The 144,179-nt window shown below is 37.8% G+C and overlaps 1 long non-coding RNA gene across 1 annotated transcript; it reads left to right on the forward strand.

The window, feature by feature from the left end:
* Window positions 1-22,103: 22,103 nt before the first annotated feature.
* LOC142602508 (uncharacterized) lies at window positions 22,104-95,285 on the forward strand. The gene is made up of 4 exons (XR_012836252.1): window positions 22,104-22,203; window positions 27,620-27,692; window positions 59,585-59,722; window positions 95,196-95,285. It is a non-coding gene; the product is annotated as an uncharacterized LOC142602508 (long non-coding RNA).
* The last annotated feature ends 48,894 nt before the right edge of the window (window positions 95,286-144,179 follow it).

Raw genomic sequence — 144,179 nt, forward strand, 5'->3', positions numbered from 1 at the left:
CACTTATGAGTATAAATGGTTTCCTTCAGCAACACACAGATTCTAATGGGGACTGAGAAGCTGGTTTATGAAACCCTGCGTAGTCTACCAATTTCACTTCATCATGCTGTTCCTGAAGAGCGTGAATCCTGAGGCACTATCTGGAAAGCCCAGATAAAAGTTTCCAACTTAGCATTTTTCTGGAATTTTATCCCTGAGAATGAGAAGGACCAATGTCTACGTATATTTCCAGCTATCTCCATATGTAGATTACGTTTTTGAAAAAATAAAAAGGTAAAGGAAAGTTTGAGAAATTAAAATTTAGGGAAATCAAAGCAAACTCTCAAGCCTCATCTTGATAAGGACTATAAAATCTTAAGGTATTTAGTTCAAAAACCAAAATCAGGTTCAGGAATGGCTGTTGTTTAAATAAAACTATATAAAAAGAAATATTGTAGTGCTGGTCAAGATCTGTCTCCCTAGTCATAGTTGACTCTTCTACATAAAATTAAAGTAACGATAGAGCATCTAAAAAGCTCTCTCTATATCTAGTAAAGACAAGTAATCAAGATACTTGTAATGCCAATACCACCTATTCCCCCAAAAGGAATTTGAAGTTGCCCTTATTTCCCCAGATAAACTACACCCAAAAAGAAAAATGTATGGTATCTCTTATTGCCTTCAGAAAATTGTCTTGAAATATGCTGGTTTAGCAATACTGCAACTTTATCTCTTTTTCATTAACTATGTTTTCTCTCATTCTTTTGATACATTTGTTATGATATGCAGTATGTCGCTGCTATTTTGCAAGAGTCACAGAAATCTCTTTGTGGTGGTCGTAAGGAAGTTAAAGACTCTCTGACCAAATAAGGTCACACCAGCAGTTATGGTGCTGATCAAATGCACTTTTAACATCCTCATCGCCAGTATTGTATCACAGGCTATTTCAAAAGAGCAGGAGGATGGAAGTTCTTTGGAAACTTTTGCACTGCATGTCTACAGGACAAAAAAATCTTTTTAAAGCAACATCAGAAATAAAAAGCACTAGTCTTCACTATGACTTTTCTATTTTATTATTTTCTCTAGTGAAAACTTTCAACCGATGCTTTCACTGACCTCTTTTAACGTTTTATTTCTGCCTAAGGAGCTGATGTAGAAGAAAAAAAAAATGTAACTGTTGGACAAGTGTAATTCTTAAGTCAGCATGTTCTGTTCAGTTTCACTAAATAAGAAGAAACTTAAATACGCTCTCCCTTCTGCGCCCTTTTTGATCACAGTATTAGGGTGGGCCTGAAATCCAGCCAGCTTGCCCCTCTTTTGAGGTACAAATCAAAATGAAAATCCACTGTGGAATCTCATCTTGTAGGCAATGCGCACATATTTTATATCAGAAAATGGATGACGATACTGTTGTTATATTACTGTTTAGGCTACTGGTCAGGCTGCTGTTGTAGATGCAGTACAGGTTTGGAACAAAAAGACTATAAAAGTTCTATGCAAATTATGAAACAGTAGTTTGAAACAAAGAAGTGCAGCATGTCCAATAGACTAATGAAAATTCAAGCCAAACTGCTGCCAGGTAATCGCTGTTCTTTATGAAGAGGTATTCTACAGATAGAGGGACTAACTCACAGTATTGAATAGATGCTGTACAGAGCACGCTTTATTCTGGTCCCACCATTGTTCTTTAGCGGTATGACAAGAACTACAAGAGGTTGGAAGACTCATGGAAAGCTGAAACAATTTTAGATCAGCTAGCTAAGCAGCACTGTTTTCCTTATTCACAAGTGCTATGCTAGATGCAATACCTTTATTTATGTTTAAGAGTTGGAGTTGCAGGTTGTAGGAAAAAGTTCCAGTGAACCATCCCATGTGGTCTTGTTTACATTGAGGAATGTAGGAGCCTTGAATCCAGAAATGTTTGACCATTGCCATCAGTATCCCAGCACCCTTCACTTCTTCCGGGGTAGATAATGGTGCCACTTGCTCTCTTCAGTGGAGTCACAAAGAGTAAAGGAAGAGCGTTTATGGGACTGCTTGAACTGTTGAACATATTGCCAGTGAGTAGCATGTCTCTAAACTGGTGGGGAATATCCAGTACAAACAGATGGCCAATCTTCATTCAGCTGTATGCTGTGTAGCACACAACAGTGTTTTCTCTTTTCTTTTTTACAGCATTCTCATTTCAATCAGATTAGTGATGGGGATATTCATAGCAGTCTGTGACTGCCTGGGCACTGAGTGGCCATCTTCTGCCAGAAGTACCTGGCCTGTTGCTTGGGACGCAGAGATTAACTCTTCCCCTCCTTTGCTGGACTGTACAAGACAGATGAAGTATCTCTTGCCAATGTTACTGTGCTGGGATTCAGCTTGTGAGGGCACTTTTGAGGAATTAAAGAGGGACAATGGACTATGAGGATATAGCTATTTCCATTTTTATTCCCTGACCATCCTCAGGACAGAATTTGCCTTCCTGATGCCTTGCAAGAGGATATACGTCTTTGATCAGGTACTTTGCACTGGTGTGTAGGGCTTAACCCCAGATACATATTCATGAGAAAATGTTGAATGGAGTGGTTTGTACTACAGAATTCTCTTGGGGGAAAAGGAGAGGCAAATTCTAGTTTCTGCTAGGCTCTTCTCTTGGATGCAGTCTTGGTGCCCTTGCTGTGACACCCTACCAGCTGGTTCTACCTACCAGGTATCTCTTTTTCAAAACAATTTTCAGATGTTTGCATTCCAAGAAAAAAAACAAACCCAAGTCTTGAAAACATGTTTACCAAAATTACCAAATGAAGGAAGATTATTTCAGCTGGATGTAGTCCTTTATTTGTTGTAAACAAAGCAGATGTAGGCTACATGAACATCTTGTTTCATTTCTGTTATTTACAGCCCAGGCTGACAGCTAACCTTTTAAAAACTTTCAGTTAAAACCCAGCTGCAGAAGTCTTTGCTTTCACCAGACTCTGAAAATGTCCTTTTTTTTTTTTTTTTTTTTTTGCATAATGTATTGTATAACTCCCTGTGGTCTTTAAATTACCTGGTCATCAAAAAAGCATTTACATGCCTGTTAAAATAAGTGCACTCAGCAATGCCAGCAGAAAGTTATGCATAAGGATATAGTTCATGTATGCAGGTTGCAATCTAACAAAAAATCAGTCACTTCATGTTCCTAGGTTTGTGATATTTATCATCATAAGCAAGTAGCAGATAGAGGCTGGGGTGAGGAAATGAGAGGGGAGGGGAGGATACCATTAGAACCAATACAAGACAAATCTCCTAAGTGAAAGCAGATTCTTGCAAAATGCCAGGTAAAAGCTGTCGGCAGTTTCCTTTGTGTCTCTAAGTGGCACTGACCTAAAACAGCCCCATAAATTAAGCTTCTCAAGAACAGTACGTAACAGAACGGACGTTCTGCCAGCTCCTCACTACTGCCCAGCAGGATGCCATCATTTTCTAATGATGAGCTAATTGTGTGGCTGAGGAAGCATCAGCAGGTTGCAAGAAATCATTAGTCACCTCTGCAATATACCTGGTAAATTATTAGTATGTTTAAGCAAAGCAGTCTCAGTACTGTGGGGTAGTCTGCAGGCAGGTTCAAGGCCCTGTTACATATTCAACAGACGTGTGTGTCTGCAATTAGAAAGCAACCATCTCTTCCAGTACCAAGTCAATGCAAAGAGCTGCAAGAGTGGCTGGAAGCAGGCTGTGCTTCCATGATTTTACTAGGCATCTGCAGCATAGCACCCCAAGCTGATCTGGCCTACAGCACGTGACCCAGTTCTTTCTAATCACCCACTATGTGCTATATGAAGTCTAAACGGGTTTTAAGTTTTCTTGTCAACTGTAGAACAGCAAATGATATCGAGTCAAGCGTAATGATACAACGGCAAAGTTGGATGAGGCACTATCTGGGAGAAATTCTATAGTACAAAGCTAACCCTTCAGGAAAAATAAAAGGTTATCACATTTGTGTGAATTTCAATTGAATCAGTATTTTGACTTATGCAGTGTATTGCGTATTTTTCACCTGATGTTAGGAGCTCTAAAGCAGGTTCATTTATAGTTTTGAGTCACTGCTTGGGTAAAGTAAATTGAAAAAGTGCTGCTGTGTCAAGTGGAAAGTCTTCTGAATTAGTCTTGACTATTGAATGCTAGATAAACCTTTATCATTACCCTTTTCAGCTCCATAAACAATTCAATGAATCCCTGCTGAGATAGAAACAACACTTTGGTCACCTTTCCTCATGCTAAGCAGTGCCTGACTCCACGTGGAAATCTGAATCTGTCCAAAGGATAAGGCTGTGATTCATGGCAGACTCGATCCAGAGTGAAGAAATCTGCTGTGATTAGCTATGGACAGGCAGTGGAGGGATATCTGCACTGTTCTGATATTGATGTTCAAGCTGTGTACCTGAAGGGCAGCCTCAGTGTATCTCACTGGCACGTTTCATACTTTAAAAAAAAAAATAAATCATTTTGCATCTCCAAACAATATCTTTTTTCTTTGTTGTGAGTTATCAAGATCTAACTGAAGCCTGACATCAGAGTTTTAATCTTGTCCTGCAGTTGCTTGAAGAAGGAAAAGGAGATGTGAAATGAGTCATGAGAAGGGACCAGAGAGGATGATGTTAATTCTGGTTTCCTCCTCCTGCCCTGCATGTGGTGTGTTAGGAAAGGAGAATTCACCACAGATGACACGCTGAGAGCAGTAGCACTCACCAACGTTCAGAAAAAGCTTGTTGCTGTTTCCACAGATTGATGCTCTCAGGGACTCTCGTACAGCCAGTAGTATGTTGTCTTAGGTACGTGTTTGTGTTTTCTGACAAGCATCCAGGAAGAGTTATCCATTTTCAGAGCAATATTCAGGGCTTGTTACGTCCTGGGGGATCTGTCAGGTCCATCAGTCAGGCTGTGGGCAAGGGTATAGTGTTATGGAAACCAAGCATATCAGTTATCTGTCTCGGTGCATCTGGTGAAGCATCAAATGTATGGGAGCACTTGGTCCACATAGAGTAGCTGGGACAATGTGCTGCTGAAATTTAGAAGTTCTGGGTAGGGAGTGTATACTCCGCTCATTTGACTGCCTGATGAAAACAAATTTTTACCTGTGACAGACTGTGCACATGTCCTATTTTATGAGACCTCTTAATGTTTTCCATGCTGGGTGGTCTAACTTCCAGTGTGCTTCTGCATAACCTCCTGTGGCAGCTACTACTTGTCACAACTCAATAATAACTCTCAATAACTCCAGCAATTGGCAGTCCTCTCTAGAAATCCAATGTTATTTATACCACTTTATAGCAGTATGGCAACTTCCAAAGTTGGAAGGTACCGGATCAAACAAGCCTTGGAACTTGGTGGAGGCAGGAATTGGGATTTTTCAAAGCTAAGAGGTTTCCTTGTTATTAAGATGTTTTTATGTGGGAGTGATCTGCTTTCTTTTTACAAATACTAGAAATGTAGTAAGCATTCAACTCATACAAATTTTTTTTTTTTTACTGCCTTAGAAGAAAGTTATCAACATTTCTAGTTAATTATTTGAAAGCTACATAACAGAAATACTGGCAGTATTCTGCACTTGCACTTAGAATGCAAGTATTGTATTAAGGAGGTTTTAAATAGTTTTAAATATTTTCTTTTAGAATTTGTAGAATCTATATTTAATTATTAGAATAATATTTAAAATAGTCAACTTTGATTACCCAGTAGTTCTTATGTACTCATGTAGCTATGGTGTCACAGCCAAAGAAATAATTGAATGAAATACAGCAAATGTGAAAAAAAAATAAAAAAATACATACATACACTGTAAGTTGACAAATGAAAAAAATGTGACAACATAAAAAGCGCTTTAACAAATCTTGTTATTTAACATTTGGTTTAACAATTAAGTGGTCATATGTTGGATGTGCTACCACAGTAAACACGATTTAATTTTAGTCACTTATTCCTTTGGCATCTTATGCAGCAGTTGGCATCACTGCGCCGCACGTAAGAATTGTAATTTCTCAACTCACACGGCGCCTCCTTCTGGGAGTGCAGCAAACGACTGCGGGGAGATGATTCTTCTACCACAGCAGTTTTTTCTCTTAGCTGTGTGATGAAGATACAAGACAGTACTCAAGGCATAGGCTGACTGCTTGATGATGGTGATGTGCTGTGAAGAATTGTTTTTAGAGAGTAGTTGGCTGGTGGAGAGCGTAGGGCTGAACCCCACCTGTAATCCAGGTCCTGTGTATAAAGGAACATAGCTCTTATTTTGGGACCTTCAGTAGAAGTAACTTGGAGAGCACGGTGGCTCCCAGTGTTTCTGAAATGCCCTGTTCTCTGCAGCTAGCATGGCTCTGGAACAGCCTGCCAGCTGCCTTTGCTGCCTCTGCCGCCTCTGCCTGCTACATCTAGAGTACAACATCAATTTGCAATTACACTTTCTTCTGCTTCTCCCGTGTCCTTCATTACAAAGCACAGGCCCTAGCTGTAGTAACATCTGTGTGGGTGTCCAGTATACAAAAGCAGAAGTAACTTTTTTTCTTCTTTTACGGGGCAAGGAGGTTCTTTATAGAAGAATCAGCTTGATTAGCTCACTGTTTTTCGTGCACTTGTTTGTTTGCATGGCATGATGGCTTTTTCTATGAATGGGAGGAATGTTTAGCATCTGGTTTTACTGAACTGAAAAGACTTCCTGTCTATATAATTAGTCTTATTTATATGATTAGAGTGTATACACTAATTGCTTGGGTTTTTTTTTAGTTTGCCTTCCCTGTATGTAGAATATTCATCAGACAGCTCATGTTGGAAAGTCAGAGATTGAATAAGATTGTTGTTTTTCTGTTTTTCATGTCTCTACAAGGAATGCATTTGCCACTGAAACACCGAGTTGTTGAAAATTATCTAAACACCATTTAATGTCAGCATATTTTCCTAAGTGACATGATGATGAATTCTGGAGAAAAAAATGTCTTGGTGAAATTTTATCAAATAAATCATCTAGTGCCAAGAAATCCTATAACGAGCTCAAGACTTAACAGCTGCCAAATATACCTCTTAGCATTAGCCGCTCATCTTGAAGTATCAAAATAGTATACAATGAACACTGCAAAAACTGCTTTCTCTAGCACTTAATGTGTCTTTTCTACACCTAATTAATTGTGTGCAAATGGCACTGTCTTTTATAATGGTAGCATGCATTCATGCTCAACATAGTTCTTGTCTGTCTCTCTAGCATGATAAAGACTGGTGCATCCAATACATCTTGGAACTTAATCGTTCAATTATCCAGTAAAAATAAAATTATGTGAACATGCTGGTGAGAGAGAGCAATCAGACTCAGTTACAAAAAAAGACAATCCGAACTTGAATAACATCTAGATAATTTACCAGGCTCAACATGTGAAGTATTTAATTATGAACTGTGTCTTCTTTATAGAGATTTTAAAGTTTGTACAGATTATCTAAGAATAGCAATGAAATTGTGATTATTAGAAATAGCAGAGTAGGGTAATTTCTTCTTAATCCATAAGCAGTCCTGTCAAGCAAAAATATTCACAAGGTTAGCACAGCGGAATCTATTCAGCCAGTGGTGGTGTTGCTTTTTGCTCTCAGAGAAACTAATTCTGTAAGGCTTCACCATGTGCTATAACGTGTCGTTATATACCCTACAACACCTGCATTGGAGAGGACTAAATAATTCTGAGACAAGCAGACAAGCTTGAAAGGCTGCTAAAAGTGCAGTGCAGCAGTGTGGTATCTGCGTGTCTGATCCTCTGCTTGTCTGCATGTGGACACGCGCTCATTTTCCAGACATGACCTGTCAGGGCAGCAGAAGGGAGTACATCATCTATTTGCTATCAAGAAATGGCACATTCCTTTCAAGTTTAGCTCAGCTGCATCCTGACCTGACAGAATGTTTGCTCAGATGGGGAGTGTATTAAAGAGCGTTAGGAGGCCGAATTCAGTGTGGTTGGTTCCTAGCTTGTTAAATAACAATAAACAAATCACTTCTCTATTCCTTCTATCTATAAAATGGAAATGACAGAGGAGCATTAAGAACTTTGGGTGAAAAAGTTCTGCTCAGTGATGTTATTTGTGATGCTGTAACACAGCAGCGAAGGCAGGATTAATGGTCAGGTAATTTAAAAACTTACAGAATTGTCCTTACCGAGGAGTGATAGAGGTAGTTTAGATGCAGTAACTAAAAATCAGTCATTGATACAGCTGTATAGTAATGGTAATAAATACTGTTGTTATAGAACGCATAAATAATATTGCTTCTGTGTTGTAGTTTGATATGCATAGCTATAAAATCCCTCCCTTATTGCTCAAATAAAAGCACACCTACTTTGTACACGTGCCCCTCTTTTTATTTAAGATGGTGTAACAGAGTTGATCTATTAACATCCTGATTTGTTTTCTACTTAGGTGAATATGATCACTACCATCCATTACCAGTTTTTAAACACCTTTAGATTTGGGTTTTCCACTATTTTTTGTAGCCTCATGTGACAGAAAGTGTTTGTTCATATTCAATATTTTCATTTTGGAAAAGCCCAGGTTGCGGTGCTATCCCAGTTGTCATTATTTCTTGCTAATTCTTTAGAGAAATTCTTAAGCTTTAGTAAATTCATCCAACAGAGTATGGTTGGCAACAGAGAAATATTTGACAAAAATTCGGATATTTCAGGCAATCTCATCAACTGTCAGAACTGTCATTAAATCATAACTCCCTCTGGAGTCTGTCTCTATTTCTTTTAGGGCCTCTGAGATCAGCCTTTCTGTTTTACTAGACTGAAACTTTTCTTTTACAGCAGACAGCTCCCAAGTGGCATATCTAGCTGCAGCAATGCATTTTTCTTCGTTAATGCCAATAGTGTTAACAGCATTGGATTGAATTAAGCTTTACTAAAAGTCTAGCAGTTAGGGAGGATCCGCAAATGCCTTTCTCCAAAGTACAAAGTACTTATTCCTCATAAGAGAATAATTTGAAAAATTAAAAATAAAAAATAAGTCTAATGCTTAAGAACTCATATCACACAGATCTGCTAAATAAGCAGGCATCAGTTTTTCCTCCAAACTCTTTGAAAGCATGAGGTGCCTTGAATAGATGCTCCAGATTTGGACAGGCTTAAGAGATGGGTTTAAAGTCCTACAATCAGGGCTCAGATTCAAGTGACATTATGAATAGCTTAATTGTAATTACCCTCTCCAGTCTGACTGGATTGTCATATAAAATGTTTTATAATCAAATGAAACACTGCATATCAGTGAGGAGCAATTGTCCTTACTACTCTATCCTGCTCAGTGTAAGTAGTGCTGTGGATAGTATATTGCAAGAAAAGACTTGTTTCCCCGTGATAAAACAGCCTTGGAGGGGATTATAGCAGCTAGGCTTCTGAAGAGCTGATATGCAGCTAGAGATGTGTTGTTTCAGATATCTGTTACAAAAGTATGTTGAAGAAAACGTATTGTGAGGCTGAAGCATAAGCTAATAGAGCAGAAGGAGCTGTTTCCATGGGTGTAGTAACTAGCTGAGTGTTGTCATCCTGTGCTGCTGTAACTGCAGGCGTGCTTTGAGTAGTTTTGTCCTGTTGAAGAATTTACTGTCTGTATAAGATGCATGTGAATTAAACCTGTGGCCAGCCGGGATTTTACCAGACTGTAGAAATTCCACAGCAGGGCAAACTCCGCTCCAAACTGCAGTTTCCAAGTAGGATATCACAGAAATAAGGATTATTTAAAAACCAAAGCAGTTCTAAAATCAGTGATGACATGAGCACAAATGACACTGAGTGTATGGCCAACGTACTGCTAGCTTTCCAGTAGTGAAGAGTATTGATTTACATACCCAAGTAAATCTGTCGTAGGCATTTTTCCTTTTTAAATCATTGTTCAATAAACATAGCTGGATGCAAATAAATTGACATCATAGTTAAGGCCTCCTAACAGCTCCACTCACATCTCCTGGGGCCTTTCTCTAGCCTCTAGGATTTTTATAAGGATTTGTTTCCCCTAAACATAATTACATGATAATCTAATTATTATGTTATAATTATTCTCATAATTAACTTTGCTACATTTAAATCTTAAAGAAATGAGATAGAACATACCACTATATTAATCGGAGGAGTGTATCTTGTATTTCTTAAAATTACTTCTGATTTTTACTTTATTAGTTGTGTTGATATCAGTAAACATCATCTCAGCCCCTGCCAAATTAAAATAATATTTACTTGATTTTTATTGTACATCAGTAAAAGCATAGATGACAGATGAATAGCAAGAAGGAGCAGACACATGGGTTTATGCTACTTTGAATGTGGAAGTGTTACATCTAATTTGCTAATGTGAAACAAATCTTGATAGGCCTGAAGTGTTTAGTGGAAAAAATGTATACTGTAAATTCAGTTTCTTGTTTCTGTTTGTAGACTAGATACTTCCTTATCTATTTCCCTTATACAGACATTCTTGATTTCTGTTTTTTTAATTTCATTGTCATTTCCTATGGATATAGAACTGGTTTGTACTGGCAGAACTGGTAGAATTCTTTTCGGAATAGATGTGGTCTAATTTATTATTTATTTATCAGTATTTTCTGTGTAGTCTTAGAAAGCAAATTTCTCAACAGCAGTTCATGATCACTTCTGTTTGTCTTTCTACAGCTTTGTGTTTAAGAGTGGGATGGGCCAGCTGATGGACTTACATGAGGAAAATTTCAGACAAGCAAATTTCATATTGACTAAAACACACCTGCTTCTAATTCTCAGAAAGTATATTTTCTTAAAATTAATAACATTTTGAGGATCAAAGAACATCATAAAAATAAATTATCTGAGTACTTAGGATACTTCTACAAATAGCAGTAGAGATCCCACTGTACTGCTTCTCAGACTGTATGAAAATCTAATTTTTTTTAATTTTGTCTCACATATATAGAATGTTTCAAGGAAAAGCCAGAGGGGGGGGTATCCATCTTTTTGATGTCGGGATGAATATTCTTTTTGAAAGAAAATAGAACTCAATTAATTTCAATATTCCTTATTCAGTATTTCAAATCTTTTAACGTTTTTATATAAGTTTGAGGTTTCGGGGGGGGGTTTCCTATTATTTTCATAATAGAAAATGTATTACCTTAACTGAGGAAACTGCCTTATTGTTTCAGATAATTTCTCATAAAATTTCAGTGGAAACAGCCCTCTGTCCCAGTTCTTCATGCTCTTCTCTAGTGTGGCTACTGTGCCTAATAGTAGGAACAGTTAAATACCTGGTTGAGCTAGGGCAATACTAATCTGCAGGAGAAGGTGGAGGCAGTTACTCTCCTCACAGCAGTAGCACTAGGAAGCACTATTGTCCTTTTAGGGCCCACTGTATTTGACTTGATGGTAACCTAAAAATTTTTCAGAAGAGGCAACTTGAGACTTTTCAGCAATGGGTTAAATTGAATTTTGTAAGTTCGGGGCAGGGGGGAGAACATAACCTCATTCACTCCCAGTGCTGTCAGCTACACCGTTCAGTTTTATAGCCGAGGAGAGCCCATGGAATGACACCAACTGGTCCTCCGCTCTCTGGCCCAGCCTAATTGCAGTGCGTGGGTGGCGAAGGCCATCAGAGCGGGCGATGTCTACGTCCTCTACCCTCTCCTGCACCTACACAGCTTTTGCTCTGAGCACTGCCAGGGGACTGAAAAAAAATAAGTCTGTGTTGGTCCAGCAGTTTTCAGGGTATCTAAAATCTGGAGATATGCAAAGCATAGTTTTGATAGTGAAAGAAAGGCTAATTGGGGTGGAGAGTGGATGTGCAGAGGGAATAAGAGGAATCAAAAACGGTTGGTTTTCCCAACTTTAGCTAAACTTCTTTAAAAGCTGGTGTGAATATTAGCAGTGGAAAAACTGAAAGGTCATTCAGGCCTAAATATAGAGGATCTCTTTGTGGATGGTGTGCCTCTCTTGTTGATTTCAATAAAAATGCATAGGATAAAATTAAGATCACAGTTGAACTGAAATATAAACCCACTCTTTAGTATTTCAGATTTCTCAAACCAAGTCTTTTAAAAGGAAAATACCTGACTAATCTTTACGGCAGAAAAATATATTTCTGAAGGGTTTTTTTGTCACTAGTCACCAGATATTTAAATCTTTACCTTTTATCAACAAAGTTATTTGATAAATGCCAGCTCCATATACATGTATTGTGCCTTTGGAGCTGAAAGGGAGCTCTCTGTATGGTTGTACCTATTCCCTCCTGAGAGCGTGCCCTATGCACTGGGCATGGACAGCTAAGTACAGAGGTCAGTCTGTCTGGGACCCTGGGGGTGATAAAAGCGAACCGTTGTCTCCTTTTCCCTGCTAATCTGTTTTGCTTATTAAATCTCATCTGTCACCTTCATCACCTCCTCGTGCTCTAAAAATTTACTTCTTTTCACTGCTTTTTAACCATTTGTTTGTCTATTTGAAGCCTTTCTTATTCTATACCAGTTGTTTCTTTAAGATCTGTTGGCTAAGGATGTGTCAAATGCCGTTGAGTATATAAATATAGCCTGGATTTCTGTTGTCAGTATACCTGCTGATAGATCATGAGGCATGACTGACTTCACAAAATCTGTTTCTCCTATTGCCAATAAATATATTTGTCTATAAACGCACTCATTCTGTTCTTTAAAACAGTTTCCACTCATTGCCTGGCTTTACTGGTCTCTGATTGCCCAGATCTCCTTTGATATCATAGAATCATAGAATAGTTAGGGTTGGAAGGGACCTCAAAGACCATCTCATTCCAACCCCCTGCCATGGGCAGGGACACCCTCCACTAGACCACGTTGCCCAAAGCCCCATCCAACCTGGCCTTGAACACTTCCAGGGATGGGGCATCCACAGCTGCTCTGGGCAACCTGTGCCAGTACCTCACCACTCGAACAGTAAAGAATTTCTTTCTAACATCTAATCTAAATCGACCCTCCTTCAGCTTGAACCCATTACCCCTTGTCCTGTCACTACACTCCCTGATAAGCAGTCCCTCCCCATCTTTCCTGTAGGCCCCCTTCAGGTACTGGAAGGCTGCTATAAGGTCTCCCTGGAGCCTTCTCTTCTCCAGGCTGAACAACCCCAACCCTCTCAGCCTGTCCTCATAGGAGAGGTGCTCCAGCTCTCGGATCATCTTTGTGGCCCCTCCTCTGGACTCGCTCCAACAGGTCTACGTCTGTCTTGTACAAAGCCAATTTAAACCAGAGATTGAATAGCACTATTGGTAGTTCAAGTTTTGAGTTTCTTTATGCTATTAACAGTTATCATGTGGTTCTGGTGGTTTGTTATTGAGCTCATTTGCTCATTAGAAAACCTTTTTCAGCGTCTTCTGTCCTTAATTTTGAGATAGGCTTTCATATACTGCTATAGAGAGAGTCCATCATAGAAGTTTCTCCAATCTCTTCCACCACATGGAAGAAATGCATTTATTTTTTTCTGCTATGGCTTTATCTTCTTTAAGCACTTGTTTTAAATTTTCACCATTTTTTGATCCTAGAGATTCTCAGCAGGATTCTTTCACCTTATGCCATTTTAAAGTTGTTCCTCAAACACTTTTTTTTTTAGTGTGTCATATATATTATACCTGCCAGAATTTATAATCCTTTCTGGTTTCTTCATCTGGATATGAAACCTCTTACTCTGCTATTTAACAGCATCAGGTTCCTTTGGATTCTCTTTTAAGTTTTTAGTAGGCACAATTTATTTGCGAATGGAGTTGTCTTTGGATACTCTTCATACTGCCTTTAAGAATTTTACTTGCTGTTTAAAAAATAGAAAAGAAAAGAGAAGAGAAAACCCTGGTCTCATGCAGTGCTTCCAACTAAGTCAAGAGTTCTTTCCTCCTCTCTGAGTTTCCTCACTGCCCATGAAATAATGATTGCTGGCAACGTGTCCCAGGACATTTACCACTCTCCACAGGGTATAAATGATGCTTTCCTGTCACCGTTGGCATTGCATAGTTGATAATACAATGCTAATAGTGTATTTCTCCTCTTAGACCAGAATATCAGTTCCGTGGGATCACATCTTAACCTGGCTTGGCTGATTGGTTTTAAACTAATCTTTAACATATGACACTGCTTGGCACAGCTTACTCTATCTTTCATATATGCTTTGACTTTCATGTTCCAGTGGGTCTGACTGTTTTCTTTCCACTAGGCTTCCTGTGTGGTTATTATGCCCATATTTGATATTGTCAGTTAAAAGTGTGTAGCCAAGCTAGTCGGGTAGGCAGTCTAGTTCCCCATCTTATTGCTTAGATGGCTGCAGAAAAACATGTAGAAGTTTGTTTTATTTTGTTTCTCTTGTGTAGAACTGTTGCTATTCTTTGCTATTTCCTATTTGATTATTTGTAGCTTCCATCCTATCCTTTATTTAAATTCCTTTAACTTCCCCCAGCGAGCTTTTCTGCACCCATCAGTGTTCTTCCATTTTTCAGTTTCAGGAACTTTATACAAACCAGGCTTTGTTCCTGGGAGGTGAATTACCCAACACTAGTCTGCAACTTGTAACTAAGGTTCATGACCCAAGAGTGTATTTACCTCTTGTGAGGAGAATTTCTCATGAACATCATTTCCAACTTGGGTTCAGGACCCTCTTTCTACGCAGCGGGGGCTGCTAGCCTGTAAGTGTACACTGCTGGGAAGGGTCTTCATTGTGTTGACGTCCACACAACCCCCCCTGAGAAGCTGCTGATTGGTACATGTTGTGCAGTGCAGCATATTCTTTGAACCTTTGGATTTTTTAGCTTCCTAGCTGGATGGGCTGCCTTTCTCAATTCATCCTGTCAGTGCTAACTAATTGGCTGCCCCTTGTTTCTTTATTGTGGCTCAGATTCACCATGACAGCAAACATTTTTCTTCTTCTTCTTTTTTTTTTTTTTTCAATTTTATTTCTAGCAGTTGTTGTACAGATCAAAAACATGTATTTGCTAGATTCAGTTTCCACAAAGCATTGCTAGTTCTCATGGCAGAATCTGGACTGAAGAATCCCAGGCAGACCTCTCCACAAACGCTGATGTGTTTGGTATATTCTTTGCATTGACAGTGTCTCTGGTAATCAGCCTTTTACCTAGAAGGGCACCTCAGCAAGTGGCTCTCCTGTGTGTACTCTTGTATGTTGTGGTGCTAAACAGCTTTCTTCTGAAACCCTTCTGATTGCGTAAGCCACGTGGTTCTGGGTATGACTACCTGATGATGTGAGGGAACAGCGACTGGATGTGTTGAACTGTGGTTATTGCTTACATTTGAGTACATTTGTACTGAGGGTCACTCTACTGGAACCAAACCAAGCAGGCAAGGGGGATTAATTCCAGAGTCCCAAAGACATTGTCCATAATAGGAGCTTTGCAGCTATCAGACAGAAAACATCAACTTTCTGTTTTCAAAAGAAGTTCCTTTGGTCTTGATGAGAAGTAATAGAATCCTGCAGAACATAGTTCAGTAACATACAGTTCAGTCTGGGATCACTGGTCAGGCTCACCACCTGTGTGCTCTCTTGTTTGCCTAAGTGGCTTGTAGGTCACAGAAATATGTTGGGAATCAGCTTACAGGGGCACCTATTTTAATACGCAAGCTTGAACATCTGCCTCTCTCAATCTGTCACTCTCCCATTAAAAAAACATTACTGACACCCAGTCAACCAAAAATATCCTGCGAACAGCCTGGTGGTTGATTCAGTAGGAGCTTGTGAGTGGAAAGAAAGCAGCCTGATTTGCACAAAATACCACTCAGTGGTAATGCCTCACTTTTGTTGGTGGCTGGAACAAGTACAGGCATAGTCCACTTTCTCATATTTCACACTTTAACTTGGCATTAATGAGTTCTTACAGACATGACCTCTGTGTTTATGCAGTTGTTGTCTTCTCATTTCTAACGATCTGTCAAAGACTACATTGGGGTTTTGTGTTTGCTTTTTGTTTTTTTAAAACATTGAGCAGCTAGCTAGGGCACGTACAGTTGTATATGTATTTCTAAAATTATATCTGCTAGATGAACGCCTGGAAGTAATACTTCTATTTGCCTTAGATATTTCAAGTCTTACAGCTTGGTTGGATATACAAATCAATCTGGCTTCCTTTTTCTGTTCTTTTGAATTTAACTTACTTAGGCTTTTTTTTAATGAGAAAACTGTCAGCTCCCACAGATGTTACAATTTATAAACTAAATTGTGGATGTAGAATACTTACGAGAAATAATGAAAAGTGTTGACCATTATGTACAAAAATGGCTGCAACAGGACCCTGTAACATGTCCTATGAGTCTTTCTTGGGTTTTACCTTTGCTTTTGACTGCAGTAATTGCACAAATGTAAACTGCAATACTTGGTCTGTTTTAAACTGGTATCAAAAATAGTTGCACTTTTCAACATTGCAAAAATGGCTTTAAAATTTCAGTGATTGGATTTCATTGTCTGTTTCGTGATAGTCACAAATCTTCTAACCTTTTAGAGTCAGATTTCAGGTATTATTTTTGCAAACTAACAATGTTGTATATTGCAAATAGGCAGAGTTTTGGAAGAATAAAAAATAATAATAACCTCCCCTCTGTGAAAAAAAAACCAAAGCCACCCACAAACTCCCCCCCCCCCAAAAAAAACCAACAAAACCCAAAATTTAAAATGGGTTTGTTTTCTCCCTATTTCATTTTGGTTTGGTTTTTTTTGTTGTCCTTGTTCACAACCTTACAAGCCAACGCTCCCTATTCTGTCACAAGTTGAGCCCAGCACAAACCATAACAGAACCCCCCCTAAATTCTCAGGTCTCAAGATTTCTCTAGTGCTGCTTACTTACACAGATTAATTTACTGTGACCTCAATAGCAAGGAGTTCTCACTACCGTCAGCAGCAGCATATTGGGGGAAGTTATCATGTAGTTGCAGTAGGAGAAGAGCAGGTATCCTCCCATGTTGCAAGGGCTGAGGTAGGCTATTTCTGCCCCATGTATTGGAGCAGGTCCGAGAGCTGCTCAAGGCAGACTGAACTCTCTGCTACTGAAACTCTTCAGTTACAGTGGGCAGCTTGGCAGGCGTAAATTAGCTGGAATTGCAGTTTAAAGGATGTTGCTGATTATCAGAGATGTATGCTGGTTAAAAAGTATTAAAAAGCTTAAACCATGCCTTCTGTCCTTCAACAACAAAATATTTGTAATCTAGCTGTTTAATGAGAACAATGCCCTCAAAATAAAAGTCAAATGCACCAATATGAATAAATCCAGCAAACAGCTTAAAAAAAATAAAGTCCAACTAGATGAGTAGATGGGCAGTGTTCATGCTTTATTTACTTTAATAGATTTGCGAAGCTAAGTCCTGTGCACCTGTTTGAAAATTTATGGAATTCATTTCTAAAACAAACCACTTGGATGATAGACACAACTATGATTTTTGTTGTGCCTGTGCCAGGAAAGCCTTTGTTTTTGTACTGCAAACATTCTTTAATAATGGATCCTGTGTTTAGCCTTTTGGCTTCTGAAAACAAATTACTCCCTTTTTGATATCCAGCTGATTGTGACACAACCTCATGATTTAGCTTTAAGTTCATATTTGTTACTTGATATCCATTCCTTTCATAACTATACAGCTAGGACTGGCAATGGTATTGTACAGCTGAACCATAGACTGGTAATGCAACATAATGCTCACCAACTGCACCTCTGCCACATTATGGAATGCGCCTGTACGATAATACTGTTGATTTTGATAGCTTCTTGTACACAGATGTCCTTTTAAAATGTGCTTGAGCTCCCGATAGATTTCCAAATATTTCCAATTGACAGCCTCCTTACAAATACCCGTTTCAGGGAATGTGAGCCAACATTTCCATAATCATGTTCAGTCATTCACATAGCCATCACATTTGAATATAATGAGGAAAACTGATTGTGCTAAAGCACAAGCATTAATTGGACGCAAATGCCAAAAAGATGTTTTCATAATGAATGCATCGATATTTAAGTAGTTTCCCAGCATTTTAATATCAAAAATGTGTTGGCATCTGCCAACTCACTTGGTAATCTTGGCTAATACCAGGGAAGCTGCCCGTATTCAATAGCTTTAAGTAGCACTGTTGCTCAGCACACTTCTTGGGGTTCAGTGCAGGTTAGAAGCAATTACTTGCTGCCTTTCACAGCCTTGGCAACAAGTGTCAGAGTGACTGCAATTTTTGTTGAGAGAAAGTGCTATTCTGTAATCCGAAGGAACACCTCAGGACACCACTCATGATAATAGAATAAGGACCTGCCCTGACTATGGACCCATTTACAGCCCAGCTCAATAAAATCTGCCTGCCCTGTAGGACTGCTGTGTAGAGTAGGATGAGTATTCAGAGTGTTTTCAGCGTTTACACAATTAAAAGCCAGACGTGGACTTTACTGCATGGTACTTTCACCAATTTGTTAGCAATCCCCCAGATACCTATTGTGCCATGGCACAGCAGTGCCTGAAACATGAAATAAAACAAAGCAGGGCTTAAAATCTGCTTCCATCTGCACATTACAGTTATAAAGTGGCTAAATATAAAACACTAGCTAGTTACAAAGCAGAGCTACTGAGAATCCATTCAAGATTCTCTAAGTAATACAGTTCATATCTCATGGCAAGTCCTGTGCAGTTCAATCAATCAATGTTTCATTTTCCATTATACTGTTGGCATGACAAAGCAGGGAAGTGTTGCCAGAGTTAATACTCCAACTCTCTTATCTGTGTCTAGAAACTGGTTCATATTGGCCATGGGAGTGTTTTAGACAGTATTTCCATCCTGTGTTATTGTCCAGTCCTGATTCCTTGGCAGACTGCCATATCTTATATATTTTGCTCCTACAGTGTGTTTTTTTTGCTTTCTCCCAAGGCTGCACACAGTTTGTCTTCCTTGCTTTTTAAGTAGAAAATACTTTGTTTTTCCAGAGAGCTTGAGGATATTTCTTTCTCACATTTTTCTGTATTATTGTGTGATTTTCCTTTTTTGTGAAAGGAGGTATAGCTTGGAGAGTTTACAGAAGCCATGGCTACCGTTTAAATTCTGTATTGTTGTCTTTCCTGAAGGAAAATTGATCTTATTTGGGGGAGGGTTTCTCTGCAAGCGTTCAAGGAAATAAATTACTCTCTGTTCAAGCATCCCACCCGGTCTTAATTGACACTATAGGTAAATATATGTCATGCTAAGGAAGCTCAATCATGCTCCTCTTTGAAAACAAAGTTTGTAACCCCTAACATTATTAAAGTGCACTACAGATTATTGTTCAGTAAAAATGGCTGTATTTTATCTGAGGTGACCAAATAAGTAGCTTTTTTGTATTTTTATCTGCCTTGTATAGATGTATCATGATACTATAGTGTTGTACTTGATGAAAATTAGGTATAGTACCTCTTCCTTCCCTAAAATATGTCCAGGGTCAGTGTTTTCAATCTTTGGTTTATACGTAAGTCTCATGTGCGATTATCTAAAAGAAAATCTGATGGCTAAACACACAAAGAGTTAGAAAATGCCTTAAGGTATAGAATTATATTCAGATTTCCAAAAAGTTCAAATGCTGTCTCTCACTGAAAGCTTTTAGAAGAACTAAAAAGTCAAATGATTAATAAAAACCCATGACTTGTACATTGATAAAAGACGTAACACCAAAAAAAGGAATAAGTAGTTAATTTTCACTGAGGAGGGAGACTACTAGCATGTCCCACAGAAATCTCATCACTTATCCATAAGTAGTCTCAGGAAAGGGTAACAGTAGAGAGGAAGCATTTGCTGAATTTGACGTTATTTGCAGTAGTAAAAATTAAAGTGGCTGTGAAGAGGTGTACTGGGATGTCAAAATAACGAGTGATTAAGGGATCAAATGATAAATGAAGCCCAATATAAATAAATGCAAAGCACTGTACATTGGAGAAACCAGTCCTAATCTGTATATGTAACACGGATGGTGCTGAACTAGTGGTTATTACTTCTGAGCTGTTTTGGATAGTTCTGTGACCATCCCAGTCTGGTGTTCAGTGTCTACATCTTGACCGTTAGATATAGTTCTGCCACCTCTCTCCTGTCAGAAAAATAGATGAGGAGCCCAACAGGGCTTATTGCATATTTGAAACTGTTCCATACAAGAAACGACAAAGTAGACAAGAAGTCTTCATCTCGGAGGAGAGATAGCTGAAGTGGTATGAAATTAAGAGTCCGTAAAATATTAAATTAAACTGTGTGACACACTGCTCAAAATTGTGGATACCAAAAATTTAGCTGGATTAAATACAGTATTATAAAGGCAGGTTCATGAAAGAAAATCCTGGAAGAGGCTGTAAAATATGAAGATAGAACATCTGGCTCAGGTAGTTTGAAGGGTTTGCTAAAGGAAAGAAGGAATTAGGCTTGCTGTAGTTTTATATTCCTCCTCTAAACCGTCATTGTCAGAGATAATATGCTGTGCTGCATGGACCTTTGGTCTGACCAAGGACAGCAGAGTCATGCCATCAGTAAAATAGCAATACATTACAGCACTGGCTGAAAAAAATCAAATACTACTGTATACAGGTTAAAATAGAAATTGTATGTGTGCTGTAGTCATTTACATAACTGGAATATTTGGCTGAGTAGCTGACGAGAAGCAATGCTGTTCTGAATTGCCCTGACTCTTTTATGGCTATATTTCTTTTTTAATTTTAAGGTGTAAGATTATTGTGTTCCCTTTCTCTGAAGACCAGTGGCCTGTGAACCTAGTTACAGTTCAGGTTCCCCTGGAGACCTGGATTTTGAAGGCCTTCCATATAGAATAACTTATACCCCTTTCTGTCTTGCATCTAATGAGTATTCTAACTATGGAAAGCTGGATGGCCTGTGCTTGGCAGTTTGCACAATATGGTGGAGCAGCTAGTGCCCTCACTCGAGCTCTTCCACCTCTGCTCGAGCAGAGATATTTCTGTCTGTAGTGGAACTGGAAAGGTCCTTCTCCATAGAGCACACTTTAATTTTGTGGAAAAACTGCCATGAGCTTGCTGCCATTGCTTAGTCTCTTTTCTTTCACAAACACTCTAGCAGATTGCAATGCTCTGACTATTAGGACAGAGATATTGATTTCACGGGAAGGCAGTGAGGTATGCAAAAGTGATGAGTTTCCATAGCCTGTGTTAGTGAGCAGATGGCCTGCTGCTTCTCACACTAATTGGACTACTTCAGTCAACTGTGGCTTCATTCCTAAGTATTAATCCATCAACTTTGAGGCAGGAACTCACAAAGAGATGGCTTACCGTGACCAGGTGGTCTAGACAAGTGCAGCTGTCGAGGTATCGAGTGGGATTTTTGTTTGTACATATCTTCCTGTTTGGACATCCAGTAGCCTCAAAGACTGCAGCTGGAGTCCAGAACTCCAGCTCATCCTAATCATCTTGCAGGTGTCCTAGGCAGGTGGAGATGTCAAGGAAGTGCTTTTGAAGCACTAACTACCATCATTTCTACCTTCTCCATGTTCTGATACAGTAGCTGGAGTCCTGCCAGCACAGCCAGCCAGAGAAGCCTTGGGAAAGCCAGGAGAGAGCATAGCCTGTAACGGAGAGGGAATGAACACCTAAGTTTTGAGCAAATGTTTTCTACTTGTCTGGAAGTCTGCTATCATGCCCCTCCCACCCAATAAGGAAACAAATATTCCCATTTTGTAGCAATATCTAAAAGACAAATGATTAAGCTGTTGGCCAGGTATTGCTGCATATCAAACCATTGCTATTAGGCACTGATCTGTCTTGGAAGGACTATGAGGAATTCTGTTCCACTTTATATAAAAATATCTTAACTCTAATAAAAGAAGAGATTAGCTGATAGGTAAGAGGATGCTCTTCTATCTCTGCTTTAATACACATGGTCTGTAATGCCTTCTGTATGTAATGTAGTGCCATTTCTTCCTCATGCCATCAGTCTATTTAACTTCAGAAATAATCTGAAGTAGTCTGGGAATCTATTTTTATCACAAAAACCATCATCCAACCTGTTGAAACTATTTTCTTCAGGATCAAGTATTTCTTCTTCAAGACACTGCAGGAGATAAAGCTTCTGACATGGAATTTAAGGGAAATATGAGAGTTGGATGCAGATGACCTTTGCCTTCACTCCTTAAGAACAGAGGAGCTGGCTGGCGTGAGAGCATCCTTCAAGGAAGGAGAGGATTGAAATCTATCATCTGAATCAGGCAGACGAACGTCCTTAGTCCTTGTCTTCCACATGCCAACAACTACCCTGGGTACTGTACCATTGGGTATCGTATCTTTACTCTTTGTTGTTGTGGCTTTTGCGCAGACACTGAAATCTTAATGGAAATTGAAATGATGCAGTTGTGTGCTAGTGGAGACACAGGAAAATGGGAGGGTCATCTGTTCATACGTAACTACTAGTACAGTGTAGGACTGCACTAGCAGTCGGTGGCTGATACCTGCTCTGGGATAACCAGTTATTTCACTATTTCACATCACGCAACTGCAAAAGGGAGAACTGGTGATGCTAGGACTTGGACTGGTGCCACCTTCACCATATAAGCTGCTCAGCCTTTCAAATGCAGCAACTCTGCTGCATTTATATATATATACATCTTCATCTTACTGTTTTCTGCAGTGAGACACTTTAAAAACCTATTTACTTTTTACAGGACAGGAAAAAAGCTCTAGCAATTGTTCTGCCTCACATATTAAGTTGCAGTTATACTGAATTCCAATGGAGAAATCATATCATCAGCCTGTGTTTAAAATTCTGGTTCTACCTTGTATTGAGTATGGCTATTATAATATCCTGTCTTCCCTCTCTCACACACTGCAGGAGCTTTTTACAGTCCATTTCACTACAGCATCCTGGAGAAAGCTGACCTCCTGACCTTATTTAAACTGTGTTGTTCAGTAATACTCTACTCATTTCGCTGTTAGATGAAATGTGCAGCAAGCTGCATACACAGCCCGCATCCTTATGGAAGAATTAGTATTTTGCCATATCCATGCACAGTCTTGGCAGCTTTAGCTGATAAATGTACAATGACAGGACCATTTTAGGAACCTTTATTTTATATATTCCTAAAAGATACTGCAGCCATACAAATCTGATGAGAAATCCTAATAGAACTGCCCATGATGGGAATAACTTTGGACAGCAGGGACCTGTCAGACCCCTGGTCATGTGCCACCAGAGGAAGCTGTGCAAACACAACACTACCAGCGTTGCTGGAACAATTGCAACAGGTTATTTGACAAGAAATGCATTTTTGTCATTCATCAGTCATTAAGTTCATTAGTGTAAATGTGAGCTCGCTTCTCATTACAAATAGATGAATGAAATACAGACTATTGAATAAAATGTTTCTCTCAGAGAAATGAGTTAGTGGACTTGTAATTTGCAGTAATACAATGAACTTTGCTTGTCCTGAAAGAATTTCTTTTTCTTGGATCATGGGAGGAAGGTCTGGATACTCCAGGGTACAGTGTGATTTTGGTTCAAAAATATGCAGGTAGCGATGAACACAAATGTGGATGTTGTGTTGTGGTTACAACAGGATCTGATTTTTCTATGCTTCCAACTGTCCAAACTCTCCAAATATGTTTAGGAAGCTTTTTTTTTTTTTTTTAATTTTTCTCCAGACTCACAAAAGGTAAATATGGTACCCCTCTTTGCTTTTTTCCGTTTTCCCTCTTTTCCATTTTATAATCTTCACTGCTATTTGAATTGTTTTACTACTCAGACAGAAAAATTAGGGTTTTCACCTAGACAGGAGGTCTTTACTCTTTCTGAAGACAGTTATTTAAAGCAGAGTGTTAGAACAACATTTATCAATGTTGTTTGCACTACACACCCAGTCTAGTCACAATCAAAACTCTGTTGTTCCTCACCCTTCACTTAGGACCAGGGTAAAATATAGTCCCTATCCATGAGTGCGTACAGTCTGATTTAAAATGTTGTTCACAGTAACGTTGTAAAATGCATCTTTCTCTATGCAGCCTTAGGCTGCTGCCATGGTGCATAGACCTGTCTTCAAAAGCTCCCGATTTAAATTCTCCCCAGTGTATGAGAGCTGAGAACTGCTGCCTGGATGCATGGAAAACCTCACCGATACAGTGAATGCCATTCTGACTCTGAGCACTCTTGCATAGTTAACTCATGCCAATACTTAAAACACAACCATTGCAAGATTATATTTTGGGACTGGTTTATAAAATAAGCCTATCTTTTTGGAACATCCACTGTATGTGGATGGTTTTGTTTCAAGGAAGCTAAGTGAGATGGATGGATATAGTCAGATGAGTCTCTCAGTTGACTTTTATAGCATTGAGTTTTTCTGTTTACTTGAAAACAAACAAACTGCTCTTAATTATTGTTTTCTTAATGAGGGTAATGCAAGCAAAGTGGTTTGGATGTACAGTGTATCAAAGCAGCTGTTGAGAAAGCTCTGATGTGTAATAGCATGAGAAGGCAGGATGGCAAACAAAGCTGTTAGGTTTTCAGTAGCATGAAAATTATTGTAGCGATAAGGGGAAAGGAGTTGAGAAGGGTGTTGGGAAACAGGGAATTGCAATATCACTGTAAAGAATGGAAAGGTGTATACTTGCAGAGGAAAAAATGCTAAGGATCTAGGAGAACTGAACGTCTGAGGAATATTCTTCAAGACAAGACAGATACTGTCAGAGGGAAAGAGTTGCAGAGCTTTGTTAGAGCTGGGGAAAAGCCAGCTATATTGGCATGTAAGGAGAAACTTGTTTGTGAGCTACATTGTGGGGTGATTTACACGCTGTGCAACTTACTGAAGTCACTAGGATTTCATGGGATGTAAATTAGACCAAATACCATCTCCTAATGTTACTGAGACAAATTAGTTGGGTTAGAGATTTGAAGGCTTTTATCGTACTTGATGGGAACAGCAATAAGAGAAAGGAGGCTGATAGCCTCAAGTGGGGAGAGAGATGACTTGAAGGTGCAAAGGGACGTTGAGTTAGGACAGAATACTAAAATACAAAAAATTCAGTGTTGAAAGCCTTTTCCAGTGGCCGGATGAAGGCAAGTGAGGCATTCCTAAAGTCACGAGTCATTAGAGTAGTAGCCAGAAACATAAGAGGAGGTTGCAATTTGCTGATGGTCATTTGGAGTAAGAAGGAGTCTACTGATAAAGTAGAAAAGACTGTAGTTTCTTTTTATGGGTGTGTGCTGAAGGCAAGTAGAAGGGTTAACGCATTTAGGGCAAATCATCACCTGCTGGAGATTTAATTGAGAGCAGCAGAATGTCACTGCTTGCAAGTAAGTTGTGCAGATTTACACCAGTGCAGGTTTGGGACCCAGCCTTTTCTCTATATATTTTTCTCAGATAAATAGTAAGTAGTTAGACAACAGTCTAGAAAGGTTAGTCAGGAAAACACACCAGAATACTAATGCCCTTATAAAAATGATTTGTATTTTGCCTCTCAGAGAAATTTTGGAGGAAAATGCAGCAAATTAAAAAAGTAAAGTAATGACTATGATAATAAAAAAACCCCCAACAACCACCTCAAAACCTGGAGCTGGATACCTACTAAAGATCAAAGGAGTTGTGGAGCTGGATCTGAAGCACTGAAAACTATAATGTAAACATAACTGTAAATCTTAAGGCCACTGTAGGATGACAGGTTAGTCAATAGCAGGTGAAAAATTGAAATGAAAGTGCTGTGAACATCACAGTGAGGTAAAATAATAATACACATTTATCTAGCACTTAACATTTCCAAATTGTATGACCATTAAATAATGCATTGATCTTAGATGCATGGAAAGAAATAAAAGACACGCTGTATTTCTAGAGACTCTATAGCAATGAGCAAGCTGTTATTAGACTGGAGGGCTACATTAGAGAAACACTGTGACTAAGGAATTATGGGTAATTTAAAATAAGTAAGAGGCAATGAGTGTTTTCTTTCTGGATTTAATAAAAAAATAACATGTATATAGAGGTTGGATTGAGCAGCCCTTGGAAAACAAAGTAATTGGTATTTGACACTGAAATTGAATTAACTGAAGTGCTTAAGAGAATAAATTGGCATACAACAATATATCTTTCTGCAGGAAAAATTAACTGTGCTATTAAAAATTGCTTTAAAGACTTTTAAGGAAATACACTTGTAAAGGGCAACCATCATTCTAAGATACGGTGTGTGTTTGGATACCATCCCCTTCCTGCCAGGGCCCCTCGTGGCAGCCCCAGCACCCCCCCGCTCCCCGGAGCAGGCCTGCCAGCGAGCACAGAGCAGGCAGGGACGGGTTGAAACTTAGACTTATCCTCAGCATTTATGGAAAAGCAGCTAAAAACCATGGGTCAAAAAGGCCATCTTCTGCAGACCACATTATGCCTCATGTACTCACATACTGACTTGATTGTGGGGAATAAAAAGAAAAATCTGAACAAAATGGTGATGATCTGTCCAAGTAATTAGAGATGTGACTGATCTCCCTGGGGCTAATTCTTTATATAAAGTTAAATGTATGCCTAGAGGGTGTTCTGGATACAGTCAGAAAGTTCATTCACTCTCAGACTTGAGAAATAAATCAGGGTAAAATCATAGTAATTGAGAGCTCTTAGGTTTGACTTTCTGACATTGTCAGTTGACTTCATTACAGGAGCAGGGGCTAAGGTGTGACTCGAGGTCTCAGAAAAGGGACTGTGTTCGGAGTGCTGCGTTTTGTGGTGAATTTGTACGTTTGTAGCCTTAGACGAATTTATTTTTGTAGTTGCCATATGTGAGGGCTTTTCGTAATTGCCATCTGTGGAATGAAAGGCAATTCAGGCAAAAATGTGCACAGTTGCAAATATTAGAAAATATGGCTATTATAAAAAGTTGTAAGAACTTTATGCAAATGTTCCATCTACGATGGAAGGGCCAGATTCTAATATCACGCATGATGCACAGTAACAGATTTTTCTTAGGTATGCCGGGATGCCCACGCGGCATCTGAGATTAGAATCTGTCCCAAAAATGGATTATTGGGATATGAAAGAGCCAATGATGAGGAAAATCAAATTTTACTGAGATTTTTTTCTCACCCTTACTATGTGAAATTTGGCTTTCAGCATAGTTCTTGATCTTTCTAATTTATTAGGAAAATTGGCAACAAAAACAATGACAAAATGTAAAAAATTGTTTTCCTCCATAAGAAATTCACATCATCAAATTAGGACAAAGAAATGATCTCTCTATGCCCAGTTGCTCTGAGCAACTAGCAAATTTTGACTACATGAAGCATTACCTGAAGCAAAGAGCAGTGACTCCATTACCGGGGGATTCCCCTGAGGTGGTGTTATCAGGTATTGGTAGCAGTGTAGTTCTAGCATTGTGGAGGTTGCGTGCAGGTTAATTTACTCTGCAAATCCTATAATCAGCAGAAGTATCTTCATTTATTTAAATTCCAAACTTTATTCTCTCTATTTTCCCCCATATCCAGATACCGTCTTTTGTTATTGTCTCTTTGGGGAGGAGGTAAATGAGATTTGGATACAAGCCATAATTATCTGGGAAAATCACCCTGCAGCATTGATTTATATGCAAAATCTTGCCCTGCAGCAGCTTGACAGCTACACAAGGCTAGGAAGGCAAATGCTGCAGAGCTGCTCTCCTTCTTAAATTTGTTTATGGCCCTTGTCTCTTGTCTTTAATTCACAGTGACCCAGGTTTAGCAGGAAAAGTTGGTACAGCTATCCCACTCTCATCTCCAGAGTAATCCAGCACCAGCCAGGTAAGAAACTCCCTTTGGATTGGGGAGATTTGATTTTTCTAACGTCATGGGAAGGTGAGGGGTGCAGTGAACCCAGCTCCCATGCATCGCCTAGGGGCAGAGTTGAAGAAGCCTTGGCAACACCCCACAGTTAGAAGACCCCTTGTGGCTTTAGACTATTTCAGTATTGAATAACAGCTGCAGCAGGCTTTCCATGATTTTGGATTAAAAGAAGTTTCTTGGAATGCTATTTAGAGTGCAAAGAGGTGGCTGATGTTTTGAAGTACTTAATGACTTCCATGGAAATCGCAATATCAGTTGGTTCTGAAAATGAGGCCCCTTGACTAAATCGCCAGGTACAAAGGAAAGGACCAAACCCTTTGAAGTGAAGTGTTTTGTTGGGTCATTATTATATACCCATTATATACCCACTGAGCTGAACAGTTTTTCATTCCACACACAGGATTCTTGTTTTATTGCAAACAAAGGGCTACTAATGCAGACAAATTCTAATAGCAGATTCAGTGTTTTTAGCAACAGCTAAACCCACAATGGTCACTGCGAATGTTTTTCTAATCTACAGCTTCTCAGTTATTTCTCAGAGCAATACCCTTGTGTTAGTGATGCTGCTGAGACCAACTGAGAGAAGCTATAAATCTTTATAACTCACAAGCAAAGCAATAAAATTTCAATGGCAAAATGTTTGTCTTCTGGAAAATGTGAAAAATATGCCACTGTGTAGGGACAGAGAACTTTTGCAGGGAATACTCATTAAAACTGACTGTGAATAATCAATAAACACCTGAAAGTCCACATAGTTTTAAGATGTTATCTTTAATCAAGACTTTGCTTTTCAAATATTGTTTTAACTAACCATCTATCTTCAATTATTCTGAAAATAGAAGGATTTCATTCCTCATGTATAAGCTATATAAATGCCAGCCAGAGCTACTTTTTTTTTTTTTAAGGCGTACATATTAAGGTATTCCTTTTCACAGAAAGGTTTAAGTATTAAAATTATATATCTGTTCATCTTTATATAATAATATAAATTCCAAATCACCTTTTTCTTTTAAAACCATAGTAGTTTTTATTAGAAATATCATGGAACGTATCTGTAGTTGTAGATTTTTAAACTGCAGCATCGACAAATCAAGTTATACAGGATACCGCATCAAATGAAACCTGAATGCTGTGCATCATCAAAAAGTATGTTTCACATCTCACTACCTCCTTTTCTGTCATGTTCTAGTTTCACACAGGGACACTAAGACCCTAAAAAAGTTTTACACATGCAGATAATTAATATGCTGCCTTGTAACAAATACTGAGGACTCTAAGGGGTCAGTCTGTGGTGATACTTTCTTTTCATTCTTTTGCAGTTTCAAATTAGCTGAAAGGTTATTGGTGTCAAGTCTCTAGTTTAAAATCTTTTATTACCTAGGCAGTTTTAGTAAGGGTTCAAAACTGTATGATATTGTTGCTGATGCAGCAAACGATCAGAATGAAGGATCTTGTTTGTATGATACTATGAACAGTAATTGGACTTTGATGGTGGACATGAGGATCCCTGTATCTTTTTTGCTTTTTTGTGACTTCTCTGACCCTTATGTCCTCTGCAGTCACACAAGTCTCCATGTGTATGGGATAAATAAATTCCTTTATTGTCATAAAAGAGAACAAGAACAGGGAATTGGAAAATACTGTGTCATTAATTATAGTCTCCTGCTTCATCAGGACAACATGATGCAGTCACATTTGTGGAACTTATTCTACACAACTGTAAATGAAAGTAAATTTCTTGTTCCACCATCTGACTTGAAAACATGCCCCAGGAATGTAATGGTGGAATAGCTAAAAACGTTTTTTCTTTTATAGCTTTAATGTATGCGTGATCAGTTCACACACATTTGTCCTTGGAATTATTTCTTCTCCGGTTCTGAGACAGCAGTGCTTCTGCCTCCCTCATGCTTATTGTAGTGTATTTATGGGCAGCAATATTTTCCTCTCTTAACTTTGTAAGTCTTGTAAAACTGGTAATGCACAGTAGCTAGGCTCCTCTTCTATCACTGGCTTTCTTTCATCCAGCTACTCTGTCTTCCACTGCGCACTAATGCTTAAATTTATTTACCTTGAATGTGAGGACCAGAACTCTCCATATTCTTGCAGAATGTAGTTGGCAATCTTGATTTTGGGCCTCCCAACTGCTAGTTTTAATTTCCTCCCTCCTCCTTGCTCCCCTTGCTTTTTTTTAACCCTTGAGTTAAGCTAAGATTGACTTGACTTTGTTTATATTCTATTAATGTATCATTTTGCTATGTGTATTTAGAATTAGGGCAAACTTTTTAAAGAAAAACTGATCTTCTGTGTTTAGTCAAAATTCTTATAGAAAACTGAGTATTTGACATAAATTGAACATAGAACACGTTTTGATTTTCGAGTGTTCATTAAATCAAACAGTATAATTAATAAATAAAATTTCACATCAGTATTAATTTCTCTTACATAGCGGAGGTGCAAGTGTTTTCTAAAAATAAAGACAATACATGAAAGAAAAAGACAATGCATCTTTGGAAGTTTTGGCAACTTTGAAAGACAACTGCGTGTGGGTTTTCCCATTTTCTAATCTTTTCTTCTTTTCTACTTTTTTGTGTGTGTTTTCTTGGTGTTGATGTGCTCAGATGATAGCCTAGCTTTGTATAGAGCATGGTAGTTAGTAGCTGCACTCGCTGTGTAAAGCAGTAGAAGATGGTTGAGGTCTTCACATTAGACTGAAGGGGAAAGAATGCCGAGTCATGAAGATCTGCCTGTTGCCATTGAGAGCTTCACTGCATGAGTGGTCTTGGTCTGAAAGTGTCTACCTGGTGTAGTACTAGCCACCAGATCTGGAAAATTGACTTGAATGAGAGGCAAATTAAATCCTTCTGTTTTCTTTTATTTCTCTAAAAGATGGGTTAAATCATGCAAATGTTATTCTTCTGAGTTACTTCTTTAAAATGTCACAAGGGCCTGTGGAAGCGATTGTACTTCAGAGCTGCAGAAGCTGTTCTGGGGCCCTGTCCCAGTGTGCACCGATTTCTGCTTTCATATTGGAGCCACTTCACAGAAACTTAAATGAAATTAAATCATGAGCTTCCTCTGCAGTGAGAACAAAATAAGTTTTCTTTCAATGCTGGTTTTGTGCCAAATGCTGCATACCAAATTTGTGGTATAAAATCCAGGGGAAATTGGGAAGGAAAAGGTTGATGGTAGATGATACTTTTCTTAAGTTTACCAGGGACAGAAAACATTCATATGGGAAAATACTTGTACTGCATTTCTGTGTCTGACAGTGAATCAAGCACCCATGCCTTTTCTCTCTTGACATTCTGCTTGTTGCAGTTAGCTGTATATGTAATTTAGTCAGCGGGCTACAACTGTCTCTTTCGTACTCATTCCAAAACAGGCAGTGGCTTTTGCTGAGTCAGATTTTCATCTTTATTTTCATCTCACATTTTTACCTGGTCATCCACTTTCAAGCTAGGACCACAGCCTAAGAGTAAAGAATGCTCCTTACCCCTGTCATTGTCCCTTCAACCAGGATTTTTGGTGCCTAGAGAGCTTCAGACAGAGCTTCCTATGGCAATGTGGAAAAATGTGATTGTTACTGAAGCAGCCTAAAGGTAAGGCCTTCCAGCCACTACTAATGATAGAAACTGCTTTTCTGTGGAGGTAGTGTTGCTACATGATTCTCCTGTCACTTTGCAAATGCTTTGCCTTCAGCATTTCTCTAATTTCCCATGCCATTCAACCGTGGTATGTTGTGAAAAATAACTGATACCTACTTTTGCCTATGCAAGGCTGGAGCCACAATTCCTCTTAGGGCTGACTTGACCTGAAAACAACCAAGCTCCCTCTGGCAGTAGACTCCTAGAAGCAGCAATTAAGTAATCCTCCTGATGATGGCTTTGCCTTTGCATAATTTTTTTAAGCCAGGGCAACAGCTTCTGGAGTTTATGGGGGAATGAGGACTGGAGCAGTCACTATTTCACTCGCCCCATCTGACCGCCAGCAGCAGGATCTTTTCCGGGGCTAAGTTCCTCTTCTGCTCCTTCTGCCCCTCTCTGTGGCCCTTGTTTGCCTCTTATCTTCAGAGCAGCAGAGCCTGGTTTTCGATGCACCAGCGGGAAGCATCCAGCTGGCTCTGCCGCCTCTCTCTGCCCCTTCAGCAGCAGCCCCAAGTGCTCAGATGGCCTCAGCTTCTCAGGTCGTGTGTGTGGTGCTCGAGCCGGGGAGTCTCCTGAGGTGAGGAAACATTCCCCATCAGGTCTTGTAGCTTGATACTGAAGCATTTTCATGGCAGATGGAATCCAGAGGGAGTTTAGATAAAAAATGTCTATTAAAAAAAGCTTGCAGCTTGGTTAAAAGCATTTCTCAGATTTGAGTAATCCAAGTATCTGGCCTGCCATGTCTCACGGTTTTCTTCTAGATTACAGTGATATTTGAGTGTCACATAGTTACAGCAATTAGTTTATTTTTAACAAGAAAAAAAAATTTTGTCGTAATTTTAAACCTCAAACTGACTAAAACTTTTTTTAAATCTTCCATTCAGGTGTGGGATGTACTTGTGGTAATAAATAGTTAGATACAAATGTTTATAACAAGACACATTAGACCAGCCTTATTTTATCTAGGGAAAGAAGTGCTCTCCTTCACTTTAAAAGAAAAAATAAAATATCACCAAGTGAATCCTGAGGACACCAAGTCATTAGTCAGGGAAAAATCCTATTGAAATCAAAGTCTTACGGATTGGCCAACCCCCAAAGTGCATACTCATATGTGTAGAAAAATTATTTCAGGCTAACACAAATTTATTGAAAACATCTGCTCCTCTAATTAGCATACTGAGTACTTAATATCTTGACTTGTTCAAAATGCCAGACTGTTTCATTACAACAGGAGGTACTGTAATATAGAAAAGTTCAACCAGGACTAAAAAGCAGCCATTGCTATTGATTTTTTAAAATAAAATATTAAATATAATATTTTGTGGTTTATTGTAACAATAAAAAATAGTAGTCCTAGTAGGTCATGTATGTCACGAACAACCTCTGCCAAAACATGAAGTACAAATCTACAACAAAATTTTCATCTAATAATAAAATTTTAAACTCTTTCCTAATTGTAAATATCAAAAAGTATCCATTAACCCATCCAATTCCTCTTTTACTGGAGTATTTTGAAAATGTTTTGTTTCATCCTGACAAAGTTTTTTACACTGCCTGCAAGATGCAAATTCCAGAGCCCAGTCTGTTGATCAGCTGAATCTGTTTACCATGAAATAATGCCATGGTAATCTCTGATTGCAGATAAACACCTTCTCTTGGGGAATTGTCATTATTAACATAGCTGGTTCAACTAACATTTGTGGCAGCCACAGCAAGAGCATAGCTGGCACAGTCCCTCTTACTTTTTCTTGCATCTTTATATCATTCTTTGTAACTGTCTCAAACCCTAGATTCTGGCTTTTCAGTGTTTCAGCTATTTGCTGCTTTTGAACCTTACCAAATATTGGATACTGCTGACTGAAAGTTGAAACCAACTTTGAAAATAGAGACACGACATTTTACCATTTCGGGATGCACACCACTTTCTCAGGGCAACGAGGAATGAAAGAATGGCTACAGATAGAAGAGAAACATGGCTGCTCTGAACCCAAACCTCTGCCAGCGTGCTCACAAAAACCTCACTGTGGACAAAGTGGGCTGAGCCAGGGAGTCGTTGAGATCTGGATCATCTCCGCTGATGACTCATTTTATATCTGTAGACAAGTCATTTAATTGTCTCTGGATCAAATTCTCCTTTGTTGTAAATCCATGAAATTTTGTGCATTTCATTGTACATCTGCCAGCTGAGAAATTTTCCCAAATTCTTTCTCTGGAATATGTCAAGCTGGTCAATGGATTCAGCATTAACCCCTCTAATATTAAAGGTTTGTAAGACATTTAGGGCTTCAAAAGTTAAAACCAGTTACCAAGCTGATAAAAAATGATTCCTTGACTCCCATGCTACTGCTTTTAAGAATAATACCAATTTCATTCTGAGTAGGGATATGTCAATCTGACCCTAAATGAGCGCAAATAAAAAAATTTTGTTACCAGCAAGCACAAAGATCTGTTCTGCCATTGTTTAGCAGAAAAATAAGGTTGTGCTACATTTATGACTATTTCCTTTCCCTCTGTAAGTTAGGGATACAATTTCAGTAGCTTTCCATATGCTTGATATTCAGTTGTTTGGTTCTTTTTTCTCTCTAGGCTGGCATGGATTTTAGACTACATCCCTTAAAAGAAAAAAACTCTTCAAAGTGAAATATTCCATTAGATTCAGTCACGTCTATGCTAGTGAGAAAATTTGTACTTAGTAGCTCCTCTTGTTATTGTCAGTTCTTTCAGCACAATGTGAATTTTTTTCTTGACTTTCTTCAGTAATTTTGTTTATTGTGAATCATGTTATTCTAAATTATTGCTCTTTCAGTTAGAGGGAAGAGGTAAAAAAGAACTGTCAGTAAAAGAGAGGTGGACTGTGGTTCTCGGCTGCTCTATTGGTGTTGCGTATGCAAAATCACCTTTGCTAGGGCTGTGGGTGACACCACACAACTCTGAAGGTTCTTGAACTATTGCTGTTGTGGTAGGTAATAAAGGTAGACACAAGGCTTTTCTGGGATGAGGGAAATTTATTCCATTGACTTTCCCAAAAGTTGCTGCTTTTGGAATTGGAGCTTGGGGTATGGTGGAGCCAGAAGGCTGCTTTATTCTTCGATGATAGTATCATTTTTTTAAAAAAAAATCACATCCAAGCATAAGAAAATGCCTTGTGATCAGTATATTGTGTTCGTTCTTGGACAGTGTAACTGGTAGTGGGAGGACATTGCTAGGATTTCTTCTCTGAAACATGCTCTCTGTGACCTGCAGATAAATCCCATGGCATGGGAAAGCGGAAAACTGAAGGAAGTGTCAGACTGCATTTATTTTAATTTTTTCCTCCATGCAATTCATGTGAGCTAATGGAAGGAGTGCCTGCCCCAGCATCCTCTTCCAACTGCAGATTTCTTACTCCCAGAGGTGTCTCTGGAATGCGAGGGAGCAATGCAACAGGAGTTGCTAAAAGCCACTAATTAGAATTCTAATTAACGGATAAAGATATGTGAGGAATCCTATCCTCATATGGGATTCAAATACAGTATTTCAGCTATAGTTCTGTCAGTGTTAGGTTCAGCATTAGCCTCCTTGGATTTTGCCTAGAAGTAAAACAAATGTTCTCTGTAGAATTAACAGTAAAGCATTTTATGTGCAGCTGCATGGGAGCTTTGGCTGATCAGACTCACCTCTGTCTGCTGTAGCTACTGCTGCTGTTGGGGAAAATGAAAGTTCAGGCATCATATGGCAGAGCTATGCGATGGAGAAGGGCTTTTGATAGCAGAGAACTTTGCCTTTCAGGGAGAATAAGATTTGTAAGGGGTGGAGGGCCTGAGTGGAAGTTCAGGGAGAGAAATTCTGGGTAGTTTGACATCATTTAGGGGAGGTAGCCTGCTTCTTCGGCAACTCCCAGGCCCTTGAACAAAGTTTTAAGGGAATGAAGGCACTGATTCCAGCCCAAAAGAACTAGTAGCAGGAGGGCTGCACTTTGAGGTATGAACAATACCTTGAAGAGGTGCAGCTCCTAGCAAGATGGAATACCTGGATTTGAGTATAATTCTGGGAGGAGGAGATTGTGGTTCTTCACTGGATGGGTAGACAGTTCACTGCCAAATTCAGGTAGGAAATAATAACATGCTGCAGGGGGAAAAAGTAAAATAAATGAGGCCGTATGCTGCACAAGTCTTGGCTAAAGGGCTTCCACTGTAGGAAGAGAAATTTGAAGTCATAGTTAACTTAATCCATTACTAAAATATGTCATTCATATTTTCATACATTTCTTTCTTCTCAGCATCCCCCAAAATGCCAATATTGTCAAGTTTAAAAAGATGATAAAATATTCACATATTCATATATTCACATAATATCTCTATATATTCCTAATACTGCAAAATATTCACCTGACTGATATACCAGTGAATTCAGTCAAGAAAACAATCAAAGTTTAATGAACGCAGCATTTATGTGAAAAAGTTGCATGGGAATCAGTAATGGTACCTCCCCTTTGGGTACCGACAAGTGGATTTGCACTGAACATGCTTGTGATGCTGGAAGCAAGACCACAGTCTAACAGGGTAGGAGGAGGGGAGCTCCAAAAAGATTAGTGGAATGGCAAAAACCATTTCTGTCTGCTGCTGCGGCAAAGATTGTGTTAACTGTTCTGCACACTACTGATTTGCTTTGGTGAGGGCTTGTTGCAGCACCAGGCAGGGGCTGGCAGCGCTCCTGCAATTCAGCAAGCACTGCACCAGGGGGGAGGCTGTAACCAGCACAAGGTAACTATCAGCTGAGATAAGTAATCAAGCCCCAAATGCCTCATTTTCAGCAGTGAAAACTAATCCTAATAATGTCTATTCCAGAAATGCTGCCTTCTTGGAGTTTTTGGGGTGGGTTTTTTTTTTGTTTGTTTTTCATTTCAGTGGTTAAAAACCTGGCTTTCGTAATCGTTCCTAGTGATGGTTCAAATACGCAGTAAATGTAGCAGTGGGTTGAGGCTAATTTGTTCCAGTTCACAACTGCAGCCCTTCTAGATTCAGAGAGTAACTTTCTTCCTATTTTGAGACCTCTGCTTCTAACGTTAGATCTTTCCTTACTGCTGTCTAAGGTTTGGATCAGTGCTTTGCTGGCCACGTAACAGTATAATCTTCACAAGCTGGGGGGGAGGTTTTGTTCTGTTGCACAGTGTCTTTTGATTTTGTTTTATGGGGGCATGGTGCTGCCAGTGCCTTGATGAACACTTGCAAATACCAGAGAATTGATAGGTTAAATATTGCAGTGCTAAGAGCTCCTCATTGTTACAGTTTAAGTGGTTACCTGTAACTTGAATTAAGAGCCAAAGCTAAAAGTTCCACAGCCTAATATTGCTAAAATTGGTGTGCTTGTGTCTGAACTAAAGCTCTGCTGCTTCAGTGACTAAATAAAGGTATTTCTTAGACTAAAAATACTGTGTTAAACATCAGGAAGTCAAGTCATATCAGCTTGATATTCAATTAATGTTCTTTCATATACATCATTATCTCCTACCATAAGCTGTGCAGCTGTTCATGAAATCTGCACCCAGTCTATAGCTTGTGACATATCTTGAACAGGTATTTTATCAAAAACCCCACTATGTCTAACCTTGTAGTCATCTATTTAGAATTTCTTACATTTAACTGTTAATAAATGTATACCTTCTTTTATATATATGTATTCCAGTAGTGTCATGTGTATGTTCTAACAATTATCCACATTTAATGCTCTTTCGTGACCTTTATGCATGTAAGGAGCAATGAAAATGCACTTGGGACTTGTACATGTCATGGTCAAATTTAATCTTTCATGACTGAAAGAAGCAGAAGCTGAGCATGTAAGATAGAAAATAGTGCAGTAATTGCTTCTTATTCTGGAAAATACTGTGCTGGAAATATCTTTGTTTAGTCCTCTATAGAGGACTATCTTCAGCCACATCATTGGAGATATTGAGGTTCGTTCATCACAGGAGGATGACCACAGTCCTAGAATTAGTAGCAGTCCTCCTTGGGTTGCTGTATGCCTCAGATTTTTCCAACTTATACATATACTGTTTTTTAAAGTTAAAATGTTTTCCTTTTGGTAGATTACTGAATGCAGTTCCCTGTTAATGGGATTACTCTTGGCTGAGAACTAGAGAGAATACAAAGATCTGCTAAATTTTCTAAAAACCCCTAAATACATGACTTTAAACTGCACAGTTGGTTCCATACCGAAAACAGTATCTTTGAAAGCTTAAATGAAGATTAGATATATTCAGGTATGAAATGTGAATATGAGATAACCAGTTTTTCCTAGGATGCCGAATCCAACAGGTTTTGAAAATTATACTGTTCTTTGCTTGAAGACTGATTACTCTGAAAAGTATACTTAGAGGCTATTTGGAATTCTTGCTCACTGACTGCGAATCATGGCATTTTCTACCAGTAGTGTTATGTTTTCATCTCTCCAAGAGCTCTAGGGATAAAGAAAGGCAACATTCATTTGAAGAAATTGTTCCCCCCCCTGCCCTTTATGAACTAACTTCACTAGTTAGAAATGAGTTAAGAGTTTATTAGTATCTGAAGTTCCTCACTATTCAAAAGGTTTGTTTCTGTTTGCTTTTGGCTCATTTATAGTAGAAGAATAGTGGGATGGAAAGTTCATTTTTGGGGGTTATACTTGTTCTCCCTGAAATTTCATAATTGCATAAGGGTTGAGATAGATTTTCTTCTTTCTGTTCTTTGAATGGGATCAGCAGCAATATAACTGATAATGAAGTGGCATTGACTCTGGCTCTGGAATTAGAAGGACCATTCTTATGAGAAGAAATGGTCATTTATGCAGGGGATGAGCCAGTACCAACTGCAGTGATGTATTTTTCTACACAGACAAATGAACTGTGAAGTAAAGGTTCGTTAAGCAAAGAATAGCAAGTGTGCAGAAAACTGTAGAAGTTATCAAATACAATGTAGAAGAGCAGGAACTGAGAGGAGCTTAGAAAAGTGATGGCATCAGAGAACTGATAGCTTTTCAGAAACAAATATCTGTCAGAGCTTTAAATTTTATTTTTTTTTTTTTTTTTTTTTTTTTGCATTTCTTAAGTCTGAAAATATTTCTTAATAACCTTTTACCTATTATAATTGGTTAGTTGCAAGGTTGGCAAGCTTTAAGTGTAGCATCAGCCTGGCTCCCGGAGTGAGGCAGACACCTTTATGTTGTCGAGACTGGGCATTTCAGCGGGATCTGTGAGGAAGGGTAATAACAAGTGAACCCTAAATTAATGCCTGTTGTAGCCTTGAAGGTTGGTTTATATTGCCAGCCTAGGCTATTGCGTCTAAGGGCCTGTTCTGTATATTGATTTTACAAAGATTTATTTTAAACAAATCTCCTCAGATGGCCATTGTATATCACTGCTTTAACTTTTAATTACTGTCTAGGCAACTGGTTTTCTGAATTATATTCAACGTCACAAGTATTTTCTTTTCAGCTAATAGGAACTGTTACAGTACAAAATTTAACATAAGAGAAACATTCCTTCCTGGGATAGAAATGAGGACTATGATTTGTAGCTTTAAGCATGCTATAATGGTATCTTGAAGCAAGATTTGGAGAGTTATGTGAGATTCTGGAATCACACTGTATGACAGTCCGGTGAACACAAACGGTCATTGCAGGCAAAATTGCAGGCTGAATGGAGTGAATGGGTTTGTGGTTTTGATACCCTTTATATTCAAAAGCTCTCTGCACACTGTTGCAAGCAAAATTTTGTTATGGGTAAGTAGGGAACATACCTTACAGGCATAGCAAGGAATTTACTGGTAATCTAGTAGAAGAATGATTACTAATCCAGATGTACTTATTATAGAAAAAGAATAAACAAAATGAAAGAATGCAATTTCAGGAAAATGTCCTAATAATGAAAGAGTTGCAACTGTTGCACGCTCCTTAGTACCCACCCTGTTCTCTCCAGTGTGTTATGCTTGTTCTTCCACCGCTCCTGTGTATCCCAACAGTGGGTGCACACCTTCCTCAAGAAGTGGGAGGGTATTACATGAGCCATCTGCAGCCCCCGGTTGTTCATTAAGAGGAGAATTTTGACTTTGGCGCATTCCTCTACCTTGCTCCCGGGTCCACTAAGTTAACTGATAGGGGTCATTTGCTTTTTCTTTTTTCATGGGTTCCCAATTTCACCTTACACACAATTCTTTGTATGTGTATATGTGCTCTTTGTTCATGTTATTATCCATAAGTCAGTTCCGTGGTTGCATTCCTTTCCCGACAGTAATTAACTATTGGTAACTATATCCCTGGAGCCTCTAGTATCATCCTCTGCCTTCATTGGAAGGCCTCTGCCATGATCTCATGACTGTCAATAATTTTGACAGCAGTTTTGGATATCTTACGAGCGACCTGGGGATATTCCATCATAGTTTTATGTTAAACTGAGGGCATGGCCATAGCATTTAGCATATGGTTCTTTCCTTTACAGTTTGGTACTGATCCTGCCTTCTAGAGGCTATTTCATTTTTAACTCTGTCTTTTCTCTACTGAAATGAAATAAGTAATCCTCTCACCTCCAAAACTAGCCAAATCAATAAATCTAAAACTAATGGTATAATATTTGAATCAAATAGCGTGGAACAGCTGCAAAACTCATTTATAATTGGTCCTAGGGATTCTTCTTCCTGGAGATTATCTACTTCTTGTATGTACAACATGCATGCATCTATCTCTGTTGCTACTGCAGGTTCTTGGCAAGTCTGTTTTTCTGTAAATCAAATTAATGGTCTGAGATTTCTTTCATAACAGTTATTTCAGTAATTTCCTCTTATTTGTAATTTTCATTCCCAATGAATGAAAATTGAACAAATGTTCGTATTCAAAACTTTGGATACAACAGAAGCGAAATATTGAGCAGCTCATGTTACCTTCAGTTGACTTCCATGTTTACACAAAATAACTCAAGAGAAACTTAGAGTAGTTGTCAGTAATCAAAGTTGTTTACAATGAAATAATGTTTTAATAAAATGGAATCTTTCCTTAATTCCAGATAGTAAATCAGTTCTTAATGTTTGTTTCTTCTAAGCTAATACATTGGATTGAGGTGGATGATTTTTAACTGGTATCTTTCTTACACTGTGGGGAAAAAGTTACAGAGGAAACACCAAATCTGAGAAAATATTTATAAACATGCATATATAAAATGCCTCATGTTTTTATAAAATGAAATGTCTACTTGGAAAAGTAATAATTTAAGAAACAAAGTGGAGTATAAAAAAAGCTCTCTTACCATTGGGGGTTGGGTTTAGAAAACGCTTATGTGCCCGTCACTCGGCAGACACTGTTACAGAACTGTACTCTCAGAATTCTCTGAACTGCTGAAAAAGAGAATCGTACTTGTTTTAAATCCAGCTTTAAAAAAGCTTACTTCAATGACATATTGAATTATGTCAGTAACTGATGAAACTTTAAAGGAGATATACTGGAATGGCATGATATGGTCTCAAATCTGTCGCTGTAATTTTTATTTCTTGCATCTGTATGGAGGGGAGAGAATTGTTAGATCTGCTTTGCCCCCACCTGGGTATATGGGTTTACTTTAAATGTATTCCAAGACTTTTCAGTTGCTGTACCTGTGATCAAAATCCCACATCACTTACACAAATCTTCTGAAATGAATGTCATGGAAGCTTTTACATGTTCTGGCCCTGTTGCTCAGTATCGAAGAGACATTCATTTGAATAAGGTAATCAAATTCATGCTGATCATAGAATAGAATCATAGAATCTTTAAGGTTGGAAAAGACCTCTTAGATCATCAAGGCCAACCGTCGACCCAACAATATCATGTCTACTAAACCATCATGACATGATCAGAGATACATTTTTCCAGTTGAAAATGAAATCTGTAATTCTGATTGGCTCTAAAATAAATCATATTATATCTATTGATGTAATTATGTCTTCCATAAAAATACTCCTTACGAGAAGTAGCAGACAATTATAGTAGTGGTTTTACTAGAAGATAAAAGACTGTAACAGGTACGGCAACACATAGAAAATTGATGAGTTGTGTATAAATAAGAACATTTATCCATCTTCCCAGTAGTGCTTTCTGTTAAGAAACAAATTAAATACTGGAATTCTCCTTTTCAAGGCCTAGTTACCTTTGCATTTATTTTGGCTGGGTCTCCTTAAGTATACAGTTCATACAGGGACAGGAAAGCCACTAGAATGGTTGTTTGTTTTCTCATTGGTTGGTGATACTGTCCTTCCTTTTCCTAAAAGGGCATTTTAAAATCCCTACATATTCTTATTCCACAAATCTGTGTTTCTGGCCTGCTGAATGGCAATCACAGCTAATAGCTCCCTTCAGCAAACCATGCCTTTGTCTTTAACTTTGCCTTTGGAACAAATAGTCAATTTAAATTTGTATTAAATGTGAGTTTTGAATTGGATTTTACAGTACTGTCCTAATGTGAAAGCTATGACTTTATAGCAGTCTTTATAAAGCATACCTCCATAACTCATCACGTGTTCTCATTTCTCTATGTTCTGGGTATATGTATTCTATAAATCACTTTACCTTTTATAGTCATAGAGCCATGTCAAAATAAATTGAAACCTAAAATTGAAGTACAAAAGTATTTCATTCCTGAAAAATCCAATTGGTATTTATTATGTTAGCCACTTGGCACTTCCCCTTTCTTTCATAGAATCATAGAATGGTTTGGGTTGGAAGGGACCGTAAAGATCATCTAGTTCCAACCCCCCTGCTGCGGGCAGGGACACCCTCCACTAGACCAGGTTGCCCAAAGCCTCATCCAGCCTGGCCTTGAGCACTTCCAGGGAGGGGACCTCCACAACCTCTCTGGGCAACCTGTGCCAGTACCTCACCACTCGAACAGTAAAGAATTTCTTTCTAACATCTGATCTAAATCGACCCTCCTTCAGCTTGAACCCATTACCCCTTGTCCTGTCACTACACTCCCTGATAAGCAGTCCCTCCCCATCTTTCCTGTAGGCCCCCTTCAGGTACTGGTAAGCTGCAATTAGGTCTCCCCAGAGCCGCCTTTTCTCCAGGCTGAACAATCCCAACTCTCTCAGCCTGTCCTCATAGGAGAGGTGCTCCAGCCCTCCAGTCAGCTTCGTGACCCTCCTCTGGACTCGCTCCAACAGCTCCATGTCTCTCCTGTACTGGGGCCCCCAGAGCTGGATGCAGTACTACAGGTGGGGTCTCACAAGAGCGGAGTAGAGGGTTTTTTTCTGTGGTCTGCCTCTTCTGTTCTTCCAACTGAGAACAACAGTCTTCTGCAAGTGGTTAGTCGTGATATGACAGACTCGATCAGACAGCTGGATCCCCTCATGAGTCCCAGTCATTTTCACATGGTTACGTTTTATGATTCTTAACATGGTTGTGCCAATGTACCACAAGCAGCTTGTTTTCAAGAGTAGCAGATTTTCGCTAAAGGCCGCCTTTCGAGAATCCAGGTTGATGTTACATATATCATGATAAAAACTATGGAAAAAGGTGCATATCTTGAAAAGTGTGAGCATTTTGTGAGTTCATACCAGATTCAGATCATTCAAACTGATTTGTGTACCAGCTGTGTTTCTCGTGGTCTATTTGGGAGCATTTTGCTGCCCCACAAGATGCAAACTCTTATTTGTGTTTAGGAGATCAGTGTGTCAGTGAACATCAGGGGCCCGGTGCAGTGTGTGCTTACTGCAAGACTGTTGGGGCCTGGGACTTGGTACTCCACGCTCTCAAGATCCATGAGAAGGCTGTTGAGTGATGTTGACACTCCCTCACTGCTGGCAGTTGCTGTTCTCCAGTACTCATTAGCTCAATGTTGACTGGGATTTCACCTCTTTATAATTGCTTTTTAGCAGGGTTAGTCATCTGGAAAGCCCACAGTGCATCCTAGCCCAATGCTTTTCTCAAATCAGGCTCATCCTCAGGCATCAGTTGCAGAAGTCATCAGAAAACCTTTAGGCCAGCCTTGGAGTTGTCTGTGTTTAGCCTCACGCACAGGATGTTAGAAGGAAATTCTTTACTGTTAGAGTGGTGAGGTACTGGAACAGGTTGCCCAAAGAGGTTGTGGAGGCCCCATCCCTGGAAGTGTTTAAGACCAGGTTGGATGGGGCTTTGGGCAATGTGGTCTAGTGGAAGGTGTCCCTGCCCATGGCAGGGGGTTGGAACTAGATGATCTTTAAGGTCCCTTCCAACCCAAACCATTCTATGATTTATTACAGTGTCTCTCTGTGTCTTCAGAATGCAGAATAGAAATTTTCTCTTTCTACATTTTGCATCTTCCCAAGAAAACCAAAATTTTGGCTCAGACAAGATATTTCTGAAGTCCTTATAATACCTCTTGGGATATTATCATCAGAATCAACGTCCTCACTTGCTGGTGATCTTTACAGATATTGCTGCATACCATATGCGTATATCAGTCTGTTCAGATCACTGCTTGCTATATGAGGCCCTGCTGATACACCATCAACTTCCAGACTTACTTTCTTCAGCATCTGATCAAAGGCAGTCTGCCTTTTCCACTGAGATTTCACCTTTGTTGTTACCCTGCCTAAGCTAGGTTGTAGTTTCCTGGGTTTACATTGCTTCCTTGGTTTTTGGTCCACCATCCAGTCATATTTATTCCTGTCTCCTCCAGATTCCCCCCCTTTTCTGAAAGTATCAGGATGTGTTTTTCTTTTAGTACAGCAGCTTAGATAGTCCTTCCCAGTGATCTCCCCTTTTAATCTCAATGTGTTTCTCAGTTTGGCGATTCCTAGGAGTTTTCTGGTGCTGCAGGAGTCTTCTGTCAGCTATTTCATAGCTGCTGGTCCGTCTCCATGTGACTGGCTGAAAATGTCCTCTTTTCTTTGGCATTCTGCTTTGCACTAATCAGCAGGGTAAGTCTTCTGCCATCCGTGCTGCCTAGCTGCCCTCTTGCTCTCCAGTACGTAGCACAAATGAAACAACCCATTTTCAGAGCTTATGTCATCTCCTAGTTCAGGAGATCATACTTACCTTTCTCATCATATTTCTTGTTTACTTCAGGCTATTCTAGGACATTGGCTCTGGCTGGACATCTCAGCAGCTCAAGCAGAGTTGCTGAAATGAAGCCTGGATATTGCAGGTGACAAGTTTGTGTAAGATGACCTACATGCTTTGCAAAGGCTCTGGCACTGAAGTGCTGCAATTGCAGCTCGTCTAACAGGACAACATCTATTGTGGTTTTGCAGATGTAATAGAGAATTTGAGGGTGTTTCTACGTCTTTTGTTTTGTGCTGAAACTTCATACTGTGTATTTGGAGAATATGGTACCATTCGTGTGTCACATAGATTTCCAGTGCTGCACCTGAATTTATCTAAATTTGTTTCAGGTTGTTTAGCAACCATTGGACATCTGAATTTCACCAGCTGCTCACCTTTAGTTGGAGATGAAGCAAATCTTTTTTCAGTAATTTTCCCTTAGAGCCATGAATGCTAGTCACTAATAAGTGAGGAGAACTGAAACAGATGCCAGAAAATTAAAATCAATTTATTTTATGCATAACAGTAACAAGGCATTTTATCTTGATGACAAACAGTGCTATCTTAAGTAAGCATTCATTTGACCTAGTGGCTTTGATATCAGTTGCTATTAATATCCATGCGGCACTCATTAACAAGCCTGCAGCTTTCAGCGATTTAGCTGGACAGTAAGTAAAACTAGATGTGAAAATAAACTGACCTATAAGCAACAATTTTTTTAGAAAAACTCACAAAAAACCAACAACAACAAAACCAAAAGGAAAACACATTAAAGCTAATCCAACATAATACAGGAGATCAATAACCGTACTCATTTATGAATACTATCTTATAAATAGAAAATAGATATGAATGATGAAGAGTTTCTAAAACTAGAATTTGTCTCATATGAGATACTTAGAATAAGTTTATGCAAGTCATGTTATGTCACCATAGGAAAAAATAAAACAATGAATGGATGACCAACATAAATGCATAGTTAATGCTGTGCGCCAAAATGAACTGTACCAAAACAGCTTTCATGTTCCCAGAAAATTGAAGGAAGCTCTCTAAAAGCAACTAATTTCCAATACAGAGCTGATGAAATAACATTTGCAAATGTTTCTACTGTGTTGGAAGGCTGAAAGGATACTTATCAATGCCCCTGGCTTACAAAGTAGGAACTGAACTGATTTCAATACCTTCCCCCATTTTATCAGCTGTGTACATAAGCCCATAAACTATCTTTTGGCTTCTTCCTCTAAAAGTTACAGCAAAACTCTTGTTTGATGGGTCCATATATCAGATTCACAGCTGTATCAGAAGCCTGACTCAGTATTTATCTACATAAAAGGACAGGTCGGTCTTCTTGTTGCAATATCTCTAGTTTACCCTATAATTTTTTTTCTAAGCTACAGTAAACTTCAGTAATTGGATCAACACCAGTTCACGTCAGGTAAACCTTCTGTGCAACAGGTTTCTTTGTTTTCATTCTGTAGCTTATTCTGATGGTACTAGTTGGACAAGGAAAGTTTTAATTATTGATGCTGTGATCAAATCTGATGGTGCCAGGAAAAGCTGGAGCTTTATTTCTGTTCTTTGTGGCATTCTATATGCAAGTTACTCAGCTATCAGATGAGGAGTCTGCATTAGAGCTCATTGGAGAGTTCTGCAAGTAACAGAAGCATTGATTTTTTTTTTGTTTTGTTTGGTTCGTTGGGGTTTTTTTGAGGGAATAGCATGAGGGAGGTCGAGAACTAACTATTGATTCATCCTTTTAATGTATTAACAGTTAGTCTATGGAGAACTTGAAATTAAACAGTGTTGTTCACACTTTAATGAAAGGTAAACCCATATTGCATAAAAAGACCTGTGATTAACCTGACAGCTATTAATGTTGGTGGCATGGTCCCTTCAAAGCAAGTGGCAGAATCCCTTTGGTATGACTAGGGCAGGATTTTCCTGTTTGAAACAGAAAAAAGATTCAATATTTTTACAAACAGATTTGATTCAGCTCCATCAAAAGTCAATATTTTTCAAATTCTGTTTAATCTGATTCCTATTCTATAGCCAGTATTACGCTAAAATGGCCATTCTAGTGGTGGGTCGTAGTACAACATGAGTGGTCATTGACATCAGTGGACCGAGATTTCTCCTTTGAGGTTTCTCACCAGATAGTAGCTCTCTGAACAAAAACTCTGTTATGATATGAAATATTAAACATCAGAGAGGCAGGACTGCTGACAGCACTGTAATATTGAAGACATCTGTCTGATTCATAAATATATTATATTTGGTTTCACAAAAGCCAGGCAATGTCAGATCATACAAGAATCAATTTAGATTAGAGAAGTTCAGCACAGTTTTAACTCCAGGGCATCATTATTTGCATCACTCGGTGACATAAACACGATCCCGATCACATCTTTGCTTTGAAGAAGCTACATGTGTTGGTGGTTCTTTGCAGAGTACATCTCCAGAGACATAAAACTGAACCCTGCAGAATTTGCTCAAATTATCATCATTATGTTTAGATTATAATAATGCTCAGAGTATTTCTGTGGTCTCTGCTTACATTTCTGCGGTGTTCAGGTATGCTTGTCAGTTATAGTGGAGGTTTGCCAGTTTCAGACAGTTCAAAAATATCTGTTTCTCTTTCCATACCTTGATCTGACAGGCATTCCTGCCTCACTACATTTCAAAGAAACAGCAACAGCATAAGACAAATTAGTGTCTGTTTAACTCGTTACGGAGCATGCTGGGCTTCCTTGCAGAAACAACTGTGTAATAAATCCTTTTTGGACCTCATCTTTTGTAAGAGCAACGCTATTTTCTTCTTCAGTGACCATCATCATCTCATTGTGTTGCATCTTATCACACAACTATCTCAAAATAACAAATATTTCTATAGGCCTGCTGACTGAGGGTAGTTTAAATACTTGTGTGGTATTTTATAGGCAGGGCTACATTCTTGGAAAGTGATTGATTCTGTACAACCTTGGGTATGTTTTTGTTTTACAGGACATAGAATGCAATTGTAGAGCTTATATAGAATAGATGATCAGAGATGATAGTGAGAGTGTAGATATTTAAAAAACCAAAACAAAATAAAGGAATTGAAAAATGACCAGATAATTACAGGTCAGAATATTTCCAAAATACACTTTTTTGACAATACTGACATTGGAATTGGTCATTTTTTCCTATTTTTCTGTGAACAGGGGAGAAAAGGAAGAAGGGGAAGAAGCAAGGACAATTTCTGTATTCTAGTACAAAGTTTTGGGCTCTTAATATAGCTTTTATGCCAAGCTAACGCTTCCACCACAAGGAAAAATACACAGAAACTGCCTTTTAAGAGAGAAATGGAGGCCTTCAGTCTGGGGGTTTGTTATTGTTTCAGAGAAGGCTTTCTAAAAGCTCTTTCTAGTCAGGAAGGAAGAATTTTAAAATTACCATAAAGTGGATCTGTCATCCTTCAGTCTGCTTTAGGAGTCACTTTGAGAAAGTACTCCATGAGATTTGTTACCTTACATTCTAGCGGATGTCCTGAGAAAATTCATCTAATAACAGGAGCTGGAGGAAAGCTAATTTGTAGTCAGTATAAATACCCCCAGGTGAAACAATGCTCTGGTTTAGGAAGACGACTGATGGACAACCCCATTTTAGTAATCATTCACTAACTGTGTAGCCACATTTCTTTTCAATAGCTTTCTTCCTACATCTGTAAGTAGCTTCTCTTCCTCAGTAGTTTGTTGTTTAATGAGATACAAATATTCCTCTGAAATGCTTTCATTATGATAAAATTCATTTAAATGGCATGTTTTTTTGTGGTGTTTTGCATTAGGCTTGTGCGTCCTGTAGAGCACTGAGGATGGATCAATGGCATGTGATGAGAAAGACTGGTGGTATCACTGCTGCAGAATCTGCACAGTGAGCAGAAGAGGAATTTCAGGAAGATAGAAAGCTTCCCCAGAGAAACGGACTCTCCCTATATACCATATCAGCCTATGCCACAGCATTCATGTGTAATCTAAACAGGTAATCTGAGCTGTAATTTTCAGATTTTCTCAACTGTGTGCTATTGACTTCTCAGGGTTCAACTTTTGGGAAGCACCAAGCAGAGAATGCATCAGATGGACAGTACACCCCAGATACTGGGGCCAGTACTGTAAAATATCTTCATTAATGACCTGGATGATGAGACAGAATGTCCCTTGGCAAGCTTGCAGACAGTACAGAACTAGGAGAACTGGGTGGGCTGCCATTCTGGGGGACCACAACAGGGTAGAGATACAGGTTGGCAGAAACCTCAGAAAGCTCCACAAAAGGAACTTTACAAACAAATGATGTCTTGTGAAGTTGAGGAAACAAATCAATAAAGGACTGTATGAACAAGACAGCCAGTAGTGGGCAAGCTGCTACCATTTCTTTCGGAAGGGAAATTCACTGCAACACTAGTGATTCCTTGAGATCTGTCTGAAAGTTGCACTGCGGTATGTATCCTTGCTTTTGACTTCCCAGCTTTTAGATCACATCTTAGCATCCAATACCTATAGGCTTTCTGTCCTGTCTTTTCAGGTACGTGCATGAATAATGGCCTTAATTTGATTTCTTTTTACATTTCATTAGATATTATTTTGTCAAGATGGACTATAAAGTTTCCCTCTCAGATTTCCAATACCAATGGCAATAATCACATGTGATTACCTGAAAAGGGGTTGTAGTGATAACAAGAGACCATTGCAGTTCCCTTCTCTCATAAAACTCTTGAAATCTATAGTAGTGACCTCCGGAAGAGACAGACCACAGAGAGCTTGCAAGAACTTCTCCCACTGAGTGGTTTTAAAGAACTAATCAAAAAGACTCCTTTGATGTGAGCTCTTTCTAGATTGTCTTCATCTAGAAGTAAAATACTAGTGAGTCAGCAAGAAAAAAATCTTTTACGTAATCTAAAATCTTTACAATATTTTTCAGATCTGCTCCTGGGCAAATTGTCCCACTATACTGGAGGAAAATTAATAGAAAATGGCCTATTAGTGTCTTTATTTATAGTTCAAGACTCAACAACTCAGTGATTTATATTTTCAATTTAATCACACCAACTGATGTAAGAAATAACTGGAAATGCAGGTATGACCTTGCTCAAGCACATTATATAAAATTCAATGTAGCAAAGCTTGTATATTGAAAATTGTGCAGTAATAAAATGTTTTTTTGCATTGTGCAGCTTGCCAACTATGTCAATACAAGATAATGGTTTAGGCAAATTACACGACTAAAGAATTAGAAATGTAACTGGAAAAAGGAAACATAATATTGGGTTTGTGGCAAGAACTCATTTTATATGATAAAACTAATTTGTAATTTGATCTTTAAAGCAGAACACAAAAAGAGTACTGAAGCACTTAAAATGTAAGGTCTATTATAGAATAAAGGAAGTGTGAAGACAAAGAAATAGTCTGACAGCAGCCTAGACAAGGGCAAAAGAACTCTTACTGGGCATAGCTAAACATTGTATTCTTAAGAAAATTATTTGGTTATTTGAAATAAGGAGCTGATGAAGTTCGTGGGAGGGAGAACAAGAAATAGTTTAAAAATACAAAGTTCAGGTTTAGAAATTTAATTTAATTGACTGCATTTTTATCTTCACTTAAATCTTTCTTAATATATTCAGGCAACAGAGGAAAGTTACTGAACTAGTGGAAGGGTAGAAATTCAGCTTAGAAAATACAGTTCCTTATTAATGAGCTTCCGAGGCTCTATGTGCTTATGCTGAAAAGAGAAACAAAGGAGTGTGAGTGACTTTGAGCATTAACAGAGGTCAGGAATGTGGGCCCAGAGAATACCCTCACTGGAGCAAGCTTCCTGTCTCATGTGGAATATGTGCATCATCTTCTGTAGGGAAGTGAGGTTTTGTTCTGCCTGTGCCCTCCACCAGCTCTGAGCGGGAAGTCATGCAAGTGCTTTAGGTACAGCCTTTTGATCACCAACGTTCAGAGCAGGCTTATGTCCAGCTGGCTCGGAACCCAGGCAGGTTGTTCTTGTTTGCAAAATGCTGCAGGGACACACCCCTGTGCTGCAATGATGTTAGGTGTTTCCATTGCAGTTTCCTTCATTTCTCTTTTTCCATCCATGCTTAGCCTCCGAAAGTATTACGCAGAATAGCTTGGAGTGATGTTGTAGCTCATTCTAGTGATCGTGAAGACTGATGAAGTAGGTGGGGAGCAGTTTCTGATATACTAGGCAATTTGAATTATGTTTTCTGTTGGTGAAAGCATAGCTGCTTTTCAGACCCAGCTTGTTCACCCAGGATGTCTGTATGAGGCTTTTTGTCTCTTTAACATTAGGTGAAAGGACTTCTAGCAGGACATTAAGTATTTTCCATTAGGTAGTAATGGACAAAGTAGTAAAACTTATTTATTCCCCGGAACGTGTGAGGTGTATAGTCATATCCAAATAATTAACTGAAAGGAAATTGAGTAACCAAATGGTTCCAGTGATTTGAGTACACCATTAAAAAATGACCTCTAGGATCAAAGAAAGTTTGATTGCAATGGTTTGAGGTATTTCTTACTAGCAACAGTGATTTATTTTTTTTTTTTTTTCCAATCTTTCTCTCGTTTACACCTCCATGTTGGGATGAGGACCTAAGCCATTCAGTGCAAACATCTTTCATACAAGTTACTTGTATCTTTTTCAAAGGATAATTCCTTTCCTGGTACAACTCCTCAAAAAAACCCATAAATTCATTAATTTGTTAAAATACTCTAATGTGCTGGCACAAGTGCAGAGTGTGTGATTATTCCTGAGTTATTAAGGGAAGGATCATTTAGATGCAGAAGTTCACGTTGCTTCATTGAAAGACTCTGTAAAACGATTGTTGAAATAGGTTTTTGGTCTATTAGGCTCCTCACTAATCTTTTGGGGGAACTCATTAACATGCTTCAATGATAGAAGGCATAAGGATAGATTTCATCAAGTGAAGTTGTTAGTGGTGCATATCATGCATGAGATGCATTATAAGTTGTGTTTATGATGTGAGAAACCTTGTAATAGCATCTGATGCACTGCATAAATCATTGCATTCTTGGGACATGATAAATGCAGAGAAATTTAATTCTGGGACAGTTCTTAAACACAAGAAATCAGCAGATTGTATAAAAATCCTCCCTCATACTATACATTGGCCTTCTGCTTATAAAGTATGAATGATGTACTCCCTCCCCTTTTCCCATACTCTACAGGTCTTTAAGTACAGGGCTTGAGTGAAGAGCAGCAGCACTGAAATGCTGTGGCCTGTGTCCTTTGAGTCAGGTAGAAATAGTTATTCACATGTCAGAAGCAGGTTTTGGGCTATAATCCCACATGTTGAGAATTATCTTTCAAGAAATTGTTTAAGAGAGGGCATGAGTCTTTTGGAAAGAAAATGAGACAGCTTGCCAGAGAAGAGTATTTTAAACGTCCTGTTTATTGAATAGATACCTGGTGAGAGAACTCGGCTTTGCATTTGAAAGAATTATTATTCAGCAAATGAAACCCTTTCACATGACTGTTATCCTAGTTTGAAATCCAATAATGTATTTTGGAAAGATGAACAAGACTTGGGAGTGTTAAAAGTGGCAGGGAATATAGGACATCACAAATTTCTGTTCAAACATAATTTTCTATATTTACCATATTTTGCTTGTGCTTTTGTAATGAGCTGACAATTTTATCAGATTTTTGCTTGTCGGTATTTATTTGAAATTAAATTGCTAAGGAGAAATGTCTAATAGCAGAGCTCTCAAATTACATTTTCTTATGCAGGCAAGTACTCCTGCAAGCCCATGGCCCTCTCTTACAGCCTTTATTTACAGTTCTTATCAATCTAATAAGTTGTCCATGTGTCAGCCCAGCCATGAAATGTCTGTAGAAGACATGTAGGAAGAGATCTACAGAAGCTGTAGAAAAATATTTTAAAATATTTAATGAAATACCTGAGTTTGATAAAACAGTGGAATGTGCTGGACTCATCTGCTTGGGCAGAAGTACTCCATGTGTTTAGTCAAGGACTTGCAATTGCTGAAACCTCTTTCATCTCAGAGATAAAACTGCTAATAAGTTTCATTAGCAGCATCCCCTGCAATTGGGTGTTCAACCCATACTTCTCATCTAAACTTGCATGTTCCTTGATACAGAGAGATTATGTTACATTGTGGATTTACGCTGCCAAAATTTAAAAAGCAAGAGTCAACATATAAATGGAAATGCTCTGCTGCTGAAATAAGTAGGGAAGGCAAGCTTTCTAAGTTAGAGCCTAAAGGCAATGTTTGCCTTATGGTTTACCCCATGTCAGGAAGTTCCTTTTTTTTTTTTTGTATGAAGAATAATTGTGGTGACTATTTATTACACGGTTCTAAAAAATGATCAAATAAAAGCAGAGAGTTAGGTTGTATTATCCGTGTGGGGATGAACAGGCACAAAGGTTTTCATCTCTAATGAAAAGGCCATAGAGGAAGTAGTATAGTCCAGGAGGAAAGAAGTTTGGGTAAAGTTTCCAATGGTTTCACTAGTTCTAAAGCTTCTTCTCATGGGCAAAGCTCCCAGCATAGTTTATTTGAAAGTACTTGTTATGCCTTCAGATTGCACTATTCTGGTTAGCACACTTTCATCCCACTTCTTCCTTAAGACTGGGATAGTTTTGTTCACGTTCCATTCAGTGAAGGGGACACGATGTTTCTTAATTGCTTGTGATGCAATCAAGAGGCATCTTTTGGTTATGTCATGGGTAAAACTAAAGGAATTAAAATTTACCTATTTTTATAGTGTGGCAATTACTGAAGTTGTTCTGAGCTTGTTTTATAAATGGTGCTGGTTTGATTTATTTTTTTCTAATGACATTGCAATTTTTTTTTTTTGTCCAATATTTCTGGCCCACCAGGGTGTGTTTGAAACCAGTGTGTAAGTAAGATACAGTAGTTAATAATGAAACCTATGCAGCTTTTACTACTGATAGTATAAAGCTTGCACAGGAGAAACATGAAGCAGATGTTGCTTTCCTCTTTTAGCAATAGTAAAACTACACTATAGCCTTTGAACTCTTGAAGTCCGTCAAACTGTTAATGGTTTTACGTTCCCAAAATAGAAAAGAGACAAGCAGCAGGGAAGTGCAAAACGACCTCCATCTTCAGTTCAGCACAAATGTGATTTATGGTCTCCTTTAGCAAGTATTTCAAAAATAGCAAACCACATACTTAATTTATGTCAAAACAAAGCCAAGTGGCCTTGGTTGAGCATTTCACTTTGTAGATGGAAAAGGACAGAAATTGAAATACCCTATCTGAGAATATGAGACCCTTAGGAGTCTATTTACAGTACCTTCTTTTGACAACTCTTACTACTTTTACCCTTGTTTATTGTACATTTGCTATATCAGCTCACATCTCATTGCTGATTTTCCCTTAATCATGTTGCTTTAATGCTTTATATGTCTCAAGAGTTCAAAACAGAAGAAAGAAACGTGATAAACTGAGGGACAATTACAGATAACGTATTGCAGTTCAGAAATATGAGAGTATTACCCTAATTTCAGGCTCTTTGGTCTCTTTTATATTATTAACATTAACTCTCAGAAATATTTTAATAGCCAAGGGAACCAAGTCTTTTGATCTCAAATTCATAAAGCTCCATTTATTACAAGAATGGCAAGAAAGAATGTAAATGGTCATATGACTCTTACAGGAGGTGAAATGCAAGTTAAAATCCATCAATAAAATAGAGCAAATTGATATGAACATTAAAAGAAATTATAGATATATTACTAACAACAGCTGCACTATTAAAATTAATTCATGAAACTGTAAAGACTGGTCCCTGCTTCATGTTGATCCCTGGATGCATTCCATTAGAATGTACAAAACTAGGAGGATTTATACTCAGTAGTCTAATAAGGTAAAGCTTTAACATCTGAGTGCAGTGAATAAATGCTTTAATTAAAATTAATAAGAAGCAAGTCCTTCTCTGGTATGTTGCATATTTTATATTGTCAGAGTTTCAGATGTACTTAAGATACTCAGATATTTGTTCAAAGAGAGACAGTCCTTGCCCAAAGAGCATATTTGACAGGAGAAAAATAATGCTTTTGTTGTGTAATGTCACTGGTGAGAAGTATGTCCTAGTTCTGACAGAAGTGGTACATTTCAGAACCCTATAGCATTAGATGCACTTTTTTAATTTAAACTTTACACTAGGAGCCAGAAGAACAAAAACATTTTCAAACAAAGAACCCAAATGCTCAAAACAAAGCAAAATCTGTGTTATTGAAAATAAAGAATGTCTTGTTTTTATTAGTCTTGAATTCAATTTAATTTGTATACATTTCTATTATTTTGTTTGGAAAGTGTTACCTCGGAAGAGATTGAGAGCAGGAAGCAAAGCAAGAGCAAGCAATGGCTGGAAGCAATGGGCCCAATCCAGAAAACACTAAATCCTAGAGTGAACAATGGGGAGGCTATTAGATGGCTCTGTCTTGTCTTAGGGCAAGATTCATAGTCCTAGGTGAGAAATAAAGATTCAGAGGTAATACTTAAGAAGTCCAAGTTAAAGGCCACAAGAAAAAAAGATGTGGAGGGGGAGGCAGTTACAGGCTATAGCTGAAGAGTTTTTGACAGAGGAGCCTATGGCGAGAGAGTTTCTCTATCAGTTTCACTGTCCTGAAGGGTGATCTGCATAGCTTGTGTGTACTGGAAGTGGCAGGGAAAGATTGCAATTTAAGTGAGGTAATTTTTTTTCTTTAATCCTTTTTCTGTGTGCTGTATGTCTTTTGGGGGAACAATGCTTTGCTGTTTGCTGGGTTTGGGCTGCAGTAGTCCAGCATTGTGACAGGATCCTGTGAAAAACCTCTGGTAAAATCAAGTGCCTCAGTGGTAACCACTGAAGATTTAGGGAGGGTGCAGAGTCCCTCTTGAAGAGCAATGACAGTGAATAGTTCAGGTGGAGAGAGAAAGAGAAGACAAATCTGTTTCTAAAAGGTTGTATGTAAGAGAAGAAAAATGTATATAGCACTAGTATTGGAACATCAAAAAACCATAGCTTTAGATTTGATGTTCTATATTGTAACCAGTGCCATCAATGGCATTATTGCTTGGCTGGGAGATGTATAGTCAAACCGAGGAAGTTCATAGGTTACTACAGGTTAGAAAAATACTACACAATATGTCCTTTAATATAAATTATAAAAGAGTCTTTATGTTTTCTGTGGAATATATGATGATGAAATGTGATGCATGCAACACTGTATTCTGGGAAGGGCCTCGTTCATGATTTTAGTGCTCTGTGGGATGGCAGCCATTTTGTTTTCTGAGTTTCTAAGGTGTTCATAAGACACAAATATTTTGTGCTACATCCCAATGATCTTTCTTGCCTTTTTTCAGTTTTCTTCAAGCTAAAATAAATCACTGTAGACTAAAGATGTTTTCCCATTGCTTATGGCATTCACAGCTTGAAGAGAAACTTCTTAATAATCCTGTTGTTTTTAACATTACTGTTCACAGTACTGAGTAGGGAAAAGGAATATAAAAAGAAAATAACTATAACTTCGTAAGTGTCTGGAAAGATTTTTGAGTTTTGGTGGGGTTTTTGGCTTTTTATTCTTGAATGCTCAAGCCAGTATTAGTTGACTAAGACTTTGACAGGTGTCAGTGGAGTCATGGAGAACAATCATCTATCTGGCTGGTTTTTTTCTTGGTCTGAATTTCAGGTGTGTGTCTGGTTGGCTGGAGTAAGGGTCCTGTATGTTAGCTTTTTGTAACCTGTCAGATTAGGAATATCAAGCCTTGTTAGAGCCAGACACTTCCACTTGACTTGGATGCATTTCACTTGAGCTCTGAGAGGCATTCGGAGAAATGATTTTAGTTTTGATTTGAAAAAGCAGCTTCTTCTAACTTTTGTATAGAGCTCCACCTGACGAGCAGTGGCACTGTACATTTCTTACCTTCCAAAATCCATTGGGAACACTATAATTTTGATTTTATATCTGTCTTGACATAGGTATCTCCTAGTTTTGCCAGGGGAAATATATTTATTTCATGATTAATGTCAAAGTTTCCTCATGTGTTACCTGCCTGAGGCTGACATGGTATTATTCTTGGGCAGAGGCCTACATGCTAAGGCTTGTAGGACTAGTCTCTGGAGTTTCTTGACTTAGTGCCTGAAAATTGATTTACCCTGTGGTATTAGCTGCCTCTCATAGCATGTCAGCTTTGTCTTAAAAACCAGAAAAGATCAGACTCAGGAGCAATAGCAGTAGTAAAAGCACTGCCTGTTGCTGTTATCAAGGGGCAACGGACAGAGAGGGTCAAGACAAGGTCCTGTAACTTTCTTGCTGTAAGGAACTATTAAAAGCAGCTACTCATAAAGCTTTAATTAACTTTGCAAACTGAACAAACTATTCCCAACCTTCAGTTATTCCAGGTAGATGCCTCTTAAAGTCTGTTGAAGATCTTGTAAAATATGAAGTATTTGACTGAACAGCAAACAAAAATGGCTGTGAGGTTTGGGCAGTCACCTAGGAGCAGGACCCATGCAGTTCACATTGGGCTTTTTGTCAGTATGTATTTTTGTTCATGTATTCACAGTGAATAGAAGTCAGCCCTTCTCTGGCAGACTGAAGCTGGCAAATTGCTGGCCCATGGCAGCATTCATCTAAGACCTAATGTAGGTTCCAGTTGGACAATTTTCCATATGCAGTTCTCACTATTTTACAAAGGTGGTCCAGCGGCCTAAGTGCTTTCTTAACTTGTCTCTGAGTACACTGTTATCTTCGTGTTAACATGCGTCAGGCAAGCAGGTTTAATTTTTTATGTTTATGCATTTTGACTGTTCAAAAAAAATAAATCAATTTTAACTGTTCCCTTTAGTTGTTATTTAGTTGTTGTCCTTCCCCTTCCTCCTGAAAGAGCAATTAAGCTAAGCCTAACTGCTTCAGATTTGACGTGTCTAAGAGCAGGCACATGCCAGTCATTACAGCTTGCTTGACACAGGGTAACTTTTTGCAGCAGGGTATCCTGGCCATTTTTTTGAGTTTTCCCTGCCAGTAAGATTGTTATAGGTCTTACTGCTCACTGAGCAATGAACAGTTCAGAGGAAGAAGGAAAATCCACATTTGTGTTAAGCAGTGGCTGATTGCTTCCTCAAACACAAGATCACACACGTTTTATAAGTGTGAGTGCAATCACTGAAATGTATAATCCATTTTTAATCTCTTACTCTTCTCCTGCAATGAATTGTCTTGGTTAATTTCATATTGTATTAAAATATCCTGTTAATCAATTGTTAATGTATTTAAATGTAGCCTTGTGATTTCATTAACTGTATCTTCTTTGTATTATGAGAAAGCACGTGATCTACCCTGTCTATACACTTCATTGTTCTGGGTTCTTCTAGCATATCCTAAATTAGTTAATCACTAATGTGCATTGCATCAGTCTTTTTAATTTTTCTTCACACGGAGCGCTCTGTTTCCCTAACAATGCTTATTGTATTCCTCTTAGACTTCTGCTGTTTCTGCTCTTACCGTTTTGGAAGAATACTTCTGGTTTTATAACATCGTTATAATTATCTCTGTATTCTGTTCTAGTCTCTAGCATTTGTCTGCATTCTGAGTAGCTTTGCACATGCATCGGTTTTTTTATAACATTTTGTTATATTAATACAGTGCTGCAAGTAAACTATTTTGCTTCAGTTTTGCAGGGCAGTGGGTGTAGATGTGAATGCTGTCACAACACCAGTGATTGACTTCTGTATTTAGTCTCTGGTTTAGTCTCAAGTTTCCATAGTTACTCCATACATTATTTCATTGACTGGAATAGAAGCTGCACTGAGCCTTTTAATGGAATTATTAGTAAGGATAAAGTAGTTCATACAGGTACCTTGTTGAATTCATATTGTCTTGATTTATGATTAATAATCTAGTTTTAGTCATTTAGATGGATGTTTAAAAATATATGGAGGTATTGACAAAGTTCTGAAAAACAGTCCTCTACATTGATAGAGACTTCTGGAAATAATGAAATAGTAATTGGTTTAAAAATATGGTAAATAAGAGGATTGGTAGAAATTGCAGCAAAGTATTCTGTATTTCTTTTTTAGTCTGTGGAGTGTGTGGTGGTTCAGGCCAAAATACTACTATTATTTAAAGATACATGGACTTTAAAAAACAGTGACCGTATGACATTATGTGATAAATTCAGTCTAAATTATCCAAATTATGAATATATTGGAATTATGACAGTCCTATGCCAATCCAATAAATGACATTAATCAAGCACAGTGAAAGTTGTTTAAAAAAATAGTTAAAATATGAAATTCTCTCTGACTGTGCTGAGGAGGATTGAAGAAGGCAGTATGTTATAATATGTAAATAAATATGCAATATGTGAAATATATAAATAATAGTAATTATTTTGCTGCTGGATACTGGGTTTTTTTGATTGTTCACTAAATTAACAAATTTTTATTATAAGTCAGTTACTGAATGATTAGAATCAGTTCTTCTCTGGTTAAAGGCTGAGCGACATGGTCGTGCACAGGAGAGAGGGTGCCATGGAGATCAAGGAGGGCGTATAATACTAGTGTAGTTTTTACTTGAGCTCCTGACAGCTGAGAGAGAAACTCATTGCACTTCAGCCCAGTTGCTGAGTATTTTGTGTGGAACTGTGGTATTTCACAGCATCGCTTGTGAGCCCCAAGTGATTGATTTTCACTCATTTTGGGGAAGACATCCTCACAGAGGAAGAACAATGGTGAAGTATCTCTGTGTCACAGCCCAACCTACTCCATTGCAGTTGTGTTTGCATGTCTGCAGCCAGACACTATAATTTGAATTTTCATCTTTCACAGTATTTATGGTAGCTAACAGTAGTGTTGGGAAATTGGATGTCCTTTCTATAAACCCCTGGAACACACTGATAGGGATAACAGATTTAGGTCCCAGCCTTCTTTACCAGATTCCCACTCAACTTTGAGATCCTGGTTTCCTTTGACCCCAGTGGTTTTGTCTGCAATTGGAAACACTATTAGAAGTTATACTCGAGTGACACTGGAGAAAATGAGCTTTACTTGCAGTTTACTGTTTTCCCCTTCTCGTTACCTATTTCTGTCTTTCCCTGACAACCTATATATACTTTTTTTCAGACAATTTTTCTTCATTTTTTTCAGTTATTAGTGTGAACTCTTGTTTTTCTCTTACAGTTTTTCTGCACCACGTTCTGTACCACTTCACCAGCTGAATCTCTTGGACAGAGAAAGAATATGTTCCTGCGCCCCCTATAACGTGGCCTCCGGCAGCAGAAAGGTTCATATATCCCATATGGAGCTTTATGACTCCAGGTGAGAAAGAAATAATTGAAGCAGATGAATTTGAAGAGAGAGCTGTTTATATGCAAATGTAGTAGTGGAAGCCTATGATTGAAATGTCTCTGGGCTAAATTATGGAAAAAGTGTTTCTCAGTTAAAAATTCATCATAAAGAACATAAAATGAACTTTAAAATACAGTATGAAATAAGAACTGGTAAAATAAATCTCAAACTACTGTGAAGCACTTTGAAATATAACACTATATGTTTTTTCCTTAGTAGTATTTTTTCTGATTTTAATTATTTATTGATTTATATTATGAATTATCTTTTTGTCTTCAGGTCAGTTGGTTTTAGCATCTCCTTCTTTAGCTTTTGCACCAGCTCTTCTACGGATGTTTTTTTTTTAATATCCTAAAACTGATAGGGTATTGCTATGTTTAATTACCAGGAGTTTCTACTGAATTGGCAATGGATGCAGTGCTTTGACTGTTCTGGTAGTGAGGTTACTTTTCCAGTTCCCCTTTCTGGTCAGATGATTCAGACTGGATGATATTGATAAGCTGAGATTAATATATTGCTGTAACGACCTATATGGGTTCGCTATTGAATAAAGCCAACTTGAGCTTATTTTACACAATAATAATCATGAAAGATATCTATCTATTTTTCAAAAAAGTAAGTCTTTTAATGTGCTTGTCCACTCTTCTTGCCACTTGCCTCTAAAGGAAAACGTTCTTAGCTAATGAATTCCAGTAACGATTCTTGACTTGCCTGGTTTGTGTTGGGTTTTTTTGGTTTGATTTTGGTTTTATTTTTTTAACCGTGGGGCCTCATGTCTTGAATATTGTGCTGGTGTTTTCCACAGTGGTTTTGAAAATTAGGTTAAATCTTCAGGTGATTACACTGCAAAGGCTTTTTTTAGATTTCTTTTTTATCATTGCTGGAGAATTATCACAAAAAAAATTCTAGACAACTTCACATCTTTGTTTTTTCTTTGTATACTGTAATACTTGGAAATAGTGTTGCACATGGGAAGATATTTGAATAATAACAAGGACATAGTGTAAAAAATTTGGATGGGCAGCTCTTACCTTAAGATTTTGGTGAATCAGCATGTAGCATACAAAGTATGTAATTTCCAAAGTAATTCTTGTTCTGAGCAGTCCGTGTTACCATTCTCCAGAGGTCTTGTTATTCATTTCAAAAGATGAGAATCTGCTGCAGTATCTTTCTCTTTCTCTCTATGTGAATCTATATATCTGTATGTGTTTACCTGCTTTAGTTAAACCTGCACCATTTTGTTCTCACTATACTCAGATCTGCTTCCCAGCTTTACCCAAAGTCTTGCCTGTGTAGACCAGCTGTAGAGTTGTGTCTTCCACACATGCCAGTCAAAAGATTGCCCAGTACTGAGGAGCTCCCAGCTGGTTTGTGGCTAGCAGATATGTTTGCAAAATGCTCTTATTTCTTCATCTGTTTTCTGTAAGCCTTTCTTTGTGGGAACATCATGAAACCGTATGCTTTTTGGGGCAAAGACTGCACAAGGGAAGTTCTTGACTAGCATTTGAGAAGACACTGTGATACAATGAAATACTAAAAGACTGCGATTTAAGAAAAGAAGCCTAAAATATATGTATTGTATTTGTAGATATGAGAGTGGATTGTTTTTTGTCTGTTCTGCATTCTTATTAAGTTCAAATAGAACCCAGAATACTAGTCGACTGGAAACACTTATAAGAAAGCTAGAAATTGATAGAGAGTAATGACTTTAAAGGATGACACTAATAAATTCTTATTGCAAATGTAGAACATCTTTGAGTACTCTTCTCAATTATAAAGCAGAAAGTAGTCAAACTTCTCTGGTTATTTTTCAGTAAAAGTCCAATTGGAACAATGAGTTCACTTGTTTAGTGTTTACTGCTGACATTTTACTTCTCCAGGAACTTGAGCCCCAGAGTACAACTCACTCAAATCAATTAAAAACTGTACCCATTAACTTTGAGGTCTCTGAAACAGTTTTAACATGATTTGTCACATATGCTCTATCATTTATTGAAGAGTTACAAATTTCTGCAAGATTTTGTGGTGTGACATCTGCCTCTACTGTTCTAGATTCACCCTGTCAGTGCAGTAGTGGATGGTGACAACTGACAATATTTCTAGATCTTTTTTAGAAAATGATTGATGTAATTTCTTAGAGGAGATAATATAGCGCCTTAAGCAGCCACCAGTGTTTCATAACTTATTAAAGCCTTTTATCTACACTTGTCAAAAAAGCACAAAATATAAGTGTAAGTTTGTCAATTAAATCTAAGAAAGAATGAGGTGTGCACAGTCCCAGCAGATAAAGTGCAGTTCTATGTGGACTTCAAAGGTCACTTTCCAAATCTGTTCTCATCATTAAATCAGCTTTTGCAGTTCTAAAGCCCAAATCAGCCGGAGCAGTATCCAGTAAACTGAACGCAGTGGCTTCAGTCGACTTTTCTTGTATACAATTTGGGTACGAGGATCATCAATCAGCTGCTGACTGGTGCTAGTTCTTGGCAAACCAGGAGAGCAGTTGTGACTGCGGACTGACTTACATGTAAGTGCATGCTCCTTCTGCGGCACTTAGGGGAATAAATTGTGTAAGGAAATTTTTAAAACTGGTCCTGAAGTTACATCACTCTGTAAGTCACTGATGGAATCTTAAGATCCAGAGTTGATATGTCACCGCTGAACTCTTGATAGCAAGGTTTTTAAAAGTGTGACAAGAATTTCACATTTTATCCTGATGTGTGTGTTGAGTAAGGTGGCTGCAATGCTTCGCCTCGTTCTATGCATTTCAGCAAAATTTAACCCTGTAGCATGACCACAATTCAGTAGCTTATTTGCTGAGAGGCATGTCGTGCTTAGAGCATGTGGTTAACATTGTAAAGCCAACCTTAGAAAAGTGTTTTGTAAAGGAGCTGGACATTTTAAAAATGCCAAAATTCTGTTTCATGGCAGTTTAGGATAAAAACTTTTAAATTCTGATGTGAAAGAGAGTGAGGCTTCAGCACAGGCTTTGCTACAGCAAATGAAGCTAAAGATACGAATAAGAGAATGAGAATGCTGGGAAGAAATCCCGGCAAGGTGGATTGTAGCTGGGAGATGCTTCTATCCAGAGAATTAGGTTGTTAACCCTGTTAAGGTGAGGAATCACAATCCTGAAGGACTCCTAAGCAGGGGCAGTCCCAGGGCTGATAACATATGTGCTCTTCCCAGGGGGTAGGCTGATAAGATAACTTATAAACTCTTCCCTAAAGGCACAGGAGTGGGGTAGTGGCTGTGGCTTGTGAGCTGTTAGAAGTCTCTGGAGGCCAAGAAATTCAGTTTTCTGTTTTGAACATTGGCTATCAGGTCATAAGGGGACTTTTAAAAATATGGTAAAGAGAAATCTCTAAGCAGCAGCAGCGTTTTCTTGATTTTCACTTTGCCCTGAAAACAGCTTATTTTTATTTTATTTAGTCCTTGCCCTTACACTTGGGACTCTTCCACAGTTTCATTAAGAATCCATTTTCCCTTGAGAAATAAAACCAACAGAGGGATATTCTTTTTTTTCTCCCTGAGCAAATCTCTGTTTATGACTAATGTCTCAATTGCTATAAAAAACTTTAAAGATCACCATCTCCAGTCATTTAACATGTTATGATTCCAGTCATTTGTTCTCATTGAACATTTCATTTTAAAAAAATCAACATCCTGGAAAACAAAACTCTTATGTGCATAATTCCATCATTAAAAATAACGAGTTAAGCCTCATAGATTGAGGACCTTTCTGAAAATGTAAAATGAATGCTGGGTTCTTTCTTTATACATCTTTTTTTCTGGTCCTGTAACACAAAGTTACAAATTCATTTCTTAACAAGATTTTGTAGATAGTATTAGCACGATCATTGACAGCAAATGTGAAAATGTAGTTAGATATTCTGAACTAGGTTTTCAGTTACAAAATTCCAGACAGAAGAGAAAAATATTCAAGCTGGAAATCTATATACCTGATTGTGCAGCTTAATATATATCCTTAGTTCACCTGCTACAAAAATTCTTTTTCTGATATAGTTATTCAAAGACAGCAGTTTAGAACAAAATTTGGCATAAACATATCTCTTTGCTACAAAGCTTCTCCATTGACACTGGCATTGCAATGCGATTTCTCATGTTGGTGGCAGACAGGATACTGGCACACACAGTGTAGGGAAACTTGTGCATTGTTAATGAAACAGCGTCTGAGGGGTAGTGGTCAAACACATGCACAGTTAATTGATGCATGAACAACTACACAGAGCACAGAACCCTTTCCATAATATGTTTATATCCAAGTTAGTTGCTTTTCCCTCCTTCATATATCTCTCACTTTCCTCGATTTATCTTTGTTGTTGCAATTTAGATAGTTTATCTCTTGCTACTGTGTCTTCTTTAATGAGCATTCTTTCTTTGTCAGCTTCATTTCATTGATACCATCTAGAGCCTTGCTCTACACCATATGTGTACGTTATACCTGAGCCAATTTCTCTATTTCCAATCTTCTCTGCATTTCACAGAAAAGCAAAAATGAATGAGTTTTTCACTCTTTAAATAAACATCCTGAGTTCTTCTTAAGCAATATCTGCCTCTTATAGAAACTGCATTGTTTGCAAATCACTCGGTCTATATGTGCAGCTTTGGTATAGGGATAATTGTGAACCCTTGTTTGGAGGCAATAGCTTTCATTCAAAAGGGGATGACCAGCCATGCTCGTGGCTCTTGAAATTTGACAGAATATTCTGATTACTTCTATGTAACTTCTGCTGTGGGAGGTTGTTTTGTAGGTTTTTGTTTACTGTCTATTTACAGGCACAAATATGGTTTTGGATTTCTTACAAGTACTTAACTTTAGCAAAACCAGACCTCTTCTGCTTAGACATCTGACTCCAGCATAAACAGACAGTAGTGCAAGATGAGGTCCAAATCCTTCAGATGCATACAGGTATGATCTTTTGAAAGGTTAAGGCTAGCAAGGATATTTACATGCATGTGGACGCTAAAATTTTATGTATATTAAATAAGTTAATAGAAGAAAAATTCACTGAGAGCAGTTAAAAAAAAAGATACTATCTTTTCTCTGAAAGTCTCTAACTGAAATCCACTGGAGAAGTCAGAGACTGGCAGGTTTGCCGGTGTCAAAAGCATCCATACTATTCACAGCCCACATCCCCCACTGTACTGTCCCAGGGCACCAGGCTTGCTTCTCTAAGTAAGAAAGACTGCACGCAAGTGCTGCCAATCTCCTGCACCCTGCATGTACTGACCGTTTCTGCCGTAGTTTACTGAGTGCTCAGTTACCAGTTCCATGTTTTAAGCTGGTAACAGGCAGTCAGTCTGCCTACATTGGTTTTGGTTTTCACATTGAACTAGGTATTTGCTATGAAAATATTTGGAGGAGTTCTTTAGTAGAAGCCATTAAAAACATCTCAACTTCAAGAACATATTGTAATTACTACCATGAAAACAAATACTAAATTGCTTGTAAATCAAAATTTCATGCAACAGTATGGTCAAAACCCCATCAATGGCTACTAGAAATAAAATGTAATGAAATGGTAAACAACTATGTATCTAAAAATCAAGATGAAAATGCGCAGTTAATATAAACTGTAACGCATGAAGGAGAATGACTCTGAAGATGATTACAGTAGCTCTGTTTCATATTTTGAAATAACAACCTCTTGGGTAGTACATTACTGCTGTTCATAAAACAAAGATAAGTCACAAGATTGTTAGCAACCCCTACTCACTTGGAAATCAAAAAACCATTCAAAATACATTTCAGAATGAGTACGGTATATCTCTGGTCAAATTCTATCAGCAAAATAGCACATGAATTTCTAGGCAGTTTGTGTTCATCATCATCCTGCATAAGCAGTCTTAGTGTCCCTGGCTTCCCTTGACTAGTGATGATGAATACGTTTTCCGAATGTGGGACGTAGTTCCTCCAGCTGTCAGCATTCTTCTAGATTTCTTCCATTAAGTATTAAATTGTATGCTTAGTCTTTGAGGTTGTGAAAAGACACGGGCTGCTTTCCATCCCAAAAGAATAAATTTGAGAGGAGGGCAAAGGTAACAGAATTGTATGGATGTATTTTAATGAATGGTATGTTGTTATAAATACCACAAACAGATACCTCATGGAAGAAAGAAGGAAAGGGAAGGAACAGAAAACTGCAAATCCTCAGCCCTTGAAATCTAAACAAAACTGGAAAAGATGGTATAAGGCCAGAATTTTTCAATGAGTAGAACTGTATGCATGGAAAGTTTTCATATTAAAATATATGATTTAATTTAAACCAAAATTATTTAAAGTAAAAGTAAAAAAAAAAGGGAGGGAGGGGAGGGGAGGGAGGAACATTAAGACCACTTACCTACCAAAAATTTTGGACCTTTTGGAAGGAAAACTGAACTGATGCTTTAAAATTATAGTGCCCATAATTTTAGTGTAATAACTCTTTCTGTAACAAAACTAGCTGGTTTGTCTTGTTTCCTGACAAGGAATTCAGAAGTAATGTTCTGTTAAGGAAATATCAAGGACTTCAACTGAGTCTGTGAAATTGCCAGCACCAAAACCACTGTCCTTGTGGTTGACTAGTTGCTAATTTAAAATTCTGGCAGTGCTTCCTAAACGAACTGTCGATTCTCTAGATGTTTGCAGCTACAAAAGCCTGAGAAAAATTAAAGCTCTGTGTGTGTGTGTGCATGCACGTTTGCATCCAAGTATGGCTATGTTTGTAACGTATGTTTTATTCTGATGGCTCTCAAGTAAAAGTGCTATAAAATTTTTTAGCAGCTGCCCTTTCTGATAGCTGCTACCTTGGGGCTCATTCCAGTGCTCATTGAAAGTCAATGACAAAAATCCCATTACCTTTAATCATGCAGGATCAGGGCCTTGTGTGGAATCATTTAGAATCATAGAATCGCTTAGGTTGGAAAAGACCTTTAAGATCATCGAGTCCAACCATAAACCTAACACTGCCAAGTCCACCACTAAACGGTGTCCCTGAACGCCCCATCTACACAGTTTTTAAATACCTCCAGGGATGGTGACTCCATCACTTCCCTGGGCAGCCTGTTCCAATGCTTGGCAACCCTTTCAGCGAAGAATTTTTTCCTACTATCCAATCTAACCTCCCTTGGTGCAACTTGAGGCCATTTCCTCTTGTTCTATTGCTTGTTACTTGGGAGAAGAGACCAGCACCCACCACCACTACCCCCATATGACATGGTCAATCCTGCTGAGCATTTTTTCAATTAATATTCACTTGAATTAGGCCATGATTATGCTGTTGACGGCACCAACTCATTTCTGTATTAGCCCTGTGTAACTATTCTGGTTCAGGCATATCGGTAACCAGGGATGTCCATGGAAACAGTAATTGAGTAAATGTTAGAATAGAGTCTTGAAAACAGGTTTTTAATTTATAAGTATGACTGTTCATATAAAAACTGCTGCAGAGATGCTACCTAGCAAATCAAAACCCAGAAGTGGGTCATGCCATTCACAGGCTCAGTGATAACTAGAAAACTCTGAAGTTTAAATCCCAAATACTTCCAGATTACAAACTGCTCACATGCAGGCCAAAGATGCAATGATCTATCAATATTGTTTGGAACAAAATCAATTCAGTCAGGCTATTTGCTTACTTGTACTGTCCTGCCCTTTACAACAAACAGAAAAAAATACTAGCTAACTTTCTAAAAGATAACATCTCTACTTTCTAACTGTGAATGTGTATTTTAGGGGTACAGCCTTTATCCATGGAGATGGCAGAGTCATACTTTGTCTTAGTAGCGCCTGCTACTTTTTACTGATTTTGAAGTTACCCTTCTTAAAACAGCTAAATTTATTCAGACAAAAATGCCTCTACAAGAATTCTACATATGTCACACACATTATGTTATTTCAGGAGGGAACAGGAAAGAAAAGAAAATCCTCAGCAGAATTGCTGCAGAAAACAATTTTTGTTCGTGGCTTTGTTGTTTTATCTCCTCTACTTCATTGTGGCAGTAGAACTGAATGCAAATGAGAAAACCAGACCAATCCCAGACAGCAATTTTGTGGGATTTAATTTAGGAATTGAATCTCCAGCTTGAATTTTTTTCTAGGCAATTTGCAAGTCAGATTATTTTAAAAATCCAGACAGTCTAAATTTTTTTTCTTAGTTAGAGGGACATTTCAGCTTTATCTCATCTATTTTTTGCAGAAATTGGTGATAAAAGGCCTCTTGCTTTGGGATTGCTTGTGCGGATGTGACATTATCTCTCTTTCTGTCTCCCATGTGGTGCTTTCTCTCTAGGTTCTAGCTAAGTGCTTTAGGGGTCCAGGGACATCTCCTCTGTTCTTTTGATAACGCATGTTTTCTCTTGTTTTCTTTCTCTTCCTTCTTTACCTTGGCAGAATCTGGCATACAAATATGTTAGTGTACAGATGAAGGGCATCTTTTGAAATTTGTGCCAATATTTGTACCTTTTGTAATTAACTTAAGAAAATAACGCTTTCTTTTAGGAGAACATTTTTTCACCCCACTTTGCTAACGTTTTACACTTTAATCAAAAACAACAAAACCTTTTATGGAGAATTATTTTACACTGTTACCAGTGTTTGATCATTTCTTCAAGGTGATTCTCTACATGAGTGTGCATATGCAGCTGTTTCATCTGAAGGGTCCATTGAAATTTTTGCTCATTTTTCAGCTCTGGGACTGGATGAATTTTTATTCAGGTCTGCTGGGAAAGCGGGGAGGAAAGTGTTTGCATTTTAAGTAACTTTCACTGGTAAAGTTGATATAGCACTGAGCTCTGAAAGTATAGAAAAGAGATTATCTACATTTTGTCTAAGTCATCTCCATCATGCAAGTTGATAGCCACTTTTCTTTGTAGCTATTTCTGTGTACTGGAAACTAGTTCCTGGGCTGTGAAAAGCCAGGCTTTCTCATCTGCTCTTTGACGGTAGGCCTATTCCCAGTTCCCATAGCCCTGCTCTTAATTCCGCATGCACTCATTTATTTCTGGGTATTGATGTAAGACTGTAACTTTTCCCTCTAGCAATAATATGGGAACTTCTGCTTGATCCACTCTCACTAGTTTTGTAATTTTGTTATTTTGTTATAATCAGCACCCTCCAGCCAATAATTCATGCAAACATGTAATGTGCAAATTGGATTGGTTTTCATAGAAGAAAAAACAATTCTACTCTCCATTAAGTGTGCTATTAGGATTTTTATAAGGTTACATGCTAGGAAAAGATGTTAAGTTTTTCTGCAGGGATGAATGAGCACTGAAATAATCTGCCTCGAGTCAGGTGGGTCCCATGGAAGCCTGTAAGAATAGGAGAGACAAACCTCTCTCAGGAGCAGTTGTTCCCACCTTCCTGCACAGGGATGGACTAAGTGACCTCTGAATGTCCCTGACAGCTCTAGGCTTTGTTTATTTGATGATGACTGTATTTTCATTCATCAGCTTACAGTTTTGTTCATAGGTAAAAGCAGCACACAGTGAGGTACCACAAACCTAGACTTCAGAGCTTCTCCTTTTGAACCAGAGCTGAGAGAGGGGATAAACTTCCTTCCCTCTTTATCCTCTCAGGATGACTGTTTTCCCCATCCACACGTACCGCCTGGACTAGCTATGCTCAGGACAGGACACCATCTTTCCCTCCTTCTTACACATTTCATTCTTCTTGGGCCACCCCTGTATGTGAGCTTGTCCAGTTCTGCCTAATGAGTAAGCAGGTTGCTGCTGCACCTGCCCTGCTCGTTCCAGCCTCTATTGCAACCTGCAGTTGCTGAGGCTTTTCATCTATTTTAGAAGAGGGAGCAGTTTTTTTCTGGACTGATGCTTCATGTGGCTTATATATAAATTCCATCTGAAAGGTTACTTATTCCACCCAGAGTACCTGCAAGAAAATAATCTATGTCTTAGTATAAAGACATAAGTTGGCAAGTATCCTAAAAACACAGATGCATTAAATGTTGTCTTCTTCAGTCACCAAATGCTGAAATGTGTCCTATGTTTTTTTATTCTTTCTGAACATTTTTTAGGGTTAAGCTCTCTGTGACGATCACTTAGACTTCTTTGCCACTCCCAGACACAGTGTATTAGTGTTAGAGTGTTGATAGTATAGTCACACAAAGTCCAGAAATTCTCAGACTAAAATTAGTGTCTTAGTTACTGTAGTGATCCCTTTCTGAGCAAAATACAACTTTAGTTTGCTTATCTAAATTAGACTGCAGGCTTATGATATGGGCCTAATTGATAGGAATCTGCAGTTACGGAAAAGTCTTATGAAAATGGTCTGGAGAAAGGAAGTCTCCTAAATTGTATTCTCTTCTAGGTTCTTCGTGACGTAGTACCCTCATGTTTTAAGGCAATTTAGTGGTGGTACCTTCAATTTTAGTGTTTAAACCAATCCATTCAGGAAAGCCAGAGCCAAACTGTTAATATAATAAATACTGAAATTTATTCCTTAAATAAATACTGAAAGCAGATTATTTTACTCTTTGAATCTATCCCTACAGTGCTACAGAAAGACTCCTCCTTTGATTATTAAAGAATTTTGGGCATGGATGAATGTCAGCAGGTGTCTGTGGAAATAATTCCATTGACTTCAATTGGATTAGTATTGGTTTCTTATGAAATAATTGTAGGAAATCCCTGTGTAAGAACTGCTGCTGAAATACATAACTTAGAGCAATATCAGACTGAAAGGAATAAATATGAAGGCTAGTTCCTTCCTGACAGACAAGTTAGATACCTTCTACAAGCTAATCAAGAAATAATTTTTTTAATACATTCATAAAATGTTTCACACATGCAATGTTAATAAAATTGATGTTAATTTGGAGCTTTAACTGTACTGAATCAGGACTTGGTAGGGTTCTTTGCATTACATAGATCTGCTGTCACACAGAAAACCTGTTATTGCATTTGAGGTAGGAATTCGCTTAACATTTTGCAGAAACTTTATAGCATTATGAGAAACAGCATTTAGCGATAGAGTATCAGATTGTTTCCAGATGTGCGAGCAACTATACTCTGAATCTCTGAGAAAATTATATCCCTCATATTAACAGTCCACATCTAAGCATCTGTCAAATTACTTAATGCTTAGGTATTCTTTAAAATTTCCCTTCTTTTCAAAGAAAAAGTGATTGATCCAGGTTAATACTATTCCTGGAAAAAAAAGTTATGTCAGGTGTTTGAATGCTGGTATAATGACGGAATTAAATCTGATTCCATTTTTTGCTTTCCCATGTTCCGTATTTATATGAACTACATTTGTCACCAAAGAATTAAATTATCAATTGTCTCAACTGACACATCAGCAAATGCTTATGTCATATAATTCAATATATATTAGATTGATTTCTTGTATTTTTTGATCTCTGATAGAAATACGTACAATATTCTGCCACTAAAAGTGTTTCCGCATCATCCTTATTTCCTCCCTGCCCTCACTGAACTTAAAAATAGGCACTGGGCAATCCTCAACTGAGGAAAAGATTAATTTCTAATAGCCAGAAAATATTTTTTTTATTTTCAATGGAAGAATATAGAGGTAACCATTCTTCAGGGACATTGCTTAACATTTCCATATAATCAAGTTTGAAAAACATTTAAAATATCTCCTGTAATTTTGAAGCACTATTGGGAGAAAAAGAAAACTCATCTAGAACTTGTTATAGAAGATGAAATGAAGACTCATCTGTGGCTTTCTTTAGCAGTATATTAACTGTGCAATTAGGTGAAAGCAGATACTCATTTTCCTTTCCACTTGTTTCTTGGCAGAAAGGAATCTTCTGAAGCTGATGGTAGCATTATGCAAAAGAATACATGTCAGAATTCAAACTATTTTAGTTTAATGCACATTTTAAAATATATTTGCATTTTTAATGTATTTTCAAATATGCTTTATGCAGTTTCATTGCTATTTTGAATGGACAGGTTCTTCCATCTCCGTGTGGAATCTGGTGGAACAAGGCCTCCAAGGAGAGAACTTTTCCCCAGTTTCACACAACCGATGCTCACATCCTACAATGTTTTCACAGGCTCAGAGTACATAGTATCTGTATGCTGAAGTACCATTTCAGTTAGAATCCTTCTCTTCTTATAGTCTGCTGAATCAATATAGAAATTTTCAAGAGTTTCTCATACAGCTCCTGCTTGGAAATACCTAGACATTTCAGAAAGATTTGTTTTCTTGTACGTCTCAACACACCGCTGTGCGCACAGTACTTGCTGAACTTTTGCAATGGCCCCCAGTATCAGCTGCCCATATGGCAAGACTTTACTGATTGAATAGCTGTTAACAAACCTTGCATTTCCCTGTCTGGATTTTAAGCAGTAAATTTCAGGCTCAGGTAGAGGCCTGGGTTAGTACAATTTTGTAACAAGATAAGCAGCAAGCTGTGTCTGTGATTATTTCATGTGTACAATTCAATGCTGGTTTAAAACAATAAAAAAGGAGGGTTTTGAGGGTTATGGCTAAACTTCATTAGAAGTCAGGCTTCTTCACGCCGAGTTCTATACTAAAAGCAAGGTTTAATCAATAATAAAGTTCTGCACAGGTCTGATTGATTCAGCTTTTCATGTACTCATGAGACGGATGAACGAAATCAAAAATGTTCCTTGGAATAAGTAGTGGATGGTCCTTTAACGTAAATGGCTGTTCTCTCTCCTTGGAGCTAAGCCCCAGGATGCTTATTCATATCATGGTTTATTATTCTACTGCACACTATATTGTCTCATAAGATGGGCTTTCACTTCCCTACATCATCCTAGTGATCATTCACTTCATCTGTTCCAACCTCAATTCCTCTGTATTGAATAGGAGAAATCCGAATGACACCGTCTATTTTTAAGTGAGTTTTCCTCTGGGTCATGGACAATGACCTGATCTTTACAAACAAAGTCTCAGCAACAAAGTTTTGCAGAGCAAAACTCTTGAAGCTCAGGCAGGTGAAGTATCAACCTAGCCCTGGCTACTGCTTCCTGTATTGGATAGAAATCTTCTAACACTAACTTGAATTTTTCTACATGAAACTGAATTTTACTATAGTTATGCACTCAATTTATGTTGAAATATATAAGTGAACATGGTACAGGGAAAAAGACACTTTTTGAAGGGCTTTTGAAGATACGTATAAATTGGTAAGGGCGCCCTGAAAATGATACACACGTTATATAAAATATAAAGGCAAACTGCTAGTCTCCATAACTTTGTATTAAAAAAAATGGTGTTAATGTTTATACAATAATTTGTTTACAGTGTATTATATAATGCTGTTTGAATTCTGGTAATAAAGACTTTTGTAAGTCCCACATACACGCTAGGATGAAACTTCAATTTGGTTCTTTTAATATTTTTGCAGATTTCAGTTACGTTCTCCTCTGCCAATAGTTAATTAAAAACTTTCGTAATTCTCATCTACCAATAAAATAATGTATCTCAGTGGATACAAGTTCCACTTCTACAAAAGTTGTGATGATTTTATTCAGAATGTTCCCTTTCCCTTTTTTCCTCCATGTAATACTGGTGACTATATTTTTATCTGACAGCCTTAAACTTTCTGAATTTTATTTGATATGATAAGAATATTGCAATATATATAAAAAAATCAATGAAAAACCAAGGAAGTGTGGCTTGCATGTGGTATTTAAGATTGGCAAATACATTTTTATTTTACTGTTCTGGGTATTCTGTTCTTATTACTTTTCCTTTCTTTTGAATGAACTCTTTTTTAGTTTAATGTCATGATATATTAGGTAAGTTCAGCAATGCATAAAGTATTTGAGAGGTTTCTGAACATACTTTGGATTTTAATTAACTTGTTAGCTTTTCTGCCAATGTCAGTATGTTTCTATATTCTTGGAGGTACGTAGCCATCTCTGGTGACTAATTCACTGAGAAGATTTTGGGTTTAGCTTTAAAATACAGTTACTAGAAAATGGCATTGAAAATAGAAATGGATGTTGATGAGGTTAAATTCATTTTAGGTAGTCTACATTAAGAATGTCAACTATATGAATCGGCATATCTGCTTAATGGGTTTTTGGTTTTTTTTTTCAAATAAGAGAATAACGTTTAAACAAACAAAAAAAATCTTTCACTAGTGCAGACCATTGACAAAACACTAGTCATGTTAATGAGAGAGTATTCTCAGAAACAGCCCAAACCAGAAATAAGTTAACCATGAAAATGGTGTATTTCACAAAGCGAAACTGGGACTAATTTGACTCCTATTCTGGATTTCTGCCTTGTGTGTATAGAGTTCTGTGTCTTAGGAAGAGAAGATACAGCTTCTGTATTTTGTTCATCTTAACTAAAGAAATATCTGACCTTTTTTTTTTTTTTTTCCTAAAATGTCCTGATTGTGCCTGTGCTTGGCCTTGTTTGCACAGCAGATATGCCAACACTTCTCTGACAATGGGGGAAATTCAGTGCAAGGCCCAAGTGCCAACAGAGAGTCGTTTTGGACTGCCTAATCCAAAACAAATCAGGTCTGGTTCTAGCAGGTTGGCAGGCACAGATTCCTCCTAAAGAGATTACTATATCCTTGAAGTAACACAGTTAAATGTGTTCATGGGGGTAAGAAAATAAGAGCTTCTCTTGGAAAGGTGTGTTTTCTAAATATTTCCTGAGTCATCACTGCATACCAAATATCTCTTGTTAATTGACAAAGCTGCATTTGTATATGTCAGAGATGCTCTGCTGCAGGAGAACCTGGATTCGTATTCATAAGGTTCAAAGCTCTGATCAAGGACAGAAGTTACTTAGTGTTATAAACCCAGGGATGCTTTCTCTCATCTTGTTCCTGGTTATTCATAGAACCTGTAGACATTTTTTTCGTCTGCCAAAGTTATTGTTTAATAATTTTCTCCTGTATGATAGTTTTTTGCATGTCAGCTACAGATCATCAGATTCATTTCTAAATTGATTTTTAATGTCTAACTGTTCCTTTCTTTCTATTTATAGTCTATTATCTCCAGTACAGAGCCTACAGATACAAGGTATTATACAAAGCCTACTTTTTAATCTGTTTTCATTTATGGTCATAGTGTCTGATAACATTAAGGGTTCTACATGAGTTTAGAAATATGCTTTACATAATTACTAAATATATTAAATTGTTTCTGGGACATTGTTAAACCTTTACTTTTTCAAAACAAATTCTCAAAAGAATGTAGAGAGGGTGATTATTTCAAATCAAGATATAGACAAGACTGTGTACATGTGTATACATAAACCTATATATACACACACTTCCTCTTACTGGAGGATATTCAGAACCCTTTTTCAGAACCCTTTCAATTTCTCATAACTTTGTGTAAATTTACTTGGTGGGCTAGAATTTTCTTTCTTGGTTGCTAGATACTTCATTTTTAAAATATTTCAGCCAATTTCACATTTTCCATAAATTCGAAGGAAAAATAACTCTTTAGAAAAAAGAAATGGCAGCTAAAAATAGGTTCAAGGTAATTTGCTAAGCTTTAACATTTTCATATTTTCAAGAAGACATACAAAATATCAGAAGGTGTTGGTTTGCTATATTCATGAAAATATCTGCCTTGATATGGCCAAATTACGTTTACAAAAAAATAGAGTTTTGTGTGTATGTCAGGGCAGATTGAAAGGTCCAAGGACTCCGCCTTTGCTGATCGTGTTCCGTCCCTCTGGCATTGTGGTTGCTGGCCAGCTTGTGTGTGCGCTTAACCCACCAAACAGCACAGCAAGCACTGTCTTCTCATAACTCTTGGGTCTAAATGGCTCATATGCCATCCCCGTGGAGGAAATCAAACTTTTCTTGTAATTGCTGTCCCCAGCTGCTCTCGAGTGTGTCTTACATGCTTTCAGCAACACCCATGCTGGTAATCAAGCTGGGTGGATTTGAAGATGGCATGTCTAATTTGAATGTAGAATGGCCTGGAGCTAGACCAAGCACAAAGAAGGAATATTTTGTAATAACACTGGTGACACTGGAACTAAGGGGCAGGCAGGAGGGAGAAGAACCAGTGACTAGTTTGGCAAGTGAGTTTGGCAACTTTGAGCTGGGGTTATAGGAGTGGCAGGCAAGGAAGCAGAACTTTTTGTGTGTTAGAGGAGCTTGGGATGTGGTAAGCAGTGAGAGTGTGGCTAATGACAAAATCTGGGAGCCAGTGACGTGTAGTGGGACACACACATTGAACATGACAGCAAGAGGCAGCTTTAACTTGGTAAGTAACGTATAAAGGCTAGGGATGAAAGTAAACAGATTAATGCAGACATGAGCTTGAGAGAGAGACTGTGATAAGGAGTTATTAAAAAAAAAAAAAAAATTGGGAGAAGGAGCCAGAGTAGAAGGAACGAGGCTGGCATTTTACAGCAGCCAAGAATGGGGAGTTGGGGACAGGCAGCCTTCCTCTTCCTCTGCTCTTAGCAACTTCTGCAGCTCACCAGTATGGCAGCTGCCCTGGCATCTCTCTGGGAAGAGGGCAAAGCAGTTCATTGTTCTTTAGCCAGCCAGTCTTAATGCTGCTCAATACTGGGACTTTGAAGTGGGGGTTTTTCGCTTTACTTTTTTTTTATTTTTCAAACTCCAGCTTGGAGTACTTGGGTTTAATGCTTTTAATATCACATTCTGAAGAACAGAAAGTCAGAGTCAGTCCCAGAAAGAGGTGAATCTATTGAATGGAAAACAATTTAATATAATAACCTTGATATGTTTGGGTAGTAGCAAAAGATAGCCACTCTATGTGTAATAATTATTTTCCTGTTTGTGTTAGCACACAATTGTAATTAATGTCACCATTGAGGTGGAATTGTGAGAAGGCTGTGCCTGCCAATTAAAGTGGTAATATGACTTCAGGATCTGTTTGTGATCATATTTATTTCTTTAATGGAAAGCTTCTCTATGACCTTTTCAAAGCATATACTGTACTTTTTATACTTTTATACATTAATCTTGTAAAACATATTTTAAAATTGTCACATACTAGGCTTGTAGAATTTTATAAATTGCCCGAAAGAAGATAAAAACTACTGTGATTTTGTGATAAAGAGCATTAGAGCACTGCCAGCAGATCACGAAAAGTGCCTCTGAAAGTCTGCTGGGAATCCCCCATGGCAGAATGAAAATTGCAGTAGAGCAATTAAGAAAAGGAAGATGTCTTTTATTAAGATACAGGTATTTGTTGTGGTGGAAAACTTGTTTTAAAAATGTAATATAGCTATCAAAGAAAGTTTAGAATGTGAACAATTTATAGTTCATACAGTGTAAAAGTGTGAGTAAAAAGATCTTTCTGAGATTTGGAAGAAAGCTAGCACTACAACTGAGTCTGTTAAATCATAAAACATCAGGCGTGAACTTCCTCAGATATTCAGATGTGAGGGATGAACCTAAAGCAAAATTCCAAACTGGGGTCCAACTCCTCAAGCTTTACAAATCTGAACCTTCAAATAGAAACCAATGAGTAAAGTGTAATGGGATTTGAGTTTTCTGGAGGGAGAATACTTGGGGAAGGGATTGTGTGAATGGATTTTAATTGTGATGAAAAAAGGCCATTAAATCTCATAGGGGCAGGAAATTAATGTGCTGCCAACTTTACTGATTTGTAAGAGATTCCTTGGCACTCAAAAATAATGGAAAAATGTTAAATCATACTGGACAATTGTTGATGATGATTTAGAAATTATGTTTGATTCAGCCCATTTCAACAGATAGTTTTCAAACATCTTTGTGTTAGCCCCTCCATATTACGTGCCAAAATACTCATGTAGGGTTAGTGTTATGCTGAACCTTGTCAGCTTATTAAAATGAGGAGCAAGCAAAAATGGGCATTGATCTCACCATTCATTATTAGGGATAAGCACTGGATCGTATAACATTTCTCAACTTCTTCAGTATGTTTAGACTGCAGATCTTTATAATCCTGTTGTGATTTACTCAAAATCTGTATTGCTGGTATTGGGAACTCTGTTTATATATGTGTGGTGTAGCACAGAATTTACAAGTGGCATCAGCAGTTTTGTTTGTGGGATGCACCAGCCACTGAGACCCTTGTTACTGGCTCCGAGAGGCAAAAGGAAGCCTAGAAATGGTGCTAACCTCTGCTTATAGTCAGAGAAGAGGGGTGAACACAGATCAAATGCTTATTGACTGACTTGAACCAGCTCTGCCCCTTCTGCAGAAAATAAGACGAATGTGCACTAATTCCTTAAGTCTTTCTTAATAGGTGATGTGCAGTAATTCTTTAAGTCTTTCTTAATAGGTGATGTGCTTTGCCTTATGCTACCAACACAGTATCTAGGTCTCTTGGCCTTTAGACTACCCACGCTGCTATGTGTGCTCTTTAACTGTGAGATTCTTACTCAGATCCTGGATGCTCCTCAAGACCAAACCAAGGCCGCATCTTCTCTTCAGAGCTCCCTTAGCAGCTGTTTCTTGAAGCAGTTTTTGCTAGTACCTAAACACTGAGTCTCTCCTTCCCATCCTTCCCAGTGTTATGATCAGTCACCCCATCTTACTTTGTGTAGTAACTGAAGCACAAGTTGGCCAGTCACCAGTCTGGTGAGCCACTCTGTCAGTAAAGCAGAACTCCAGTAAACTATCAGCTTCTGTTTTGAGTATTCCTATATGAAAACAGATTTTTCTTTCCAATATTCACAGGTTTGACAGCGAGCAAAATATTTCCATTTCCCCTAGTAAACAGCTTGTCCTCATGTAATGACAGTTTTCCATCTGCAAGAACTGCCTTTTTGATACCACAAACCACCTGAGGTGAAAATGTAACTGACTTGCTTTTCTGTAAACCTGCCAAAAGTAAAATTATTTTGCCTGTAGCAAGAAATGTTTTCATGCCAGTGTATTCTCCAACTTTGCTAAAAGTTACATACTTCTGATTTTATCAGAACAGATAGTAGTGTATCTCTTGGCAAATTAACCTATTCTATTGTGAATCAAGACAGCAGTTTTATTTGTGAGTTCAGGTTTCATATTCACTGAAGAAAGCTGTGGTGTGTCAAATTATGCCTTGTCAGTACATGAATTTGAACTGCTAAATCACATGTATGTGACTGAAAAGCAGACCCATTTATGGAAATAAAAGGAACTGCAAATATGCATTTTCAGCTTATTTTGAAGTCGAGGTATTTTTATTATTTATAAATAAATTTAAGTGCCTAAATTTATGCACTCATGTTTGAAAATATTTTGACCTGAAGAGTCATACATTAATTACAAATTTCCAATTAGAGAGAGAGAGATTTCCAGAAGAGGGAAAGGTGACATGGGAGAAAAAAAAATCATAAAATAATTCATTTCTTAAGAGAAAAAATAAATCTGCATTGTAATGTTTTGGCTGACACCATCTTCTGATAAACTCTGAGGCCAATCTCAAGTATAATTGTTTATTTTAAAGTAATACAGTTTCATCATGTAGTTAAAATTGACTTCCACACAGGGGCTTATTTTTTTCAAGTACTATGATTGTCCTTATATTGGAAGATATTTAATAAAAAACATTACTTGCCCTGACCTTGCCAGCATCCAAAAAAGATTTGTGAAGTTGTAGCATGTTTTTAATTTAGTGCAGCAGAATTCTGAACCCTAAAGAAGTTATCCACCGTGTGTCTGTGCTAACTTTGGATATCAAGGGGACTTGCAAACTAGAGTACAAAGCCACAGAAACCTGATGTGGCTTAAACTGATGGCACCGCTGGCGAGTTTTCCTTCCCAACAACTTGCATTTTTTTGGAATATGTCGATGTTAGACATAGCTTCTTCCTTACTGTGCATCCTATTTATGCAAAAGTCCTTCTGCCATGATTCCTTTATGGCAAACAACCCTTTTTTCCTGTTACCCATGGAAAGCATCTCAAATGCTTCTGCTTGGTTATGTTATTCCCCAGGAAGGTTATTCCCCCTCGGAAGGCAGAGCAATGGCTTTATCCTTTCTGCCGCTGCAATCCTGTCTGTGCACTTAAGCGTACTGAATCCAATTGTGTTTGTGATGGGGAAGGTGAGAAGCACATTCTGTAGTCCTGCCTTCTTGGGTAGTCCCCAGCCTCCTTCATGATCACAGAGGCATTGATAGGAGGAATGGACTTCAAATAATATTTTAGCTAGCTCTTTACTGCTGGACGGATGGAGATTTCTTTAATGAAGTTTTATGCAGTGTGATATATAAAGTGAGAAAAAGATTAATACAAGATACCCAAGTATTCATCACAGTTGCTTCCTAGGAGAAAAATGTTTGTCCCAGTGAAATCAATATCAATAGCAGTGTCTCTGTTGATTTTTGCAGAGCTGAGAAAAATTTCAACATGAAATAATAAACCTTGGCTGTCTATTTTGCTGGTCCTAATTGCATTCCATCAAGTAATGGAGTATCAGCTATAGCACATTAGAAAAGCTAATCTATATTCTGACCAGCTATGGACTTAGTAATTTGATGGCTCTTTAAGTCAACATTATTTTAAAATATTTTTAATCACAACAACATGAAAAATAGCATGGATTATTACTCCACTAGCAAATTAATGTAAGAATGTATAAAAGTGGGAGACAGTTAAAAAAAATCGCTGCTGGAAGAGACTCTTTTTAACAATATGCAATAAAGCTTAACACTTTGACAGTCTAAAAAATTGACAGTTGAATCATCTTACAGTAAGAGCTGTCCAAATATAGTCCATCAACAACTGTTTGATACCAAGAGCCCTAGAAAAAGCATTGCAATTACCCAAGTTATAAGAGGCATTCAGAATTTCAAGATAAATCAGTGCAGAAGTGTTTACAAGATAAACATCTAGACCAATGTTAAATCATGTCTTGAATTCTATTGAACCAACTAAAATGTTCCCAAAATTAAAATATTTAGAAGAGAATATTGTTTCACAAGAAATTAATTTCAAAATACATATTCCACATCTTGATGTGTATTATGTACCTAAATCATTTTGAAAGTATTTTGAGTGCCACGTTGGATATAAGCAAAGAGACATTACATTTTCTGTGTGAAAGAATTATTACGCTGCAGCTGCAGATTGGGGCTGTGAATTTTTTTATTCTGACAGTAAATCATTTCAATAGAGATGGAATACAAAATGTTTCAAGCCAAACCTTTAGGGAAATGTATAGGCACTGCCATCATATCCTTAAATATTCTACAGAAAAAAACAAGAAAATTAAAAAATTAAAAGGTTCATCATGAAAAGAAGGACAATCTCAATCTAGAATTACTGCTGGAAATAAAATTGCTAAGGTACTACTACCAAATTATAAAGTTCACAAGGTTTCTTCATTTGAGCTGTTAAATGACAGAACAACAGTAATGCCACGTTTGCCTTGGAAGCCAGCAATACATAGGAGAAGTTAGATGAAATAAATTTAGTATGAGAATCCTTAACAATTCAGTTGTTTTAAACCAAATGAATTGATGCAGTTTGTATCTCGGTACACAGCACTTACATCACTTGTAGCAGTTGCTTCTCTGCTTCCTCACTGTTACCTTACAAAGGCTAGGCTTGTTCCAGAATCAGAATTCAGAGGAAGATCTGTGTAGCTATCTGTGAGTCAGAGGGTGTGTATTTTTTCATAGTAGCCCATGGAGACAACACAATAAACCTCTGCTGTTTAAAATAAAATTTTAGTTTGTAGTAAGGGCAATACTGAAGTGGCACCTATTTACCATCACAGACTCTTACTCTGACAAGTTGTAATACTTGGTAGCAAAGAAATTTAATACATTTTATCAAAGTTTCAGTCAATTCTTAATAATAATTCTTCACAAATTGTTATAACATACAGTTCCAAATACATGTAGCTGGTCTATTGAGTAGCCTTCCAGCAATACTCAGCCAGTTTTGGAATTGCCTTGTAGAGACATTCTAATGTATAAATCCCCCTTCAAGTGTCAGCACTGCAGTTGCAAATCCACTTGCTCAGTTTGTTTTCATTTCAGGCAAAATCACAAACTCATCCCTTCCCTCCCTCCCTCCCTCTGGAAGCAGAAAAAATATGGTTTAAGTATTCATAAAAGCATACCCTTCTGGGGGAGAGGAGACCTCTGGATGCAGTTCCTGTTTGGTACCATGGATCATGGTGTTCAGACTCATGGCATCTTTTGAAACTCTAAATCCTGTTGCTTTCTCCTTTACCATTCTTTATCTATATATGCTGTTGCAAATCCTTAATTTCTTCAGCCACACTTTGCATCAATACAGACTTTGTAACTCTGAGGTTTACTTGCACATAATATCTGAAAATTGCATAGCATTTTTGCTTTCTTATTACTATTATGCAATTTGCAGGGTAAAGTATCAGGGATCAGAATCACTGTTCTTTTGTCATTAAAAACTTTAATATTTCAATCCTTTTTTAACTACAAGTGGTAGATTAGAAATAATGAGAACTATGTGCTACTACATCTAAACCCAGACTTTACCTGCAGGCAGCCTGTGCTCCACTCTCTAGGCTCCACAGATACAATGTCAGTTGTATCATGCCTAGCAAAAAGTAATTTGCTCTTCATTATCTTTTGTTCCTGTCAGTGTCAATGACCTGAGAATTGAAGTCTGTTATGGGTATGTAATTTTCTTAGTCATTTTAAATAAATCAATTCCATGTTAGCTGTAGAGCATCTTTTTTGATCATTAGCACATGATCATTTGCTTCACACGACCTGACTTTTATGGCATATACCACAAACCCAAAGAAATTTTTAGTATTGTCTCACCAAGATTTTCAGTCCAAAAAATGGTATTAATTTTTCTGGCTTATTATCTCTCCATCCCCTTCCCCCCACCTCAAACACTTTAAAAGCCTTTTTTTTACTATAGCTAAATAAAAACCAAACTGGAACTGAATGCTTACTCCCAAACTGTTGGGGAGAAAATGGCTGTTAGAAATACTCTCTTCATGTTTTGCAGATCTCATCCTGCATTATAGTTCTGGCAGTCACAGTTTACGTTTTCATTTGCAGCTGAAGGATTTTAGCATTCCTGTAAAACATTGCTGTGATTACCAACCACAGCACTAGAAGGTTACATATCCTTGAAAGGCTCCTTTCACAGGTAGCTTAGTGTTGTGCTTACCCAAGTACCTGAAGGCCAGGTTTCTTTGATTCAGTTATTTATTTTCTCAGAACGTTTTATTCAAATATATTTCCAGTATATCCTTACATAGCAAAGGTTTTGGACTTTGAGTCTGTTAATGTGTCCTGGATCTGTTCTTCTGGGTATCAATTCATTTTTCTTCTGTAACTAACAGTCACATTAATCTCTTGTGTCTTGTCCATGCTTATTTTTTTCAACTTTTTCGCAGTGTCCACATGTTATATTCCATCTCGTCAAAAGCTTCTATTTTCTGGTGACAGATACTCTCTCTGCCAAGACAACCTGACCCCATGGTTCTGGTGCTGATGAGTCCCTTCTGGTACCTTCCATTTGCAGCTTCTTCATTCCCATTTTTCTTAGCTTCCTGTGTCTTACCACAATCACTCTTCTGGCTGTCTCTGGATGAATTCGGAGGTAATTGCTTTTATCCCTTCTTGCTGCCTCATCTTCTCTCCTCTTTCCCTTCACCTCCTTATATTCCATTGTAATGAACTTATTCCTCAGTTCATTTTTCCTGCATTAGCTTGTCTCTTTTTCTGTTTTGACCTTGCATGCATACACACGTTCTGGCACGGATTGTATGCTTTTTCTCAGGTTGTTCATGTTTTGCATTTGAGCGTGATGACATATTGACTCTGGACTTATCCTGGATTTATTGAAGTTCTGGATTCAGAGAATCATGGAGTGGTTTGGGTTGGAAAGGACCTTAAAGGTCATCTAGTTCCAGCCCCCTGCCATGGGGAGAAATACCCTCCACTAGACCAGGTTGCCCAAAGACCCATCCAACCTGGCCTTGAACACTTCCAGGGAGGGGGGCACCCACAACTTCTGTAGGCAACCTGTTCCAGTGCCTCACGACCCTCATCACAGAAGATTTCTTCCAATATCTAATCTAAATCTACCCTCCTTCAGTTTAAAGCCCTTATCCCTTGTCCTATCACTATGTGCCCTTGTAAACAGTCCCTCTCCAGCCTTCGTGTAGGCCTCTTTAGGTACTGGAAGGCTGCTGTTAGGTCTCCAGGCTGAAGAAGAGAAGACTCTGGGGAGACCTTACAGCAGCCTTCCAGTACCCGAAGGGGACCTACAAAAAAGCTGGAGATGATCTTTAAGGTCCATTCCAACTCAAACAATTCTATGATTCTATAACTCCAGAAGTTAAATAAATTTTGGATAAATCCAGAGTCAATATGTATTGAAGTGGTTCATGGTCTGGTGGAAGAGATCATGAGGAGAAAAAGCATGGTGCATTCAGAGATGGAGCCTTCTGCTTTCACATCCTTTTGCTTTCACATCCTTTTGCTAGAACCAAACTTGCTGGCTGTGCTCAATGAGGGGAAACTTTTACTGACTTCCACTAGCCAGGACATCATTTAATTTGAATAAAGTAAGGAGAATCTGCCTTTCATCCAGAAGGAAACATTGTGGTATCTCGTTTGTGCCTATACTAGATGTTCATGCTAGTTCACGTTTCTTGTGGTAACTATTGCATTTGGCTAACAGCTTTCTAGGCATGATATGCTGCCTTACTGACCAATAATAAGATAGGGATGGTTGTATTGCTAATCACTGAAGGAAATTATTGCAATCAAAGTAATGGATTAGACTTAATGAGCATATCTATCTGCTTGGAAGTGTTTGGGGGTTTGCGTGCTTATTTGTTTTCTGTGATAGAATTAATGTAGATAAATGTTCATTTGGCAATAAGTTCACTATCATATAACCAGCCTAACAAATTGTGTTTTTAAAGTTTAATCCTGAAGAGCTGCAAATAGAATATAATTAGCTATGCAGGGCTACAGCAATCACTGCTTAGTGGTAATTGATTGATTGAGACAGTGGTAGGAGTTTTCAGAAGCAGTTTCAAAATGTTTAAGTGGTTATTAGTGTGAAAGCCTATCAGTGGCCTAAGAGATGTATTAAAGGTTATCAGATGGCTTTTAGTGTCTCATTCTCATGTCAATTACAATTGGGGATTTTTGCAGATACTAGAAAAATATTTCAGTCTTGCTGTTTTTCTTGTAATTAGCAGATTAGTGTGGGGAGATGTCATTGGGATATAGTGATGCTTCCTGATGTGCAGGAGGTAATGTTTCTGAGTGTAATCAGCAGCTTTTTAAAGTGGATTTTGCAGCCATGAGGTGACAAGGTATCTTAAGTACTTCTGTAATTTCATGTAGTTTATTTCATGTAGCTTTCACATATTACAGAAGGATTATCCATTAACTGGATAGCCATTACAAGGATTTAAAACAAAACAAAACTCTGTACATATTCAACAAAGTATGTATTCTTTTTACTTAGCATTGAAGAGTATGTAAAGATTTTCATATATACAAGTCAGCTTTACATCCTAATAAGCAAAATAGTTTTACCTTAATGAGTACACATCTTGTAATTTGTATTGGACAAAGTGCAACTCTATAGAGCCATCTTCTCAGTTGGTAAAAAAAAGTACAATTTGCAGGGAATTCACATCCATGGATTGGTACGTCCTAGCTGACTATCTGCCCATTCTCCCAGAAATCTCAATATCCAGATAAAAATACTTTAATTGATATCAATTTGTGTACATGTAACGGGAGACTGTCAAAAAATGGAGTAATCATCTGCAAAAAAGGCTACCTAAATGTTTCAGGGCCAGGTTGAAGAATAATAATAGGGAATGTTCTCAGGGACCCTAAATATGAGGATCTATTTTCATCCTAATAAAACTGAAGCTCTAGAAGAGGTAATTGGAGAAACCTAATTATTCAATTATGATCTAATAAGGAAGAGCCTTCAAAGAAGGAATGCCAGCAGTGATGGAGTGGGATGTCATAACTGTAAGTCTTCAGACATTCTACAAGAAGAGCCAAACTCTCTATTACTTCTGAGACCTCTTCACCTTGATTTGTAGGCAGACAGCCATTGTATAGTACTGTATCTATCACTGTAATAGACATCTCCCAAGCAATTTCCATTGTATCCATGGGTAAATGAATTTATCCAATATCAAGAACTGAACTGGAAACATAGAGCATACTGGAGCACTCATTTCTTGCTGAAAAACAAAAAGAAAAAAATGACAAAAAGAAGAAAGGGATGAGGGAAGACATACAGAGTCTGGGACCCATACCATCATTTCAGAACTTCTCATCCTACATGCACAAACTGGAAGATGTCTGGAGGATTCAAAAACATATGGTGAACTGCTGAGAAGGACAAAGATGATGCTTTATGACTCTCCTACTACAAGAAACCAAACAAGAGGTGAATGAATAAAAGCCCCAAGATAGAAAACTGTACCACTAACAACAAGACTGAACAGCAGCTGTCTCAGGCAAGAAAAAAAATGAGGTGTAAGGAGCAGTGGTGATGGCACTGTGAGTTGGAGATGTCCCCAGTCCAAAAACTAATGAGAACCAGGTAGTGTGGTCTTGAAGTAGAGCCAAAGCACTATACCAAAGGAATTCAGTGGAAACAGAAGTAGCAGCTGTCATCAGGCAGCAAGGAGAGCTTGATTTGTAGGCTAGTGAAAAGTTCAGGGAACATGCTAATTTGACTAAAAAACTTTAAAAATACTGACTGAATTGGAACTGACCCTGTAGTTCTAAAGGACATTAAGGTGTATTATGGGGACAGGAATCTTGAATTCTGGGCAGAGACAGCTTGCATGGAGTTTAAGCTTAAACTAGTGAGCGAAGCATCCATGTGTAGCAGGGTGTCCCTTTGAGGGCCAGGCCACTGCATGTGCTGACTGCTGGATTGAAGACAAAGAAGCTGTCTAGGTGCTAGATAATCTCATCAGAGTGCTAGATAATATCATCTAGGCTGCCTGTCCCATGAAACGTTGGACCAGATGATCTTTCAAGGTCCCTTCCAACCTGGGCTGTTCTATGATTCTAAGCTGTGTAGGTGAGGTCTGTGTAGGTGGGAAGAGGATGGAGATGGGATATTCTCCCAGCACAGGTAGTGTGCCGCAGTAAGAGCTGCCTGCAAATGGAGCACCTACAAGAGGAGCCAAACCCAAGGGATCGTTGGGGACTGCGGCAGCAAGACAGGATATGGCTGCAAGACCTTGCCAGTAGAGAAATATGGGAACCTTTAGGAGAGCTGCCAGACAAAAAGCAGTAGACGACTATGAGAAAATGACCTCCTGAGCCACAGACAGTCAAAATCCATAGGCATAACTAGACACACTCATTCCCTTACTAACCCCCATGAATGATGTCCTAAGAAAGAGACTGGTTGATGCTACCCTGAGAGGGGAGGTGCTGCTAACAAGCCATTTCCTAAACTGAGTTCAGCAACCAAATTAGCATACGGTGCTGCCAACTGTTCCCTATGTATGCCAGTCCACCTATTCATTTCCATATGATCCAAAGGTATTTTTTCCTTTCATTTAATACTTCTATATATTTTATGAACAGTAATCATTAATGGATCTGGTTTTTTTAGGGTAGGTAACAAGCCCCCAAACCATACATTGAGTCATACTTGTATGGGTTTAGAAGCAGAAGAACTGAGGTTCTTTGTATGTCCTACATCTTACAGGAACTTATCCTGAATTTTGGCAGTGCACTAAAACAATCTACCTTTTTGGCATTTTAACATGCATCCATGTACGTCCTCTGCTAAGGAATTGAGGCAATAGAGAAAATAGCTGTGCTGCAATTCACACTGGGGCTTCAGTGTGCTTTTACCCTACTCTTACTGCAGGACTGAAAGGGACCACAGGAATATTCAGAGCATTATCCCCAATGCTATGAGATCATTTACGTTTTCTTCGTTACTTAACTGAAAATGTTTTTCTATAATGGTAGGAGTAATATATTTATGACCATAACAGTTCATATTTCACGGTGAACATATTTGGGGTGATGGCAAGTTCTACTAAATACAGATTCCTGTAAAAAGGTTCAGCCTTGACTGTAGTCTGTTAAAAGAGGAAAAAAAAGCATGTTACAGGAACAGATGGTGTAGCATTTTTTTTTTTTTTGGTCTTGAGTGGAAGGTTCGGAAATGATTTCTTTTTTGAAGAACTATGCTTTTCGATGGGAGTGCTATGCAAGCTTGTGCTCTATGCTTGGTTTTTAATACAACATGGTATTGAAAAAATTGAGCTATTAGATAAAATAGCGAGTTGTTTAGGAGTCTTTTTTATCTCATCTTTTTACTCTTTTTCTATATAAAGAATAAGAAACAACTACTTATGATTGTTTTGCTAAATATTTAACTGTTTCTCTCAAGTATACTTAGTATGATTTAACAAAAATGTCAACATCCTGGCCTGTTTTTAGTATAGGTTGAATTACTGCTTGCTACTTACGTTTTCTGGAACGCATGATGTCACTTTGTAGATTAAACCAATAGTAGGTGCTGTTTATAGGAACTGCAAGTATCTACATGAAGTACTAAAAATCCATATTATTGTGAGAAATAGCAGTGTCTTCTGACAGAAATGAAATCGTGCTTTTAAGAAAAAAAGATTAAACACCTTAAATGAATCTCTGTGCGAAACGTGGGTGCACGCTTCCCTGCAGGAGTCAACTTCAGAGAAGGGAAGGGATAACGGGATCCCTGTTGGGCTAAAGTATGCACTGAGCACAGGTACATTCCGGTATTAGCAGCTCGATATGAATATTTGAACACTGACGCTGAATTGCAGGGCTGACATTAAGCTATGTTCCTGTGCTATTTAACCTGCTTACTGGTTAGACTCAGCATACAGTTTGAATTGTAGTGTGCTGCAGTTTAGGAATGTTTTTTATGCATCTTTTAAATCAGTCCCTGTTTAGGAGGTTTAAATCCTGTTCATTTCAGTGAGAAGAAAGTGTGTGTTTTAGTATTCTTAAAGCCTACAGTTGTAATTATTGGAAATGGTTATTAAAGGAGGTTGCATTCCTTATGTTAATGTTATCTTGTGATAAAATATAATTATAGTCACGAATTATTAGGAGAAATTATTACACTTCGGTACTACAAGTGAAAGGTGGTAATGAGGTATATTAGCTGAAATTATAAGAGAAAAATGATAAGTGGAAACAGCAAAGTATTTTCATTTTGAAATAAAATTATTCATAACAAAATGTGTTTCTCTTATACTTGTTAGATACCTGCTTTTTTGGGAGGGGAGGAGGGTGTATTTTTTTAGATGGTTTTATAGAGACAGATAAAGCAACTAATTTTTTCTTCCAAGGTTAGCTAGATCGTGTTTTAAGCAGGAAAACTTGATTTCTATCTTCTCAATTTTTGCTATTGAAACTGCTTCAGAACAAGGTATTATTCTAAGCTAAGAAGCAAAAGTTGTTGTGGTTTTTTTTTTTTAAATTACTATTAATAACATAAAAATACGAGTAAAATGAAATAGCTAATATGTGAAAATTTGCAAAATGCAGCATTCTGTAGTAATTTTGTTTTCTGGAAGAGCATTTCTGGAAGAGCATGGATCTAAGAAGAAGTTTTCCACTTGAGCGGGGCAGAAGGACTACTGTGCTGTTTTCTATCGTTAACTGAGCAGCAAGGTGCATTTCAACACACAAAGAATGCTATTATTTTCATGTCTAGATATTAAATCCAATTGAAAATATCTCTATTTTAAAAAGTGCATGCCTTGGAAGTTTTCTCTTGTACACATGCATCCAGTTTTTACTTCTTTCTTTATTGCTTTTAATGAGTGCTATGAAAGAAATTTCAGGCACATTATAATTCAGTTATAAATTTTTGGTTTTATTTCATGGCTCAAATGTTGCCATACATGGTATGATAGAAAAGCTTTGTTCGTCTACTCTAACTGCATATATTCCATGACAGCAAAGCAGTCCTCAGAATGGATGGTGTTACATTGCTATTTCAGTGGAAGAGGTACTTTATTGCAAACTGGGTATAATCTGGGCTTCAGTTAAATGGTTCTTAATTATATGATTTGACCCCTGTGTGTAAATATCATGTACACACATGGAGTACAGGTCCAGAATAGAACTAGTACTTTATTTTTTTCCAAGTCTTCAGCTTTATATGCTAATGGCTATTTAAATTATGTCCTATAACTACACATATAAAAAGAAGGGAAACTGTATTTTAATGGACAAAGGAAGAAAATAAACAGTAGGAATGTTTTTCAGAGTCCATCTATCTTTTGCACACTTCCTAGTACACATGAAAAGTGGCACTCCATCTTCGAGAAAAAAAATCCCTTCTCACATTACTTCCCATGCCTTTCAACACTTCTGGCCATCACCACTGAAGGAACATTCAGCAACCTGGCATAGCGTGTAGTGAGCTAGAACTAGGGTTCCACTGCAATTTATGTGTGTGCTTGATTGGGGTCCCTCTGTATTTACATATTATGGTGAAGAGTTTCCTCCCATTTTCCCCAGTTAAAGTACAATTGTGCATCAAAGTTTTTCTGCTATAAAGAAGGCAAACTAGTTCATTATAGAGTGACAATTCCAAAATGGAAAAAAAATATTCATTAGCATTTTTGGACACTTGACCAGTTGTCTTGAAATTTTACAGGAAATTGGTCCTTATTCTTCAAAGAGAAGGTAGGGCTTTACAAATACAAGACCACTTTAAAGGTAGTGCAGGGATAAAAATTGGAAATAAAAATGTCAGATGCATTTAGCAATCTCTCTATAAGCCCATTCTCTGATTAAACTCTGAGCAGTCCAAGCTTTGTGTGTTCAGCATGCTTTTAGGCCAGATTTATGACACAATGAAAAAAGGACCTGCATAAGAGCTAAACCTAGGATAGTTTTGCTAGCTGTATTTTAATTAGTATTTCTTTCTTGAAAGCCGTAAGATACTGCTAAGTGCTTAATATTGTCAAGCCACTCTGTATCTGTAAAACTGAGGCACTGAAGAGAAAAACTAGGAACCTTTAATGGTCTTTAAAACATTATCTAAATCACCAAGCTCTTAACTGAGTGTGAAGTATATTTAAGATGTTTGAAGTCTGATGCTGATATTTTAATAACAAAAGTGAGTAGCAGTAACTATTTCAAGAGAGCTCTGGAACACTGAACAAACTGCAGTCACTTTGCTGGTGTATAGGAGTGACTGATCCACAGTGAACTTCTCATTTGCTGTTGATTGCTCAGTATTTACAACCTGGTGTTGTTTTTTTCCAGTGATCTTTAATAGTTGGTCAAAGGACAAGAAATGTGGGTAGTGGTTTTAAACTGGCACATGTGAATAAAGGCCTCTCATGAATGCCAGGTAACATCTTGTTTTGTGGTTGCTCAATCCTATTTACTGCATTGGAGTGAACAGTTGATATTGCAGCATTGGGCGTTTTTTAACATCAGTGACAAAACATCATCAAAAAAACCCTAACGACTTAAAGTTGAGTAAAATCAGTAAGAATTTTTTTCCCATTTGATTTGTGACAGGAAAAAATACTAGATTATATTATTTATTTTTTTTAACATCCATACTACTGAGTTATGGTTTTACTTTTGCTTAGTTTTTCTTGTATATGCACTACAGTTAAATTTTTATATGTCTAGCTCTGAGAAGAAAAAACAAAATACACTTTTTTTGGTGTTTTTTTCCCACCTGTTCTATTAAAAAAAATTATTTTTGCACATATACATCTTTGCTGTTTCCACACTGCTGTACTGGTAAATAAGTTATGATCACCAAAAGAATATTTCCATTACTAATAAGATTAGAAATACCTTTGCAGTCAGATATAAATTATTCATTGCTTTTCATGTCAGCTGCTCTTGAGCAGAGAAACTTGTGTCTTTTTAGTTCTTATAATAGCTAACAAAACTCCCTACATACGAATTCTTTTTCTTCGAAGTGTTTCATCTATTAACTTTTTACTTTTTCTAATTTTTGAACTCCAGTTATTTCTGGGTTTGGGGTGTCGGGTTTTGGAGGTCTTTTGTGTTGAGGTTTTTTGGTTTTGCTTTTAAAGTAGCTGAACTCAGTATAGGGTATTATACGTGATCCTCCATAGTATCTGATTTGCTACAATAAATTGGTGTAGTAAAGATTACCTTTCCACTATATGCTTCTGCTGCCTAAATGTAACAAGGCCCTGAGACATCCAGAGCTCACAGACATAATGGCAATAAAGCATAATAATATTAATAACTTATAAGAGACAAGTGACAGTGGATTAAATTAAAATTGACATAAAATCACTAGTCTTAAATAACAACTCCTATTGCTCTTAAATACTACTCAAAGCTTTTATAAACACCCATTTTCTGCATTTACTAAGCATATGAGAATAGAAACCCACTATTCCACTGAAAACCAGTAATGGAATTGAAAAAGGCGAATGGCAAAGGCTAGGTTGCACCAGCCTCATAATGAAATTACACTGTTTCTGCAGATGGGAAGAAGCATGTAGTCAGTAATGTAGTAAACATGTAACATAATGTAGTATTAAAAAAGTCACAGCATAGGGGATCTATTTGCAGCATCAGATGTTTGTCACAGTTCCTTCTCTTTTTCTTTTTATTACTCCTCTCCTTCCCCGTAAAATATCTTTCTCTTTTTTCTGCTTTTTCACAGAGCTGATTTTCAGCCTTTTCTTGATGATGTACTTTCTGATTTTCTTAGTGGGAACTTCCACATTCTTTGAATTTTTTCTCAGACTTGCAAGACTTGAGTTATATTTAGTTCTATTTTCTTTCCTTTGTGTTTCAAATACTTTTAGAATAGACACCACCTATTCTCCAAATTAACGGCCACCTATGTAGGTGCAACTGTTGGACAAGTATTTATTGGAATGATTTAGATTTTGGCTTTTCATTGGTTAAAATAAAACGCTATTGACTGCACAGACAAGGACTAATCTTAAACATCTTAGTAGTTTCAATAAACTAATATCCTCTAAGGTCTGATTTCAAAGTATTTATTTTTGGCAATGCTAAAACCAAAATAGAACAGAGACTTACTGACTTGATCTGAATCTCTTAGAATAGAGCATAAATAAATTGTATAGCATTCTCCTGTGAATCAGGGTAGAACAAATCTTTTGTGGATTATAATCTAATTCCAAGACTTTATTCCTATAATGCAGCTAGTAGGCTGAATTATGTTTGCTTCCATATGTTGAAACTTATGATTGATTTCAGTTTCAACTTTGTGGAATAATAGAATTTCTCACTGGTGCTGCTTGTGTACAAATCTTTACAACCCAAAAGTTGTGATGGTATAGCTAGTGTTCTTTATTCATACTCATTTTTGCAAACAACAGGATGGTATCAGACAGCATGTGCTAAACTGGTACAGTTACAGGAGGGGATTAAGTGATTACTTGGCTTTGGAAAATTGGACATGTATGGTTTAAAGGATAACTAGTATTTAGAGGAATGTGTTTTGACTGCAGAATACTTTGCTTCCAACACTTTCTGCTAGGCCTCCCATAAAATCCAAATATAGGAGTAATAGAGTGTATTGCAATAAAAAAGCTTCATACTTTCCCCTTTCTGTACAGTGGACGTGGATCACCTTGACCAGACAATTGATTGCAGTGAATAAAAGCTGATCTGTCAAGCCCGAGGAGATAATTCAAAACAGTTATTCATGCTGTCTAGCAGTTCCATACTCCATTTCAGTAAAATTTCCTATATGCAGCTGCTAATTAATAGAATCAAGAGAGATAAGCTTGTAGCATGAGACACCACAGAGAGTCCTTTAAATCAGCTTATTAGAATCTTCACAGAAATGAATGTAAAACATTTTGGTGCGAAATATAGCTAAAATAATATTCTGTTGAAGTAAACATTGGTCAAATCAACTTTCCATTGCAGCCATTTGATCACGGGTATTAGGACCGATAGCCATAGAAAAAGCTCTTGGAACACGTCGAGCTTTGCTGACTTGCACTTTTTTTTCTCCTTCCTCCTGGTTACATTTCACAGCTTCGTACATGGCTCTGTCAAGTGTCTCCATGTGCGGGCTGACATAAATGGCTGTTACAGCCATGCAGGCGCTTGCTAGGTCTTTCCAGAATACTCTGTGCAAGTGGATCTCCAAAGGTAGTCCTTTTCCCTGTAAGTCAATTGTTTGTAAACAGATTCAGAATGCTACAAAGTATCGGCTGTTAACAAATATTTGCCAGATTGTTTGCACAACCAAAACTGAGGTTGAAGTACATGCATCTTATGCCTTCTGAGAAGTCATTTAAATCACATAAGATGTTGAAAAAGCTTTGCTATGACTTACCCAATTTTTTTACATGATACAAACAGAAACCCTTTTCTGCAGTTATTCATAGCTGATTAATAAGACTGGCAAAATGGCTGAACAAAACACTGGCTTAGTGTTTGCTTAGTACTTTACACACAAATACAGAACAACAATGTTATTTCCAAGTCAAATACTCAAAAACTAGAAACTTCCGTAATTATGCTAACACTTAATTTAGCCCCTTCTCTCTTTGCAGTCTGATACTACACTCAACCTCATAATCATAGATTATTTTTGCACAAGGCATGTACTTCATTCATCACACAGGGAAACTGGTGGATTTTCCTCCTTCCCCAGTGATGCTGTGCTGCCATTGCAATGCACTGTTCAAACTCTGCTCTGAAGACAAATGATTACTTTCCTCATAGACTTCCATGTACCCACAACTACATTTTTTAAATTCTTCCTTTGTTGTAACTTTTTGAAAATGCTCCTTTATGATGAATGGCTGTTAGCCATACTTTATGACAGAAAATGTTGCAGAAATTTAATGGATACATAATCCCCAATAAGTGTGTAATCTTAATTGAGTATGCTATCGTAATACCTAAGATACAGATTTTAAAGGCAGCCTTAGTCTTAACAGTTCCTACTGGTTTAGAGTTTTATATGTTAACTGTAAGAACTTTTAAAACATATTTGATGGGTTTCTTACAACTTTTACAAGAACAAACTGAAAAAATAACACCATACCAGAGTCAAACTTTCAGACCCTCAGGGTCCCAGCACTGCACACAGTGAGAACCTTTCACTCCCCCTTCGAGGCCTGTGCTATCTGTGATGCTGAGAGGTTGCTGTTGGGGATTACTCTGTACCTGCAGCAATTCCAGCAGGACTGAGGCACTTCACTCTTAGGTTGCACAGATAATTGCTGGCACAGAGGGTGGAAGTTGGGTTAAATTACAAGCTGTGAAGGGAATTTGTCCAATGAATAGAGAATGCTCTGCCTGTGTCCTTCAAGCTTTAGATTCCTTCTGCACCATCTTTCCATCCTGCCTCACAATGAATCTTTTTTGGCAGACTCCTCATACTAGTTCCTTTTTCCTCATGAGGACTATACAAGCCCCACTAAGGATTTTTAATGACACTTCTACTCTTCCTGCCTTCAGATAGTCTTGTGAGCATTTTGTCCAGTCTGCATATTTGCTCTTTGTTCTGTCCTAACAGAGATATGTTGACACTGTCCTATTCAAGGAGATGGAAAAAAGATGGCTGTGACAGAAAGGACAAGCTCCTTTCAAGTCTTTGTTGAACAAGGTAAGAATAAGACGGCATTTCTTATAACATCAGCATTTTTATATATCTTTGAGATGTGTGGGTGGAGGCAACCATAGCCAACATCAGCTATGTTATAAATGCCTGAGTAATTTTTCCTGAGTTTTTAAAGTCAGTCTGGGACAGATTTATGACTTAGGAAGGCTTTAAGGCAAAATTTTTACATTTTTGAGAAATGTTGAATAGTTATAAATGGACTCAAGATAAATATTGAAGAATTTTAATATTAGAGGATGCTGTTACCTGGTGTTGCTTACAGTGCTTTTGTAAGAGCTGGAATTCAATTTAATATTCTTATTTGCATATTCATCATCTTTTATAATATATGTCATTTAATGTGTTTAGTATTTGTTATGCTAGAATTAACACTACTTGTACAATAGTGTTAATGTAAAACTTGTTTCTGTGGTGTTTGTGATGTGTGGTTCTGTCAATAGCCCCTGCTCAGGTTAAGTGTATAACACTACTGCAGTCCTCAGGTATATCTTCATTTCCAGTGTGTGACAGTCACAGTCTGTCATGTGCTGGGAGGTATATATAATGTATTGAGGCACATGATGGGAAAGAGCCACAGCGCTATGCCAAAGCTGGGATACATGCTGCCACGCATGGTCCATTAGGAAGCAAACTCACTCGTGGTGAGATGTTATCCTGCCTCCTGATATATATCTGGCCACCTCCAAATGTGACTAGTTTGTCAATCACTATGGTTATGTCATGAATCCAGGTAAAAACCCAGATGATTTGTAGTTAAAATAATAACAAAATAATCTTCCTAGCACCCCCCCCCCCCCCCCCCCCCCCCCCGAGCTATGGGCATATAAAGAAAATGAAGCTTTATAGGTATAATTACTAGTATTTCATTTACTTGAAGGGACATCACTACATTATAGCACAGTTATTTTGAAAGAATGTCTTATAAGCTTCTTCAGATATGCTTTCAGTTCAGGTCTGACCACAAGGAAATAAAAAACAGTATTACACAATGGGTTTTCTTTTCTACTATTCTCCACTTTAAAATGTAATTAATTTGTTACAAAGGAGTTAGGATGACTGGTGGACTTCCACTCTGGTTCAATAGCATCTTTGTGGCCTATCCTATAAGTATCTATCATCTGCTGAAATCACTGTCCTTGACTGCGTAAGTTTGAAAATGGAGAAAAGATAGAAACAAGCTGAGAACAATTAAAGACGTAACTTTTTACAACTGAGAATTGTGAAAGTGCCTTAAGGGACACAGGCATCCATTTCCTGTTCAAATACTGTCTGTAGATGTGAGTGCCTAACATCTTTTGGCAGATATACCCCAGAGGTTTAGGACTGCTCAGTAGTGGAGTGGAAAAGGAACCTGCCCTCATATGGTTGGTATAAGTTTAAATATTCCAAAAGCAAGTTAAACTGTAATTTTCTTTGCCGTACAGGGTCACAGTGCAGTTCAGATTCACAGGCTGCCCTCAATCAAATCTTCTCCTCACCACCTTCTCTCTGACAATGCCTCATAATGCCTTAAAATGTAAATCTCCATCCCAACAGTTCTGAGAGATTTAAGTTTATTAAAGGCACATGTTCTTAACTCTATATGGGAATACATTTTCCCCTTAGGGACAGAAATGAAAAGGCTGTGAAATAAATGTGAATGTGACTTATTAGCCTCATGATAGCAATCCATTTTCTTACTTTACTGTCTCCATAGGAACTGTTTGTGGTTTTGTCCCCAAAATGCCTGCTTTAAATAACTCTAAGAATGTTCTTTCAGTTTTCAAGTGCTGCTGGTGTCGACTTAAGGAAAGCAGAATATCTAATGCATATTATTTGAAATAGAAATATTACCGTTTATTGATGCTCATGCCTCTAACCAATTAATATGGGGCTTCTGGTATTGGTTTCTTTTAAACAAGCTGATACCAACTGGCAGTGATCTGGTAGTAATATTTCCCCTCTCAGAACTGGAACATTTTCCATACCAAGTAATGTGGTAAAGAAACTACTCTAGAACTGAAATACATGGTGCTTGGAGACTGCTAATTACATTTCCACTGGCTGCAGCAACCTCAGGGGTTGCTATTTCGATGTTCTGCTGAGATTATCATCAGCATTTCAGCTCTTTGAAGATAAATCCTTAGACAATACAGCTTTTTATTCTCAAGCTGGGCAAAGGCCTTTATGACATTCGTGAAAGTGGTGTTTGTTCATGAAAATATTTGTCAGGACCATTATGCTCCTGAGAACTTCAGGGACCTTCTTTATCTGGAAAGGAACTTTCATTTCCTGCTCTGTACCTCCCTTTCACATAATGTCCCTCTGGAGGCAATGTCACCTACTTAAGGGTGTGGTTCTGTGGCAGTTTTGGCCTATAGATTCATGTTAACATTAGGACACCATTTTCTTTGTGCATTAGGTAAAATCTGTGTCTATTGCAAAGGCAGCAGTAATGATGTGACTATTAAGCAAGGCTAGATGAGCCTGCAATATGCAGTGGCTTTCATTACATGATCACGTAGCTGGTGGTCAGAATTCAGATAGGGACCATTTTGATGGAAAGAAATGTAGTGTTATCCAGAGGACTGTTTTTTCCACTACCTGTATTTTTATTACTGATGAATGAAAGGCAGTTTTTATTTCAATACAAATTAAATTAGTTGTTATCATATTGATTTCAACTGGGCTAGTAACAATAAGCAATTATAGTAAGTGGGAATTTAAAAGGTCTATTACTGGCCATTTTAATTCACAAATGGCCGTGTTAAGAATTTCTTACGCAGGAAAAGCTCCCGTTAGTCTTCAGAGGAAACTGGTCCTGAGCATCAGCACTTCAGCATGTAGCCAGAAGTGACGGAGCCTGGCAAACACATTCATGTCCTGCGTTTTAGAGAAATGGCAACCTCAATGGAGGTGTTTTGGGTAGGAGGTCTGCTATATGGCACATCAATGCAATGTCTACAGATATTTTAAAAACATCAGCATTAAGCTGACAGGAGACAGTAGAGAACGTGATTTGAGGAGGTATAAGTAATAGTAATGGGAAGAAGTTAATTGAAATATAGTAGACTCCTGAGGGGGGAGATTTACTTGCATTGGGACTGGGACACAGCAATAGGGTTTTCAGCATAGTGGTTAGCACACTTACTTCATGGTCATAGTGAACATTTAAATTCCTTTAAGCAAAGTTTAAAGCAGAAAAGAAAAAAAAACCCCATGGGCTAAAGGTTCCTATAGATTTCATGCCAGAACTTTTATACATCCCATCTTCCCCGTTTTCGAGAGCCCTGTCACCTCCTGTTTCTTGCAAGACCCAAATCTTGCACCTTCTACTGGCAGCTTACACAATTGTTTGATCAAGCTGGTATTTCTGCTGTCAGTTAGCCTGGATACCACAGCAAGAGTTGGTTGTAAAAGTATTAATGAGTTATGGTTTCTGGCTGCAAAGGAAAAGGTATTGAACTGCCAGCATGGTGGCAAGTTAGGCATGATGCAGAGTTAATTTGTATATATTTTCAAGAAAGGAACATTTACTATTTAAAAAAGGAAAATACTGGAAAAGGGTAAGGAAAGAGTTCTACAGTAGCATCTCAACAGATGTAAATATATATACATATAGTTTTCTTAAAGTTAAAAGACACGTTGATTTTTTCCAGCTAAGGATCTAACCCTGTCTCTGGGGCTGTTTCCTGATGTTAGTGTCTGTTTCATTTCAAGGGTGTAAAAATCTGGTTTAGATCTCTAGGAGACATTCAGAACTATAAAGCAAGAGTAAAAAATGAGTAAGAAAAGACTAGTAAGATAAACCATGGATATGAAGGGGTTTCTAAATTATATTTGTACAAGTTATACTTGTGAAAACGCTTGAGCATGTTGCAGGTTCTGGGTCTGCTTCCTCGCATTGTTAACCAGGAGAGTGTACAAACACTGCAGCCAGAAGTAGGCTGAAAAGCTTGCCTTTCTCATTTCTCTCCTCTGCACTGGGTGATGTTCCTGGGGCTACTTTGCACAGCAGCAAAACAGACTCCCTGTATTTGGGGATTTTGCTTGTTTTCAAGGTTTTCTTTTCAGTGTGTTGATTTAAATCACAAAAAGTTTGCATAAGTTATAAATTGTATTGCAGTCTGTTTAGGTGTATCTTGTGATTGATCTCATGTAATCAGAGATAATGATTCACTGAGCACTTTTAAAATACTAATTCTCACATCCCTTAAAAAGTATCCCAAGTACTCAGGAAGCTGTCATTGCTGAGTTCTGCTGAGATGATAGCACATTGGCAAACAGGTTTTGGCACTTAAGCACATTATTAATGTAGGGCTTGGTTGTTTATTTAGTATGACAAAAATATTTTTCATTCTATAGAGGATACCTGGAAATGATATCCTCTTCCATCTCCCTGTAAACCATCCAAACATCTAAACTTAGCAAACAGCAGAGGTTATTTCTCTAACGAAAGAGAACAGTAGTTGGCATATGATGTAGAAGCATTTCAAAGTGATCCTCAGCAATTGGTTATTTTATAAATTTTTAATAATATCTAACAGTTTATTTTGATATAAAATTTCAAGACGTGGATTTTTTTTTTAATTACCTCACAACGGTTCTGTAATATAAACAATAAGTAAGAAATTGCAATTGAAATAAGATTTACTTATCTTTTGGATTGATTTTTCTTACAGGTATAAAATTATATTATTCCATTTATGTGATTGAGTTTGTTCTAAAGAGCACTATAAATGAGTGTTCAGAGGCCAAGAGCTGAATATACATAAAACAGTTAATCTGAGTCTTCTGAAGTAACCTTCATTTGTGCTTGCATTACTTTCTGCTCTTAAGGAATTTTTCTATGTTTTTGTACCTGTAGTAGAAAGGAAATTCTGTGATGTGTGGAGTAGATGGTATGTTTTCCTGAAATTATAGTACCTCTGAAAAAGACATTTGCCTGCTTTAGTACGAGAGTTTTACATAGGAGGATAGGGCAGATAGGAGATTAGGCTTAATTAATCAATACAGAGAACAATAAAGGAACTAGCAACAGTCTAAATTGACAAGGAAAAGACATGAAACGTTTCCCCCTGTACTTGTTTAGACAGTACATTTCCACAAGACAATACTTCATCAGAAATGAAAGGAAAAGGAAAATGGAACTGCATCCTAAAATCAAACTGGGGTACTGCTGTGTCTAAATTTTAGGCTCCTAGTCCTTGGAATATAAAACACAGGATCCATACCATGCATTTCAATTCCCTGTGAAGGGGGGTACCATCTGGAACGACTCGGGAGCTGCACAGAAAGCTGCATAGGGTGAATGGGCTCAGCAGGGAGCTGCTTGGGCCTAGCCAAAGTGGAAGACCCCGGGGCTCAGGTGTGGTTTTAGCCCTCCCTGTTAAGTGCCGTAGTTCAGCCCACAAAAATAGATGTGGCTATGAATCTTCTAGCACAAAGATGTGCAAACAAAATGCCCTTCCCCACATTTTTTAAAGAGTAGAACAATGAAAATGATGGAGAATTAGTGATTATGGAACTCCCTTTTATATAGCTATGTAAGTAGTAAATCATTTAGCAAGGCTGAAAGCTGAGATTTGCATTTCCTTTCTCTGTGGGACAGTATATCAAACCACCTGCTGGGGGAAGCCTGAACCATTGATACAGAAACTGGTTCAGAGTAAGAAAAAGTCTCTACACACTTTTCCGGAGCCGAAGAAAGTATCTGTTTATTTAAGTTAAGAAAGTATCTATTTATTTAAGTTGTGTTTGGCTAGGGTAAAAGCCTGAGACAGTGCAGGATGCCTCTCAGCTAGTTAGAGAAGAAGAACAGGGGTCAGTTCCTTGCTACAGGGACTGCTAATGCATAAACCCTCTGACCTCTATTAGCCATCCATAAAATCAACTGACTGCTCAGCTCTCAACACGACGAAACTTCTGAGCATGGGTGGGAGCAGAACTGTCTGGGGAACTTTTAATGTGTGTGCAAAGCCTTTGAAGTAAGACAGCAACAGTGGAATTTAGGCATCCTGAAGTCATGAGGCTGCTCATTTGGATTCGAGGGGAGGAGGAGGTGGCAGTTAATGATCTCCCCTTTTGATCAGAAGAACCTTTGTAGCCCTTAAATCCTTTCTAAATCCTTGTAGGGATCTGGCCCATTTTTTTTTAGTTTTATTATGTGTTTGATGGCCATGAAATATTGGAAGGAAATTGGATGTGATAATGTCATAAAGAGTCTATAAATAGCATTACAGTCTTCATTATGATTCCAGCTGTGCTGTAATTACCTGTGCTCCATGTTGAGCTGGAGCATGAGTGAAATGAATGAGCTGCTGGGAGAGGAGTTAAGGCAGAGGGACAATGCAATCAGCGGCTACCTAGCTTGTAATGTGAAACAAGAGTATGAGGCATCCGTACACCATCACCACAGGTATGTACAGGTGCATTTCCAGAGGGAGTCACACAACTAAAGCCCCATCATGTAAAAATGCATGAGTGGTATTCCTCACTGTACATTAGTGTCCCTAATTGTAAACAGGACGAGAGAGCTGCCAGTACTTCACAGGGAAACTATGTCCTGTTGTAGTCAGCAGATACTTGGCCATTAGTTTGAGTAAGGCCAGAATTTCATTGCTTGTCTAGGTTGGCAGGGTAATTTAGGTCTTATATTCTTTGACACCACTGTCCTGTTCATTCAGGGATTTAAGGATTATTTTTTTTTCCATCTGGAAGAATTAGATTTCAGTCATCATTCATTTTCTTTCTCTGTTCTACAGAGATTTGTACTCAAACTATCAACAACTAAAAGTTCCATGTTTTGTTTGTGATTATATCATCCAATATTTGGCCAAAAATTATCTTAGTTTACCATCTCAATGTAATTAGATGCTCTACACAATAATAGAGATGCTGGAATTTTTCTGCATGGTGGTTCTAAGGTGCAGAGATAGCCCTTGTTGTGAGTTGTATAGCTAGACCAGCCATGTGTTCTGTACCTTATGTATAGCTACATGTAATACACAGCTCTGGCAGGAGCCTGATGGTTTGGGAAATAGAGAAAGGGTGAGAGGCACTAAAGAGACCATAAGCTATTTAAATCCCAAATTCTTTGGGATTTTTTAGGCTAAAATTTTAAATGGGATAGGGTAAAATTTTGAATGTGAAAGGGATAGGTTAGGAAACACCTACAGCTGCTACAGGTAGCATTTGAATTGCTGGCCAGTTTTATAGAACCGTTTGGGGAATATAAATAACTACAGGTATATGTCTATGTGAATTCTTTTCAAATGATATTCCAGGTATTGCAAACTCCACATTTGGAATCCGGAAGGTCGGTTAATGTGTTAAAGCCATACAATGGTCTTAAAAGAATGGTTTAACTGCATATTAATTTTAGTCTATGTTTTAGTTACATTTTAGCAGCCTATGTGTAGGATGCACTGTATTAGAGGCAACGAGCAACACGAGCCAACCGCTGAAAGCGGTTGTATCATTCCCATCACGTATTACAAAAAAACAAAGACAGACTATTGTTTCTCTGCTGGGTTGTTGCCAGTCCAGCCTCTGAAGTGTCAAAGGACACGTAAACCACTGGTAATGGTGGTGTTTCACAGAGGATCTCTGACTGCTTCAAGCGCACAGATGCCACCTCCCTTTCCAGCGTGTAGTCTTCCCCTGTGGCCCGCACGCTGGTACTCTGAGGTCCCACACCCCCGAGCAGAAACCTTTTCCCTGCTAAAGCAGACAGTAAATTTGAATAAACCGATTTCCCCCTACGCAGGCAGAGGGTAGGAGGTGCCCGCCAGGCTCAGCTGTAGCGCTGGCGGCCGGACACCAGAAGGCCGCTGTCCGCAGGGACGGATGGCAAACAGGAGCGCGGGCTGCCGGGGGGTGCTGCCCGCGTGCCCCCGAGGGCTGGGCCGGGCACGTGACCCACCTACCTCGTCGCCTCTGTGCCCGCCCCGCCCCGTCCCGTCGCGAGGCTGCCCTGCTCGAGGCCCCGCTCGCGCTCCCCTCGCGCTCCCTCGCGGCCAACGGCAGGGGTGTTTTGAGGCAGGTGTTAACGGCTCTTTGGCACGCGCTGCTGCCGTGTCTCTCCTCAGGAGACGGAAAGGCTCTGAGAAGCCCCGAAGCAGCGAGGAAACACCAAGGTCTCTCCGTAGCTCCTGGTGAGTTCTTGTCGTTGAAAAGTGAGGAGGAGAGACCTTTTCTTTATTATATTTGGGTTTTAACCGACTAGGACGTGAATCTATGCTCTTGGGAGATAGTGGCTGAAAGAAGAAATAAGTCTCATTTGAAGGATAACTATCTTCCTGTTTTCCTTTTTGTGGTAACCTTTCAGGAAATACGTGCGACAAAACACCATTAGTATCACAGTGAGGGTAACATGCTTTATTGTTTATCACAGCTGTTATCTCCAAATCAGGGCTAATATTACTTGATGGAGCTCAGTGCGTAAATAGTGTTTCAGAAGGATAAGGTGATGTCTAAGGTTGTTAAAGGGAGCACTCCTGCTCCTCAGCAGCTCTATTTTTAAAATATTTGGAGGCAATGGAAATAAATGGAATGGGATTGAATCAATACACAGAAAAATATCTAACTTTGTATTGCAAAAAGGATATTATTAATGACAATAAATAATTTACAATTTTAAAAACTATTGAAATTCCTTTTTCTTGCATAAAATCGTGTCTTATCCTTTGGTATTACATAGTAGTGCTACAGGTACGTAATTTCCCAAGTAATAGAACTCTTTGTCAAATTCCTTATAATTTAGACTTAAAAAGAGAAGATACTTTGTATTGTAATTCCAAATTAAGAAAAATTGTGCTTTGCATGGATTGTGTCGCATTGTACTCCTGAACAGAAATTGGACTTTGTGGTTTAATGTGAATGATAATTTTCCTTTTTTGTGTACTGTTGAAGTACTTCATGTATTCCTCTTATTTTTCCCCACTTTAGAAGCTGGCTGTGTTATTAGCTGAACATTATGTTGAAAAACTTATGTAAAGGCTTCTCTGTTTCAGGGGATGTAAGCTGTTGCTATAAACCAAATAGGATTGGATTGCTTATACGAGCTGTTACGTTATACAATCATTGTATTAGGGTATTTTGAATTGTAAATGTGAGGAGAAAGTCTGTTTTGGGGAAACTTACTCATTTTTCAACTACTATGCAGATATGTTTTTGTGTGGTTTTGAGACATTTTTGAATTAGAGAATATAAGGGTTGCATAATCAGGTTCCATTTGTATGTCTAATAGACTGGTTGTCTGTTAGTTTTCACGCCAGGTGGGTAATTCTTGCTGTTAATGACCTAGGGTATACAAATTCTTCCCTTCATCACTGTTCTCTCACTAGTCACGTTTAGGTAATGCTCTTCTACTGTTGCCCAGTATCAGAAACTAAGGGTATATGTAAGGAAAAGACTTTTTCATTGTTGTTCAAAATGCAAGAGTTTTGAAAAGCTGCATTTCTCCCAAGGAATAGACAATGATATTGGGATAATTAGAATGATAAGTAGTGATTGATATAGTTTGGGTTATGTAGCCTTAATATTAAGTTTTTATGGTGATAAGAATATATTCTCAAACAGAAAAAAAACACTTCAAGACTGGGAGATAAAAAAGCGTATTGCATCAGTACCTCTGGTACTAACAGTGTGTTACAAAGACTGCTTTAGCAGTCCTGTTCAAGGTTTACTTAATGGAACTGCTTGTGGAATACTTAAGAAATAATACTGATTAGTCTGGTTGTATTCTCTGCTATACTTCCTGTATTTTTTTTAGTGCAATATTAGAAGAATCATCTTCTCATGCCACCTTTTCCTGTGTAGGGGTTCATCGTTGTTTAATACATGGAATCATTCTTAAAATCTATATAAATGCATTCAACCTTTGAAACAGGAGGTAGGAGTTGAGAAAAAAAGAAAATAAAATCCATACTTAGAATTTCTGATTAACTTATAGGATGCCTATACCATTGAAATCTCTTGTTGTTTTTAGGGAAGTGGTATACTACCAATTAGATTTCTTTCCTCTAGTTAAACTTACCAAGTGCTTACAACTCAGTAAGCATGGTGATAGGCTCTCTGTTGTGCTATGTTATGTGGTATCGTATTATACTATATTATATTCAGAAAAGTATAACATCACTGCTATATCTGCAGAATCCCAGACTTTAATAAAGATGATTTATACTGTCTTTATCAACAATGGAACCTGACAGGAATAACACATGAGAAATTTTGATTTGTCTTTAGTAGGTTATTTCATCCTAATAGATTAATATAAATATCATTCTGTATGATTTTTAAACTATTTCTTTTCCACAAAACTTTTGGTTTAGAGTAAATGAAATATTTAAATTTATTCACAAGAAAATATTTCATTATTTCTGCTTTCTTTTCTTTTTTCTCTGTCCTGAAGCATTTAGTTTTCATTTTCCTGCCATCTTAAATACAAGTAAGTTAAATTATTTCTGTGGCTGAATTTAAAAAAAAGTTATTGATGCTTGGAATGATTTGTTAGAACTGGTTTGATATGATGTGGGTTAATTTTCTATCACACCTGGAGAGAAAAAAAAAGTAACAGTTACAAGTTCATTGACTATATGTAACAACTGCCCTTTTAATGATAGTGGGTTTACATATTTTAGCTTCTTCATAAATTCACTGTCACTGAGGTTAGTATGAAACTAGTATGAAGTTATCTGAAGTTGTCCAGGAGATAGCCATTTTGAGTCCTTTAAACATAAAGGCAGAGGAAATAAGTTACTTGTATATTAGAACATATTTAAGCACCTCTGGTACCCTTTCCTGTGGATTGTGATCCACTACTGGAAAGCACTTGATGAAGAATTCAGTTTTTTTACAAAGACAGGTTTCCTGGTAAGCATAAGGCTCAAACCATCTTGAAGAAATTGTAATCTTCAAAACATACCATGTAATTGAATAGTTTTTTCTCGTGGCTTCCTCCTGTTGGTTCAAGGTCCTGTGATTCTTTAGGCAGCTGTTATTAATTCATTGATGTTATCCTGATAGGGGAAATAAATCATAGCAGCACAAGATTTCCCAGCAAGTGCTTTTGGGTTTTTTGCACAGCATTCCATTCTGAATGTCATTTATGAAAGAGGTGCTTCTACTGTCTCTGGGCATTCCAAAAGTATTACACCTTTGGTAGCATGTTTCAAAAGGTTCTGCATAAAACAAGTCAGGAAGAAGGTTTTAATAACCATGTTTTTTGTTTTGGTTCTGTAGAATGTTAATCTGCTATTAGCAGCTTCTCTTAGATGTTTCTTAAAGCGTTTTCACTACAATTAGTGTGAAAACACCCAAAATAGTAATTTCATGATTATTTCTGTCTCACTGGAATTCTTAGTACTCAAAAAGGGTAGTTTTGTCTGGAAGTTTTCTAACAATGGCTTGGAATCCTGCAGAGGGTGGAAGCAAGGGCAGGTAGCTGGGAGAAATACAGAGAAACTGTCCGAGCAGCCAGGGAGCAAGCCAAAGCCCTGATAGAAATCAGTCTGGCCAGGGATGTCAAGGACAAGAAGAAAAGCTTCTATAGGTATGTCAGTGATAAGAGGAGGACGAGGGAAAATGTGGGTCCGGCACCGTTCAACATCTTTGTCGGCGACATGGACAGTGGGATCGAGTGCACCCTCAGCCAGTTTGCTGATGACACCAAGCTGTGTGGTGTGGTCGACACGCTGGAGGGAAGGGATGCCATCCAGAGGGACCTTGACAGGCTGGAGAGGTGGGTCTGTGCGAACCGCATGAAGTTCAACAAGGCCAAGTGCGAGGTCCTGCACGTGGGTCGGCGCAATCCCAAGCAGGACTATAGGCTGGGCGAGGAATGGATTCAAAGCAGCCCCGAGGAGAAGGACTTGGGGGTTTTGATTGATGAGAACCTCAACATGAGCCGGCAGCGTGCGCTTGCAGCCCAGAATGCCAACCGTGTCCTGGGCTGCATCAAAAGAGGCGTGACCAGCAGGTCGAGGGAGGTGACCCTGCCCCTCTACTCCGCTCTTGTGAGACCCCACCTGTAGTACTGCGTCCGGCTCTGGGGGCCCCAGTACAGGAGAGACATGGAGGGAGTTGGAGCGAGTCCAGAGGAGGGCCACGAAGCTGACTGGAGGGCTGGAGCACCTCTCCTATGAGGACAGGCTGAGAGAGTTGGGGTTGTTCAGCCTGGAGAAAAGGCGGCTCTGGGGAGACCTAATTGCAGCTTACCAGTACCTGAAGGGGGCCTACAGGAAAGATGGGGAGGGACTGTTTAGCAGGGAGTGTAGTGACAGGACAAGGGGTAATGGGTTCAAGCTGAAGGAGGGTCGATTTAGATCAGATGTTAGAAAGAAATTCTTTACTGTTCGAGTGGTGAGGCACTGGAACAGGTTGCCCAGAGAGGTTGTGGATGCCCCCTCCCTGGAAGTGTTCAAGGCCAGGTTGGATGAGGCTTTGGACAACGTGGTCTAGTGGAGGGTGTCCCTGCCCGCAGCAGGGGGGTTGGAACTAGATGATCTTTACGGTCCCTTCCAACCCAAACCATTCTATGATTCTGTATCAGAGCATTTCCATTAATTATTTAAAATTCTTTGTATTCAGTTTCTGTTGAATATATATATTGTTATGTGGAAAATTGCTTAATTTTCTGAAAGAGAAGAAGCACTAAATTTTCAGCAGATAATTTTCATGTATTAGAAGTGCACAGGCACTATTTTTTTTTTTATTTTTTTTTGTTTTGAAGGCCATTCTCTCTATGGTGACGTTTTCTTAGTCTCAAAAAGAAATCAATTGCCTATTGAAATTTTCTTCTTGCTTTTCAGAGGGCCTGTTTATTGATGATCTCCTGCAGTTTTGCAAATACATACAGCTTTAATACTTGCAAATAAGATTCTCATGTCATTCACTGTCATTTCCAACAAAACTGAGTAAGAACAGATATTGTGGCTTTAGGTGATTTGTGTATTTCTGTCTTGTCCTTATCATTAGGCAGACTGGTTGTATGTACTCTGGCCTCAAAACTCTTTTGAATTCTGCTCTACAACCTATTCAATGGAGCAAAAGGAAAATCCTCTTTTGTTCCTACTATATAACAAATTACCCCATCGCATAAATCAGAGGCAGACATGACTCAAGATGTCTTATACTTCATCCATCTCCCTATGAGTGTCACACTTGGATTAAAATGTCAGTGTTGTGCAGTATTGTGTAAGTTGCCACGCATCATATCGTCTCCAGGGAGCCTTTAGACTGCCTGAGCAGTTCTGGTAGCATGGATACATTGTGCAAGTGCTAGGTCCTGTGATCATTTCTAAATCACCATTGCTTGAAATGCCAAAGGAACTGCAGGCCTTGTGACTGTTTAACACTCTCTTTCCAGAGGGCTCTTCAAAACATGAGTGTCTTAAAAAGTCTTGAGATGTGAGAGTCCTCAATAGTCTTTAAAGTGCTGCTAACTCTTTCCCACTTCTTGAACATGCAAAAGATCTCAGCTGCTACAGGAGCTCTAGAAGAGGCTGGCAGGAGCACATGCTGGCTGAAAGCAGGTGTGTCATCTGGATTAGAGTTGTTCAAATCTTCTTGTAAACATCATTAACCTATTCTTAGTGATCAGTCTTGACTGGATGAGTACTACAGATTTCTGACACTTCTAGAAAACCTAAAATTGACTATGCTGTCTCAATAACTTTTTCAAAAGGAACCATCTGTAGTAAAGTACATACATATATTAGAATAATTTAAAGGAGATGTTTATCATAATTATGAATAGGAAGATCTCAGCAAAAAATATTGCAATGCACGATTTGCAGCTTGGCAGCCTCAATGAAACTTTTCTTTGTGAAGCACTAGAAGAATGCAAGTTCATATTGTGAATTTTAAGGAATTAGAATGTAATTTCTGAGCTGTCCTAAAAGTCTGCCGTAAGCTATACAGAGACTTTTTAACATTCCTAAGTTTTCTTAAAATAAGTTCTCACAGTAATGCTCTGGTTAAATGGTACAAATTTGCTGAAATACTTAACATAGAGCACAATTGTCTGCACTAATAAGAAATTGCAGAGTATCTTAGTATGGGATCCACCAGTAATTCTTGCAGGATGAATGTAAGTGCATGCTTTCCACTCAGTGGCAGCTGAAGAGGCTTAATGTGGAACTTAATTATCTCCTCCAGCTGTGACCAAGTAGCCAGTTAGAAATAGCTCCTTTGAGAGGTAGTGTGGGCAGCAGGTGGAGTAGTTGTGTGGTACAGGTGAGAAAAGCTTCAAAAAGAGGAAGTATCTAGAGAAAAAATAGCCATGCAGCGATGGGTAGGAATAGTGTGGGGAAATGGCAAAGGAAGGAAAAAGTGGTCCTTGGTTATTGAACAAGAACAGAGAGGAGAGTCCAGAAATAAAGGTTCATTTCTTTTCTCTCATACAGAGGTGGACGTGCGAGCTACAGACCTGAGGGTCCCAGGATTCCTGTGTCTAAGACTTCTGAGAGACACTGTGCAGTGCATATGACTTTCAACTATGATTTTTGAAACACTACTTTTTTTCAGGCCCACCCCCTCTGGATGGGAAGACAGGTGACCGAGCGACGTCTGCACCATGTGTAGCAGTTCTCATACCAAGGATTCTGTTGTGCTTGATGCCTTATCTTTTCTCAGTGATGCAAATACAGAGTGTGCCAAGAACTTTATACAGGTAAGTGATTCTGAGAAGGTGGGTCAGCCAATGAAACTTTGATAAACATTTCTATTTGGACAGTTGTATGGGGAGGTTACTGAACTAAATAGGCAGTTAGTCTGACTCAGATCTCAGTGTCTTGGAGGAGAGCTGAGGAGAAGCTACTAAACTTGTGATTTTGCAGACTTCATTTACTTACCCCAGTAAATAGAAATGCAAAAATGCATACTTCCTATAGTTTCTGTTTCCTTATAACATTTACTCTTTTGGAAGGCTTTGTTAGGCATGGTCAATACACTTTTAAAGGTTCCTCTTTATTGAAAAACAAATCTGTTATTTATTCAAAACAAATCTTGCTGATTTCTAAGGCTGCAGGTGTAGTATCATAGGGAGCAAGATTGGCAGCAAAGCTATGCAAACTGTAACATCATAAAGTGATGACACTTTTATTAAAGACTGGGGCAAGAAAAGAGGGAGTTCCCTTTAATTTTTTCCTCCCAAACCTGCTGGTGGCTGGGAATGCAGTTTGTACTGAGTATGCTTTCTGAAAGGATAGATGTGCTGGATTCATCCTCTGCTTTGGAAGAAGTGGTAGCAGTTCCTATGACTTCAGTGAAGAATGTGAGGGGGATGGTATGTAACTCATAGAATAGATGTGTAAGGAGCTACCATGCTAAAAGATTGGGTTTATGTTTGTAGTCTGCTCAGCATTTTGCCACTTGCTTTATGTCTATATTGAGTGCTTAGTAAGTGTCTTAGTTTAATGTCATACGCACAATTGTTATAATATATGCTTGGATTTTCATGTGTTATCTCTGCAGTACACAATAAGTATGTATAATCATCTAATCATTTCTATGTAAATGATAAATCATAAGATGAATGGCTTTGACAGTTTGAAAGCAAATGAAAAATATATAATTTATAAAGGAGATTCTTCTTCTACAGGAGATTATGAAGAGGCATAATACAAAATAAAAAGTTTTCACAATTCTGGGTATGTTTTTCAACAGGCCCTCTTAAAATAACTAGATTTTCACATTCATTCAGGGCACTGTAGTATGCTGGTGCATTGCCTGCACTCACGTTTCTTTCCACTCTATATCAGCAAGAGTGAGGGGAGGCGTTTTTGAGGAAAGTACTTGGGACAAAAGGATCCTAAAGAGCTGACAGATCTATATATATTACGTTTGCCATCATATACATGTTCTGTAAAGCTCTCAAGTACAACTAGCTGAATGTGAGCAGACTGTTCAGCCTCTGGACAACCACATTGCCTTCAGGAGTGATCAGCCTGGGCACAGCAATATGACCCTAAAGTGAACTTCTGAGCACAGGCATGGAAATAACAGCATCTTTATCCCATTGCTTTGGTTCTAAGTGATGATTGTGAGAATGAGAAAAGCCAGAGTAAATTAATCTAAACCACCACACCAGAAAAGTTTCCCTTTATTTAGCACACTATTCTTCCACTGTATTAGTTCTTTTTTTACTCTTCATGTAGTACTAAACCTAAACTGAAAGATTGGCGGGGGAGGGGTAGGGAGAGGAAGGGATCAAGTAAGTTTTATTTCACTGAAACGAATGACACAGCTCCAATTACCTTCAATGGCTGCATCTCCTTTTGTGCTTTACTTTGAATTAGGAGTGTGCTTTTGAAGCAAATTTGATCTTCGCCACTTACTGTGCTTTGTTTCACATCACGAAGTGATCATAGAGACAGAGAGTTCCTTTTGAATTAAACTGAACGTAAGGACTCATTCCAGAAGTACACCTAATATGCCTCAACCTCACACAGACATTCAGACCATGGGATGAGAGAAGGGCTAATCTGGAAAAAAAAAAAAAAAAAAAAAAAATTGCTGTCAAATGGATGTAATGTGGATATGAAGTTCTATGCACCACTGTTTCATTTTGCAAGTCGTCTTCTGCTAGGCCACATTATTTGCAAGTACAGTCATGACCAGTGAATCCAGAATTGGTCTATGTATTCTTTGTTTTGAAAGGCACTATGCTCTTTGTTGCTTTAATAGCTTCCTTAAAAAACGTTGACTGTTGTGATGGCTTATAGAAATGAGGAGCAATTCAGTCGAGATTTAATATGAAATTGAAATTATGAGAAGAAAAGAAATATCTGAAATTGAGACTGGGATTCATCTTCTGAGTTTAAAAATACTGTGGATTATAATTTAGAGGGCTCTTGTATGGAATTGTTATTACCAAGTACTGTCAATGTGCTTGACTGGTGTAAAACATAAATGTCTTCAACACGATGACACTTTCGGGATGCATGTCTGCTGAACCAACTTATCACCATAAATTAAATGCTCTGGTTAGAGTTAAATAGCTAGGCTGTATTTGCTTTCTTTCTAGTACTTTAATCACATCTTGTGAAGCTTCACTGTTTAGTTTTTGAGGGGCTTCCTAAATGAAAATTTGAAAGGAAAAACTGGACAACTCTTTTGTGACAGGGAACAGGAACAGATACATGGTATGCGCATTTGTGCATTGTATTAACTTTGTGCAGTATAACAGCACATGACTTTTTAGTTGTGACCATGTTAAAAATATATTATTAGTGATCTGAATTAATTAGAGATAATGTAAATATCAAGGGCATAAAAAGACATGTCACGTAGCATGTGTTTTCTCATTAGATATGACAGTAACTCTGCAGGGGAAATTAATATTGATATGTATATTGAAACAGAAATACACTGGAGAGGAAAAGAGGCTGAGCACTGTTCTTTGCCAGCATTAATAATGGGAAAAATAAACCAGAAATTAATATTGACTACAACTTCTCATACGCTAATCATGTTCTGTGTCTCAGTAGGTTCCTCCCAGTACCATTTGATTTCCCTGAGATGAATGGTGATCCCAGTAATATTGCTATGCTTCAGGCAAGGAAGACTCCATAACTGAGTCATTTTTCCTAGCTACCATTATACTACAAAATTTGTGCGAAAACTTGGAGCCTGTGCTACAACCTACACAGACTTTGTAGTGTACATGAAAGCAGGAGCAGTCAGCATACATATTAAGCGTTAAACAAATTTCTCCATTCAATTTTCTGGCTCTATTTGTGGGGTAAGCAAATGTGTGTCACTGGTGCTATTTCTGTGCTATTTGTTCTCTCTGGTAGCAAGCCAGCAGTTCTTGTTTATTGGGAATAGGGCAGCGGGCTGTTGTGCCAAGTGTATGTGTTTTTGTTGTTTAGTTTTTAACTCCCTCAATTTAGAACTGTACCAAGATGTATATTTGCATTCCATTTCAGAAGTATTTGCAAGTGTTTTGACAAGCGTGTTTGTCTTGTATCACTGTAGTTGGGTAAAGCTTGTGTTGTGAGTTTTTGTTGTTGGGGTTTTTTTTAAATGTAAAAAAATGTTCAGTAGTTGGTAGTTAAATAGTTAAGAACATGAAGTATATCATAAATCAGTGATATGATGTTAATCTTGTCTGGTTACTGCCTATAAGAAGTGCTTCATCTCCACTGGGATTCTCCGGTAGGACAGTAAATGGACACAATGTGCTCATATGGTTTCTTATCATTCTCCTCAGTTTCTTTCCTTTGTTCCTACTTCTGTCTTTCTGAAGCTTGGATCAGATATAAGGAACCTCCACTACAAAAGTTCCCATAGTAACATCACTGAGGAATTGTGAACAAACTGCATGCCATCAGCAGACTTCTAGTTTAGATGCAGCTGTGCTGACAAGTGCCTTTGCTGGCTTAGCTTATGGTAGCTGGGAATTTATGACTTTCTCCTAGCTATACCATGGAAAAGCTCTTATGTATGTGGTATCTCCAGCAGAACGGCCTTTTGCTTTAGCTATGCTACAGTCACTGTTAGGGATTAAAACTTGATCAGTGCATGTAGTCTTTAGGATTTTAAGTGCCTTAAGGAAGATTTTTTTTTTTCTTCTTCTTCGTGTTTATATAGCATCCCTTAGTACCATGGGGGACCATGGCTTCTGTGCTTTCTTTGATATTCCTGACACATGCTGGTTACGTGCAAAAAATACTATTTTAGTAGTGAATGGAAAGATAACCTTCTAATCTTTCTCCCATGTCAGATGATGGCCTGTGACTCAAAAGGTCAGGGCAGTTGATCAGAGCCACTACCACTGAAGCACCAGTTTCCTGGATATAAGGATCTAAAGAAAAACTTGCAAATATCTTTATTCTCTCAGTGTAACCCAAAATTATTTGCCACCAGGTTTGTTTTAATTTTTGCCTTACAGGTTTGTTCCAAAGTATTGTAGAGAAACTTAATACTTTCTCTAATGTTTATTCTTGCTTTCTTGTTGTTGGTTTGTTGTTTGGGTTTTTTTTCTCTGTTCCAAACAGAAGCTGTATTCTTTGCCAATCGCTATCAAGTAAAGAGCCTTATTTATGTTAAGCATAGATAAGGTTTTTTGAATGTTGAAATGAAATCCAATTTATGTTAATCTGCTTTTTGAGCTTCTGAATGTTATGACCAGGATGTTTTATCTTCTTTTCAAGACAAGAAAGTAGAAATAAAGTGATCAGCTGAAAATTTCTAGGGTACGTGTGAGATGCTTTAGCAGCATAACCAACTCTGTTACCTGTATCCTCTTCCTAGCCGATTTGGAGAGGCATGCCTAGTCTTAATAGCAAAACCATGTGTCATAGCCACAGTCCAATTCACCAGGCTCCTAATTTGTCATAACTTACGCTGCTGGAATAATAATGGAGTATATCCTTTGTGATCAAACGGGTGTAGATCGCTGAGCTGGCTCAAAATTAGTTTCACAGAAATACCAGGAGTGCTTAGTGTGTGAAAATTTCTGTCATTTTTGTGGGGTGAAATCCTGACTCATTGCAAAAACTGGCTTGTTAATGGTAAATTTGAGAGCCCTCTGATAATGCGATTGAATACTGAGACATAATTTTTGTAACAGAGGTTGCTTTTGTGGCTTAAGGGTAAAGTCATGTGATATTACTCAAATTCATTAATTATGTGAAATTGCCCTGAAAGGCCAGCAAGATCGTTATGAGCACTGTTTGAGGACAGGCCATACATTTTATATACTTGGAAAGGGAGAAAATTATTCAGTGTTTTCCTTTCTTCCTGTTCATGTCTTTTTATGAACAGCTCTAGTGATCCAACTTACATGTCTGTCAGTATCCTAATAAAATGGAGGAGTTGAAGCTTTGCAAAACAGACTCTGATAACCTTTTAACAGAATGGAGGGAAATTAAGGTCAATTTTGTTGTTGCTTATACCAGAGTAGTTTTCTGGTGAATGGCCATTGCTGGCTCACATCCTCAGTGTTTGCAGAAGACAAAACAGGTAGTTCTGTCATTCTCAAAAGAAGCCTGGGAACTCTAGGTCACTGTGACCATTCTGCTGACAAACAGAGAAGAAGCTATTACTCAGTTGCAGAGAGGTGGCTCAGGTCTGAATAGAGGGAAAGGTGTAGACCCTTTCAGATGTCATAAATTTTTGTATTCTGTCATTCAGCATCCCAGTGGGTAATAGATGTGTAGAAATTTCTCGTTGATTACTATAAAGTAGCTAAAGCCTGTGAAATCAATTAGAATCAAGGATCATCATGGCAAAAAAAGAGCTCTAATAGAGAAAAAATGTGCATGTATGTACATACAAGTGAGTGTGTATGCTCTAGCTACCTCAAAAATATGCTACGAATGTAGCATCAGCTTTGGTATAGCTGCAAGGACTATTTATTCATTCTATTGATTGCCAGTGTAGAGAGGCCTGTGTACACTGCCAAAAGTTATTTCATAACAAGGAGTACGCACTTTACTTAGATGCTAGTGACCACTCCTTTGCTGGTGTTTAATCTCTCCACATAAGCCTGGAATTAACAGAATTGTAGAAAAAAAATTTTTTGAGATAACTTGAATTCAGAAGCAAATACTGGTATACAGGTACTGACCTGGATGTCAGGGAAAACACTGTTTTATTAATGGTGAAAAATGGATGCAATCTCCACCTTTACTAATGAATAAAATCATAAACATGACTTTTTTCATTCCATGCAGAAGGATGAGATATAAATCATTTTGGATAATGCTCCTAAAATGAACAGAGGAGTCTGCAACATTTTATGGAGGCAGTAAAAATTAAGGAGGTGTTATATGTGATGCATATCAATCCATCAGCATCTAGCTATGATATGATTGTGTGCATTTGACAACGGCCTTTCTTACTGGTTTGCACCGATCAAGAAAATACAATGATTTCTATCCTTTGCCCCACAGCAGAGGTTGTATTTGTGCGGTATGAACATTATACAAGTTATCCAGTTTATACTGGGAATTTAACTGTAAAAATGTGGACTTTCAGAAAATAATGCATATACAAATCTTTCTAACAAGGGAGAGAAATTGCTTTTACTTCCTGTGCTGAAATTTTCAAATGTTAAAAGTTGGTAAATGCAAATTGAACTCTGTATTTTTCATTTGATTCCAGTGCGTGGTTATTATTTAATAGAATTTTCTTTATAGGCATGCTATATATTTTATTACTAGAGGGCGGGAACATATACTCCATTTTGTGGTTCAGTTATCATAGATACTTAATTTTAGAATAAGCAAGTAAATCCAGAAGAAAATATGGTCATACTATTTTTGTTGTATGGTACCTTACCAAACCATTTTTTCTGAACCCTGAAAAATGGCTTATGTTTTGATATATTGGCCTGTGGTAGCCAGTGCTATTTATGCCAAAGAAAACAACAGCAAATGGAGAGGAAACCATATGCCGACATGCTGCAGTGCAGTTACTGCCTAATGTGTATTCATAGAGGTATATAGCACAAATGCAGGCAAATAAAAACTGTAAGATAGCTAATGAACAGTAAGTGGACAACAGCCAAATGGTAAAATTGAACAAGAAAGAGTCATCTATCCAGGAAAGCAATATGTTCCTCAAAATAGTCTAACAGTCAGATCAGGGCAGGGGAGACATCGGAGCAATAATGGACAAGGTCAGTTAAGAATCTTGATGGGAACTGTAATAATGAGATTATGAAATTTCCTGTCTCAAAAGAACTTTAGGTTAAGTCCTAAGGACCTCATCCAATCATTATGCACAAGAAATCTCTTTTAGTCAAATATCAGAGTCTTTCGATAATTTTACTTATACTTCTGAGAGTGGAGGAGCTTATGCTTAGATACCTGTCCTTTACCCTTCCACCCTGAGGCTCTAGCTCTGCATCCTTGATCACTGTGGACTTCAAATGGACAAAAGCATGGTTGGATGTGTCTGGCTAAGTTTTGTTAATGTTTCATAATTTTATTCATTTCAGTAAAATACGGAAGAAAGTAGAACTAATTATGACAGAATAAATGTGCAAACATAGAAAATAGATATTTTGCTCTAATTGGAAACATTCTTTTAAAAAAAAGGAAGGTGAGTAGTGAACTGGCTGGCTACAGGGTAAATCCTTCTAGGCACAAGGGAGCAATACCGTCACAGGTACAAGACTGCTTGGCACAGGGAAGGGAATACTTCAACTGGGAAGTATTTATTGCATAACTAAGTAGTCTTGACTGCATGGAACGTGTGAAAGCCTGCACAGTAGTGGAATACTGAAGGAAGGACTACTTTGAGCGTGCTGCATTCCCTCCAAATCTCCTGCTTCCTGATTACTGCCTGGAGCCCTTCGAATCAAAATGTAGGTTAAAACAGCCTAAGGTTGCTTTAAGTTCCCATGTGACCCGAGAGTCATTCAGACTGTACTGTAATATATGGCTCCATGATTGTTCTCTATTTTGTTTCAGTCAAGCACAGCTCTCAAGAAATAAAGCACCTGCAACATAATAACTTGTAATGGAATTCTGCCTGGGGATTTACCTCTGCTCTCAGTTATCCAGCTTGAGAAATGTGTACTGGCTGTATATGTTTATATAACATGGTTTGTAAAAGAAAATCGCTGAAGAGGAATTATCAAAATGTAAGTAGATTGCTACTGTGTTGGAAAGAGTTTTCTAGATTCTGCTCTGTACCAGTGGAGGGCCATCATGAAGTACAAAGCGGAGTGTTTTGTCTCCAAGATATATGTCAAAGCAGAAGCTGCCCTTTTGAAAATATGCCAGAAGTACCTCTTAAAGCTGGATTTTTGAAAGTACTTGACCTCAGCTCAATGCTAATACTATTTAAGTTCGTGGGAACGGGACCAGGCTAACAGTGAACTCTTCTGAAGGGTTATTCACCTCCACGTCCCTAGCTTCTAGCATTGTGCTACGGAGAGGAGGCTTAATAGGAGTGTTAGGCAGGTGTTAGTTCTGATATATCCTGAGTTCTTTTTAGAAATTTAATAATAGATAACTATAATTCCCTCTGAAGTCTGCTGTTGTTCATAAACTATTTAAGCTGTGCTCTAGCAGTTTATGCCATTTCTGAACTCATATAGAGAATTACAACCTTTCTTCAGTTAGAAAGGTGGCTAGTAGCTAGTGTTTTTAGTTTCATGGATTTTTTTATTTAATAGGGTTTAAGCAGATTGTTTTACTAACTGGGGTAAGGAAAAACACCTCAATCCAAACTTTCAGAAACTTTATTCTCATTTGAATCTCCTGTAATCACTGTATAAACAACTTTTTTTTTCACTCTGTCCTGTAAGTTGAAAGAGCGAACAAAGTACTATGGTAGCAATATTTCATTCTTAAGAGGAGAGAACAAGGAAGAGTAAGAAGAAATAGTTTCCAAAACCTTATGACAGTCTGCAAATCTTACAAGTGAACAACTGAATACCTGTTCTCCTTGAAAGCCAACTGGCTCTTGCCTAATCTCTCATGTCTTTACATGGTCCTGTGATGGGATCCCTTGTAAATTATGTAGGGTCCAGCTCTTACTGATTTTTTTTTTTTTTTGACCAAGTTCATATATTGTGGCTTCTTTTTGTTCCAGCTGCTTTAACTGATCAGTTACCAGAATGTAAAGTAGTGCTAAACAAGAAAAATCCTTTTGTCACTGTGATCACTTCCTCTACCACTCAGCCTACCTTAACATCCCATCTGTAGGCTGAAACTTGGTTTATGCCCCCCCCCTATTTTTCCTGCTCACTCACGCTGTGACACACACTCTCCCTCTTTCTGAATTCCATCTTGCACAGTGCTGAATAAAATCATAAATGCAGCAAGAAGAGTCTAGAGATCTAATAAAGATTCTCTTCCTTTGCACATTCATCTTCTAAGACTCACTGGTTTTCTTTATCCTTTGGCCCAGGTACCGTTTTTAAAACAATCAAAGCTTCCCACTGAGTTTTATGGAAACTTACTTGTATAAGGACTAGTTTCTTGTCTATGTCAGTTTAAATAAATTAGACTTTTAAATTTACAATATTGCCATTTATTTTTAATATGGAAGATAGTATGCTTTGTGAAGGAGAAAACTGCAGCTTTTAATTACTTAGTATTTGTTTAATTTCCTAGTAATCGCTACAGCAAATTCTGATGGATCATAGCATATTTACTTTCATTTTTTACCTTATTTCCTATGTTTGAGTAGAAATATGTTATTTTGCCTTTTTCACTGTCGTTCTGGAGTTCTCAACCATGTGGAGATCTTGGCAGGATTTTTGAATAATGAGCATTGTCTTTTAAGGAAAATAGACTTGTATTGTATTCTGAAACATTATCATTACTTCTTAGAAAATATCTAAAATAATGTCATGAAGTAAAGTTCTTTGGCAGGACCCTGTTGTGCAACTGTTACAAATGTGAACAAATGTGATAAGGTGAACAAATGAGGACCTGTTATGATTGAAGTATATGTAAACTCAGTGCAAAGGGCAGAGACTGGGAGCTAGTTTATAAAATTCACAGGCAGTCACTGAGTGCCTTTAAATTTTAGAGTTCTATGCCTTTTCTTTCAATTATTTCAAAAACAACATCAACAAACAAACCACTCAGAAAGTGAGCAAGGATTTTTCATTATCTACTGTCAGATCTTTCTACAGGAAAGCTTTGGAAGCTTGCATATAGGTTACATATTCTTACATTGTCATAGTTTCATTAAAGGTACCATGAATGCTGTATTTCAAGTAGATCCTCAAATTAGCGTCACCCTAGCTGCTTATGGGGTGCCATGATGTAGTTAGAAATTGATCTTCAGGGGGATGCATTACTCAAATTGTGAGTACCCAAGATTCATACAGTCCAGAAAACACCCTCAACCTACACAGCAAGGCTTGCAGGTTGTGTTTCTCTAATAAATTTAGTAAGAATACTGTATAATTTTACATACTAGCAGAGAAGATAATATTGTTCTTATTGTGACTCTTTAGCTGCAGTACAGAAGAGGCTGGCAAGTATAGAGAGCTATGCTTTAAAAACCACGTTATCGGAGGCAGATCTTTACTGGAAGATGCTTCCGTTAAGCAGCAATCATGCATGTCAATATTTGTGAACTATGAGACAGGGAGGTCTGAAAATGGGATCTGTCAGTATAATTCCATGGAGTTTTTAGAAAGCAGACCAAAAGTTGTAATTAGCACAAGTGAGAGGCCATGATTTTTAAAGACTATGTCAAAAGGGAACCAGAGTAACTACCATGGCAGTGGCTGACATGATCAGAGGAACCAGCAATTGTTAGAAATATAAATATGTAGAGAAGATCAAGAAAACAAATCAATATGATGTCTGGGGAATTGACATCTCTTCAAGAAAACGATTTATTGCTTACCCAGTGGTAATTAGTGACTGTAAAACACAGTGGTATTGTGAGACGCTGCGCTTCCCAGAAAGTATCCCAGAATACATTCCCAGCATAACCTGGAGTAAGTAACATTTGGTCCAAACCATAAGAAGAAAGGAAAGTTGTCCTGAGGATGAGATACTGCCCAGAAAGATCTTACACAATCCACAATCATGTAGTACATGGATCTTTAGGGTTTATCGGGATAAAGCAAAAAAGTCATAGACCATAAAAAGTGATTTGTTTGGTAATGACTGCTTGGAGAAAGTAAATTCAGTTTGGAAAGTAGGAAAGACATTGTTGTTCTTAACTTCTATTTTACGTTATGAAGTTATCCTGAACGTTTAACAATGCTTGGTATCTGATAATTGTTTGGTATCGCAGAGCTTATTTGGGCATTTGGCAAGGCAAAATCCCAGTTTTAAGAAGTTAACTTGTAAATCAGCATGGAACTGTTCCCATTTTAATGTAGGGGGTTTGAGATAATGCAGCAACAGGGAACAGAGATCTGAAAGTCCCCTCTAATACTGTTAGAAAAACAGATAATAATTCAGATTTCTGGCTAACAGAAGAACACTTCAGAAGCTGTTACAGATTACTTAGGAGGAAATGGTTGTGTCTGATTAGGATTGAAAATGAATTATGTTAATTTGAAAACACTATTAATGATAATTAAATTGCATTCCAGTTTCTGAAATTAAAGATAATCTGAGTTGGAGAAATTGAAGTGATTATAGAATTAACTTTAGAAGGTCTAAATAATTATAGCTTTCAAAAGCGTGAAGTAGAAAGGGGAAGGCTACTTTGTTTTACTTGGCAAAATTATACTTAAAAATTGAGACTTAATAATAGCAAACAGGAACAACTACCTTCTTTGTAACTATATATCCCTAATAATTCTTATTAGAATCAGGTTTTTAAATGAAGATCATATCCTCAGATCTTAATAGCTGCCCCTTTAAATTTGGCTAAGAGATAGGAATATGACTCAACTATACTAGTATTTGCTGTTAATACCTGTTCATTTACTGAGAACAGTCTCCTTCAAATCTATGTTTTGTATGCCCTTTTTTAATCTTCCCTTATTTCTGAGGGGGCATCATATTTTCAAAAGCTTACTGTTTCATTTAATGTTCTAATTTAGAAAACTTAAACGAGGTACTTCTATGAAAGAAAAGATTATTGTGGTGGCAGGTATGATAAATGAAACAGCCGTTGTTGAAATAACAAAACTAGTTAGTCATTTGGAGTCATCAGTGCTGTATGTCCCTTAGCCCCTCACATGCAGCTATAAAAGGGTAATACATAGCAAGTGCCATTAAATATTTGAGGTATAGGAGACAGTAGCTATTGTAGTGATAATCCAAATTTCACAACTTCAGGCTTCAGCTACAGACACTAAAGGCTGAGCTCCTAAAAGTGTGTTATGATAGGACTGCTAATGTAGTTGTTTCTGTCTTAGATGATTATTACAATGGTGATTAAAAGTTACTTGTATTAAAAATTTGTATTAAAAATAACTAGTAAACTTGATTATTACAATAGTGATAAAAAATTACTAAGATTGCACTCCATATGGACTGAATTTCAGGACACTGAGGTATGCTGGAAGAAAAAAAATTAAATGCGCAGTTGAAGGTTTATTTGCTGTGAAGAATGAAATGACTTCGTTGAAACAGTGCTTTGGAAATCAAATCTCTGTTGCTTGAGGAAACAGGGCTAAGCTGGTTTAAACTTTATTTTGCTCCTCCTTGATTGTGAGGTAAAAGGTGTCCAGCACAGCTTATGTGCCAGTGACAACAATGCAGTAACATGCCTTGAGGACCGCTTTGCAGGCTTGCAGTATGCAACTTCAAGTGGAATTTGAGCTTCATGTGAATTAAGTGAAACCAAATAAAAAGTTTGAGAATAAAAAAACTTAAGCTATAGAATTATTTTTCTAAGTAGGTTGCATTAGGTCTTAATTATATAATTGATTATTTATAAGTTACTCCTTTAATCCCTTTTACTTATAGATGTGTTTGTTTCATCTTTTTGGAGTTGACTAAAATTCATGTGCGAAAATACAGCTGTGTCTAATTCTCTGCTGATTTCTTGGAATTAATGTGATTCTTGGGTTTGTTTTTTTTTTTTTTTTTTTGCTAAGAAATAGAGTTAAGGGAACCTACTGCACTGAGAGAATGAACAATTATGCTACACTTACGAATTCACAAGTTTCATGTCAGTAAGTAGCAGCTCATTCTCAAAGTGCAGTTTTGTGTTAATGTTGAGAAGAGGAAGAAAGCGTGGAAGCGTGGTTTTTCCTCCTGCTTTCCCAAAGTCACTTGTTTCTTTTGCGTTTCTAATCTGGTTGTGATAGTAGATGGCAAATTATGCAGATGCTTTATTTTCATATGAAAAAATGTATAAGCAACCGGGTCGAACTGGATGTACTGTAGAAATTGTGAACAGAGTATGTACAGGAAGCAGCAATCAGAATGGATATGAAAACCTAGGAACATCATACAGAATTAAGTTACTTATCTTTATTTAAGAATTGCAGATTTGCCAATAAAGACATGATTCTAAAGTGTGGGTAATAACTTAGAGAGTACTGATTCCTCTTACTGTGAATAATTCAGTCTCCCTGAACTGCTTATGAGAAGAAATCTCCACATGCACTGCTTTGAGTGGCTGGATAAAATAATGTTTGCTCTATAAATTAGCATACTGTTGCCCAGAAGAAACAGACGTCCTATTGTGTAATTCACTTTCCTCTGAATTTTTAGTGTTTCTGCAGCTTTCCTATCTGTAAGGACAGAAACAGATGCAATCAGATCTGCTCGTTATATGCCTTGTGCCCTGCCCTTTGCAGAAAAGTCTGTTCAGAATATATGTAGGTTGTGGTGTAAAATCCTGCAGTTTTCTGTCACAGAGGTGTGCCATTTGTCTAGTGGCTTCAGTCATTAGGTCATACAATTTTAATGAAACTGTTTATAACTTATATCATGCACCTAAGCAAACAGTAATTAGGTATTTCACCACTTAGTGACACCAGCAGTTTTGAATCCACCTTAGTCATCTGCAGTAAGATCTTCTTTTGCCCTCATCCCAGTTAAGAGTTTAACAATGTTTGCTGTCATGGCCAGACTGCTTCACTTTGGTCAGAATATGTGAAGATGGTCAAGCTGAGAAAATCACAAATTTGTTAAAAGTAACAGGCTCAGATGCATGGGGTTCAATGTGCGTTACCACAGTCCTGCTGAGCCAGTATAGTACACTTGATTTGCGTGTACCCAGCAAATTCATAATCTTAGCATATCAAGGATTCTACATCACTTGCACTTTCAATCCAGTATGTCCAGGCACCTATTACACTCACTGCCTGAATGTTCCCCCTGAATTTTGATTGTTCCATTAAAAAAAATAGTACAAAATGTGAAATCTGGATCCCTGTCAAATTTTTGATAGCATGCTACATCTGGAGCGTTTGTATTTAGAGTTTTTCCTTCTGCAAATGTAGGGATTAAGCTTGTTTCTGACCTTGATCTGGATTCTGAACTCCCCCCCAAACCACAAGTTCTTACGCGTCTCTGTTCTACAATTCAAAAAATTGCTTTAATTGTATTTTAGTGGAAGTGATCTTTGCTTACGAGGGTGGGATAGTTACTGCGAGGGGTGGGGGGCAAGTAAATCGCTAGGTACTAGAAACATTCATGTTCTGTGAAGGTTACGAAACCATTGCTAATTAAGCTAACAAAATCTTAAGAGTCTCTTCCCTGCCTCTGTCCTTTTAGTCTGTGGCTGTTCTTCATAATGCTTACTCTGTAAATATCCAAAATGTTTATTGATCACCACTGGCAAACTATTGTAATTAACAGTGAAATTCATTAAGTAAGTACATGGGAAACAACTCCATCTGGCTGTAGAAAATGAAATGAATGTTTGGTAGTTTGTGAATTTGTGTTTGCAGTGTAAAACCCACATAAATAGGAAGTGGTTTTAGAAACATTTGAATCTCATTACCAAAGTGTAACATTTTTACCTATTAAGGTTATCAAAATTTATCTTGAGGAAAATGAATCTTAAAAGTACTTATTTATTTTGTAAGGAAGGTTAATGTAGAATTACATTGTTCTGTAATCAACAAAGAGCAAAGTGAAGGAACAGGAGAAAGGATTAAGAATTAAAAACCTTACAAACACTCTGGTCCTCGCAGAATCACAGTGAAGAAATACGTGCATAGAGAAGCCAAAAATCTAGGAAGAGGAATGTTCTTAAGAGTGGAGACAGGGGACAGCTGTTCACAGAAAGGAACAAAAACTAGAGCAAAGACAATGGTAGAAAATACAATTTTGCTTCAAATTCCTAAAAATACTACTTCTGATAATGTTATATTTCTATTAAAAGTATATTACACTGCAGCCTTTAAAATGCCTATTGTAGGAGGGGTGCTCTATTTCAAAGTCTAGACATATCCAGAAATGCAAATTTTAAAGGCAGTGTGTCTGTACTTAGCAGAATCTGTGAACCTGTGCTAGGTACACAATTTAAATTCTCAAACGGGTAGCTGGAACATAATACATTTGGTAATGAAAATCAGTAATTGGAATTATTTCTTGCTTTCATTTGTTTAGGTTTAATTCAAGGGTTCATTCATAGCCTATATTGGGGAGAAAAAAAGATCTTGTATTCTCTGGTTGTTCTGTGTTTAATTAAATGAGGATCTGTACCAGGCTTAGCACCTACCATTCTGTGTTTCAGTGCAACTTTCAGAATTCCAAGAAAAAGAAAATTATGTCTAGACAAAATAGAAATTCAACAGTTACTAACAGGCACAAAAAGTTTTAAATCCAGTACAGTTCGTGTTTGCCACAGATCGTAGAATCATAGAATGGTTTGGGTTGGAAGGGACCTTAAAGATCATCTAGTTCCAACCCCCCTGCTGCGGGCAGGGACACCCTCCACTAGACCACGTTGTCCAAAGCCTTATCCAACCTGGCCTTGAACACTTCCAGGGAGGGGGCATCCACAACCTCTCTGGGCAACCTGTTCCAGTGCCTCACCACTCGAACAGTAAAGAATTTCTTTCTAACATCTGATCTAAATCGACCCTCCTTCAGCTTGAACCCATTACCCCTTGTCCTGTCACTACACTCCCTGCTAAACAGTCCCTCCCCATCTTTCCTGTAGGCCCCCTTCAGGTACTGGTAAGCTGCAATTAGGTCTCCCCAGAGCCGCCTTTTCTCCAGGCTGAACAACCCCAACTCTCTCAGCCTGTCCTCATAGGAGAGGTGCTCCAGCCCTCCAGTCAGCTTCGTGGCCCTCCTCTGGACTCGCTCCAACTCCCTCCATGTCTCTCCTGTACTGGGGCCCCCAGAGCCGGACGCAGTACTACAGGTGGGGTCTCACAAGAGCGGAGTAGAGGGGCAGGGTCACCTCCCTCGACCTGCTGGTCACGCCTCTTTTGATGCAGCCCAGGACACGGTTGGCATTCTGGGCTGCAAGCGCACGCTGCCGGCTCATGTTGAGGTTCTCATCAATCAAAACCCCCAAGTCCTTCTCCTCGGGGCTGCTTTGAATCCATTCCTCGCCCAGCCTATAGTCCTGCTTGGGATTGCGCCGACCCACGTGCAGGACCTCGCACTTGGCCTTGTTGAACTTCATGCGGTTCGCACAGACCCACCTCTCCAGCCTGTCAAGGTCCCTCTGGATGGCATCCCTTCTGTCCAGCGTGTCGACCACACCACACAGCTTGGTGTCATCAGCAAACTGGCTGAGGGTGCACTCGATCCCACTGTCCATGTCGCCGACAAAGATGTTGAACGGTGCCGGTCCCAGTACCGAACCCTGGGGAACATCACTCCTCGCCGTTCTCCGCTTGGACATTGAGCCGTTGACCGCAACTCTTGGAGTGCAACCATCCAGCCAATTCCTTACCCACCAACTGGTCCATCCGTCGAATCCATGTCTCTCCAATTTAGAGACAAGGATGTCGTGCGGACAGTGTCAAATGCCTTGCGCCAGTCCAGGTAGATGACGCCAGCTGCCCTTCCCTTATCCACCGATGCTGTAACCCCATCATAAAAGGCCACCAAGTTTGTCAGGCACGATTTGCCCGTAGTGAAGCCGTGTTGGCTGTCACCAATCACCTCCTTATCTCCCGTGTGCCTCAGCATAGTCTCCAGGAGGGTCTGCTCCATAATCTTGCCAGGCACGGAGGTGAGACTGGCCGGCCTGTAGTTCCCTGGGTCTTTCTCTTTACCCTTCTTAAAAATGGGGGTTATGTTTCCCCTCTTCCAGTCCCTGGCCAGACTAATTTCTATCAGGGCTTTGGCTTGCCTAACCTGCTCCCTGGCTGCTCGGACAGTGTCCTGTATTCTTCCCAGGCTACCTGCCCTTGCTTCCACCCTCTGTAGGCTACCTTTTTTTGTTTGAAGCTCCTTGTCCATCCACGGGGGCCTCTTGGTGTTTTTGCTTGACTTCCTCTTTGTTGAGATGCATCGCTCCTGAGCTTGGAGGAGGTGGCCCTTGAATATTAGCCAGCTGAATCTTTTATCTGGTGTAAATTTATGTAAATATTCTCATTTTTCTCTAAGTTGAATGCAATTAGAAAATGGTGTGCCACAGTAAGTGAATAAAACAGACTGTCAGTGGTTAGTTAATTTAAAACTGCAGTTTTAATATGCCTCATTCTTGCTCCAGTATAATCTAAATTTAGCAGCGTAAGATGTAGCAGAAGGGAGAGAATTCCCTTAATCTGATAAAATGTTCATAATCTGACAAGGCCTCTAGTCAAATGCAGCATGTTACAAAAATCCTACAATGAATGCTAACAAGAGATTAAAACAGACAATAGTAAAACCTTTGTAAAGATTTCTTTGGCAAATTATTTTCTCTTACACAGTTTTCTGATGTTTTTCTTCAGTGTAAGGGACTTCTGCTACTGGAAAGAGAGTGGTAAACATATATAGCTGAAATGGAAAGTGCTTCTCCTTAAGAACAACAACTAAGAGGTAATTGAATGGAATTAAAGAGTTCTTGAGGTGTGAGCCATGTGCTACAGTAGCTTGAGTATATCTTTTTTGTTAGGATAGATTTCATATTTCAATGCTGCATTAACATTAGTCATTGACTTAAAGGTTCAAACATAGCTTGGCTGAGGCTAATACAATGCTTTCAGTTTTGCCCTTTGATTAGCTCAGAACCTAGAAGGGTTCCTCATTCTGAAGCAATGTTTCCATAGAATCAGTGTTAATAATTGTTGGTACAGTTCTGTTAATTGAAGCCAGCATTAGTTTCTTCTGTTCTTGACATGCTTACAAGTTTTGTCCTGTTTAGTATTTACTTCTTCTTTGAGTTCTTAGTCCAAATAAGGGTCTTTTCTTTTTCCCCTAGTGTTGACTCATTCCTTTGTTTCAACTTACTATGTTCTTCTAGTCTTCACTCTGTTATCCATAATCATAACTCATTTTCTCTGGATCCATAAATGGCTCCAAGGAACAGGCATTTCTAGTAGAGGATGTTTCAGAAGTTCAGATTAATGATTCATGAGTGTGCAGGTGAATGCCAAATTGCCAGGTTGCTACTCCAGCATTTCACTGCTCTGGTGGAATATAGATTTCAAACACATGGGCCCAATACTTCAGCAAGATGACTTCATAAGGCCATTTTATTACTTTATCCATTCCTATTTCTGTAAAGTGGCAAAAGAAATATTTTTTCCCAAAATATTTCTGATTTTTTAACTGAGTAATTATTACTTAATCATTATCAGTTTATTTAGAAGTCATCGTTTTCAAGAGAGGTCTATTTGAACGGTATCATTAGTAAATGCTATAAACCTAGAATGAAATACAAATACTGCTGGATACAAAAGGTTATTGGAAAAAAACAGAACTCATGGATTTCAAACCAATGTCAGCTAGCTGAGATTTATAGCATGGGTGTGTACAGACTCTGTGCAATTTGTTCTGAAAACCATCAGAGGTGTGGTAACTCTCAGTCTGTCGTGGTGTTTGTTGATAGTGAGAGAGAACTGAAGACACAGGCTTGTGTTTCGGTAGCTCAATGTTAGAAGTTCTTATTGAACATTGCCACAGAACAACAGTTCCCATTGTCTCTCCTGTAGAACTTGACATTTTTCTTTGTTAGGAGGAAAAACACAGAGGAACTAACAAAAGATATCAGGGGTAAAAACCAGCATGTTACATCCAGCATGTGCTTAAGCAATATTCAGAAGCACATCTTCAGCGTTCTGTGATGTTCACTAGATGAAAGAGTATTTAATTTAAAAATCAGTTTTCTTTTTTTATTTATCTACATATGTCAAAATAAAGCATCGCTGCCTTTTAATGGGCAGATTCCTGTTAGCAGAAACTGAGCTAGTGACACACAAAGGCAGAGAACACGTAATTTATCACAATTTTTAAGGGTAATTATTCATATAAAGTTGTAAGGAAGTGCATGAGAAATCCTAGTAAGGTGCCTGGCTATGTATTTAGGCATCCAAATACCTTCAGCTGGTAGGAATAGCAGACACTTTTGAGGACTTATTCTATGAGGATTATCTGTGGACAGAGAGGATAGTAAGCAATATACTGTAGCAATACAATAAATTGTATACAAGTGCAGTTATCAAAAACTTATTTTCTGCTCATAAGGTTCATCAGTGAGTAGTAGGGCAATGAAATTAGAAATTCATGCCTCACAAAGACACATAAATTTTGAGCAAAACGGGTCAAAAATAAAGCAATTTTTATAATGCTGAATTTGGACTCAAGACCACCTAGAGAAAGTAGCACCACGTGAACTCTGCTGTTACTCATCAAAAGCTTTTGAAAATACTGCTTCTGTTGTAGATACTGACTGTTCTATAACACACTCTGAATTTACATCAAGAAAACCAAGTTTTAAACATTGTTGAGAGAATCCACATAAAATTAATACAAATGGGCTTTTATTCTCTATAGAGAGAACTATAGATCAGAGTTTGGCAAAAAGTTTTGCCACGGGGCTTGATAGACGTTTCTGCTAAGTTGTAAGGCTTTCAAAATTGCATGTTATTTAATTCTCGTCTGTTTTCTGCAAAGCTGTCCCTCCCAAATTATAGTATGGGTCAGCAGTGACCTGACAATGCTGAAGATAATTTTCTGTGATATCCTGATATGTGCACATACCTTAAACATTTCTGTAGCTACATCTGAATTCATTTGTTGTTTTTATGTTAAAGTTTTGTACAGGTACCATGCTTGTAAGATGAGCTCTTTCACACACTCATTCATGAGGAAGAATCTAGCAATTAGATGGTCAGATAAATTTCTAATGCTGAATGAAAAGGTGTATAGCTTGTGATTTGCGAAATTTCAGACAGTATTATGCATATTTCTAAGCATGTAAGTAATTTTCAGTGAGGCATTTCCTTACTTGGGAATTGTTATCTGTGTTAATATTAGTTAAGCTCCAGTTACCAATATAGTAGGTTCTGAATTTTAAGATTGCATTTAAATGCTTCTGTGAATAAGAACAGAATGGGTGAAGGCTCTCATTTGGTTTTTTGAGATGAGATACATTTTCATCAAACTCAAATCCCTTAAACAAGAAAGTATACTCCTGACTTTGCATAGCCAATTAATAAGTGAAGCTACTCAAATTGGTGGAAATAGGCTCACCTGAAACAAGTATTACCATTGGTGGTTTGGAAAGGAAAAAAGAATGTTAGCAGGTGTGCTACGTTTCAAGATCTTAATTTCATGTGCAAACTTACATTTTTTTCCTACTTTGTATTTCACATGTTTTTACATTTTTGTCTGAAGGTGGACTTCTAAGATAAAAGAGAATAACAGGAGAAATTTTATTCATTTGTTAGAAAACTTTTGTTTTCTGGAAAACTTCTTCTCTTTTTCATAATAAGATGTTTTTACACCTTCATTATTTGCTAATTCCTGTTAACTTTTGAGGACTTTCAACTGCCCTCAGTGTATCATATTTGTAATTTGCAGAAAATTTTGTGGTTGCATTATATTTTGTTATTTTGCTGGATTAGAATCAATTCATGTAATATATTGCCTTATTAATACCTTTTTTATTTAATCTATTTTCACTAGTCTTTTCTTGTCATTGATGTTGCTAGCTGAAAACTTCTCTTTTTCTGTTGAGGGTTGACCTCCAGATAAGAAACCACCACAAGACCACCCAGAACAATTGCAGTGACCAAATCTGCTTGTGCACCCAGGATTTCTTCACAGCTGTTTCAGTCACTTGGCCTACTTTAGCTGATTTAGCTGTTCCTGGTGCTGTCCCTGAGCTCCTGCACTGCCCTTGAGCATACATGCTCACGCACGTGCCCTTGGTACAGACAGTACTTTGGAAAATTTCCCCTTCACATAAAATGTTACAGAAATTGAGAAAAAGAAATGTTTATTTTTGTCTTAATTGATAAAATGTCAATTGCTGTGCCCATTCCATTGGAAGTTGTTGACAAATGTAATTGTCTAAACAAATTTCTTTCCCCCGTGTACTATAGTGTATTTTGTTTTACTTGATTCCTTTTGTTAAAACACCGTGAAATAAAACTCTTCTGCTCTCCATAAATTTCTTTTTTTCAGGAATGTACATAAGCAGATGTCATCATTTCAGCTTCCTATCATTCTGCTCTTTTAAAACTGTTACTTACCTGCCTTTCTTTATTTGGCACTGACATGGATCTAACCACTGTCAGTTTTAGAGACAGTCACTGGTTAATACTGTTGGGAAATTAGAAAATTCTCAAAAATCTTAGTCAACCTTAGTTGCTTTTTGTTTTTTTACTTAGTTTGACAAGATATATGTTAAGAGATAATAGGCATCAGTCAGATATCAACCTCATTTCTTTAAGCAACTTAAGTTTGCATTCAGACCATACTCATTAAACTATGCGCACAACACACTTTTTTGATTTTGAAATAAGTGTAGGATTTCACTGATATGCACAGTGCTGTTTAAGCTCAGCCAGTCAATGCCACTTCCACCAAGGAGCAGACTTTATTCAGCACTCATACTCTACAAGGATGTCTTGCCACTTCAAGTTATTTGTTTACTTTTGACTAAACAATTCTAGGATGCATCTTTCCTACTTATTTATTGTTGCACAATTACTATTTTAATTTATTGTATTATTAATTTATGGAATTATTTTAACATTTTACCTCATTGTTTTAATTTATTTTATTTATTTTAATATGGAATTATTATAACATTTTGTTTTTGGAGGCCACTGATGAGATGGAGCATGCTGGCCCTGTAGCAGCTTTAAGAAGCCAGCATAGGGAGCTTCAGTCTTTCATAAATTTAGACAAAGTAGTTAAGGATGTTGAGAGAGTATCTTGTGTTCATGTGTTCGGCTTTTTGACTTGACTTTCCCATGCACACAATTTGATTAAGGGATGTTCTTGCTGAGAATTCCATCTGTAGATCTTCTGTTCTTCCATATCTGATAGTGTGCTGTTGCCAGTGTTCTGACAAGGCTGGAGATAAAGTTCTGAATCTTAAATTTCAAGTGAACTAGAGCTTGTGTGTTTCGTAAAGTATGAGAAATTGTGGCTTTAGAAAGTGAGTTAACTGGTTTCTATACTGGTTTCTGGTATCCAAAACAATCTCTCTCGACTGAAATAAGAACTTCTCCCATAAAGACCTAATTTCCCTGGTTTAAATATTACTTTAAAGGAAAATGTGTTACATGTTGCTGAAAGACCGCTTCATCTTTTTGAGGGTGCAGAATTGTAGTTGTCTGTAGGTTGATGCTTCTTCATGTAATAATGCAGTGTTTTGCTGTACAATATACTTTCCATTTTATTTAGTTGCCTCTTGTTCTTCTGTTCTGATACTCTATATATCCATGTAGACTAAGAAAGAAGAGAAGAGAGGACAGCACTGAGTTATGCTTTGGTAAGCTGTTTTTGTAATGACTTGATTCAGTTTCTCATTCTGAAACATCTCACTGTCATCAGTTTCAAAGTCATTTAATAGGTATACTAGATCTAAATCAAAAGTGATGTTCATATTTTTACTTGGTAGTTGTACAAGTCTTGAGTCAGCGTTAGTTGTGGATGAATGCACACATTAAATATAGTTGCTTGAACCCACCTAGGAAACAGTTAGTTGCATTCACTTATGACAGAGAACAGCTTTGTTGTCCTCTGCTTGCTAGAGGCCAGTGAGGTGTCAGCATTTAACTGTTTAGACCGTTGATTTTAAAATTTAGTATAGCGTTTAGTAATCAGTAAAAGCATTCAGAAAAGCATTCGGTAAAGCATTACACATGCACCTCTGTGAAAATGTATGATATTATGTATGCTGCCTGTATTATTCAGTGAAAACAGTATAATCAGTAAGTTGGGAAAAAAGGGTAAGATTCTGAAAGGAGAAGGCAGTGATATGAAAGTTGAGGAAGTAAATAAGAAAAGAAGAAGGAGCAGGGTAGCGGGCAAGTAACTTGAGGAAGTTACACTTCAAGGCGGGGTGTGAGGACAGCAAAAATAATGAAATAAGAGGTGGTGTAGGGCTATGAAAGAAGGACTGGATAGGAGGTAGTAGAGGAAAAGCTTAATCATCAGTAAAACCTGAAATAACAAAATCAGGGCCAAATGCCTCACTAGGTGAAACAGTTTTGTTCTGTATTATGTGAAAGGAGTGGTGGGCCTGTGCAAGCTGAGTGCCCCTTCGCTGCTGTAGTTTATATTAAGACGGTTCTTGCACTGATTCAGTCTCAGTAGCTGATAAATCAGACAGAATACAGAAAACAGACCATTAACAAGAGAAGCAGTGGCTTTCTGTGTCTGGAGGCAAGTGGAGTTCCTACTCAGCACCTTAGGGAGGAGTCAGGAATTTCTCTTTTTCTACTACTCGTTTCCCCCTATTTCCTTTCCCCCTCTGTAGTTTTTTTGGGGTTTTTTTTCCACGTTGTGTGGAGCACAATGCTTTGTGAGGAATTGGGAGTTATTAGCTGTATAGCCTCATGTCAAGTTGCAAACTGAATTCAGTTTATTAGCTGATCCTGAACCTCTCTCTTTCCTGTCTAATTTTACTAGGTCCATGCATTAAGTTGGTTATTAAACTTAAGTTTGCAGTGTTTGATTTTTCTATCCTTTCTCTTCACCTCTTACAGAGGTGTTGAAGGTTTACCCTTCAGTCTGGTTTCTGATACTGTTATCAAAGATCAGTGCTGAGGTGATCTTATGTTAAGAACATATTAGAATGAAAACAGAGCGAATTGGATTTGCACATAACAAAAACAGAGGGTGAAATGGGACCCAGAGCCATCTAGAGGGTGGGCCAGTAATTTTTCTAGCTTTGGTGTTTGCAGTGGGAAGTAATGAGTCTGATTGATAGAAAATAATTACCATTTGTTACTGCTTTGTAAGTATTCACAACTGCTCCACTCTGCTCCAAGGCTGGATTATGATGGATAATCTATTCCTATATTAAAGCACACAGGTTTAAGTTAAATTAGAGCACGTGAAGTGTTACACAGATCAGCAGGACAGTTAATAAGTGCTGAGAAGACTACCCCCAGACTTTTATTACATTGTCCATTGAGAAATGAGGGAATGGTCTAGAAAGGAGGAATAAAGTTGATAAATCCTAGATCTGTTTTATTAGAAAAACAAGTTATGGGTAAGATAAAGAATATTTGTATTTATATGAAGGTACAAATGTATTTCAATTCTACTTAAAGTCACAATGGGGACAGAATGGGAGAGAAGATACACTTAAGGTGTCTGATAGTTTTAATATACACATTAGTGATTATTTTGCTGAAAAGTGTTTAGTGACACATGAGGTATTTGAGATAATTCTTCTCACTCCTATCAGATTATTGGTTCAGTGATTGGCCTTGAGCAGCTGTTAAAACTTTGTTTTATCTTCAGTTCAACTTAAAAGCAGTATAATCCTAGAGTGATCTTGCAGCTCTCACTGGAACTCCCTGGAGAGAAAGGTAGAGGAAAGGTACAGTAAGATGAAAGAGTCAAGTCACCTAGGATTTCAGTCTTTTACATGTGTGCTGCCTTCTTTATTTTCTTATTAATGTGAAACCACCTCTTTATCTTTGATATTATGGGGGAGTATTTATTAATACTGGTAGGATTTAAACTATTCCACAGATACTTTTACCAGAAAAAAATAGAATATTTCAGCATTTTGCAATTACTTGAACGATATCACAGTTCAGGTTGTGTTTTACTTCAGTGAATTTTTTCTTGATTTATGTTTGTATTAATTCTTTAAATATACAGTACTTTTCATGTTCATCATTTATCTCCTGAGAGCGTACTTCTCATCTTTTTACTTGTGTGCTCTCCAAAATAATTTTTACATTAGGCAATGCAACATAAATCAATTGAAAATGCAAACAGATTAGATAATTCATTAACAACTTGGAAGGTAAAGAAACAGGAAAATCCATTTTTTTTCTATGATGTGGCACTGTGTTTTGAGTAATATTTTACTGTACCTTCTCACACTTTGAAAAAACCTGCTGAGCCAAAGACAAATAAGGTGTCTTATCTTTTGTTGTGGTTGCAGTTCCATGATCGCTTGAAATAAACGCACAGTGGAGTTGCTGCCAAACGGGACTGTCCTAGCCTTTTTGCTGCCTTTCTCATGTTGATGCTTTCATGGTTGTGCATTGAGACAGTTCAGGGGACTGATTTGGCTTTAAATCATCATGCACCACAGATCCAACCAAACAATCCTCCAGAGTACAATCTGAGTGGGAAGCTGAGAATAGGACTGCCTCATTTGGCAGCAGCCCAAATTTGTGTTGGTTTAACAAGATCATGAATCAGCTGAGTTATTTAAGTCTTCAGATAACGTTTCACATGCTTTACTTTATGTATATTTATAATCCTATTAAATGTGATCAGTTTGCATCTTGAGTTTACGCACATGTGTTTGCAGCATGGAGGCTTTATTTTGGTACATTTGGAATTTTAGTAAAATTTATTGTTTTTCAGTTCCATTTAAAACTAATTGGTTATTGAGCTTTGAAAGGTAACACAGGTCACTCAGAAGATAAGATCTTGCTTTGATCTTGTTTGGTTGCTTTTGTGTTGGTGGTTGTGTGCACCAAATCCAGTTTTCCACAACTGTGTGAAAGAAAGTGCTCTTTGGACAAAGCTAGATTAGTAAAATATACATTCTTTAATTTTTCTCTTCTGATGTAGTCCTGTGTAAGCTGTTAAAGTTTTCCCAGAAAATGCTTCTGCTGTTTGTGCAAGAGAAATCATAAGGTGTACATGTGACCATCTTTAGAACGAATAACAGTTAAGTATGAAGAAAGCAAAAGTCTAATAGTTTTTTTACTGTCTACTACTTTGTCTTAGCAAGAATAAGGCAAATGACATCATAAGGTCTGAAGCTGTAGAAGCAGCCTTTTCTCTTAAACAAATACACCCTCAGACATGACACTTTCCGTATTGAGGTTGCTCAGCTGATATACAAATTTATAAGCTTTACACATATGTCAAGTATACAACAATATATGTGGTATATCTTATTTATTTTGCACCTGTACTTGCCTCCCTCCATGTTACTTTGTATTTAGTAAGTCTTTGATGTAATCTGATTTTTCTTTCTCATAACCGTCTTGAAAAACTATTTCAGAGTTTATGCAAACCTAGCTGGATACTTTCTTCACAGAGAGTAGGTCTCAATGATATGCTACTGAATTAGGGTTAGTCAAGTTTTCCAGGGCGAGTGCCCAGAGGTTTGTACAGCTTTAGATCTTCATTAGTGGTTCAAAAAAAAGTAGAAAGTATACTTGTTATGTTTGACAGTAGCACGCAGCTGGGAAGAACAGGACAGGTTGGAGGGCAGATTTGCAACTGAAAAAAAAAGTCATGACAAATTGAAGAAATAGTCTGGAAATCAAAGCCATCAGTTCCATCAGAAGTGTACATTGCAGTTGTACTTTATCAAGCACATAAACAAAAGGTTCTGATAGTTGAGGCTCCCAGCTATGAGAAATTACTGTGCTGTTGTGCTGCATTATTTACATAGTGGTAGCATTTGTAGGACATAAGATATATACAATAATCCTTCCAACTCAGCTTAGATGGAGTCATATTCCTGGTTGGAGGGAAAAAACATCAGAATGGATGCAAAACATTGGGAGAGAGGGTCCAGAGGAGAAGGTAAGAATAGTTCTCTTTACCTGCATTTTCTATAATTCTTCAAGACAGTTAATGGAGTTTCTTTGGGAAAATGAAAGATGTAAGAAGGTGGAGGAAAGTGTAGGAGGAGAACTTAAGTATTTTCAAGTATGTAAAAGACTGTTTCTGGCTGAAAAGGCGTTACCTGTTCCCACATATCTGTAGTGCTTATGTCAAGAAGCATGAACTTAAATCTCAGGAGTAAAGATTCAGGATAGATGCAGATTAAACCCTTATCTTGAGAGGATATGGAAGTCCCTCAAATGGGTTCACTGCGGGAGACAGTAGACTATCCAATAGGAGAGTTTTAAACAGCGAAGACGATGTCTTGCAGTAATGACTGGGAACTACTAAACCTGCCTTGAGTTCAGGAGATGGCCTAACTAATTGCGTTCCTTCCTGCTATATGACCCATATCATTTTAATGTCAAAGTAGTTACTGTTTTTCCAAAGATTACTTTTGCAAGTTATCTAAAATACTCGTACTGTCTTCATGAGTGTCTTTTGGAACCACTAGATACAGGATTATATAAATATATCAGACCAATACCTAAATAAGTTAGGGTGACTTGTCTTTCTAAAGAATCATGGATGTTATCCCTGTGAATCATGGATTGATCTCAGTGTTCCATGAAATTTTTCAGGACAGTGATTTGTCCTGTACTTTCTCCTGAATGGGATTTTCTCTGTATTCTTTCAAACTCTGAACCTAGGAACAGACAGATGGTCATCCTGTATGAGAAGACTAATTACTCTTGTTACTGTATAATAAAACCAATAAATCATCATTCAATGTTCCATGCTTATTTTTGTTAGACAACTCCTACTTCTATAACAGATCCTAGCTATGTTTAGGTAGGCATCTTAAAAGTATAAATGTCCACCTATTTGTATATATATGTAACCTTTCCTGTTTAAAAGCCCCTGTTTGAGTAATTAGCACAAATATCACCTGTCAGATATACTTTTTGCATAGATTTCCACACAAGGTGGTCCAAGAATTTGCTTTTCAGCAACATGTGATGTAAAGGAATCAGAAAGCCACAGCAACGATGATGTGTTAGAGGAGTAGAACAAAAAAAATCAAGGATACTACCTATATGCTAGATCTTGTTGTTCTAACAGGGAATATGTATTTTTACTGTCAGGGCAACAAATTGAATAAACCATTTTATGCAAAGATACTAAAAAGTCTGCATAATTGAGCTTCTGTCAATTCGTTATGGAACACTTGGACATCAAATTTAGGGATGAAATTCAGCATATGAAATGCAACTGTATGCTGTTAATAAATGCAGAGCTGCACAATCCTATCTCATTAGCTGTGAGAACAGACTTTATAGGGACGTCAGCTCAGGAAACTGCACTGCAATACCATAGATCAGTCCATTACTGTGTAGACAGGCTGCCTTCTCACAGCGAAAGCCCTCATGAACCTCTGTGCATTATCCACCTGGAAATAAGCTGATTTCTCTCAGAATTAAAAAGCCTGTGGCTCTGGAAGGAAGATACTTACTCATTCTCACAGTGTAGCAGATAGAGTATTTCTAACAAAAGAGATAAATGACCCTCTGAGGATCACTTTGTGCAAAATCCCAAGGGAATACTTTTCAGGAAGCCATTTTAAGTTCTGTTAAAACAAGCCCACATTACCTATCCTCTTCTTCCAAATATAAAATATTTGAAAAAGCAAAGACATTCCACAACTTACACGGTGTAGAAAAAATTTGTCTGTTTACTTGTTTTCATAAAATGTCTTTATAGATAAGAGTTAATGAATTTGAAGATTGTCTTTATGTAATGAGAAGTCTTTAGATCGCAGTTCTTGATAACAGGATTATGTTCATAACAGGATTATGTCCATTTTTAGTCAATATAATGTTTGCACAAATGCTTAGTTTTAAATTCTTAGGCTGATTTCAGTGGAGTTAGTTAAGTGTGTGTTTGTTTTCTTTCCTTTGTGGGAAGTGCTTTACCAAATCAGAAGCATAGATACTATGCCACTGATGAAGGACAAATGTGTGCTTAATAAGAAGCATGGAAAGCAAGGTCTTTACAAAGCAGGTTCTGACAGGCAGAAAGAGCATTATTATTATTATATTATTACTGTCAAATACCATTCTGAAATAACTTTCAAAATGGCTACAGAGGTTGGTTTCCCAAGATGTATTCTGAAGGCAAACAGTTCATTGCAAACCACTTGCTATACTGGTTTCAGCCTTTTATTTTGTTTGCAAACTGTTTTATGACAGACTTTGAATTTTACAGTTTTGTTCTCCTGAGTTATTCAGCAAATGCTTAATGAGGACAAACTTAATCTTGTGGCTTGTTTACTAATTGTGTTTTCCATATGTTTATATGTTCAGCTTTTCTGTTGAGGGATTTCATCACTTACATCACCTGCTTGAGGACTGTTTTTTCTGGAAATGGTTATATGTGGCATAATGCTGGGAAAAAATATGGAAGCACTAAAATCTTTACTTTCTCTGGGGTAGAATCTTTGAGACCTTGCATGCTAAGGATTCTACAGACTTTGCTTTCTGTGTATTTTGAAAAATACAAATGTTTGCAGCTCTTCTCTCTAAAAAGTGTTGTTATTAAAACCAGCCTGATGGTGTTGTTAGCAGCTTCTATGTGTATGTGGGACTTATGCTTTATCAGATATAAGAATTCATTCTCAAGAAATGATAGCCAACAACTGTGTCCACACACCAGGCACTCTGTTTTACGTTTTGGGTTTGGAGCAGACTTAGAATCTTCAGATAATACATATATAATCTTTACCCTTTTACCTCATGAGTTCATTTTTTTTCTTCCCTGTTGCTGTTGTGCATACTCAGATTTGCAATCTTTCTGCTTCCCTACTTACGTTTCCTGAGATGCTCTCAGCTTTTTGCACCCTTCTCCCAATATTCGCGTAGCCAGCCATAGGGGTTGCCTGCCAGGGTTCAAGTGTTGGGTTTTTTTCAAGGTGACTGTGTTATATTGTTTGTTAATATATTAAATAACCTCCTGGCAGACGAGAAGATCTCATCTCCAGTCACTACCTGACTCTTGGAAAATTGAAGAGGTGGACATGATTAAACGACTCAGCGTTTCAAGTAGGCAACATGTTGGTGAATATGATTTCTTGCTGTAGCTTAGGTTTGGTTTTGAATATGCCTAGGATATCTTCGAGGAGGCAGAGAAAAGATTGAATTACGCCTGTCATTGAAATGAAATGGGAGTTCGAGATTTATTAGGAGTTTTGGAAGCAATACAGTTTCTACACTGATGAAATCCACAATTTCTTTATGAAACTAGTCTTATAGAATGTGCCTAAGCAGTGTGAATGTTTAAAGTGTAATGCTTATTGGTTTCAAAACACAACATGACATACCTCATCTGACTCCCACTCTTGTATTTATTTCTTTGTAATTGGGAAAAAAAGGAAGAGGAACAGCAGAATGGGACTATGAGTCTACCAATTTATCACATAACATATGATCTGTTCTTTCCCACATGAAGTCACCCACAAAAATCTATTCTCTTCCGTATGAACAGAAATCAGCCTTTGTGGAAAAGGATGTTAAAGGAGGTCTGTCTCAATCTCACTGAATTTTTAAATGTGTGTCTTTTAAGTATGGAGTGCACTTCTAAAACAGCATTACCTGGTCCTCTCTTGTAGCACAAAGAATTTTCAAACAGACAGACAGAGTTTCATTCAATATTATAACAGGAACAACTATAGGAAATGATTGCTTTTCTAGAATGGAAAAAGTATGATTACTTGAACCCGTCAGGTTTCATGTACTCAAACTTTTTCTGTTTTAAAGCTCTGATAAGATGCTTTTAAACTTTAAGTTACGTTAAGTTCCATACATGAGAGAGGCTGACTGTAAGATCCTCCATAAGGAAGCAGGATGACTGTGCTGAGCAATACTTGAGCCTTGTTTAAAGATGCACTTAAATAGCTGTGAGTGATACTAGTAAGAGGACTTCATGTCAGCCCAGAATCTTTCTGTACAGATGGAACTAAAATTTGTCTTAGATTTCTGCACAGAAAATCTAAGAAAAACTGAGGTCTGAAAGAACTGAGTTATAAAAAAATAACTCAGAAAAGAGGCTGTTTTGGAAATAAAATTACTTATGTAGCTGTGATACATACATGAAAATAAAGGTTGGATGTCACCCTGGTTTTAATCTAAGCCTAGGAGAAAGCCTCTTGTTTAGTTAAAGAACTAGCATCTGCTCAAAGTACCATCTAAATGTGTGCCCAAATTTGATCCATGTAAATCGACAGAATGCAGCAGAGTTTCTGTAAGGCTGATAATAGCTCAAGGAGCTGAAGAGTGACTACATATGTTTTATTAGCATCCATTGGTGAAATTTCTGACAGAAATGGCAGCTTCTGGACTGAGTCATTGATTATGTTGTGTCCTTTTCTTCCTCCTCTTAATGACAGCCACTCATGCTAAGCTTATGAGCTTGGTAAAATTTTATGAAAGCATTTTAGTTAGAAATGTTGTTTAAGATCAGTTTATCAGCTCACAGAATATTTCAAAATTGTTTGGGGTTTTTTGTCTCATTTTTTAGCACAGGATATTTTTAACACATTGAGTGTTTTCCCAGGATGGTAAAATTTGACTTTCAGATCTTCTTTCTTACCTTGGCCATGTATAATCCACATAATTCTTTTTTATAAGTGGGCTTTTTTCTTTGTGTTTTCTTTTCTAAACGAACACTCAGAACTATTGCTCCTGAATCATGGATTTCTATAAGCAAGAGTTTAAAACTCTTACCAGAAACTGTGTATTTGCAGGACCCGAATTCTTTGTAGTTAGTAGATTGAAGACTGACTGGTTTCTGTGGCAATGCAAATGCAGGCAAAAGAAATAGTGCAGCAAATTAATGTAAAAAAGAAAGCAGAAGGATTCTTTTTTTATTGACGTAAATTGTTAAAAGGAAGATACAAACAGAATATAATCTTTACATAACTTGTTTCGTTACTACATTTAGTTCAGTTTATGCTTCCTTAAAATTTTAATATGCCTCAGCGTTTTTGGCTGACAGTAATAGCATTCATATAGAGACTATCTAGTGAGATCTGAGGTTTGGGAATTTGGTGAAAGAATAGTTTTGAGATTCAGAACCCCAGCTCTGAGAGCACTTGGGATTGTTGGAGGGTGCTACTAAAGGTTAAGTGTTAAAACTCATGTGTCTGAATTTAGATGACAAGAAAGGAAGCTCTCCATATGGATCTAAGTTGTTCTACAGTTCTTTGTCTTCTAGAAGATGATGTAACAATAATTTACATGTAATCTAACTATCAGAATGTTTTAAAACATTTCACTTAATTGGAAGACTTAAATCTCTCAAAATTTTGTGTGGATTTCAGATTTAATGTGTGATTATAAATATACATGCAAACAAAACAGATGCACTCATACTTGGACATTAATGTTGAATTTACTACTTTTGAGGCAAATTCTGCAGTTAGAGAATCATAGAATAAGTGGCTTCTTAGGTGTATGCAGCTAAATAGTTCCGAAGACCTGTGGGAGAGTCTAGTTTCAATGTCAATAGCAAGCATTTACAAATATATTAGCTGCTGTTTATCACTACTTCTTTATATATTTATTTCTGCAAAAATCTCTACGCTATGCTAGTGCGGATCTTATGATGTCAGGATTACAGGGGACATTACTCTGGCCAAAAGACCTGGTTGTATTGTCATTGGATGACTGGCCTAAGTAGAGGAATTTGCATTGGTTCAGCAAGATACCTAAAATAAGTTGTCATTGCATTTTATGTAACTTAGCTTCTCTAAGTGCAGTAAATTGTATTGTCCCTCAGGATTCTATCCCAGCCCAAACCAGCACAATCTTTAGACAGCACCTACAAGGCGTCATATGTTAGTGAAGACTTCAGCCATTGACTCTGTGGAAATACTGGATCTCTTGGCAATGAGGAAGTGGCAGTCATCCTCCTCATTGCCTATATTATGTTTGCTGTGATTAATAGAGAATTAATCTAGACCAACAGAACTGATAAGCAGAAATTTACTTCTTGAAAACAGACTTGGCAGTAATGTTTCCTCTTCAAGCAATCATTTGCCTACTAAAACATTAATGCAAGTCATAAGATTAGTCTGAAATCATAGTCATAACTCTTTTAAGATTAAAGGGCAGAGAAAATGTCATGCTCTCTATGCTATGATACTGGACGTTAATTTCCCTATCACTTCAGAAAATCTTTAATTATAATATTGGACATATTCAAATGACGTTTTAATTTCTAAATGCTTTTTTACCTTTAAAGAACCTTACCACAACTGATACGCTTTATGGAGACCCACAAGCCTGTTCAGATTAAATCAGCAGAATTGCTCATAAAAACTGTTGTAGATGTGGTAATTATTTTTTCCATCAGAGTAAAATGCCAGAGAGAACTTCAAAGAAACAAAAGATAGAGAAAAGAGTGAGCAAGATGAACAGAGAAAGGGAATTGGGGAGGGGAGCAGATGTGATATCTGACTAAATTGTACAGAGGAGACAGAATACATATTCACTTTATGGTTGTAGATCTGATGGCAAGGTAGCATAGAGATGTCTCCAGCGTCTGTAATTGAGGTCAGCCAGGTATTAGTTGTCCGGACAATTATCAGTATGTCCTCTGTGTACCTTCAGTGGCAAACAAGAACAAAACTAGGGACTTCTGCTTTGTTTGTAGTTTTAGCCATCACAGGATAACTCTATTTCCTACAGTAATTGCCCAACTCTATTCCAAAATCCTTCCAGCACTGAAATGTGGTTTCCTCATGTTACGACAGTGAACTGTTTCTGTGCAGAAGAGCCAAGGTACATGGAAAATGGTCACTCTTCTCCCTCAAAAAAGCAAGCTTAGTGTGCACATGCCCTTCCATAAAGAGTTCTGTTTGCTCTGTGTTGAAGATGACAAGAGAAAGACGGCCTCAAGTGTTCCTTAAAAAGTGTATTAGATCTTAATTTAATAATGTCAGAAGATTCATAGCCAAATATCTTAAAAGCAGAGATTGAATCCATGGCATGACGCTTTTTCTACTTGCTGTTCTCTCATCTAGAGGGCTCTATGGTTGTGTTTTGTTTTCAGTCTTTTTGTTTTCATTATTTGGTCTTTAGGAAAGACATAGACGTAGCATTTATCACAATTGCTTTTTCATCGAGCGGGATTTGGTATTACCTGTGAATGCTTAGAGCCATTGTCCAGGGTATTTAATTAGCTCTAACAACTGTAAACATAAAGAGTTTAGATCTTATAAACCTATATAAAATATTAATATTGTATATTAATTACCACTAATGTAATAACATACATTAGTAAAACATTATAATAATATAAAATTAGATGATTTGGATCCAATAAACAG

This window comes from Balearica regulorum, chromosome 7 (genome assembly GCF_011004875.1).
Source record: "Balearica regulorum gibbericeps isolate bBalReg1 chromosome 7, bBalReg1.pri, whole genome shotgun sequence".
Taxonomy (NCBI): Eukaryota; Metazoa; Chordata; class Aves; order Gruiformes; family Gruidae; genus Balearica; species Balearica regulorum.